This window comes from Xyrauchen texanus, chromosome 43, assembly GCF_025860055.1.
Source record: "Xyrauchen texanus isolate HMW12.3.18 chromosome 43, RBS_HiC_50CHRs, whole genome shotgun sequence".
Lineage (NCBI taxonomy): Eukaryota > Metazoa > Chordata > Actinopteri > Cypriniformes > Catostomidae > Xyrauchen > Xyrauchen texanus.
In genome coordinates, this window is record NC_068318.1 from 9,210,863 (window position 1) to 9,320,702 (window position 109,840).

The window sequence follows — 109,840 nt, forward strand, 5'->3', positions numbered from 1 at the left end:
GAGAAGGAGGGGATTGTCACATTTATTTCAGGCTGATGGCCATTGTAGTGGCAAATCAGCTGTTTGTGTGGAATAAAATGATAGAAAATATATGGTGATTTCAAATGTGTTTTAAATAAGGGAAAGTATATACATGGATGAGACTGATGATTTTTATTCTGAATATATTACCGTTAATTTCCTTCAGAGGAACAGTCCTCATTTTACCTATTTAAACTAACATGGTCAAAAGAGTTTGGGGTCCAGATGGCAACACCTTAATATGTCTTACCAGTGGGTTTCTGAAAGGAATAGTTCACCTAAAAATGAATATTATCTCATCATTTACTCACCCTCATGCTATCCTAGATGTGTATGACTTACTTTCTTCTGCAGAACACAAATAAACATTTTAGAAGAATATCTCAGCTCTGCAGGTCCTCACAATTCAAGTAGGCTAAATGGTGACTGAAATTCTGAAGCTAAAAAAGCATAAAGTCAGCATAAAAGTAATCCATAAGACTCCAGTGGTTAATCCATGTCTTCAGAAGTGATATGATAGATGTGGGTGAGAAACAGATCAATATTTAAGTCCTTTTTTACCATACAAATCCACTTTCACATAATTTTTCTTTTGTTTTTGGTGATTTGCATACATTGTGGATATCACCACCCACTGGGCAGTGTGGACCATTTAAAGTAAAAAAGGACCTAAATATTGATCTGTTTCTGAACTATTTCTTTAAAGGTGCACTCTTTATTCTTGTTCAGATGTTTTACACATTTACATTTATGCATTTGGCAGACACTTTTATCCAAAGCGACTTACTGTGCACTTATTACAGGGACAATCCCCCCGGAGCAACCTGGAGTTAAGTGCCTTGCTCAAGGACACAATGGTGGTGGCTGTGGGGATCGAACCAGCGACCTTCCAATTACCAGATTACCAGTTATGTGCTTTAGACCACTACACCACACCACTTTACACACATTCAAATATTTTTTTGTAAGCATCCTAGATTACATTTAAATAAGTTAGATAGGTCGATTGACAAAGGTGGTCTAGGCCTACCCAAGATTTTGTTTAATTATTATGCATTCGGTCTCAGACATTTGGCTCATTGGTCCACCTGAGAGAGCCCCTCCCTGGTTTAATATGTAGGGGTAATAGTGGGGGTTAAATGTTAAATGTTTTTCAATGTATATATGTTGTGTTTTTTCTTAGTGATATGTCTAAGAATCAAAAAAAATGTTTATTGAAAAAAAAAACTATATAAAATAAAAAATTTCATAAAATGATGTACACAAGAGATTACGACTCCAGTATCTGTAGACTAATAAAAGGGTTTGAATTTTGGGATATTTCAACTTGGAATTATTATTATTATTATAAAACTACATTTTATTAATTGTCTGAATATTCCACAACAGGCACACATTAAACTTCCTACAGACCATAATTTCTCACCTCAGGCATTAAAAAGCCCTTTTATATATATATATATATATATATATATATTATATATACCTCATCACATGAAAATGACTACACAATACTAATTATAAAAAAAAATCAATCTACATGTGTCCCTCAAACTAATTTATTGACTACTAATATAACATTTAAGAGTTTTATAATTTTTATGTGATGACATAGACAATTTGTGTGTCTGTAGTCTCATTATTTTTATTAAACATGTTTAAAGTCAGATTTTTAACTAAACCCCACACTTTTTTGTGCTAGCCCTTAACATGTCAAGCTGTGCTCAGCAAACATTGATTTTTAATTGTGTTCCCATTTTAATGATCCAATATTTTCACTCTCTTCTCAACCCCATCACATCTCTCCCAACACTTGGCTTCTTGCACCCAAATGTTTTGAAACGTAGTATTTGTAATGTATAATATATGGACTATTCCATATTTTTGGACAATATTAAGAAGTTAGTAACTGAAACCTGTGACAGGGTTGTGAGTGACATATTTGTGTGTGTGTGATTTATTAAATGTTTTGCTCAAAGTGGCCACTGTTCCTCGTGTGATGTTTAAGACCACAAAGCATGCATGAAATTAATACATTCTATATATATTTATGAATTAAAATATAATTTCGATTATCTGATTAAATGTCTTAATTTCATGTGACCGTGTTGATTTGTTGAGTTTCACGATACACTTCAAAATATCTTTCTCACCAAAGGAACAGAAATAAATGTTTAGATTAATGTCTGAATAAAATTATAGACGCGGTGTACTTATTTTCTGGGTCAAATTCAGTGAAGTGCCTCAGGAACATAAATGCTTTGTATAAGATATTGTTTTATGATAAATTGTTTTAATGCAGTAATTAATTTTTAAGGAGATATCAACGTCTTGTAAAAAGCCTTTACCATTTAATGTTAGTAAACCACAACTTTAAAAAGGACTGAAATATTTCCGAATCTCAAAAAATGAAGCAAAAGCTATTTTATTTTAGATAGAGCGGGTCGCCACATGGGAGCAAACATGTTGACACTTTCTGTCTCAGAAAAGTAAATAATGGCGGAGAGCAAAAAACGAATTTCTTCTATGGCATCGGTTACCAGAAACCTTTGGTTTTGAGTGATGTTTGAAGTACTTTCATTTTCCACTGACGTCACCAAGCCCTTTTATTTTTCATATTTGTCATGTAAGACACCACTTTTCACCATCTAAAAAATTCTCAATGAACAAAATGATGTCTAGCCCAGCTACATTTTATTTTCACTCAGATGTCAGAAATAAATTGGTCTTTAAAAAGCAGAGTAGTGGGCAAATGAATGAATTTACATCAACTTAATTCATGCTTTTTTTAAGAGCACAGTGTTTTCTTTGCTTCATTCATTACCAAAAAGTGAGCAAACACGCATTTCTTCATTTGAAAACCACATCTACTTAGCAAAAACTCAAACTTGATTACCATGCTAGATAACACAATGTATGACTGTTGATCTTTTGCAACTTGCTATCAGTGTAGCAGGCAGTATTATCTATGTAATCCATAAATATCATGACACAATCCATAACACTCTATCATAATTTTCCTACAGTTGGACAAGCCATTTTAAAGTCTGCCTTTTAGAGCTTAACTGAGCCACCGGACAAGTACGGTATATAGAAGTAATAATAATATTATTTTTTAAATTAAATACTTCAGCTAATTTATAGCAATGATAAGCAATGTTGGGACAACAACAATACATTAGTTTAATTAATTGTAATGTAGTATCAGCTTGACATATTTGAGTATGTTCATTTAATTGAAATTAGACAGAAATTCAGAAAAAGCACAACGTGAAGCTAAAAAACAATATAAGCCATTAACTAGTATATTTGTTATAAATACAATTATTGCATATGAATGACTACACTCAAGGCCAAAATGGTACATTCCAACCATTTATAAGTCCCACAAAAAAAAAAAAAGAAAATTCTGTCATTATTTAATTACTCTCATGTGTTCCAAACCCTTATTCTGTTAAACTAAAAAGGCTTTTTTTTTTTTTTTTTTTAAAGAATAGGCACACAGCTCTTTTCCATATAATAACAGCTCATAGTGGCCATGTCTGTCAAGCTCCAAAAAAAATAAAAATTATTATATATAAATCACCTTTAAATGTAGCCCATATAATTTTTTATGATTTCGCTATTTTCTAAGTCTTCTGAAGCCATATAATAGCGTTGTGTGAGGAACAAATCATATTTTAAGTTGTTATTCATTAAAAATAATCCCCACCACAGAGCTCAAATGCCATTCTCAAGTCCACATATTTGGACATGCATCACGTTTGGTTACGACACATGCAAGAAACAATGTTGTATGGAGTCAAAGACGTCAAAGCAGTTCATTACACCTTGGCGTGCTACTTTTGAATCATTCCAGAGCTTTGGCTGAGAGCAAGATATTCAGTGAATAATGGATTATAGTCTATTCCTTACACAAACATATCATATGCTTTGAATATATTGCATGAATACTTTCATGGTTCTTTTAGTAATTTTTGAAGATTGTATGAAAAAGATCTGTGTGGAATTCTTCAAAAAGTCTCTTTTTGTGTTCCACAGAAACAATAATAGCATAAGGGTTAGGAACAACATAAGGGTCAGAAAATAATGAAATAGCCCTTTACAGTGTCACAGTATTCAATGAGGCCTTCTTTCCAGATTCTTGTTCTCCACAGCTCTCTCATGTAGCTCAATCATCCAACTCAAGGTCGAAGTGACTGTACAAGTCTCGTGTGGTAGCTCCACGCTGGCTGGCTGAGAGAGAGGGAGAGAGAGAGAGAGAGAGAGACAGAGACAGTTGTCTTTGTCAGTGGTCACATATGGCAGGATGACGTGTCACAGACCCCCTCCGGCCAGCTGAAGTCACCATGAGGCCAGAGAAGACAAGAAACTCAGCAGTCTGAGAGCCTGAAAGGGGCCCCATTATATTTAACCCTGGAGGATGCTATTAACATAATCTTGACACTAGAGAGAAATGCCAAGCGTACGGTAGCGGTAACCCCCTGGTATACGTGGGATGTTAGAAGTGTGTAGGCCACAAGAGTTTATGGAGATGAGATGAACAACTAACATGGAATAAAATGTGCAATTTATATTTCTAGGTTGTGTGTATAATCAGATCGAACCATGAATGCCCCACATGCATGTTTATCTTTATTTAAATGGGTGCCATCCTCAAATATTGGCTTTCCCATTGACTTTTGGAACATATTTTAATATTCAAATGGCAACAAGTCTTACCTAATCTGCCCAGAAGACTTTGTCCAATGTCTTTGATGTCATTGTATTCATGTAGTAAATCTATGTGCTGATCCAACTCCTGCACAACAAATCCTCTACAACAGAATAACAAAAGCACCATTTAATCAGACATTCAATCACAATGATGCACTTGCTTTGAATAGTTAGTACTGGAAGTATAACCATGTAATTAACAACAAACAAGACTGCTAAGCATTCTAATTGACTTTAAAGGATCAGATGATACATTTTTTATATTTTGTATATTTTTAGGGTATCATATAACTGTTGTATAATAACACATTTTATATAATATAATAGGTATAGTTCACCCAAAAAATTTAATTCGCTCATCATTTACTCACCTTCATGCCATTCCAGATGTGTGTAACTTTCTTCTGCGGAACACAAATGAAGATTTTTAGAAGAATATTTCAGCTCTGAAGGTCCACATATTGCAAGTTAATAGTGACCAAAACACTGAAGCTTCATATAGCACACAAATGCAGCAAAAAAGTAATCCATACGAATGCAGTGTTTTAATCCATGTCTTCAGAAGTGATATTATAGGTGTAAGTGAGAAACAGATCAACCTTTAAAACATTTTTACTATAAATATTCACTTTCACATTCTTTGTTTTTGGTGATTCACATTCAAAGGGAACTAGAACTTGATTACTGATGTTTCTCACCCACACGTATCAAATTTCTTCTGAAGATATGGATTTGACCACTGGAGACATATGGATTACATTTATGCAGCCTTAATGTGCTTTTTGAAGCTTTAATGTTCTGGTCACTATTCACTTGAATTGTGTGGACCAACAGAGCTAAAATATTATGCTAAACATTTTCATTTTTGGGTGAACTATTCCTTTATGTGTCAAGAAACACCTTTTTGCAGCACACAATTTAAAGCATTTCTAATTAAATGTTAAATGGTGCATTGACAGGAATTTTGACCATTGTCCATGATTTTCACTTAACATCCCAAACTGAATTTCCGTTATTTTACAGACAACCAAAGCTTTATTTTGTGTATTGATGTGTCTTGTAGGTAGTGTTTTACTGGGTTAAACAGAGCTACAGTGGATATAAAATGTCTACACACCCCTTTTAAAACAGCAGGTTTTTGTGATGTAAAAAAATTAAACAAAGATGCACCTTTAAATGTAAAAATGACAACCTATGCAATTGCCATTGAAAACCAAAGTGACACATTTCAGAATAAAAATAAATAATAATAATAATTAGAATAACCTAACTGCATAAGTGTGCACATCCAAGATCTAATACGAAGTTGAAGCACCTTTTGATTTTATTACAGCACTCTGTTTGGATAAGAGTCTATTAGCTTGGCACATCTTGACTCTTCTTTGCAAATACGTTCCAGATCTGTCAAATTGCGAGGGCATCTCCTGTACATGGCACTCTTCAGGTAACACCCCCACAGATTTTCTATAGAATTGGTATAGGTCTGGACTCTGGCTGGGCCATTCCAAAATATTAATCTTTTTTTGCTAAAGCCATTCTTTTGTTGATTTGGATGTGTGCTTTGGATCATTGTCATGCTGAAAGGTGAAAGATCTCTTCAGTTTCAATTTTCTATCAGACACCAGAAAGTTCTGTGCCAAAACTGTCTGGTACTTGGAGCTATTCTTGATTCTCTCCACCTTCACTAAAGCCCCAGTCCCAGCTGAAGAAAAGCAGCCCCAAAGCACGATTCTGCCACCACCTTGATTCACCGTGGGTATGGTGTTCTTCTGCTGATGTGCGCCAAACACTCCTTTTAAAATTTTGGGCAAAATGTTTAACCTTTTTTTTTTGTTTGTTTGTTTGTTTTTTTTTTTTAAAGGGGACAGTGTACATTAATCAACATTGAAACAATGTAAATGTACCCGAGTTAGCTCAGAAGTGCTAATTTTCATCAGTAGTCCCCCAGCCAGATGTAAAAAAGGCAACCTTAAAAATAACCACAGGTATAAAATCACAAAAATACAATTACATACAACACATTATGGTTAAAAAATACAATTCATATTAAAATAAATAAATACACAATGTTTAAGTGTACACAGAAAGCATTAGTGACTACAAGATTGGCTCTCAACCAGCCATTTGTTTGCATTCTTTTTGAATGAAAAGAATGACAAGGACTCTCTGATGTTTTCATTACAAAAAGCTTGCGTCTTGCCACCCTGCCAATAGCCCAGACAGATGAAGAATACGGGAGATTGTTTTCACATGTAGAGTGCAACCAGTACATGCCAGAAAGAGCTGCAGCTCCTTTAATGTTGTTGTAGGCCTCTTGACAGCCTCCCTGACCCGTTTTTTCTTTGTCTTCTCATCAGTTTTGGAGGGACGTCCTATTCTTGATAATGTCACTGTTGTGCCATACTTTCTCCACTTATTGATGACTGTCTTCACTGTGTCCATTGTATATCTAATGCCTTGGAATTATTTTTGTAGACATCACCTGAACAATACTTATCAACAAAGAGATCCCGTTGATGCTTTGTAAGTTCTTTGTGGCCCATGGCTCTTGTAGTAGCATGCAACGAAAAATATGTCCGAAAAATCCTACAAGAACAGCTGAGATTTATTTGGAGTTAATCAAAGTCACTTGGCACAAAGTCAGGTGTAGACAGGTGTTTACTATTTCACATGAGCTTGATGATTGGTTGATTCTGAACATAGCCACATACCCAATTATAAAAAGGGTGCGCACACTTATGCAGTTAAGTTATTCTAACATTTTTTTTTTTCTCTGAAATGAATCACTTTGGTTTTCAGTGGCATTGCATAGGTTGTAATTTTTAAATTACATTAATTTTAAAGTTGCAAAAAGTCTGATATTTATCTTTGTTTAATTTGTTAATCACAAAAACCTGCTATTTTAACAGGGGACTGTAGACTTTTATATCCACTGTATGGTCTCCCAACCACCTTAAACTGACAATTAATTAAGAATAATCAAAGTCTAATAGTTATACATTCATACAAAATCTCAAGGCACCTGTTATTCCAAATAGTCTCTGTCTCCCCAATTCACTACTTACTCCTTTTCCAGCAGGGCGATCTCAGAGTCAAGCTGATCTAGTGTTTTCCTGAGTGCTTTGACCTCTTCCTTTGGACAGACTGCAGATTTCATCATACTGGGTTTCTGAACCTATGACAGACCAAAGACAACTGTTTTTGTCACACATAACATTTATAACTGTTATGTGTCACATACACATGCAACCCTTAAATACATTCTCTGATATTTTATCTTAAAGATCAGCAAGCATCATAAAAATATTGTAGTTATGAGGCCTTTACTTTTTAAATTTTCATTAGTATTAACAATTGTATGACTACAGAAGCCCTCCAACCACATGTTTCAGAGTCAACTTTACTTACAGGAGATTTAAAGCCAGAATTTACGTTCCTGGCGCTACATCTGGAATCTGGAGGTCTGCATTGAATAAACAAACGATGCTACTCATTAAAATATGCCAGTAAATACTAAAAAATGTGCACAATAAACTACTGGCTGCATTTGTTTACCTTCTTCTTGAAGACACGCCCCCTCGTTGTGGCGTACATTTTACGGAGGCGTCATCAACACTCACGCTCGTGACTAGTTTCGCTGTCTCATCCATTTCATCGTCCATTAAAAACTCAGGTACATTGATTATAATATGCGAACAGCTGATTTAGTTGACTTCTGCACGGTAGTTGAAGATTAAAGCGTCGCAGGCAGTGAAAGTAATTTCCCGCCGTTCTGCGTCATCACATGCGAATTCGCTGATTGGTTCATTATGTGATCACTGATTGGTCTGTCAATGAGCTTCCGGTCACGTAATTTTACGTGTGACTTGATCAGTGTGTGACACGTACAGTTTGGTGTAATGTGGAAACATGTCCGTTAAAACCTGAATGCTTGAGTTTTAAATAGGTATATGTTTTTCTTTTTAAATATGTTGTTAAGTTTTTACAAGGTTTTTATAGACAGGAAAGCTGAAGATAGGGGAATTTGTAAATGTAGAGCAGTTTCATATTTTAGTCGGTAGATGGCAGCATTTCACAATGTAGTCTAAATAAATGTAATGAGGGAAAATAATTTTTATAGCTGTTTCAAACTCAGTCCTCTGAAAGTACTAGGGGATAATTATTAAATATGCTGTAAGCGATTTTTTTATGGAATAGTGTTGAAAAGAGAAAAACATTAACTAATTATTTAAATACAAACTGCACTCTGTCTTTTAAAGAATACACCACTAGGGTTGCCACCCATCCCGTATTTAAAGATACAATTATGGGTCCCGTATTGAATCAATACGGGACGTGATTTGTCCCGTATTTAAGCTGGTCAGATGGCATCACGGTGAAATCGTTCCAGATCACCAATTTAACATTGATATAAGTTGGAAATTTTGCCTACGTTGGGTAAGGGACCGTCTGAAATGTCCACACATTGTGCTAAAACTCTGGAGGGTGTGGTAAGAGACCGTCTGAAAAGTCCACAAATGGTGTTAAAACTGTGGATTTTTTCTATATAAATGTTCAATACAATCATAACGATAAGTACAGGTGAAGGAAAATAAATAAATAATACAAATTATTAAAAAAAAAAAAAAAAAATGTAACATATAAATGTATTTTTTTTTATTAGTCATGGGTCAGGAAAGTTCTAATTTTAGCATATAAGGATATCATTTTTTTAATATTATAATGCATATGAACCCCCAACCCCCCATTTAAGTGTCCCTTATTTTAAAACATCAAAAGTGGCAACTCTACATGCCATCAATGAGTAAAAGCGCTGGTTGTTAACATGCATGTAGGCGTATGGTCTGGATACATTTTATTTTTGAATCTCAATCCATTTAAATCTCTATAAGTGTACAAAAAAGGGAACCATTCAACCACTGATAATATGACCTCCACGCCCCTTATGAAATTGACACCTACGACTGCAAGCATCTCTTTCTATATCACTTCACACAATTAAAATGTCCTTTAATTGGATTAACAAACTGTGTAAATGTGGGAGACAATAGTGTCACTGAGTATGGCTGGACCAAATTGTACGGAATGAAACATTCTCAGACAGAGCATTGAAGAAAAAATAAATTTATGAAAAAGATATAAGCAGACTTTTACATTTCCTAAAGAATTGCTGTGAATTTGTTTAGATATTTTCAGCATGTATTCTTTATTTGTAACAGGTGATAGATGGGGGACTAAATCAGAATCAGCTTTACTGCCAAGTATGCTTACATATACAAGGAATTTGTCTCGGTGACAAGCTTCCAGTGCACAACAATACAAAAAACAATGCAAAAACAGCAGCAAGACATAGATAGCCTAATAATAAAAAAACAATAATAATTATACACATACATACACACACACACAGATATACATAGTGCAATTCTAATACAAATCTTTTATCTGTTATGTACAGTGCAAAATACAAATCTGTTAGGTACAGTGCAATTCTTGCACTGAAAGGGGGGCAATCAAAAATCCTCTCAGCAGACAGAACTGTCCTTTGTAGTCTTCTGATGTCTGATTTAGTAGCTGAACCAAACCAGACATGTACTGAAGTGCAGAGGACAGACTCAATGAGTGCTGAGTAGAACTGTATCAGCAGCGTCTGTGGCAGGTTGAACTCAGCTGGCAAAGGAAGTACATCCTCTGCTGGGCCTTTTTTCACAATGGAGACAATGTATGTCTCCCACTTGAAATCCACAAAAAGGATCCTTGCATATGTCCCTGGTCTGTCTAGATGTTGACTGCATCATCCACAGACCTGTTTGCTCGATAATCAAATTGAATGGGATCTAGAAAGGGTCCACTGATGTTCTTCATGTGGGCCAACACCAGTCTATCAAATTACTTCATGGCCACAGACGTCAGGACGACAGGTCTTTAATCATTAAGTCCTGTGGTTTTTGGTTTCTTTGGGACAGGGAATTATTAATGCTTAATTAATAATTGAGCATTTGAAGCAGCAAGGGACTTCACAATGATCCAGTGATCTATTGAAGATCTGTGTGAAGATGGGGGCCAGTTGGATAGCACAGGATTGAAGACACGCTGGTGAGACGCCATCTGGGCCTGAAGCCTTCCTCGTCTTTTGTTTCTGAAAAACCCAGCACACATCATCTTCACAGATCTTAAGTGCAGGTTGAGTAGCAGGAGGGGGGTTGCAGGATGTGTTGATGTTTGTGTGAAGTGAAGGTCAGAGCGGGTATGGGGTGTGAGATTGGTCCTTTCAAATCTGCAGTAGAACACATTCAGGTTGTCAGCCAGTTGTTGGTCCACCACAGGGTTGGGGGTAGGAGTCCTGTAATTTGTGAGTTGTTTCATGCCACTCCACACTGATGCAGTGTTGTTAGCTAAAAACTTGTTTTTCAGCTTCTCAGAATATCTTTTTTTAGCCACTCTGATTTCCTTATTCAGTGTGTTTCTGGCCTGGTTGTACAATACTTTATCCCCACCTTGTAAGTATCCTCTTTGGCATGACGAAGCTGCCTGAGTTCTGCTGTAAACCAGAGTTTATCGTTATTGAATGATAAATAAGTCCTAGTAGGAATGCACCAGATATGAGCTCATCCAGGTCTGTGGCTGCAACCTCAAATACACTCCAGTCTGTGAAATTGAAGCTACCGTGGCGAGTAGAATGGCTTACAGTTAATAAAGAGCGCTTCCAAATTAGGACAGCACATCCTTTTTAACGTCTGTACACCAACTTTCATTGATGTAAAAAAGCATGTTCCACTGCCTCTCGTTTATCGCTTCTGAATATATAGATTTAACCATTGGAGTCATGTGGATTACTGCTATGTTTCTTTTTTGTGATTTTTGGAGCTACAAAGGTCTGATCACCATTCACTTCCATTGTATGGACCAACAGAGCCTTCTGGCCAAAGTTTCAGAGCTCTGAGCACCAGAACCGTCAGGCAGTTTTTTTCCCTCAACTGCCTGACGGATGCTATCCATCTCATTGGCGGGAACTTCCACGAGCATCTTCCCGAGCTGGCAGTGGCAAATACCAATAAAGGTAAAAAAAAATGTTCTTTCTTTTTTCTGAAATCACTCACTATTATACATTTGTTTATAGTTTAAATATGTGCACTGGTCAGCTACGGTTGGTAATCAGTGTTTCTTAGTCATTCTTGTTTCACGAAAGGTTTGCTATTCAGTCGTCTAATATTAAACAAATTATTCCTTATATTCTCTTCTGCTTTACCTTCTAGAAAAACGACAGAACAGGTTGGGTCTTCGCAGGTGAGTATCATAAGTATGCACCTAATGTAAGATTACCCTTTTGAGAATTTCAGAAAAAGAAAGAAAAAACATAACTTTATTGGTATTTGCCACTGCCAGCTCGGGAGGATGCTCATGGAAGTTTTTTTTCCTACTCGTCCGGGCGCCTACTTATCTGGCTACAACGGGACCTATCGTTATATGGCAGAGTCCTCCTGTCAAAGGCTGAAATCTTTGTTGAGAATAAAATTACTAAAGAAATTAATAATGTTTTTTTTTTTTTATTTAATTTGGAAAAAGAAAACTCATAAATTAAAGAAGTGCTCTCCAACTGCAGAGCGGATGGAGGTATTTTTTTCTTTTTTTTTCTGACATGATAAATATCTTTAAATAAATTGGCTTAAAAGATGTCTCGCAAATCCATTTGGTATTTTATCCCCAATCATATTTTCATAAAATTGGTAGCCTTTCCTTTAATTTGAAATGTCAATATTTACCTTCTAAGCTACCTATTGCTTGGTCCAAATTTAATCAGCAGTGTCTCCTTGCCTGGAAGCTGTGCTATGTCCATAGTTTCTCACCCCATAGAACACTTTTATGGAATAACAGTGATATCACTATCAGGAATAAGTTGCTTTTTCCCCCCAGATGGTTACAAAATAATATTAGCTGTATCCTTACCTTATTTGAACATTTTTTGACTTATGAGCAATTTATGACTTACCACAATTTCCTGGTTTCTCCAAAAGAGTTTAGTGCAATGGTTAAAACAATCTCACCTGGGTTCATTTACCTTATTAAAAGTCACTCCATATATAATCCAAGGAATACAGTTACAATACAATTTACATTACTCTTGGAAGGAATTGATCTATTAGATACGAAATGTACCAATAGTCATGTATGCCAAATTTTTCAATTTAAAAAGAAAATTTCACCAGAAGGAAAGTTCTGTTGGAGGTCCTTGGTAGAAGATATTGATTGGAAAAGGGCCCCGCTTTTACCTAGAAAATATTGTATTTCCAATAAGGCAAAGGAAATACTTTTCAAAATTTTACATAAAATATACCCCGTCAATTCTAACATTTCTAAATATTTGGACACTGAAAGCTCATGTTCTTTTTGTAAACAACAGAGACATTTGTACATTTGTTTATTGGTTGCACTATTTCCAAACAATTTTAGTCTGACCTAGATTTTCCCATATTTGATTCTGCCAATGTTACTGCTATGATTCTGGGAAGGCAGGAGAAGGCAGACGGGAGGTTTGGATCTAACTGCGGTTTATTGCAACAATAATCAGACAAACACAGGAAAAAATGAAAGGTCCGCTTAGGGAAAATGAAACTAAAAACACGAAAGAACATCCACGAAGGGCAAGGTAATCCTCGACCGAACATTCAGGAGAAAACATGAGCAGGCATGAACAAACATCAGGAAACATCAAGAAACACTAGAAAACATTATCAATGATCGACAACCAAACGGAGAAACAGCAGGGTTTAAATAAACAGACACGATGATGACAAAATAACAATCAGGTGTGGACAATAATGCAGTGCTGGCAGTGAGGGCCGGGAATGATGGGAAATGTAGTTTTTATACAAAGACTATTGAAACACGGGTGGACAACAAGGAAAACGTGACATGAAATGTGATAAGTGACATGTGAAACAGAAAACATGGGGCAGACAACAAGGGATCGTAACAGTTACACACGCTTTCAGTTTAAAAAACATTACTTTTTATTATATCGATAATAAAAATAGACCCCTGGATTATATTGCAAATTTGTTTTATTTTATATGGTAAATACTTAATTCATAAGCAAAAATATGCAAACAGTATTCCATCCTATCCCCACTTTGAAATTTAATTAAATCTTAAATCTCTTTATTATATAAATAAGAGAAAACCCTAAGATTCCTTAAATATTATGAAGAAATGTTTAAAGAAAATCCTTGAAAGCTTTCCTGGTGTATTAATGTCTGTGTGTTATTGTATTAATACAACTGTAGTGTCTGTGTCCTTGTCATGTCATTTAGCAACTTATTAGTTGGTTTATTTATTAGTTAAATTGTTAGTTAAATTAAAATGAGTTACATTTACATTTATGCATTTGGCAGACGCTTTTATCCAAAGCAACTTACAGTGCAATTATTACAGGGACAATCCCTCCAGAGCAACCTGGAGTTAAGTGACTTGCTCAAGGACACAATGGTGGTGGCCATGGGGTTCGAACCAACGACCTTCTGATTAACAGCCCTGTGCTTTAGCCACTCAACAAGTTATAAAAAAATGTGTATGTATGTGTGTGTCAATTATGTATCGTTTTATTGTGTGTTTGTGTATTTGTATTTATTCCCTTGGCAATGTTCTTATGTTATTGTTGTTCAAGCATTAATAATAAAATAATAATAAAAAACAAATAGGCACCCAAACTAGCTCTTCTGATTGGCCAGAATTCTCTAATCTCTGAACAATGGCCACCGCTGCCTCTACAGATGCACAAATCACTTTTGCTCCATATTTTACATAGATATGTTGTGCAAAAGGGAGAGCACGCAAATCTTGTCATTTGCATGCAAAAAACTGTGTTTGAGACTCGTAGCAGCAGAATCAAGCAGTTGTAGTTATGTACTTGTATTTGTGAAAGAAAAGTATCCAAGAAAATAAAATTATTTGTGAGAAAATATTCTACAAGTGTGCAACTCTCATTGTATGAATTCACATACTGATTTGCAGATGAGCAAAATTGGTCTGTGACTTCACATTTTAGTCTCATGGAGTAACTTTCTTGTGGTCGCGATTAAGGGTTCTCACTCTCAATGGGGTGCGTGGTAAGTTGTGCGTGGATCGTGGAGAGTAGCATAAGTCTCCACATGCTGGGAGTCTCCGCTGTGTCATGAACAACGAGCCACATGATAAGATACGCAGATTGACAGTCTCAGAAGCGGAGGCAACTGAGACTTGTCCTCCACTACCCGGATTGAGGTGAGTAACGATGCCACCATGAGGACCTACTAAGTAGTGGGAAATTGGGCATTCCAAATTGGGAGAAAGCGGGATTAAATAAAATTATAATTATGTTTTCACTCTAGAACAGTTGAAAGGGATTTTGTTCATTTTTTGGTTACATTCTGTTTTTAGTCCCTGCTAGTAAAAATGCTAATTTTTCTCTAATGGCAATGTTAATTTAAAATTTCTGTAATGTTATTGTAACTAGTAAGAACTCTTTTTATGATATTTGTAGTTACTCTTCAATTTACTAATACCTGAAATCAATTTCATCATCTGAAATTAACATTGCACTAGTAACAATGTAATTATTGATATAAAAAATTATAGTTCCCTATCTGTCACTCACTCGACGTTGTGTTGATGAGTTGACACTAGGGGTTCTGTCACGATCCCCTGTTGTCTGCCCCGTGTTTCACTTGTCACCTGTTGTAAACTACACTTTCCATAATTCCCTGCCCTCATCATTGCCTGTCATTCATTGTTCTCACCCGTGTCCCGTTTGATCATCACTCTCCCTGTGTACTTAAGCCCCGTTGTTTGTTCAGTCCCTGTCGGTCGTTGAATGTAGATGTTTGAATGTTATCTTTGCCCTCCGTGGATGTTTCTCCAGCCTGTGTTCTTCTTGGATGTCTTTTCGTGTTTTTGATTTATTTTCCCATCGTGGACGTTTTATTTGTTCAAGTGTTGTTTGTGTAGTTATTTTGTCAATAAACCGCATCCTCACCCCTCGTCTGCCTTCGTCTGCCTCTATAACAGGTTCACTCTTGGGAGCCCAGATATTTCTGATCTTTGAGAAAAGGCCAATGAGAATTGGCTTGTGGAATTTGCATGCCACTCCCTCGGTCATACGGGTATAAAAGGAGTGCCGCTTGCAAACACACACTCAGATATCTTCTTCGGAGCCAAGCGGACGCATTCACTGAGCTGAATCCCTCCTGCCATTCCATTCATCTCTCCCTCTCGCTAATGCTGTTGGATCTACGGCGCATTACAGTGGTTCTCCCCCTCACACACTATGGTTGTGTCGAGCAACACCCCTGGACGATTTGACAGTACAGCAGAGTGACAAAAAGAGTATGTATTTTCTCTGAAAGTGTGGTACAAACGAAAGTGTCTTTATCAAGGTGCCTTTTCGTTTGTGTATAATTCCTGTTTGCGGTCAATATCTCCCTGCTTCTGATGGCCACGATCGCTGCCCTACGTGTTTGGGTGCCACACATGCGGAGTCAGCGTTCATGGATGGTTCATATCCTCATTGCGAGGACATGACCATGGCTACGTTGTGGTCGTGGCTCAACTTCATAAGAGGGCAAGTCACCCCAGCAGCTCCCAGACTCGGTCCTTCTACCTATGGGTTTGAGGGGGGCGATATGTGGACATCAATGGGAGCTTCTCCGCCAGGTATTCCCTCACTGACCTCCCATTCCCAGTCACACTTGTATGCTCCAACCGAGCTCTGGAGCGAGGTTTCCGGTTCATCTCACGGCAGGTCCGCAATCTCGTTCAGAGCTCCCAACGAAGATGAGTTATCGATCGCAGCATTGGAGAGCAGGCTCGTCATGTCTGACGCGGAGGACTCGGCTGGACTCCCTGTGGGTATAAGGCTGGAGTAGAACACTCCGCGCTCCCCACTGAACCCTTGTGGCTCGATGATTGGTTCCTGGGGCCAGAGCACCACTCACGGCCATGCTCCGCCCCTGTTCCTTTCTTCCCAGAGGTGCATGATGAGCTCAAGCGTTCGTGGCAGGCATCTTTCCCTGCCCACACACAATCCATGACCTCCACTGCTCTCACTACCCTCGATGGCAGGGTGGCAAGGGGTTATTTGTCGATTCCCCAAGTTCCCCTGACCTGGAACTAATGCAGGAGCTGCGCTCAGCGACCGACTTCGCCCTCTGAGCAACGAAGTTGATGGCGTGCTCTCAGGCAGGCGATGTCCACACTGGTGGTCCAGGAACGCCACCTTTGGCTCAACCTGGTCGAGTCGCGAGAGGCCAAAAAGGTTCATTTCCTTGATGCCCCCATCTCCCACGTTGGGCTGTTTGTCGACACCATCGGAGACTTCGCCCGGCAGTTTTCAATGGTAAGTAAACAGACAGAGACCATACAACATATCCTGCTCCTCGTCCTCCCTGACCTTTCACAACCTCTGTGCAAGTAGGCTCACTGGGGGGAACGAGGGTGTCCCCCTGCAACTTCCAAACGTCAGGCAGCTCCGCCTCAACCTGGTCCTAGCTCTCCACCCCAGTGTCGAGCACCCCGCAGGAAGTGCACACCCCCATTTATCGGACATCCTAGAGGACCCGGAAGGCTCCCAAGTGTTCCTGAGATGGAGAACCCAGGGAACGAGAAGTTTGCTCTGGAGCTGGTAAGCAGACCACTCCGTCCCCCGGTGGAGGGCCGGGAGGAGAATCCTCATTTTCCTTTATTTAGTTTCCTGCACCCCCTTCGGCCTGCGGTACCCACATTCTCAATAAAATACCAAAGCCAAGGGACGCACTTTTCCCTCCCGATGCAATACTACCTGCTCCGCCCCACTGCAAAGCCCTGCCTGGTATGTCGAAAATGATCATGTCCTTAGTGCCCCTTGCACGGAGCTAGGACGTGTGGCTTTCACTTCCCAACCAGTCGCGTTGGTTGGCCAGGACCATCAGACTTGGCTACGCGATTCAGTTCGACAGGGCCCCACCCCCTTTTGGCGGTATCCACTTTACCTCAGTGCACGGCAAAGACGCCAACACCCTACATTTGGAGAATGCGACCATTTTACTCAAAGACACGATAGAGCCTGTCCCTCCAGCCAAGATGAAGAAAGATTTCTAAAGCCCTTACTTCATCATACCCAAAAAAGGTGGCAGCTTGCAACCGATCCTGTACTTACGAGTTTTCAACCGGGCTTTGCACAAACTCCCGTTCAAGATGCTCACGCAGAAACACGTTCTATGCACGTTCTGTAACGTAGTCGCCACATTTAACCTCCCCAGCCTGGGCAGGATGTGGTGTCCATGGGGTCTTTACCCCCAGAAAGAATAATAAAAGAATAATAAAAGAACACCTTCCCCGATGTGTGTTATAGCGTTAAATGGCCCCAGCCACTTTAATTCTATGCGAGAAACATAGAGAGAGAAAAGGTGCAGCTGGCGCGGCCTGCTCCCATTCTTGGCACGTCGCTTGTTCCCCCCCTTCTGGATGGCGGGAACCTAAGAAGTTTATGACAATTTATGGGGCGTTGGGGAAGGGTACATGCAGTCTGATGCAGCCTGCTGCTTTGGCACGCAACTGCCTGCCCGCACCTGCATCAGCAGCTTACGAACAGGGTTCAGTACATGGCGTGATTGAATAGGGACCCCTAGCGTCGCTTCATTAAACACAACGTCGAATGAGCGACAGACGGGGAATGTCTAGGTTACTATTGTTACCTCCGTTCCCTGATGGAGGGATCGAGACTTTGTGTACCCCTGGCCACGACGCTGTATATCTGTAATTCATATCCTGCACGTGATTAAAAGTCGAAAGTCTTGCGATAAAAGGATGTGTATAGCTTAAACTGAGTGTAGGGAATTTAGTTTATGATGTGAACATTGGCAACTAAGCAACACACTAACTTTACGGTTTGATTCAGATTGATCTTGCTCTTGGGTGTTTGAGACAAGTTGACTCAGCATTCACTGAACACAGCTCTGTATTATGTGTTTAAGGCCAATATCTGACGCAGACTAGCTCGAGAGCTTGTGGCCATTTCCACAGTAGATGTAAAAAGAGCCATGTGCCCATGCTTGACTGGGCAGTGTGAAAGGAAGAAGGGTTTCGACTAAGAGAAAAAATAAATAAATAAATGGAAAAGGACAAATTTGTCCATTGGGCTAGCCCTCTTGAGCCATGCTTTATTTATTCTCTCTCCACACAAAGAGCTGCAGGAGAGAGGAAAAGAGTTGGGAGGAGGAAAAATCCACAGAGTCAGTAATTCCAGTCTCTTTCTCCAGATTCAAACTAACAAGACTTTGGTGGGCTCTCTAGATCTGACATCAACTAAAGTAAAGACTTCATTTACATGAGTGTTTTCATCTCTTATTATTGTTATTTTCATCTTACTTTATTCACTCTTCTCTGCAACAACTACAGTGAGTGGTATTTAGTTGGCAGCATCTGAGGCTTGGCTGGAAAACAAGGCAAGCAAATGCTGTGAGCCTGACCTCCATTTTTTTTTTTTATCTTTGAAAGGGTCTGCAACCATATTAAACTGACAAGAAGCTCAAAGAATAGTGTACACCTACCGAAAACACTATCTCAGAGCAGAATCTAATGCGTCTTCTTAAAGGAAAAGATATAGCATGAGCAGAAGCTCTTCACTCATATCACTGTCAAGGACTGTAAAATACACAACCCAACATACCCTCCTTTATGCTGGCTCTCGGTGGAGGGCGATACAAAGAGAGAGAAAGAGGTTCATCTCAGGGAGTGATAATTCAAGGCATGTCATATAACATCAATACTCCTCCAGTGACCATCCCAACTGTATTCTGGGGAACATTGTGGCCATAAATATTTAATTACAGGAAGATACAGACTGTATTTCATTGAAAATTCAGATCTGAATTCTAATTTATCTTAAAATGTATACACACTGTAATAAAATAAAAAATGTATGTGTTTTTACTTTTTAGACCCCCCCCCCCTTTTTTTTTATTTTATTTTGTGTTTTGTGCTTATTTTCATCCATTTTAAATTGAGCAAACACAAAATTGCTGAAATAATTAAAGCATCTTTAGTTTGCTTATATACAGTATATACCTTATACATAGAACCCTATATATATATATACACTCACCTAAAGGATTATTAGGAACACCTGTTCAATTTCTCATTAATGCAATTATCTAATCAACCAATCACATGGCAGTTGCTTCAATGCATTTAGGGGTGTGGTCCTGGTCAAGACAATCTCCTGAACTCCAAACTGAATGTCAGAATGGGAAAGAAAGGTGATTTAAGCCATTTTGAGCGTGGCATGGTTGTTGGTGCCAGACGGGCCGGTCTGAGTATTTCACAATCTGCTCAGTTACGGAGATTTTCACGCACAACCATTTCTAGGGTATACAAAGAATTGCGTGAAAAGGGAAAAACATCCAGTATGCGGCAGTCCTGTGGGCGAAAATGCCTTGTTGATGATAGAGGTCAGAGGAGAATGGGCCGACTGATTCAAGCTGATAGAAGAGCAACTTTGCCTGAAATAACCACTCGTTACAACCGAGGTATGCAGCAAAGCATTTGTGAAGCCACAACACGCACAACCTTGAGGCGGATGGGCTACAACAGCAGAAGACCCCACCGGGTACCACTCATCTCCACTACAAATAGGAAAAAGAGGCTACAATTTGCAAGAACTCACCAAAATTGGACAGTTGAAGACTGGAAAAATGTTGCCTGGTCTGATGAGTCTCGATTTCTGTTGAGACATTCAGATGGTAGAGTCAGAATTTGGCGTAAACAGAATGAGAACATGGATCCATCATGCCTTGTTACCACTGTGCAGGCTGGTGGTGGTGGTATAATGGTGTGGGGGATGTTTCTTGGCACACTTTAGGCCCCTTAGTGCCAATTGGGCATCGTTTAAATGCCACGGCCTACCTGAGCATTGTTTCTGACCATGTCCATCCCTTATGGCCACCATGTACCATCCTCTGATGGCTACTTCCAGCAGGATAATGCACCATGTCACAAAGCTCGAATCATTTCAAATTGGTTTCTTATTCATGACAATGAGTTCACTGTACTAAAATGGCCCCCACAGTCACCAGATCTCAACCCAATAGAGCATCTTTGGGATGTGGTGGAACGGGAGCTTCGTGCCCTGGATGTGCATCCCACAAATCTCCATCAACTGCAAGATGCTATCCTATCAATATGGGCCAACATTTCTAAAGAATGCTTTCAGCACCTTGTTGAATCAATGCCACGTAAAATTAAGGCAGTTCTGAAGGCGAAAGGGGTCAAACAGTATTAGTATGGTGTTCCTAATAATCCTTTAGGTGAGTGTATATATATGATTATCAAGATCATGGAAAACCTGAAAATATCAGGGAATTTTAAAATGGAGATTTCGAGTCCTGGAAAAGTCATGTAAAGAACTTACATTTTTTAAATTCATGGAAATGTTTATTGTGAATATATATTTTTGTGGTTATACTCAGCTCTAATATATTTAAATGGCAAGAAATTGAATCATTGATTTAACTGATTTAAGACATTCACAACAGAAACAGTGGAAGTGAATGAGAAAGATTCTTTCACTTATAAGATTAATTCAAAAACACTAATTAGTTAACAAATGAAACACCAATAGTTCAAAACAAGTGTATGATTGCAGTGCAGAAAGAAAGTTGTTCTTGATGCTTAGCTTCTTTTGGAACTATTTTTTACTGCCAAAGAAGAAATCCATGAACTAACTGGCCATTTTTTGTCAGAATCGTAAGTAATTTAATATTATTTACTAGTTGGTTGAATTGTTGTACAAAACCAAAACCATGATGAAGTTTTGTCTCATGATGAGGTTTAGATCTAAGCTGAAGTAACTTTAGAGCCTATACTATAACACACTAAACATTAGATCCTCTGTTTTATTTTGATAATAATAACCCACTTATGATAGGTGTGGATGAGAAACAAATCAATATTTAAGTCCTTTTTATCATTCTTTTTACTATAAATCACAACCAAATTGGCCCGGTTGCTAGGGAGGGTAGAGTCACATGGGATAAACTCCTTGTGGTCGCGATTAATGGCTCCCGCTCTCAATGGGATGCATGCTAATTTGTGTATGGATCGCAGAGAGTAGCATGAGCCTCCACATGCAGAGTCTCCGCGGTGTCATGCACAACGAGCCACGTGATAAGATGCCTGGATTGGCAGTCTCAGAAGCGGAGGCAAAGTCTTGTCCTTGGCCACCCAGATTGAGGTGTGTAACATATATAAATACATAAAGTTACCACAGTCCTCTTAGCTCAGCCACTCCAAGTCAAACATGGTTAAAAGGTCGAAGCTTTTCAATCCTGTCCAAAACCAACTGTGGTCAAGGAACTCCAGCGCTTCCTCGGGTTCACCAACTTTTACCGCCGATTCATCAGGAACTTCAGTTCCATCAATGCTCCATCAACCTCACTACTGCACCAAAAGCCAAAGAAATTACCCTGGTCACCTAAAGCCATCCACGCCTTCCAGACACTCAAACTGGCCTTCACCTCCACTCCCATACTGTGACATCCAAACCTGGAGCTCCCGTTCATTGTGGAGGTTGATGCCTCATAAGCTCCATCCTTGTGCCGCCGCCTTCTGCAAGCTCTCAACAGCAAACAAAATGATGACATCTTGCCATCAAGTTGGCGCTGGAGGTGTGGCGCCATTGGTTGGAGGGCACCAAGCACCCTTTCCAAGTGGTCACAGACCATCGGAAACTGGAATATCTCTAGGAGGTGAAAAGGCTGAATCCTTGTCAGAGGTCTCATCTGAGACCGATCCTCCTCCAGCCGAATGTCCACCCAAACACACTTATGTACCTGCTGCGCTCCGCCCTTCCCTTCTCGAGGACTCCCACAGCTCCTCCCTCGGATCGGGCCATCCCGGCATAACACAGACCCTCTCACTCCTCTGCATCCGTTACTGGTGGCCCCAGATATCCAGGTATGTCAGGCGGAAAGCTTCTTCCTCTGCCTATTCCTCAAAGACCCTGGTCCCACCTAGGAGTGGACTTCTTCACTGCCCTGTCTTCCTTTGAGGGGTTCACCTGTGTCTTCATGGTCGTAGACCATTTCCATAGCCTGCCGCTTGGTACCACTGAAGGGCTTACTAACTGCCTTAGAAACAGCCGAGGGCCTGTTCCATCAGGTGTTCAGGAACTTCAGACTCCCGGAGGACATAGTGTCAGACCGTGGACCACAATTAATCTCAAAGGTATGGAAGGCTTTCTTATCATTTCTGGGTGTGTCTGTAAGTCTCTCTTCTGGTTACATCCACAGACGAACAGGCAGATGAACGGAAGATCCAGGAGCTCGGTCCGCTTTCTCCGGACCTACTGCCATCGCAACCAGAACCACTAGATTCACTACCTTCCCTGGGCTGAGTATGCACAGAACTCTCTCTGCCAGCAGACCACCGGCCTCACTCCATTCCAGTACATACTCTGCTTCCAATCTTCCTTATTCCCCTGGGCAAGCGAACCTTCAGAGTCACCATGGTTGACCACTGGTTCCAGATGAGTGAGAGGGTCTGGGATGAGGAGAATGTTCACCTGCAGTGGGCCATAAGAAGACGGAAAAGCCAGGCTGATGTCCGCTGTTCTGATCCGCAACCCGACCAGCCAGTACATTAGGTCTGGCTCTCCGCCAGGGACATCAGACTTCACCTCCCTTGCAAAAAGCTAAGTCCCCGTTTCATTGGCCCTTACATTAGTTTAGAACAAGTTAATACCGTAACATATTGTCTTCAGTTACCACCAGACTATAGAATTGTACCTACTTTTCAAGTGTCACTATTAAAACCTTACCATCCTTCTCTGTCTCCCTCTCACACAGAGCCCGATGGGGGTGATGAAGCCCCTACGCCACTCCTGGAGGATGATCCGGTGTATTCTGTGCGGGAAATCCTGGACTCCTTGTGCCCGAGGGGTCGTCTGCAGTTCCTATTCGACTGGGAGGGGTCCGGCCCAGAAGAAATGTCTTGGGTGGCTCGAGACGACATTCTGGAACACTCGCTGCTTTCTACCTTCCACGCGGATCACCCAGACTGCTCAGCTCTGGCATCAGTCCTCGGGAGTGGCCTGTGAGGGGGATTTTTGTCACGCGAACCTCAGCTCTCCACCTCCCTCAGTGTTCCGCTCCTCTTCAACCGATTTCTAATTCACTGCACCTGCAATCGATTTACTCGCTCATAACAGCCTGCATAAATAACTCGCCTTCACGCCACTTCATTGTCAAATCTCACACAAAGGACTCTAGTTTGACCGTGCTGCTCTCACGCGGTGTTTATTTACCTTGTCTGTATTTCTTCTTTGATCATCGATATCTGTTCAGTGTTTACCCTGCTACTTCACCTGATACCTCTTCTTCAGTTCTGTGGACATGAACCTTGTGAATCCTTCAGTTTGTGAAGCTTCTCTTCTGTGTGATATCACCTGTACCATTGATCTCACTGTGTTAACCCTGTAAATCCTGAGAGTCTCAGAAAACACTCTTGCACTTGGTTTTACTAACTGCAACTTGTGTGGCTTGAATTCCTGACATCATGTGTTTTACTAGACATAACCAACTGTTTATGATGTAATATCCTATAATATTTTAATATTGAACTGCTAATTCTGATACTACTCTATATTTCAGGTAGAATATATATCTTGGAAAACCATAAATAATTCCACCAACAAATTCAGATTTTCCTGGCAATATCATTCTTATTACAATCCAACCATGATTTTGAACAAATTTTTCACCATTAGAGAAAATCTAAAAAACGTTTCACACGTTTTATTTTCCACATTGTGTTCTTAATTGTATAATCCATTACTGTAACATTGCGGCATCACTTAAACAATATTATTTACCTACGGCTGAAACAAAAATACTGTGAAAAGCAGTGATGCAAAATAAATAAGTCAAAACAATTCATAAATAAAATAATCATAATTATACAGTTGGTTAACAGGCACTGAAACGTGTGTGTGTACATGAGAGAGCGTGAAGCATAAATGTGTCACGATGAATGAAAGAGAAATTTAAAATCAACCATCACAACTCTACCACATGGTGATAACAGAAGTCACCTGTAGGACTGTAGTGTGTAGCTATACACAGAGAAAGAAAGCTAGAAACAAAGGAGTAAAGGAGAGAAAAAATATTCTTGATCATCAATGTCATTATTAAAGAGTAAAGTTGTATCGCCTTGTAACATAACTTGTTTTATAATATATACTTGTTTTATAACACAAGGCAGGAAATAGGCTGATTGATGCTTTTGTAAGAATGGAGAGTACAGTGAAAAATCCCTATGAAGATGATGTTCTGAGTCCAACAAGCTGCACTTAGAAAGCAAATGCAGCTCTTGAAATTCAGAATACAACACTTTGGCCCTTGCATTGATCTCACATCCAGGTTTGTAAAATAATCAAGAAACATGAACATCATTAACCAAGTTTACGTGAACATGAAAATTCTAATTTGTTCATGTTCCGTTTATGTATGTGTTATGTACGAAAACACAATAACCTGATTGCCATAATCCATTTAAGCCAATATTCCGGTTTCTAGAAATCCGAAAGAAGCTGGATGGACTCACATATACAGATTACTTGTACATTCCAATAGTTGTGTTATATTCCATGTAAATGTGTTTTCAGAATAAAGGCTTAACCAGAATATGGACCTTAATCAAAATTATGTGTAAGTAAATGTGGTAATTTACATGCATAAGAGTATTCCAATATTAATCAGAATTTTGTCATATTCTGATTATGTAATATCATGTACAGTATGTGGATTAACCTGATTGGCAAACCATTATTGGTTTCTAGAAATCTAAGCAAGATAGCTGATATAAACACTATATTAATCAGAATTGTGGGTCACGTAAATGCATTATTCAGAATATCCATCTGTATAAATCTGAACATGCACAAACAAAGGTTATTCTAGGTGGTATTTGATAAAGACTTTATATTTAAGAATCAAATCTTAGGAGGACAGCATGAAGGAAACATTTTCTCTCTCTTGAATCTTACATTTTCCAAACAATTGCACTCTTGTGTGTTATAAATAAGGACATAAATGAGAATAAATGAGTTAAGTTACTACACAAAATTACTCAAATGCAGTGTAATAAATGGCAAGACTGTCCATCTCCATTTTTTCCTGATGAGAATAACGGGAATATATCTCACATGTCTTATTTACAATATGCTGATGACACATATAGAGGGGTATATAGGGGTAGCTCTGGAGCATGTGAATGTCTTTTTCAGAATAAAAGTTTAACCAGAATATGGACTAAAATTGGAAAATGATGTGCATGTAAACTTGGTCATTCAGTATAGATTATGATATGTTAAAGGAATCGTTCACGCTAAAAAGAAGATTCTCTCATCATTTACTCACCCTCATGCCATCTCAGATGTGTATGAATTTCTTTCATCTGCTGAACACAAATTAAGGTTTTTTGAAGAACATTTCAGCCCTGTAGGTCCACACAAGGCAAGTCAATAGTGGCCAAAACTTTGAAGCTCCTAAAAGCATATTAAGGCATCATAAAAGTAATCCATATGTCTCCAGTGGTTTAATCCATGTCTTCAGAAATTATATGACAGGTGTGGGTGAGAAACAGATCATCATTTAATACTTTTTTTTACTTTAAATTCTCCTTCCTGCCCAGTAGGTGGCGATATACACGAAGAATGTGAATTGGCAAAAACAAAAGAAGATTTATATGAAATAAAGGACCTCACTATTGATATTTTTCTCACCCACACCTGTCATATTGCTTCTGAAGATATAGATTAAACCACTGGAATCTTATGGATGACATTTATGCTGCCTTTGTGTCCTTTTTGGACCTTCAAAGTCCTGGTCACCATTCACTTGCATTGTATGGACCTACAGAGTTGAGAAATTGTCGAAACAAAATGTGTTCGTGTTCTGCAGATGAAAGAAAGTTTAACACATCTGGGATGACATGAGGGTGAGTAAATGATGAGAGAAATTTAATTTTAGATGAACCAAAAATCTGAACCTTTTAGAAACCAGAAAAGTGAATAAAGCGGAACAAATTATTTAAACATCCAAAACAGAACAAATATTATGTACTTTTGAAAAACGTCAATTCATGTTAATATTAGCACACAGAGTGGTGCCCCAAAACATTTGTCAGTTAAAAATAATGCCTCTTATCCCGTTATGTTTCCTCATAATCAAACTCTAATACATCTTGTAATGTTCTGCTTATATCATGTTTAGATTCAGTGGTTTGCAGCCCACCCAAGAGTTTCAGAATATGTTGGTTTGATAAATCAATGTAGGTAGCAGTTTTTTTAAGCTATAATTCAGCTAAATTCAATTCAATACATAAGCCACATGAACAATAGAAAATTTTCAATTTAGACTGTATATTCAAAAATGGTAAATGTCAGCAGTTTCCTTGTATTGGTGTGTCTTGAATGCAAGGAAAGCATAGAAAGCAGCCATCTCCTTGTGTCTTTTAGTCTGAGTCTTTCCAGTTAGAAAAAACTAAACAAGGGAAAGAGAAAGAAACTTCCATCTCATCCTATTTTGCCCTTATAGTTCTTTAGCAGCATTAACAATAGCTGTGCCGCCGTGTTACAAAAAAATACACTAGGAGTCTTCCTGAAAACTTGACACTCTAGTAATTTTCCTAAGTCCATTGAGTTTATGCAGGCAAAAGACAGAGTTTTATGAAACATTGAAGTACATAGTTTGACATTTAAGTCTGTTGCCAGAGCGCATCATTTGGACATCCAGTCTAAGTTGCAAGATTGTCTAGACCTCAGTGCTAATGCTGCAACTCCGCTGGAACATTTCTCTCATGGTGACCGAACGGCTGAGATTTAGTTTGTGGTAGTTGGGTAGCGGTGTTGGCAGCTGAGTGGGAAACGGTGTTGGCAGCGGAGTGGGTATTGGAGTGGGCAGCCCCAAATATTGCTGATGCACGCTGCGGTAGCTAATGCGTTCACCGCCATTCCGCAGGCCCTCTGGCTGTTGCAGGTAAAAGGGCAGATCATAATGTGTACACGGACAGTAGGTCTGCGAGCGTGTCAGTTTTCGAGCCCGAGGTGGCGTGAAGAGGCCAGGCCCATTGGGGGTGGTTGCTGTGGGGACAGTGGCCGCCAGGATGTTGTGGTTTGAATGCTCCTGCGGCAGGCGGGATGTGACGGCGAAGTCAGGCTCCTCCTCCTCTGACTCCGACTCCTCCTTCTTGCAGCAATAATACTGAAACAGGGAATATGGGAAAAAACATGTGAGGTTTAAGGTGCAGTGGTGTTCTTGTGGATAAAATACAGTTAAAGGATAGTTCACCCAAAAATGAGGGTGAGTATAATTGATTTTTCCTTTACGCCTGTAAGTAGCTCACTCTAGTGCCACATGATGTGATATTTGAAGTACAAACTAAAAGTTAAACAACCAGACTCATCATAGATCATTTAAAATGATGCCAAACAGAGACAACAGAAACTCTTTTAAAGACCCCATGAAATCACTTAATGAACACCATTTTCTTTCCTATGTTGATGAAATTCTTAGAAAAATAGGAAGATGTGGCAGGACTATTGAAGGAATTTGTGCTTTTTCTCTGATTAACCTGTTGATGTGAGCCCCCTTTTTGAGCACAAACCATGAAAATGACATACCTGACCTTAAATGGTTGTATTTACTGGACCCTTTGGAGTATGGACACAGTTGCATCTTTTGAAAGAAAACACTTTGGGCTTTATTTCCCAAGTTTCAGAATGAATATATGTTGTTATTTTTTAAAGTTCGAGAACTATGAAGTTTATAGTAATGGAAATATTTTGTGCTGAATATGTATTTATAATTAAAAACAACCATAATAAATGTGCCAAGACAACCCAGAAAATACAATGTTCTCAAAGCCACAAGCCTAAAGAAGTTATGTTTCAAATTTGAAGATGATCTAACAAAAATTGAGGTTCCTACAAGCTTTTTTCTCTGTAAAATCACTGGAAGCATACAGAGTAAAATTAAGGCTCCGCCTCTCAAATTCAACACAATCTCTGACGTTACTGCTTTGCTATTATGAATGAAACTATGCCACATTTTTAAAAATAGACTTTGGAGATGGGCTCGTTGGGCTCTAATATATAAGATAATACACAGTTTTACAACATGAATGCTGCTCAGATTGCATAGTTTTTTGAAGAACGACGACGAAGGATAATTCTTCCAGGCGAGATCTCATATAAACAATGGAGAATATATCAATATTTCATAGATTTATCACTTTTATGGACAAAAAGTGCTATTGAATGTTATACAATGAACCCTTGTCATGGACAATTGACCCAAGTGTGGTGAACTGGATTCATCTGGCGATCGTTATTTCATAATAAAGGTATGAAGTCCCGTTTTGATATTGCATGTTTTCATTTGTACTCCTGACACAAATAAACAAATTGCTGTTTCTGGAGCACTGCTATCGTGAAACAGAAATCGGATATCAATGTTGAACCCTTAGATCTTTGAAAAGATGTATAATTTGTTAACATTATTTACATTTATATACATTATATATTAAATGTAAACAGAGTGACGTCACCACCGAGTGCGAACAAATGCGTATCAGCATGTTAACAGTTTTTATTGATTCATACAATTGACAAGGAAAAGCCAAACATATATTCACAGAATCAACATTTAATCCCCACTATTAGCCCTCCCAATCCTCAACCCCACCCTGACCCTCAACAAACATCCCTGTGGTCACACATGAAAAGAAAGAAAGAAAGAAAATAATATTTAAAATAATAATAATAATCACACACATTTAAAACTATACTTCTCTCTCCAATGCCCCTCCCCGAGAGTCCTCCAAGAAGGCCAAAAAGCTGCTCCATTTCCTATCAAATGAATCTAAGTTTCCCAGCCTTCTACATGACATTTCCTCGACTGCCGCCCCCCTACCCATCTCTGTGCACCACTCTTGAACTGAGGGCACTCCAGCCAACATCCAGAACAATCTGTCTGCCGATCATAAAACTGGCTAGGACCCAATTTATTATGTGTTTATCCACTATATATTTTTTTTGTAATTAATATTTTTTTAACAACATAATTCTTACAATAATAAAGAAAAACAAACAAAAAAAAAAATATGTATATATAAATACAAACAATATTTAAACCCCACAACCACCCCTCAAAATCCCCAACAAACATCCCCGTGGTCACACATGAGTAAAAATACAAAACAAACAAACAAACAAACACACACACACACACACACACACACACACACACACACACACACACACACACAGGTCAGAACCCTATTCTCTATGTGACAGTTCCATCGACCAAAATACAGAGTCTGGGGCAAAACTAAACCAGAGTGCCCACCAAATAACACACAAAACTCTATGTAAAATCTATGTAAAATCTTAAATTGCATCAGAAGCACCCTTGCATCTCTAGATGCAAACTTGACGTTTCCTAGAATCCTAGCCCACACTCCCTCCTCCAATACAAAGTTGAAATCTTTCTCCCATAATCGCTTGGTAGAAGTTAAAGCTCTGTCCTCCAGAATCTGAATTAGCAGGGAGTAATAAACTGATGCCTCATGACCTTTTCCAAAAGCAGTAATCACCATTCCCAGAGTATCTGCTGCTTTATGGGGTGTATGCTACTCCCAAAAATAGTACAGAGCACGTGGCGCAGCTGTAAATACCTATAAAACTGAAATCTGGGAATCCCAAAATGTTGAACCAAATTTTCAAAAGATCTCAACATTCCACTCTCATTTAGGTATTACATATTAACCTGCCTCACAATCCACTCTGACCAGTAGAAAGGGGACTTTTGGTTTCTGCCATAAGCTCAAGGCAACATTTAAATAAATGTCAGAGTTAAACACACTGGACACTTTAGTCCATACACGTGCAAATGGGAGATAACGGGGTGTAACTTAACTTCTCCGATTAGTTTGATAGAAAGGCTTTGCAATGGTGAAATAGGGGCAAGAACATCCTGTTCAATACAAAACCAGGGAGGGGTTCTCTCAGGTGGAAGCGACCAATGAGCCAAATGTCTGAGACCGAATGCATAATATAAAAAAAATCTTGGGTAGGCCTAGCCCACCTTTGTCTATCGGCCTATGCAGTTTAATGAAATGTAATCTAGGACGCTTACCATTCCAAATGAAAGACTTAGCTATAGTATTAAATTACTTGAAATAAGAGAGGGGGACATCTATAGGGAGATACTGTAGCAGGTAGTTACATTTTGGAATACAATTCATTTTAATAACATTAACCTTCCCAATCATAAATAAACTGAATTTGCACCTGCCCACATCGCTCAAAAACCTTTTTTTATTAAAGGGTCAATATTAACTAAAACAAAACAAATTAGCTGGGAATAAAATCACTGAGGCAATGGTAGAAAAGATCTCTCTCTGAATTATATATCTAGCCAGACATTTTCTTTGTCCACTGACTAAAAGTATGACTGTATTGCCCTGAATAGCCAAATTCCACTTTCCGTGACAAAATAGTGTTATATCTGTATTTCAATCGAGTCTCTGAGGCCGTCAGACAACATACGACACTTCAGCTCTGCCTTTGCACTTTTAATATACCCTTCCAACTCCACGAGTTCTTGTGCTTTGGATTTTTTGATGAATGAGGCATACTGTATGATCCGGCACCTAAGAATCACATTAAGTGCCTCCCAAGCCACACCTACAGAGTATACTGAGGACCAGTTATGGACTGATGAAAAAAATATACAGTCCCTACCAGATGGGTTCAAAACAGCAGAACCAACACAAAAAGAAACAAAAACAGCACTCAGTTCTTCGGAGAGTGAATGCTCAGTGAGTCAGGTCCACTTGAGAACAACAGATAACTTCATCCGTTCATTCAATTTCTCGACGTTCCCCACTTTTGTAACCAACTCAGAGAATTTTGTCTGCATGGCAGTGATCGATCGACATAATACAGCAAGATCCTCCAAGTCAGCAACGACCTTCACGAGAGTCCACGGTCTGAGGCCCTCTCAGAGGTATCAGCTTGAGAATGTTACTGTCTTTTAATGTCTCCAGAGTCTGAGGATTTTGAATTCTTTGACATCTTGTCTTCATAGAACAGTTATATTGTGTATCGAATCTCACCGGTTTATGACACAAAAAGTAATAAAAGCTAGCAAAAGAGCGCAGAGCTTACTGTTCACATGTCTGACCCTCACACAGCGCCATGCGACTTCCCATGAAAGTGGAGTGTTGAGATCCTTTGAAAATTTAGTTCAACATTTTGGGATTCCCAGATCTCAGTTCTTTAGGTATTTACAGCTGCAACACCTGCTCTGTACTATTTTTGGGAGTAGCATACACCCCCTAAAATGGCAGATACTGTGGGAGTGGTGATTACTACTTTTGGAAAAGGTAATTAGGCATCAGTGTATTACTCCCTGCTAATTCAGTGTCTGGGGGATGGAGCTTTAATATCTGTCAAAAGATCATGGGAGAAAGATTTAAACTTGGTATTGGAGGAGGGAGTGTGGGCTAGGATTCTAAAAAACAACAAGTCTGCATCTAGAGATGCAAGGGTTTGCCTTATACAATTGAAGATTTTACATTGATTCTATTGGACCCCCTCTAAATTGATAAGTTGATTATCTTGCAAAGAAATTAAAATTCACATTGGGTTTTCTGTATAGGCTAAAATCCTGTTTCTCCTTGGCTTCATGAAAACGCTTAGTTGCTGGCCTATTTCTGTCACAGATAGATTATGGGGATACAATCTATAGGTTTGCCTCTCTGTCCACTTTGTCCAAATTGGACCACCTTTATCATTCAGCTTTTAGGTATGTCACTAACTCTAGTTTTAGAACACATCATTGTATATTGTATAGTTTGGTAGGATGGTCATCTCTTCATCTGTGAAGGCATGAACACTGGTATATTTTAATTTATAAGGTCATTTTAGGAAAACTACCAAATTATTTAAATAGGACATTTTTATTATATCGAAGTTCACAGAACTGGCTACAGTTCAAAGTGCCTGCTATTAGAACAGAGGCTGGAAAGCTAAGCTTGTTCCATTACGGCCCTTGGTCTTGGTGTAACGTTTGTGGAAGCAGGAGAATGCAGACGGGTGGTTAGGATCCAAATGCAGTTTAATATATAAGTAACAAAAGGGTAAACACAAAGAAAAGTCCACGATGGGAAAAACTAACTATCAAACAACAGAACACACAGCTAGAAGAACAAACACGAAGGGCAGGAAACAGGGGCAAAGGCATGACAAGAAACCATACACGATATCAACATTAAACAAACAACGATCGACAGTGACTAAACAAAGAACCAGGGTTTAAATACACGGACAAAATGAAGACTGAACGAGACACAGGTGAAAACAATGATGAGTGCACTATGGAGCTACAAGGGTGACAAAAGTGAAAACTAAGGAACCCAAAAAGTGTCAAAAATGACAAACAAAGGGCAACAGTGAGACAAGACAAGGTATACCTAACACTTGGAATGATGTACAGACTAAACTCAAACTACAATCCCTCATCTTTCTAAATGATTTTAAACATAGACTAAAGGAGGTGGTTACTGCTAATTGCAGCTGCTTTGCTAATTCTATCACCACTTAACTCCTTACTAAACAAACCTATGATCAAATATAGTTATTTATGCGAACAGTACCATGTAGGGTATTATGAAATACCTATATGTTTGTGTTGTTATGCTGTGTTTCGGTGTTGTATAACATCGTGTCGTGGTGACTTGTTTTTTCTGTGTTTGCTGTTGTCTAATGATGATGTTGCGTTTGGTTACTTGTTGCTTGTTATCTGTTTAATCCTGCTATCTGACCCTGTCTTGACTAGGTCCCACTTGTAAAAGAGGTTTAAACCTCAATGTGATATTCCTAGTTAAATAAAGGTTAAGAAGAAATTGTATAGGCTTGGTCTTAAAGACACAACCACCTGCTGGCGATGCCAATCAGAAGATGAAGATACAACCCATGTTTTTTGGTGGTGTGTTAAGATCCAAGAATTTTGGTTGAGGGTTCAGAGTTTTGTGTGTGATGTATTGGGCACTCAAATTTCATTGTGCCCCAGACACTGTTTTTAAGGTGATGGGGCGGTTATCAATATAGCGAATAAACACATACAAAATTGGGTCCTAACCAGTGTTATGATTGCCAGACAAGTGATTTTAAGGGGTTGGAAGTCGGCTGGGTGCCTCCATTTCAGGAGTGGTGCTCGGAGATGGGGAGGGTGGTGGCTTTCGAAGAAGGGTCAAATAGAAGACTGGGGAATTTGGATTTGTTTGTTGAGAAATGCGGCAGATGTTTGGTGTTCTTGGAGGGTCCTCGGGGTGGAACATTGGAGAGAGAGGGGTAGTTAATGTCTGTGATTATTATATATTTTTTCTTCTTTTGTATGTGCTCATGTGTGACCACAGGGTTGTTTGTGGAGTTGTATGTTTGTTTTTTGAAGAAAAAAAAATCCCTCGACCGCAGCTTTCAAATATCTCGTACGTAATGTATATTCAGAAATACTGTGTGAAGATGTGTCATATAAGGTTTGATGTCAGTGATGCAGAATACCATTGGTTCTTGCATGCCAAGTGACCGACCAAGACAAGTTTGAACATGAGGAAGCACGAATGAGATTTGAGAGCTGTGGCGGAGGGGAAGATTTTCAGTAAAAAGCAAAGATTCAGTTTGTTCCACAAACAAAGCTATCATATGACTTCAGAAGACTTGGAATATGATATATGCAACAAACATTGAAGTCAGGATTAGAGATGGGATAGAGAAGAACACTTCTTTTTAACATTTGCTTGTGCTTGTGAGAAGAAGCTACCTCCTTGAAATCTTGTTGGAATCTAAAGAGATCTAAACAAAACAAAGACTGTGACACTTCTTCTAAGGGAAGAGAAAAGGTACTAAATCATGCATTATACCAAAAAGACAGGCATGACAGTTCTCCAAATGAGAAAAGAGATGGAGGAACAAAAGAGGGCAAGAGAGGAGCAATCCTCTTTGTGACGTGAGCACCATTGTGTTGCAGTCAAGGTCTCACCTGCAGCCTACAGTAGCACAGTACCGCGATAATGCACAGTAAGATTATTGTAGCTAGAATTCCACCTGTAATTACCACTGTCCCGGCTGTCATTCGAAAGCCTCTCCATTAACACCCTGAGAAAGAGAGAGAAAACAGAGTTATAGAAATGAAGAAGGCAATAGACATTAGATTAGCAATAAATGGCCCTGAAGTTGCTGATGACATCAAAGTAACCCTTCATACAACCACTGCATTTGCTATTGAACTCCATTACCTTCAATCAAATGTGTCAGAAGAATGTTATGGACCTTTTAGCATGATAAAAGTTTCTCTGCACCTATGATTTGAATACTAAAATCACGAGGAGTGTGATAAATGTGAATGGGCAGAACAAATGGAAGAGAAAATCCAACCCTAGATCCAAATCCAAAGACCCTAGAAGCAGATGATGAATGTCAGAAGAAGAGGAAATGACTGAGACTCAGATGACCGATTAAAAGGACAGGTAAGATAATATATAGGAGATTAAGGAACAAAGGTGTGGTTGATGGATAGAGAATAAAAGGATAGTATTTTAACTTGATGAAGATCTAGTTGTCTTTTAGCAGAATATGGAGAGGTGAAAATCCATGCTCGGGTTAAGCCCCTCGTTCAAAGGAGTAATTATACAAGAGTGGCATAGTAATTACAGTACCACTTCAGTTTCTGAATCTGGAGTAACCGCTAAGATTCAATCTGCAATGTTTGTTTTAGCGGCTTGGATCCTTAAATATTACACTAACACCAACCAGAACAGAGGGCAAATTCACTAATTCACTTATTGCTTTGTGCTGTGAGGTGTTTCAAGTGTACTGAATCTACAGTCAACATTTGGCAAGCGATCATTTTGACAAACTTTGCTAGTTGAACTGTAATGATAAATTATTTCATTTTGCTGCGCTGCTCAACGTGAACCTCTAGAGGGTGTGCCTCTATTTTATGGAGGTATATCAGTAGCAAAACTTGAGAGCTTGCATATTTGGATTTGAGAACTTGTACAATAAATATGTGTACTCGTAAGTTGAAATTTACACTCATAGCACTGATGTGAAAACTTGTAAAATAAAATGTTTAAGTTGAATGTTGCAATCTGCACTCACAGACAATATTCAAAGCTTGTGTTGCAAGAGTCAACTTCCCCCTGTGGTGCATTTGTAAATTTTTCTTGCACATCTTTTGTTTCCTATAATTAAAAGAACATCTTTGTTACTGTCGTAACCTCCATTCCCTGATGGAGGGAACAAAACATTGTGTCGTTGTAGTGAGACTAGGGGTTTCTCTTGAGAGCCTCTGTTACCTCTTATATTTAAGAAAAGGCCAATGAGAATTGGCGAACAGAATTTGCATGCTCCTCCCCCGAACATACGGGTATAAAAGGAGGGAAGCGTGCATCTGTTCCAAAAGGTTTTGAGCTGAGGAGCCGAGAGTAAGGTCTCGGCCATTTCAGCGGCTTAGTACAGTAACCGAGACATTCACCTTCTGTCACTCACTCGATGTTGTGTCGATGTAGTGACACAAGGGGTCCCTATCTAAAAACGCCACAATACTGAACAGTGTTACATGGACTTCTGATGCAGTTGCAAGAAAGCTGCTGCGTGCGAAAATAGCAGGTGCATCAGACTGCACGTAACCTTCCCCCAACGCCCCAAAAGACGTCATATAGTTCCCTACATTCCTGAGGGAAGCGACGTAACTAGCATGGGAGCAGGCCGCGCCAGCCATGGCCTTTTCTCTCTCTATGTTTTCTCTCCATAGAGTGTTAGATGCGGCTGGGGCCATCTAAAGCTATAACACGCATTGGGGAAGGCGTTATTTTCCAATCTTATTCTTTAAGGGGGAAAAGACCCCGTGGAGACCACACCCTTCCCAGCAGGGGAGGTTAACATGGAAGTGGCGCGGTGGTAGGTCCTGCCTCGAAAGGGAGGAGCTCTACAAACACAGCGACCAGGGGGCAGTTGGAACTCTGCCCAAGGGACACGCGGGTCCGCTGACAGGGGGGCCGTACCGCGGAAAATACATCACAGGAGAAATTGGAATAATCAGAACCTGTGGAGCACCTATTCCAGTGCAGGCAAGTTGGTGCCTGTGGTGTGTCTGGCTGCGAACTACCTCTACTGAGTTCGGAGCCAGAGGGCTAGGAAGGAAGAACACCCAGTGTCCGTGACTTGTGGACTTAACTGGGAGAGTAGAGCTCACATCTTCACCTCAGGGGAGGGGAAAGGTGCTATGCGCAAGTGATACACCCGGCCAGCTGTACCGTATTACTGAATTCTACGCGTTTGGACCTGGCAAAACATGGGACGAGACCGGCTCGAAGGTATTGGGTATTGGGTATTGCCCAGCCCGCCACTCTGCAGATGTCTGCTAGAGAGGTGCCATTGGCCAGTGCCCACGAGGATGCCACACTCCTTGTAGAGTGTGCTCGAACCCACAAGGGGGCGGGCATGGCCTGGGACTGGTAAGCCAACGCAATGGTGTCCACGATCCAGTGGGCAAGCCTCTGTTTGGAGACAGCGTTTCCTTTCCGCTGTACACCAAAGCAGACAAAGAGCTGCTCAGAGTGTCTAAAGCTCTGCGTGCAATCCAAATAGGTGTGCAAAGCACACACCAGACACAGCAATGCTAAGGCTGGGTCTGCCTCCTCCCGGGGCAGCGCTTGCAGGTTCACTACCTGATCCCTGAAAGGGGTCGTAGGTACCTTGGGCACGTAGCCCGCTTGGGGTCTCAGGATGACGTGAGAGTCTGCCGGACCAAACTCCAGGCAAGTGTTGCAGACAGAGTGCTTGCAGGTCCCCCAACCCTCTTGGTGGAAGTGAGCGCAATCAGGAGGGCCATCTTAAAGGTGAGGGCCTTAAGTTCGACTGATTCTAGCAGCTCAAATAGGGCTCTCCGAGGGCCGAGAGGACAACGGAGAGATCCCATGAGGAGAACAGGCATGGCCTAGGAGGGATCAACCTCCGGGCGCCTCTAACGACTTATCATCCACTGCATTGTGGTGAGCCACTATGGCGGCTACATAAACTGTCAAGGTGGAAGGTTTCCTCCAGCCTCTCCTAAAGCAATGAGAGCACTAACCAGACAGCGCACCTCAGTGGTTGTTTAGATCGGGATGAAAACCAATTTGCAAATAAGTGGCACTTTAGGGCTTAAAACTGCCTGGTAAATGGAGCTCTGGCTTGAGCGATTGTGTCTACGACGGCTGGTAGTAGACCGTTTTAATCTTCCGCATCCCATCCAAGGGCCAGATATGAAGGTTCCAGAGGTCTGTGCACGGATGCCAGAGGGTGCCCCGTCGCTGAGAAGGAAGGTCCTTCATCAGGGGAATTTGCCAGGGAGGTGCTGTCATGAGGAGCATGAGATGACTTGTTCCACGTCCTCCCTGACCTTGCACAGGACACCTCTAAAGAGCATAAGCTGTTGGAAATACGCTGCATTTCAGCGGCTTTCCTCTTCTTCTGCACACCAGTGCAGACTACGATGAGCGCTTCAACAGCCCTCTAAAAGAGTATATATCCATGGTCATGTTCTCGCAGTGAGAACATGAGCCATCCACAAACACTGCCTCTGTGTGATCTCTGCCCAGACATGAGAGGCAGCACCAGTTGCTGTCAAAAGCAGAGAGGTAACGACCGCATCCAGGAATGACACAAAGGCAGAATGGCATCTTAAAAAAAGACACGTCTTTAAAAAGACGTTCAACGTCAATGTGTTTACAGTTTTAGAGAACTATATATATGTATATATATATATATACTCTTTTAGAGGGCTGTCGAAGCGCTCAGGGGCGTAGTCTGTACTGGAGTGCAGAAGAAGAGAAAAGCCGCTGAAATGTGCCGTATTTCCAACAGCGTATGCTCTTTAGAGGTGAGTGGAACAGCACTGCATTTTACTCAGTAAGCTGAAACACAGCCACTCAGCTCCGAAGAAAAAATCTGTCTGAACAGACGCACGCTTCCCTACTTTTATACTTGTATGTCCATGGGAGGGGCATGCAAATTCAGCGGCTTTTCTCTTCTTCTGCACTCCAGTGCAGACTACGCCCCTGAGCGCTTCGACAGCCCTCTAAAAGAGTATATATATATATATATATAGTTCTCTAAAACTGTAAACACATTGACGTTGAACGTATTTTTAAAGACGTGTCTTTTTTAAGATGCCATTCTGCCTTTGTGTCATTCCTGGATGCGGTCGTTACCTCTCTGCTTTTGACGGCAACTGGTGCTGCCTCTCATGTCTGGGCAGAGTTCGCCAATTCTCATTGGCCTTTTCTCAAAGATAAGAGGTAACAGAGGCTCTCAAGAGATACCCCTAGTGTCACTACATCGACAAAATGTCGAGTGAGTGACAGAAGGGGAACTTTGGTTTCTCTAACCAGGTTGCCCAGTATTCTAATAACTATCGGACGTCTAATAATTCTAAAACATACAATGAGTCAGGTTGGAGTACATTAAAAAGTTTAAAAAAAAACTAATCATGAATAGGTTCTAAGTTTGATCAAAATCAATATTTCATTTTTTTGCCATATCATCCAGCCCTATCCAGTAGGTGGCGATATGCACAAAGAATGCTAATCGGTAAAAAACAGAAGAAGAACTCTCGTGAACGTGCAGGAGGGCTGTGTAGTGTAGATATATAGTAAAAAATGACTTAAATATTTATCTGTTTCTCACCAATACCTATTCTATCACTTGTGAAGATAAGGACTTAACCACTGGAGTCGTATGGTTTACTTTTCGCAGCCTTTATGTGCTTTTTGGAGCTTCAAAGTATTCTTAATTATTCACTTGCATTGTATGGACATATAGAGCTGAAATATTCTTCTAAAAATCTTCATTTGTGTTCAGCAGAAGAAAAAGTCATACACATCTGGGATGGCATGACAGTAAATGATGAAAAAATTGAATGCAGTAGCAGACAGTTACCTTTTCCTGTCTGTTTTATAAATTTGTATTTATTTGTATATCATACAAACCTTATGACTGCAATTTAGTGAACGCTTTCCCCAATCACTGCACTCAAACCAGGACTCCGGGAGGATCACTACATGTTTAAGAGGTTTGAACCATTTATTTTCATTAATTGGACTCTGGAGTGGAAATATTCCTTTATTTGAATGTTTTAATGGACCTTATAACATACCTGGAGATTATATTTATAACCAAGGACTTGAAAGCAATGCGATTATATCACTGCTCATACTCTGTACAATCTTTACTCGTATCTTTTTTTATTTTGTTTGTGAAATATACCCCCAGTGCTTGTTCATGTGGTTTATGTACTGTTGTTTGTACTACTGTATATTCTTGCAAAGTAGTCTGACTCTGCAAAGTGCTGCCTTCTCACATACGCACTCCCCTTTAAAATCATAAAATGCATTGAATTTTATTTAAATAATCACAATTCTTCTTTGCTTCATCAGCCCTGAGTAATGATTAAAGAGTGAGGTAGGTCTGTAATATTAAGTAATTGAGATAAATTGTACATACATAGAGGGCCTCACCCATCTGCTGGTTTTGGGGACTAATTGCCTGGAATTCTGAAATGCATTAAGGGGAATGTGTGTGGATGGGTCCTGCGTAAAAGCGATGAGATGTGATATGTGCGATACTCTGGCAGGGGAGGTGGAGCCGGGGCCTTCTTCGTCAGCTCCACGTCATGATGACGTGAGGGGGGGAAAGAAGCTGCGGCCCCTCCCATCCTCAGGGTATTTCCTGGAGGTGATTTCCCTTTGGAGCAGTCACGAGACGAAACCCTCAAGCACGCCTTATGCTCTATGAACTATTGGGTATTATATCGATTCGCAACAGCATTTACCATACGCAGACAGATGGCCTGGTGGAGCGATTTAATAAAACCCTCAAAAATATGATTCTTAAGTTCATGCACGAGGATACTAGAAATTGGGATATATGGCTCGACCCCCTGTTATTTGCAGTACGAGAGGTCCCACATGCCTCCACTGGCTTTTCCCCATTCGAGCTGCTGTATGGGCGGCGCCCGCGCAGGGGGCTTGACGTCATCCGCGAAGCTTGGGAAGAGGGACCTTCAGATGGCAAGAATGAAATTCAGTATGTTCTTGATCTTAAAGCAAAACTTCACACCTTGGGGCAACTGACACAGGAGAATTTGCTCCAAGCTCAAGAACGGCAGAGCAGACTGTATAACAGGGGAACTCGACTATGGGAATTTGCACCGGGAGATAAGGTACTCGTTTTACTCCCCACATCAAGCTCTAAAAGGACCCTTTGTGGTCACACGAGTGGGGGAACTCGTTTTTGAGGTAAAGCGAGGGGGCGCACGTCAAATAGATCACCTCAACCTCCTGAAATTATGGAGGGAGGCAGTCCCTGTGATGTTGGCTACAGTAGTTTCGGAGAGGGCAGAGCTCGGCACGGAGGTAAACACAAAACCTAATCATCCCGGTCACTTTGAGACCACCTCTAACCATATCAACTCGCAGAAATTGCCAAGTTGCAACAAGAATTTGCAGACGTGTTCTCACCTCTACCGGGTCGTACAAACCTCATCCAGCACTACATCGAGACCAAACCGGGAGTGGTGGTACGTATCTGTCCCTATCGCTTGCACGAGCCCAAAAATAAAATGTTTCGGGAAGAATTGAATGGCGTGCTTGATATGGGGGTAATAGAGGAATCCCACATCAACTGGTCCAGTCCCGTTGTTCTAGTTCCCAAGAGCGATGGGTCTGTACGGTTCTGTGTGGATTATAGAAAAGTCAATGAGGTGTCTAAATTTGATGTGTACCCAATGCCCTGTGTAGATGAGTTGCTTGATCGGTTAGTTACTGCAGATCCCCTTGACCACACCATTTGAATTGCACCAAACTGTGACACTCCGTTCTGTTTGTTTGGGGCCCCGGCTACATTTCAGCGTCTCATGGACCGAATCCTCAGACCGCATACAGCTTACGCCGCTGCCTATTTAGATGATATCATCATCATTTATAGCAATGATTGGCAGCGGCACATGCAGCATCTGAAGGCGTTCGTGAGATTGCTTCGGTGGGCGGGGCTCACAGCAAACCCCAAGAAGTGCACGATTGGGTGGGTGGAGGTACGGTATCTGGGGTTCCACTTAGGTCACGGGCAGGTGCATCCCCAAATTGACAAGACTATGGTGATTGCGACCTGCCCGAGACCCAAGACCAAAAAGGGGGAGAGACAGTTCCTGGGGCTGGCTGTTATTACAGGAGGATTGCACCTAATTATTCGGACGTCACCAGCCCGCTGGCTGATCTCACTAAAAAAGGGATCTCAGACCCGGTCCAGTGGACGGAGCAGTGCCAACAGGCGTTCACACAGGTTAAAGATGCACTTTGTGGGGGACCACTTTTTACACCTAATTTCTTTCTCCCTTTTCTATTACATATGGAAGCTTCAGACAAAGGGCTGGGGGCAGTACTCTCGCAGGTGGTGGAGGGGGAGGAGCTCCCAGTTCTGTACATCAGCTGTAAGCTCTCCCTGAGGGAAACAAAGTAAAGGACCATGGAAAAGGTGCGTCTGGCCATCAAGTGGGCAGTCCTCACCCTCCGGTACTACTTGCAGGGGCAGGCCTTCACCCTCTGCTCGGATCACAGCCCACAGACCGGGTGCATGTCCGGAGAGAAAGTGGTAAGGGTACTTACACCTGAGCTACATTATGACTAACACCGGTCTCTAATTCCAGTGAGTACGGGGAGAGTGGATAAAACCACCCATGCCACCAGCAGAAGACTGAGAGAGTCTGGGTCCATTGTGTTGTTATTGTGAAGCTGAAGAGATGTTATTGTGAAGCTGTAGAGTTGTTAGTGTGAAGCTGAACAGTTGCTATTCTGAGTTATTATTCTGAAGCTGTAAGCGCTGCAGTGCATTCAGTAAAAATTATTACCTGAATGGAGCAACCCGCCTTCTGTGTCCTCCTTATCATCGTAACCTCACAGTGTACATTAAAGAATGATTACGGCAGCAGTAATTCATCAAATTATGTTCAATTAATGGAGAAGAGTGTTATAACCAGGCATATACTGTATCCAGACACGCTGTGCAGTCAAGTGCTCTTTCAGCATTTTAAAGAGTAGATTCTGGTCCCCGGACTGCACTGGTGGAGAAGACTGATGCTGCACAGTAGGGTTGGGAAAAATAAATTATTCTGTTACAAGTTGCGATTCTTAAACAAAATTATTTTAAAATTGTGATGAAAATTGTATTTTTTATTTAATGAAAAAAAGATGTTTATCTTAATTCTACAATTATTAATAGATAAATTCAGGGAGCTATATTTGTGCAGTGTTTCACACTAACAGGTTTTAATTCTTTACGTTTAGTCCTTTAATGCACCGTTGCTACAGCCATCAAAGCACCAATTAATGTTCACTGTCAGACATCCAAAATCCTCTGCTGTGATCAATGTTCCTGTTACCACAAGGTTAATTTGAGAGGTGTTTTGGATAATATTTTTCAGAAGTCATTCTGCAGATTCTGTCTGACACTGCTATAATAAATTGTATTGCTGTAAAAAGGCTTATCAAACTGTTGGATGGCATAAACTACATGTCACACCAAAATGTTAATTTCTAAACTGTTTCAAAAAGGGTTAAAATCTTTTCAGGGTGGAAAACAGATACAGCACTTACATTTCAGAATCTGCCCTTCTATTAAACTTTTACCCTGTCTAAAAGACTATCAGGTTTAGGGAGTGATGGAATCCATGCAATGGCATTATGTATTTAAAATACAAATGTTAAATGATTATCTGTATTCCATAAAAGTAACAATTTAAATAGTTGGTAATCAGAATACAGTTACATTAAAGAGTATTTGATTACTTAAGAGATTCTTTTGCATATTTTTTCTTTCATTTAAAGGTGCTGTAAGCAATTTAAGCATTCTGAAGCTTTCACTTGACAGAGCCATTGAATTAGCTACACCCCCTCGTTCAAAAACATCGCCCTCCGAAAATAATATTGAGACCAAAACAGAGCAAAAGAGCAGCATTGTTTGTTCCTGTGGCTGTCAAATTCAACAGTGGCACAATAGTGACCTCAACTGACAAATATTATGAATCATAGCCTCAATGATCCGCTTCAAATACAACACTATAAAATGAGCAAAATGATTGACAGGAGAAAAGCGTCAATGTTCCTGGACACATTTTTGTCTACAATTGTCACAGATACCTGTGAGATATCTCAGGACACTTATTTCATGAATATATTTAACGGAGTAGGAAAATATTTTGCATAATTTTCATGAAAATACTATAAATTCATATAAATGATGCAATCTGAGGAATGTTTAAACAGCGATGAAACATTTTCTTAAGAAGTTACATTCATGCAAGCAAACAGAGGGTGCTGTTATGGGTGAAAAGATGGATTTGACATAATTATTTAGTATGTAATTCCAAGTAATAAAGAATTATTTAATAAAAACACCCCTACTTCAAAAGACTGCTAAGCACAAGGACATGAAAAATTTACTTAAAGCAATGCTACAGAAGATATTTAGGCTTTTTTCAGATAATGTACTATAATGTACATATATATATATATATATATATATATATATATATATATATATATATATATATATATATATATATATATATATATACATATATATATATATATATATATATATTGAAACAAGTGAAATCATTTACCAGTGCTAAATAAGTAATCCAAAGTATTTCATTTACATTACTGACCTTGAGTAATCTAACCAAATGTGTTGCAAATAACATTTTACAGCTTTTTTTGTTGTTGTTGTGGTTATCTAGAGTACATTTTAAAATAAAAAAAAACCCCTAAAGGCTTCTTGAAACTCCTTTAGTGTTTTATTTTGTGAGGTATCTGTCTCGGCCAATCAATTAAGCTGTCTTCGAGTACCAGCTCTCAAAAATCGAATTAGACCTTTCTAATCGGATTCGTACTGTGGCTGAATGCAAACAATCGATCCGGGTTGGAAATGAAACAGGACTGTTGGTTTTCATTTGATTTTGAGAGAGCCAGCTTGCAGGCAACATTAATTGTGTGTCAGAGCTAATGTTTGATATTTGGCTGAGAAGGAAGAAATCAGTTTGCTAATCCTGTTGGTACACTCTTGTTGACCTATAAAGATCAGTAATACTGAGACTCTGTGATTAAAAATGGACAATTAAATTTGTAGTTTTTTTACATAAGCACGAAATACTGCATTTATGCACCGCATTTGCTGTATATTCACATTGCTATAATTCAATGAACCCAAACATGTTATCCATTAGTTTGTAGCAGTCTCCCACAGGGATATTTTAATTACATTACTCTTGCAGAATATGTTAAATATGTACAACACACAAAACATAGAAACACACAGCCAACAGCAGAAAAATTTGTCTACATAGAGTAAATATTTTCCATTGATGCATGACATGGGCACACAGGCAAGTCCATTCATGTGACAGAATAAGAGCACAATCTGACAGGAGACATGCATATGGAGACATCAACTTGCTACAAAAGTCGTTCATTTCTGCACAAGTGATTAGATCTGTGTGATCTGTGTGATTACTGTGTGAAATTCATTGTGACTCAACAAGACATATCCAGAAGAACACATTTAAACTGCATGCACAAAGGGGTTTGAATATCTATGTGCCACCTTGTATGAATTTCAATGCTTGTCCAGTTAGTGCTGGTGTGGTGTTGGTATAGCATAAAATCCACTTGGTGATGCTGGTCGACCAACATAGTATTTCTGGTCCAGGCCTTGCGGACCATGGTAGTCTTGCTGGTTACCGGGGGACCAGCCTCCCATGCATCCTAATGTATCATACGCTGGTGACCTGTCATGCTTGCTTTTTTCAGCAGGCTACACAATATAATACAACCTTTATGCTTTACTATTGTGTAGGTTGTACTATACATGTGCAAGGATACACTTGCAAGCATAACCGTTGTCATCCCATGCTGACTACATGACTGTAAGATCCACATCTAGACTTTCACACATAAGCAAGATTAACTTTTGTAACAAAATCGATTTAGCATGAAAACACAGAAATTTACCTTTGATGTTGCTGTTTTTGCTTGGCTGTTTTAAACTCTGAGGATTCCATAAAGCCTTAGTTATATTTCAGCTCATGAAATTTACACGAACATGACAACATTTTTGCAATTCAAAATTTCTGTGCTGCATTTCACGTTTGGATGCAGGTTTCCAGTGAAATGTCCAACTGGGGAGCGCAAAAAGCAAGTAAAATTGCTCTAAAATTTTAGATAAAATGTTTTTTTTAAAACATACCTCCCTAATCTAAACTTTTGCCTGAACATAACCAACAGTATTTTCAAATATAAATGAGATGTTTAAAAAAGACCAATCCCTAAACCTAACCATTTGTTTTTTAAAATGCAGAAGTCTCGTCCACCTCATTTCGTGTCACTTCTATCACTTTGTTATGGCACTTGTCAGCTTGAATTCATGAATGGACTTAAACCGTGTTCCTCCGACACCAAGTCCAATGCCCTATCAGGTGAGTACCGTGCAAGCTATTCATGTTAGAATTAGTGTGCATATGTAGGTGAGTCTGTAATACAAGCATTAAAATGTATTTATTTTTTCAAAAGATGTGTTTGAGTAGAAGTATGTGGATATCATAAAATAGCAGGGTCTGAGTAACAGAGAAAAAAGTATTTATAAAGTAAAAATCAGCAATTTAAGTGAAAGTGAATAAAACACAGTTGTTGTAGCACCTCTAGTGTTCATTTCACCTGGACACTGCAGGAAATTTTACCTGGAGACATGTATAACAAGTTCCCCTTCTGTCACTCACTCGATGCTGTGTCGATGTAGTGACACTAGGGGTTGCTCTTGAGAGCCCCAAAACACCTCAATCTTTAAGAAAAGGCAAATGGGAATTGGCGAGTGGAATTTGCATGCCACTCCCCTGGACATAAGTGTATAAAAGGAGAAGGAACGCCCACTCTTATTAAGATTTTTTTTTCCGGAGCCGATTGGTTGTGTATCAGCGAGCTAAATCCACGTCTTTTTAAAGATGCCTTAACATTTTTGTATGATTCCTGGATGCGGTTGCTATCTCTCCATCTGGGCATCCGCATACTCAACTATCTCGATGACTGGCTGATCCTAGCACACTCTCGAGAGTTGCTGTGCGCACACAGGGACCTGGTGCTCATGCACCTCAGCCTTCTGGGGCTTCGGGTCAACTGGGAAAAGAGCAAGCTCTCCCCAGTTCATAGTATCTCTTTTCTCAACACAGAGTTAGACTCTGTCTGACTCTGACTGCACAATCTGGCACCCACGCCCAGACCTCTGGACCTCCACATCTGGTCCCTGGACAGGACGTGGAAAACTAAAGTTGTCTACTGCCTGCAGTGGTAAACACGATCACTCAGGCCAGGGCTCCTTCTACAAGGCAGCTGTATTCCCTGACGTGGTGTGTGTTTGCTTAGTGGTGTTCTTCCTGTAGCTAAGAGATGCGCAGTCGGGTCAGTGCTTTCTTTCCTGCCAGAGAAGCTGGAGGGGCGGCTGTCCCCCTCCACCCTGAAGGTGTACGTAGCTGCTATAGCAGTGCACCATGATGCAGTTGAAGGTAAGTCCCTCGGTAAGCACAACCTGATCATCAGGTTCCTGAGAGGCGCCAGGAGGCTGAACCCTCCTAGGCCGTGCCTCTTTCCCTAATGGGACCTCTCCGCAGTTCTGCTGGGCATTCGGAGAGCCCTGTTCGAGCCCCAAGAGTCAGTCGAGTTAAAGACCATCTCATTAAAGACCACCCTCCTGACCATGCTCACTTCCATCAAGAAGGTCGGGGAACTGCAAGCATTCTCTGTCAGTGAAACGTGCCTGGAGTTTGTTCTGGAAGACTCTCACATGATCCTGAGACCCCAACCGAGCTATGTGCCCAAGGTTCCCATCGGCCCCTTTTAGACATCAGGTGGTGAGCCTGAAAGTGCTAACCCGGCAGAAGGCAGACCCAGCCTTATCGTTGCTGTGTCCAGTGTGTGCTTTGCGCTACTTAGACCCTCTGAGCAGATCTTTGTCTACTTTGGTGGACAGCGGAAAGAGAATGCTGTCTCCAAACAGAGACTTGCCCACTAGATCATGGATGCCATCGCATTGGCCTACCAGACCCAGGCTGTGCCCACCCCCATGCGGGCTCGAGCACACCTACAAGGAGTGTGGCATCCTCTTGGGCACTGGCCAATGGCACCTCTCTTGCAGACATCTGCAGAGCAGCGGGCTGGGCACCACCTAATACCTTTGAGTTATTTTATAATCCTTGTGTTGAGCCAGTTTCGTCCCGTGTTCTTTCCGGTACGAACAGGTAGAGTTTGGTAATACGGAACAGCTGGCCGGGTGTATCACTTGTGTATAGCGCCTTTCCCCCCAGTTGAGTTCACAAAGTCGTGGACGCTGGATGTCCTTCCTCCCTTGCCCTATGGCTCGCAAATTCGGCAGACAAGTTCGCAGCCAGACCCACTATGGGTACCAATATGCCATGTACTGGGATAGGTGCTCCACAGTTGGTGATTACTCCGGTAACCCCTGTGATATATTTTCCATGGTACGGTCTCCCTGTCTGCAGACTCGCATCTCTAGATTATCTTATGTAGTGTAATTCTCTTTCACAAAATTTGTATAGAAACACTGGATTTGAGTAATCTGACAGCAAAGTTGTCGCAGGGGTTCTCGTAGGCATGTATGGACTGTTTGAGTTCAGAGGGACGGTTGCCAGTTGGCGCTGTCATGCACTGGGTTAATGTGCATGTTTCTCTTTTTTCTGTTTGTTTTGTTCGGGGGGATGTTCGGGTTTTGAAGGTTGCACTAAAGTTGGAATGTGGTCTTTATAATCTTGTTTTTGACACACAATCTATTTTTTCTTATATGTCAAAATGTCAAATGTTAATATGAGTGGATTGTCTCTCTCCATGTGAATGTGAAATGGTTAGGGCACCCCATAAAAAGAAGGAAGGTTATTTCTCTTCTGAAGTGTAAGAAATATGATATTGTGTATATTTCTTGATATTTCAAGAAATGCACTTTTCTCTGCAGGAAGCTCAAAATTTTGGAGAGATATGGGGTGGGCGTTTTTTTTTATAGCGCTGGCTCGAGCAAAAGCAGGGTATTCATTACACTAATAAGTAAACATCTACAAATGAAATGTCTCAAACAGAGTAAAGATAAATTAGGAAGAGTAATTATTGTTTTAGCAGAAATTCAGGGACAAAGTCTTATTTTGGCTAATATTTATGCACCTAATGTTGATTATCAGGACTTTTTTATAGATCTAGAAGGGATGTAGCAAGCTGCTGGCACCCCTCATGATATAATATTGGGAGGAGACTTTAATCTTTTGATGGACTTTGATCATAGTGAAGAAAAAGCATACAAGCCCCCTAGAGCAACATTGATGCTTCACATGATGTGTCAAATCTTGGTCTAACAGATATTTGGAGACTTTTGAACCCATCTGGTAGGGACTATAATTCTTTTTTCATCAGTCCATAGGATTTACTCTAAAATAGATTTATTTGATGATGGGAACACAGCCTATGTTTTTCTCAAAATTCATTTGACCCCAGACTCTGTATTTTAGGCGATGGGGCGGTCATTAATATGGGGATAAATACATAAAAAATTGGGTCCTAGCCAGTGTTATGATTGGCCGGCAGGTCATCCTTAGGGGATGATGTCGCCTGGAGTGCCTTCATTTCAGGAATGGTGCATAGAGATGGGCAGGGTGGCAGCATTCGAAAAAAATTTCATATAGAAGGCTGGGAAACTTGGATTTAGTTAATAAAAAATGGGGCATCTTTTTAGCATTTTTGGAAGGTTCTCGGGGAGGGGCAGTGGAGAGAGATAGTTTTAAATGTGTGATTATTATTCTCTCTCTCTCTCTCTCTCTCTCTCTCTCTCTCTCTATATATATATATTATTCTTATTTTTTTTTGTGTGTATTATGTTTGACCACAGGGATATTTGTGAGGGTGGGGTTGGGGATTGGGAGGGGGAAAGGGAATAATGGGGGTTAAAAGCTGATTTGGAGTATATAGTTTTCCTTTTCTTTTTCATATGACTGAATCAATAAAAAGTGTTAATCGGAAAATGCTGTCAATTGAGCTTAATATTCCTTCAAATTACTTTCTAATCCAATTTTCACTGGGATTTTTTTAAGTTATTCCACTCCACAAATTCAAAATAATGTCTATGTTTTCTCTTTATTATCACTGTCACAGAAACAAAATAACATGTACATTATTCATATTTTGGAATATGTGTAGATTAAGTACTTAAAAGTACATTTAAATCTAAATTGAAAGTCAGTAACTGTAATCTGATTGTGATAATTTAAATTGTAACGCATTACACTACTTTTTTTGACTAAAAAGTAAGCAGATTACAGTAACAAATTACTTTATCAGATTATACCAAACACTGCATACAAATACTAATGAGATTCTGTTGACAATTTATGAAAGCACACAAACAAAATATATGCAGAATGTATAAGATAATAATCAAATGCACTACAAAGGTTGCCGGGCCCATCAATATCATTGTATTTGAACTTACTCGCTAAGAGGTATTTGGTAAAGGCAAACACATGGCACAGATTTTGTTTATTCTGCATTAATTCCAAAATAAATCCATGACTATGTCTTTATTCACCAATTATAAAGAATAACTAGCCTATTTTCATGTCTGAGTCACACATCAAACTTAGTAAAAGCACTCCAAGACAAATAACATTCAACATTGCTGTGCCATATGCACCCTGCATAATTTTTCTATTTGTGGTTCGTGACAAATAAAGTGTTACCCTTGGCAACCCCACGGCTACTGCATAGGCTTATTTGAGTAATACTGTGTGTCTGAGTGTGTGTGTGTGTGTGTGTGTGTGTGTGTTGAGAGATCGAGCGTGCAGGTATGCCATTATATAATGAATTAATAAATTCTATAAAGGACCATTGAAATGTTAACCCTCATCAATCCAAATATAATGACAGGATTGACATGTATTCCCTTAACAATCTCTGTGAACACAGCTTTTGTCTAACATTTATGCATTTGGCAGGTGCTTTTATCCAAAGCGACTTACAGTGCACTTATTACAGGGACAATCCCCCCGGAGCAACCTGGAGTTCAGTTTCTTGCTCAAGGACACAATGGTGGTGGCTGTGGGGATCGAACCAGCAACCTTCTGATTACCATTTGAATTTGACTTGGGACATAAAGTTATTGCTTAGCAACCACCCATAACAATATAGAAACCACCTAGCAATGACCTGGCAACCATTTAGAACACCCTAGCAACCACACAGCAACATGTAGAACAACTCAGTACACCTTAGCAACCAATTTGCAAAGCCCTAACATTGTGATGGTGAGTTGTGTATGGACAAGAACCAAAGTAACATTTCCTCCAAAATATGTACAATCTAGTCGCCGTAGTTATGCTGTGACAAAGATAACAATGTATTGACCTAGAACTTGTTTTTCTGTCATTGCACGAGAAATGGGTGTGTTCAGAATCTCTCTAGGAATTGTAATTATCAAAAATTAAATTGTGAGAATAAGTAGTGTGCACTTAATCATTACAACCTATGCCCTATAAAAAGACGGAATCAAAGGTACTCAAAGGTGCATCTTATCACCATGGAAATGGCAAACAGGTTTGCTGCTTGAGTGGATCTCACCCACACATCCAGTGATGTATCCAAATACAAATGGCATATGCTGTAAATTACAGGTGTTTGACTACAGGCATAATTATTGTCCATATCATCAGAGGAAGCTCAGACTTGCATTAATTAGATACTGGAAAGTATAAATTGCTCACACGATATAAAAACTTTTGCATTAGATTTACTCATGGAACATGTATCAATATGCAAACTAATTTCTACCATGTAGGTACTGTGAGTTGTTCTTACAAATGTAACTTATGGATTTCTTCTCAAATCAAACTAACAAACCATTTGTCTTTCAAAATTACAAGATTCTCAATCTAGGGGTTAGTACCAACATGGTCTCAGCCTCAGACGCTATGCCCACAGACCCACAGACCCACAATCCATACACTGATTATCTAATGCATAATGCACACAAAAATGTCAGGTTGAATTCAGCAGTTCCAAACTGATTGGCTGGTGCTTAGTAACTTCCAAAAGTCAGATTTCACCAGTCTTTCTGGAAGTTAAAATGGTACCATGGTTGTTTGTTCTGAGTAGTAAGTAAATATCCACAAGTAGAATTGTATATTTTGCTTTGTTTTCAAGTTATGTCAGTGAAATAATCCAACTTGGTCTCACAGAATCACGTTACTATACAGTACCTACATTTTTGTGAGATGATTTTTAATTGTATAGATGTATGTATCCTGGTAGTTTCTTGACTTTTATTCACTTTCACACAAATCACAAGTAAAACGGCAGATTATCAGTTCATTAACACTTTTCACCCTGTTCCTCACACAGTACTATCTTATAACATCTAAACACTTACTGCAGCACATGACTTGTAAGGTAAAACATTTGAACGTTTGCATCACATAACCAACTATATTTAAATGCTTGCTCATGTGTGATCAAATTGTGCGGTAACTCAATTGCGTTGCTCTTGCAATGTAAAGGACTGTGGTATGAGTCCTGAAGAGCACATAAGTCAACGTGTGAGCTGAAAGTGTCACAGAAGCACCACAAAAATACGTGGTTGCTTCAGAAAAAAATAACTCTTCTAACATTTGCTTTTATGACACTATCGGTTAGGTTTAAAGTAGGGAGGTTGGTTTTGTTGATATTAAAATTGACAGAGCATTAGGGCTGGCCGATAAAATGATATCAATATTTATCGCGATAAAAAAACTCCATGATATCGATAAGCTTTTGAGTAATTTTTTATATTTAGTGTCATGTTATGTCTCACTTCTGTTCTTTCCCTCTACTCTGTCTCCCTCTGTTGGTCGTTCTATGTTACTTTCCCTCTCCTTTCCTCCGCTCCCAGCTGTTTCTCATCTTCCCTGAGTTCCTCATTAATCCACCTGTTCCCTCTTTCCTCTGATTAGCTCTCTATTTCTCTCCTCGCTCTCACTACATTCTCTGTCGGATTCTCACTCTGTGTTACTATCGCTAGAAGTAACTACAGCCCTGTGTGTCTCTGTCCAGAGTCCTGTCCTGTTGGCATCCGCCGTCACTAAACTGTTCACCGGTAAAGGCCATCCCCTATATCTGTGCCCAGTTACCTGACGCCACGAGAGAGTGGTACTCTTCAGCTACCCGTGGACTAACTACAGCTCGAAGGAAGCATTTGTTTTGCCATTTTGTTATCGCCCTCTCTGCGGGCTGCTTTTGTTTGTATTCCTCTCAAGGAGAAGACTTTGTGTTGACGTTATTTTCTGAGCTTCATTAAAGACTCTGTTTTTATACATTGCTTTTGGGTCCTCACTTACCTTCATAACAGAAGAATCCGACCAAGATGGACCCAGCGACTCCGGATCCTTTACGGTCTGCCGTCAGGTTCCAGGGCGCGATGCTGGGCAGACACGAGATGGAGCTATCTGCTGCGCAACATGCCGTCGAGACCCTGGCTGCTCGAGTCGCCCACCTCACAGGTCAGGTACACCTTCTTCGCCTTGATTCATCGGTCGCCTCCAAGACTCCTGTGCCTCCTGAACCCAGGATCAATAACCCGCCGTGCTATGCTGGTGAGCCCACAAAGTGCCGCACGTTTCTCACCCAGTGTGATGTAGTTTTTTCTCTCCAGCCCACTACTTATTCCCAGAGCAGAGCCCGCATCGCCTACGTAATATCTCTCCTTTCTGGACGGGCTCGAGAGTGGGGAACTACCATCTGGGAGGCGAAAGCTGTATGTACTAACTGTTATGGTATGTACTAACTGTATCACTGAGATGATACAGGTTTTTGACCGCTCTGTTTTTGGGGAGGAGGCATCCTGGGTCCTGTCATCTTTGTGTCAGGGTAAGCGGTCCATTACTGACTACTCCATTGAGTTCCGTACTCTCGCAGCCTCCTGTGACTGGAACGAGCCGGCGCTGCTCACGCGTTTTTTGGATGGTCTCTGCACGGAGGTAAAGGAGGTGATTCTTTCCCGAGAGGTACCCTCCCGCATGGATGCAGTGATCGAGCTCGCCATTCGCCTAGAGAGGCGTTTCGATCGCCGAGCTCGCGACCAGGAGGCTACATTTTCATTTGCACCCCTCTCCGCTGCACTACCACCCTACTCCACCACCTTGGTTCCAGTTGCATGGGCACAGGGGGGCATCCACATTTCGGCTAAGGAGAAGGAGCGGAGAATCACCCACCGTATCTCTCTCTACTGCGGTTCTGCCTCACACTTCGTGACCTCCTGCCCTGTAAAGGGCCAGTGCTCGCCAGTAAGAGAACAGCTACTGGTGAGCGCTACTCTGGTCTCTCCTTCGAGGTCTTGCACCACTCTTTCTGTCCATCTCCGCTGGACGGGCTCTGCTGCCACCTGCAGGGCGTTGGTTGACTCTGGCGCGGAGGGCTGCTTCATGGACGACACCTGGGCTCGGGAACATGGTATCCCTCTCATGGACTTATGTCAGCCCACAGCCCCGTTTGCCCTGGACGGCAGTTCCCTTCCTAAGATTCAGCGTGAGACGGTACCCCTTACCCTCACTGTCTCCGGTAATCACAGCGAGACCATTTCTTTTTTTATTTTTCAGTCCCCTTTCGCCCCTATTGTTTTAGGCCATCCCTGGTTAGTTCAACATAATTCCTCTATAAATTGGGCTAAGAATACTGTCCTTTCGTGGAATGTCTCTTGTCATGTTAAATGTTTAATGTCTGCTGTTCCCCCTGTATCCTCTGTCTCTGTTTTTCAGGAGGAGCCTGGTGATTTGTCGGGAGTACCGGAGGAATATCACGATCTGCGAACGGTGTTCTGTCGTTCCCGGGCCACTTCCCTCCCCCCCATCGTTCTTATGATTGTAGTATCGAACTTCGTCCAGGTACCACCCCCCCGGGGTAGACTTTACTCGCTGTCGGCTCCCGAACGCCAAGCTCTCGAGGATTATCTATCCGTAGCTCTCGAGGCCGGTACTATTGTCCCCTCCTCTTCTCCCGCCGGGGCAGGGTTTTTTGTGCAGAAGAAGGACGGTTCCTTACGTCCCTGCATTGATTATCGAGGCTTGAATGACATAACAGTTAAGAATCGTTACCCGCTCCCTCTTATGTCATCAGCTTTCGAGATCCTGCATGGAGCCAAATTTTTCACCAAATTGGATCTGCGTAACGCTTACCATCTTGTGCGCATTAGGGAGGGGACGAGTGGAAGACTGCGTTTAACACTCCGTTAGGGCATTTTGAATATCGGGTTCTCCTGTTCGGCCTACGTTAACGCCCCTGCCGTTTTTCAGGCACTAATTAATGACGTCCTGAGAGACATGCTAAACATCTTTGTTTTCGTTTATCTCGACGACATCCTGATTTTCTCTCCGTCTCTCCAGATTCATGTCCAGCATGTGCGTCGCGTCCTCCAGCGCCTTTTAGAGAACCGTCTTTACGTTAAAGCTGAGAAATGCACCTTTCATGCCGCCTCCGTTAATTTCCTCAGCTCTGTCATTTCTGCAGAGGGCATTAAGATGGATTCTGCTAAGGTCCAAGCCGTTTTAGACTGGCCCGTTCCTAAGTCGCGCGTCGAGCTGCAGCGCTTTCTCGGTTTCCCAAACTTTTATCGACGATTCATTCGTAATTCGCCGCGCACCTGTCCTAGACACCTCCTCTTTGTTCCCACCCCCACCCGCCTGGCCGTTCTTCAGTGGGCTCACTCGGCCAAACTGGCTGGTCACCCCGGCGTTCGGGGCACGCTCGCTTCCATTCGCCAGCGTTTTTGGTTGCCCACTTGGGAACGCGACACGCGTCGTTTCATGGCGGCTTGTTCCGTCTGCGCGCAGACTAAATCCGGGAACTCCCCTCCGGCCGGACTTCTCAGACCACTTCCCATCCCCTCTCAACCGTGGTCACACATCGCCTTAGATTTCATTACCGGACTCCCTGCGTCGGCGGGCAATTCTGTCATTCTCACTGTCGTCGATCGATTTTCCAAAGCGCCCCATTTTATTCCCCTCACTAAGCTCCCTTCTGCCAGAGAGACGGCGCAAATAGTCATCGAGAATATTTTCAAGATTCATGGCCTCCCCTCTGATATTGTTTCGGATAGAGGTCCGCAATTTACGTCCCAGTTTTGGAAGGAGTTTTGTCAGCTAATTGGGTCTTCCGTCAGTCTCGTCCGGCTTCCACCCTCAATCTAACGGTCAAGCCGAACGGGCCAATCAGATGGTCGGCCGCATCTTGCGCAGCCTATCTTTCCGTAACCCCGCATCCTGGTCCGAACACCTTCCCTGGGCTGAATACGCCCATAACTCGCTTCCGTCGTCTGCTACCGGCCTGTCTCCTTTTCAGAGCAGCCTCGGGTACCAACCTCCGCTGTTCTCATCGCAAATCGCCGACTCCAGCGTCCCGTCCGCTCAAGCTTTTGTCCAACGTTGCGAGCGCACCTGGAGGGGTGTTAGATCAGCTCTCTGCCGTTATAGGGAACAGACTGTGAGGGCGGCTAACAAGCGTAGAACTAAGAGCCCCAGATATTGTCACGGCCAGAGGGTATGGCTTTCCACCCTTAACCTTCCCCTTAAATCTGTATTTCCCTCTCTTCCCGTTCGTGTTGAAGGCGCTCCTATCTATAGGGTCCGCAAGATTCTTGACATGTGCGCTCGGGGTCGTGGTCATCAGTTTCTGGTTGATTGGGAGGGTTACGGACCCAAGGAGAGAAGTTGGGTTCCCTCTCGGGACATGTTGGACCGTTCGCTTATCGATGATTTCCTCCATCGCCGCCAGGTCTCCTCCAGGAGGCGCTCGTTGAGGGAGGGGTACTGTCATGTTATGTCTCACTTCTGTTCTTTCCCTCTACTCTGTCTCCCTCTGTTGGTCGTTCTATGTTACTTTCCCTCTCCTTTCCTCCGCTCCCAGCTGTTTCTCATCTTCCCTGAGTTCCTCATTAATCCACCTGTTCCCTCTTTCCTCTGATTAGCTCTCTATTTCTCTCCTCGCTCTCACTACATTCTCTGTCGGATTCTCACTCTGTGTTACTATCTCTAGAAGCAACTACAGCCCTGTGTGTCTCTGTCCAGAGTCCTGTCATGTTGGCATCCGCCGTCACTACACTGTTCACCGGTAAGGTGTTCCACTTCAGTGGAAATGCAGCCTCAGACTGTATGAAGTTGCTATTGCCCCCGCTACACAGGTCACCACGTTCCGAATCCCAGATTGATTCCATCTTGACTGCAAGACATCATGACGATGGTTACACCCTCTCATCGTCCCTAGTGAGCAGCGCGACAAAACAACAGTGCCGGTTACATCATATCTGATCTTTCTGAGCTGTATTCTTGAATATTTTTCTCTAGGACTGAAACTGATGCTTCACTGATGCCCTGTCCCGGGCCGCACCCGCATCCTCTTTTCTCCCCACATGTGAGTAAACATGAGGTGCGTGTTTCCAGAGCGCCTTTAGACCATAACGTTTTTTCTTTCTAAATTTAGTTTTATTAATAAGCATGTTCCAAGACTTTAATAATAAACAAATAGATTTCTGTTCTAATTTTGTGAAATTATTAATATGTCATCATCTCTGACAAGGATGAAAGACAAAACAATTACTAGTTTGTAGCCTAGTCTTTCTAACGTTAATGAAAATAGAAAAATGGTCCATTCAGACTTCTACATTTTCAAAAGTTTCTCTCAGGAGATACCCCTGAACCCCCATACAGTATCATTCCTCAGTCACAAGGGCTTCTATGCCACCATACTTGGATATCTGTATGTAAAGAAATATGAAACTAATTTTAATGTAATATATATATATATATATATATATATATGTATATGTATATATATAGTATATATTATAAAATGATCTGTTCATTTATGATTCAAAATGAACAGATCATTTTATAACATTCATATCTAACGGCACTCAATTGATAAACTATAAAATATTGTAATATTTTCATAGAAGATCCCTCAGACACCACTGCATTGAATGTGTCTGGGCCCCCAATGCAGTTTTGTAAAGGCTATTTAGACGGTTTAGGATTTAGTTTTCTCTTCTTTTTTTGGAAATAAAAAAAAAATTCCTATGTGCATATGTGATTGAATATCGTGATAAATATCGATATCGAATGATATGAAAAAGAATATCGTGATAATATTTTTTGCCATATCGCCCAGCCCTACAGAGCATTACCTTAAAAACAATTTACACGCTTTTAGCGACACACAGTGGACCTGCGAACCGGACCTGAATCCGCTTAAAATGGTGGTCTGGGGTACAGATCATGTGAACTCTGGTGCGGTTCGCTGCTAATATGAATACAATCATACCAAATCGTGGAAGTGAACTGCTATTGTTGATGTATAATTATGTATAAATGCGTCTTTGCAGGCTCCCGATTGCAATTACTATGGTATAATTCATTTCTCATACCAGCTTGTGTCCAAATGCATCACCTTCAGAGAGCAGCTCACATTCTTCACATCTCATGCAATGCATCCGTGGGCTTGTGGCAGACAAACGCTAATTCATAACATCATTGCACATTCAATGCATCTATGGCAGACAAACATAAATGTTGTTTTGTGCATGTACATTTTTGGGGGTAAATCCAAAGGGATTAATACTTCAATAACACAGTGAAGCTAATGTCTTTTTGAGTTGTTGCTTAGTTACACTGGTAAACAGTTACCGCATGTATTCACGTTGATGAAGTAATAGGACTGTGGTTTGGACCCAAAAATATAATGTGAACAGAGACCAGGGAAAGGAGGGAGGAAACGAACTCTGGTTTGGTCAAAGCAATCAAATCAAGTGTGAAAGTACCCTAAAATGTAGACCAGACTTTAAGCTGCAAGTACTATGTCTGACTAGCTAGACTATTGCAAGTATGACAAATATTAGTTTTGACAAATAATATTGATCCTGTCAAGTGACAACAATTCCTAAATCTCACCCACAGAATAAAGCCACCTTTTTACCACACAAAATTGAATTTGCTCAAACGCAAACTTTCTCTCTTTCCGATGGATAAGGGAAATTATTAGGAACAAATTAAAGTTGCTTAGTGTGGATGAGATTGTGTGTCTGCAATTCTCTTGTGTGAGAGAGGAGGATTAAATCCCAACACATCAAACTTTCACAAACTGTTACTTTCAAAACCTTCAACCGACTAATTGCTTAGTCATTCTGTCAGAAATGGTACAGCACTGAACAGTTTATGTATGACCTCTGCATGAACGTTTTGGACTACTTTGTGTAAAATGGATAGGTCTGGTTCTGGAATCTTGCTCCAGCCTTGCTATACTATATAGTAACAGCTATGTGAAACACCTGTTCACCTCGTAACTATGTATATTACTGCACAGCATCCATATAGGCCAAATATTACATTCAGTTTACATGTCAGGGTCAATATTTTATTAAAATAAAATTTTTATTACAATTTTTTGCCCTGGATATTTAGGGGTCTAAGCACCGAAGGTGCTGGGATACTATTGTATTTGTACTAATGTCTTGCCTTAAAACAGTCTGGACAACAGATAATATATCACAGAACCATCACACCATAAATCACAGAAATCCCAAACTTGACAGGGTGGTCCCAAATCCCAGCTGCTGCTCAGGCATGACTGACACTCACACCAATCCAATGCTAGGTTGTGCTATAATAAACATTTTAACATTTTCACTAATATCTTCACAACTGTATAGGCTGCAATCAAAATTATTTTTTCCTCCGATATCTTGAGTCAAGCTAAACAAAATGTATATATCCGATTTCATTTTCAGCAATAAATTTTGTCTATAAATTATATATATATATATATATATATATATATATATATATATATATATATATATATATATATATATATATACACACACAACATTTAAACACCACCGAGTGTAGCAACCCCTCTCACAATCCACTCTGACCAGCAGAAAGGGGACTTACCAATACACAATCTTAGGTTCTAGCATATGCTCAAGGCAACATTTACATAAATGTTTGATTTAAATATTCTGGACACTTATGCCCATACCAAGTGTAAAAGCAAAATAAATAAAGGGGGGGCAACTTAACTTCACCAATTAGTTTGATAGAGACGCTTTGCAATGGCGAAATAGGGGCAAGAACTTCCTGTTCAATAACAAACCAGGGAGGGGCTCTCTCAGGTGGAAGTGAACAATTTAGCATGGCTGCTAAAATTTGCAGGGCAAGACAGAACAATAATGGGGAAAGCGGGCAACTCTGCTGATTGCCTCTATTCAGAGTAATATAATATTAAATTAATCCATTTGTTTGTACCACTGCTACAGGTTGTCTATAAAGTAACTTAATCAAACCAAAAAATGTACTCCCGAACACATACATTTCCAAAATCTTAAAAAATAATTCCATTCTACTGTATCAAACACCTTTTCGGCATCAAGTTAGATTGCAGTGACTGGAGACTGATCATTTGCCACTGACCACATGATATTGATGAAATGCAATGGACTTAATTAAAGGTTATCTCAGGTTATTTATTTTGCTCAGTCGTCAGTTTAGGGAGTTCAAATGGTTCATCAGTAGACGAAGACGTGGAACTATAAAGATCAAGATAGAACACTTTAAAGGCATTATTAATATCAATAACTGAGGTAAACATTTCACCACCAGCACATTTCACTGAGGGAATGGTAGAAAAAGACTCTCTCTGCTTTATATATCTAGCCAAAACCTTCCCTGCTTTGTCCCCCGACTCAAAATATGACTGTCTTGTCCTGAATAACCAAAACTACACTTTCTGTGACAAAATAGTATTATATCTGTATTTCAATTGGGTCAATTCTCTATAACCATCAGATGACATTCTGCGCTTTAGCTCTGCCTCTGCACTTTAAATATTCCCTTCCAACTCCACGAGTTCTCATGCCTTGGATCTATTGATGAATGAGGCATACTGTACGATCCGGCCCCTAAGAAAAGCCTTAAGTTCCTCCCAAGCCACGCCCACAGAAGATACTGAAGACCAGTTAGTCTCCATATAAACATAGATTTCCGTCGTTAACATTTGTTGAAAATCAAGATTTTACAAAAGGGATACATTAAAGTGCCAACTATATGATTTATTTTTATCCATATGTGGCAACACTTCTATACTCATCAGGGTGTGATCTGAGACTAAGATTTTTCCAGTTGAACAATCAACAACAGATGAAATGAGGGACTTAGATATATAAAAAAAATCTATTATAGACTAAATCTTATGAACTGATGAAAACAAATGTATAGTCCCTAACAGATGGGTTCAAAAGTCACCAAATATCTGCAAGACCAAGATTTTGACACATCCTGTGAAGCGTAAATGTTTGCTTACACACTTTTGCTTCACTATGATCAAGGACATAAGGGGTACCAGCGGCCTGCAACATCCCTTCGAGATCAATAAAAAAAGCCCTGGTCATCAACGTTAAGTGAGTAAATATTAGCCAAACCAAACCAATTTCAGCTAAAAAAATTATGATTCTCCCTAATTTATCTTTAATCTGTTTGAGACATTTGAACATTTAACATTTTGATATAATAGAAAAAATAAATTGTGTGTCAAAAATAAGATTATACAGACCACATTTCAACATTTGTGCAACAATCAAACCCGAACCAAACAAACAGAAAAAATAAAAATGTGTGCATTAACCCCGCGCACGACAGAGCCAACCATTGTCAATCCCTCTAAACTCAAAAGGTCCATGTACGCATACAAGAGCCCCCGCAACAACTTTGCCATCGGATTGCTCAAGTCTGCTGCTTCTGCACAAATTTTGTAAGGTAAAATTACATAACAGAAAATACTTTGTGAAACAAACCCCAGCCAATAGGCAGAATAAACACAAAAGAACATGTAGATTAATTCACAGAACTGTCTTGAAGGTATTTCCCTCCACAAACCAAAGCCGTTCACTTTCCTCGGACAGACAAACAAGTGTTCAGTGAGCCAGCTTTTTATGAGTGCAGCAGATGACGTAATAATTACAATGTTCTGCAAAAATACTCCACAAAACAAACTCCAGCCAACAGGAGGCATAAGCACAAGGAACGAACAGATTCATCCACAGCTGTCCTGAAGCAGTGCCATTCCACAAATCAAACTCTAGCCGCTAGGCAGAACCAGCACAAAAAAGTAAAATTCACTCGGACGGCACATAAAAAAAATACACCATGACTTTATAAAAGACATACTTTGTGTGGGCATATAGATATCTCAATCTGGCCAGGAACCCTGGTGCAAAAGCGATCCTCCATCAATCCAAAAGTTTCTTGAAGGAGAAGTGTTATTCCAAAAACAAACATCAGCCGCTAGGCGGAACCAACAGAAACAGAAACAAAGATAGCGGCCAGGTTCCTCAGAAAATCGAGAAACACCAAATGGCTTACTCATTCCAATGTATGTATGAAGGACAGTGCTTGTTTGGGACACATAAATACTTTGCGGCCATCCTTTGTTTCTATTCTCAGTTTGGCCAGAAACATCAGTGCAAAAGCGATCTTCCGTTGATGCAAGAATTTCTTACACTCCTTGAATCGATTGAGTTTCTCTCTTGTTGAATTCCCAAAGTCTGGGAACAAGAAAATATTGTGATTCTTCCAAGAAAGCTTTCCTTTGTTCCTCGCCTCACACAACACAAGATCTTTATTGGATGATCTCAGAAATTGATCGGGGCCGGTGTCCCTCAGCAGACTCTGTGAGATACGATAACAAAGACCTCAACTTAAACTAATGGGGCTTTTCCACTGCATGGTACAACTCAACTCTGCTCTCTTTTTTGGGCTTTTCCACTGTGGATAGTACCTGGTACTTTTTTTAGTACCACCTCGGTCGAGGTTCCAAGCGAGCCGAGCCGATACTAAATGTGACGTCAAAATCTTGCAGATCACTGATTGGACAGGGAGACTCGTCATTACCAGTGTCACTGGATTTCCGACATGCAACATCAACCCGCTAGTTTTAAAGTTGTCAATAAACGAGATGCAGACGGTCCACTCGTTAGAGAAACAAAAAAGTCTCTCAGGAAGTGTCTTAGCTGTTAGCCACCCGGCTACCACCGGACCTTTCAACAGTGTAGAGAAAAGTAAAAAAAAATTTTTAAATGACTACAGAACCATCAAGGAAATGTGGAAGAGGTTCGACCAAATGGACGCTATCTAAACTGGCGAGCAATGGGAGTAGGAGTGCCCTGGACTCTTTTTTTCCTAACATTTAGTTACGTTAACTCTATACTCTGCTTGAAAGCTTCACTTTATTTAGTTGACCAGCTCCTGGAAGCTTACTTCTAAAACAGCCAGGCCAATTTAACTGTTACACTTGTGTAAAATCACCATGCAACAACTGCTTTATGCAGCACAATGAGCTAGTAGTTAACAACTAGTGGTTGTGTTATTGTTTTGGTCAGTTTGTGTCATGTTTAATATAATGTCACGGCAGTAGAGGCAGCACAACTATGACGATCAGCCTATAATCCCACGCACGTTGAGATAGCACTAAACTGCAGTGGAAATGCAAGCTCAGAAACGTAGAGAGTAGAGTTGAGGCGAGGCGAGTCGAACCGTAATGTGCAGTGTAAAAGTGCCATAAGGGTCTGTTCACACTTGTAGTTCGGTTCTCTTGGTCCGGACCAAAAAAGAAAATGATACATTTACTCCTGGTTTGCTTAGCGTTCAATGGCATGTTTAACACCAAACCTAAAGATACAAAACAAAAGCCATAAGGATAAGGTTGAACAGGTGATTGGACAGCTTTTATGATGTATATTTTGGGACGGAACTTGCCGAACATCCAAAACAATGCTGGCTGCTGGGCTAAATGCGCTTGTTGGATTTATGTGGTGGTATTTTTACCAACTGAGAACTAACGAAGAGCTAATATAGTGTAAAGCAATCAAAACAGCGGCAGGAAATCCTCTGCTGCACACACAAATGAAGACCTGCTGCAAGAACGGCTGACAGTAGTTCCGATGCCTGTACTTAGCAACATAGCTCCTATGATGAGAAGAACCAGGTATGCTTGAGATCAGTAAAGGCAAATTACTTCCTGTTATAGGTCCATTTAGATGACTTTTGTCCATGCTGCGTTCATATATCAGTCGAACAGCACCAAAGTTCATTGGAAGTGGACTGAGACCCACCTGTACTTAGCAACATAGCTCCTATGATGAGAAGAACCAGGTATGCTTGAGGTCAGTAAAGGCAAATTACTTCCTGTTATAGGTCCATTTAGATGACTTTTGTCCATGCTGCGTTCATATATCAGTCGAACAGCACCAAAGTTCATTGGAAGTGGACCGAGACCCACTATTCGGGGGTCTCGGTCCGCTTGTTTGGTGCGCACCAAGGTTCGGATGGCAGCGTTCACACTTGTTCAAATGAACCGAACTAATAGAGCAATCGCACCAGAGTTGAATCAGACCAAACCTGCCAAGTGTGAACACACCCTAACTTAATGTTTTTGCAACATAAAATTCTATGAAGTTAAAAAAGGATTATACAATTTAAACACAGCACTCCAATAATGTCATACATAGTGTACATCAGTGTACCTGAATCAACTTCTCATTTCTGCTCCTTTGAGGAGCACTTACATCCCAATAAGCTCTGCAAAGTCTCTATTTAAAACTATACTACATCAAGTTCAAGCGTTTGATTATAAATGGAGCTCGTATGGAAAACAAGTGGATTCCAAGTGGATTCTTGAACATCACTTAATTCTAAAAGACTTGTCTTCAGTTTAACTGGAATGGTAGGAGACCGGTTCAACCCTATGCAGCCTCAGGGGTGATTCCTATGTATTTTAACAAACTGTGTATGCAATAGAGGGAAAGAATGAGTTAGAGAGAGCATAAGACCGAGTCATATTTGTAGCTGCATTATACACAACCTCAAGCCTTCTTCCAGCACCATGACAAATATAAAAGTGTTTACAAGAGTTACATAAACACTCTTTTCTGAGATAACATAGTATATGTGTGTGTTATTATTTATTCCTGTAGGGCAGCTACACGCTCTTTCCATCTTTTCTTCCTGCCTTAATCTTTTAATATTTCTGCCTGTCTGGTTGGCAAGCGGCCACTCCATATCCAGAATTATTCCACTGTTTTGTGCTTCGGCATGGGTTCTATACTCTTAGAAATAAAGATATATTTATGTTTAGTTTCTTTGTAGAATCCAGAGGCTCTACAAAAAAATAAAGAAAATTTTAAAACAAAAGGGTTCTTCAGGCTAAATATTTAATGAATCATTTTATAAATTAAATAACACAACACTATAAACATGGTAACCTGCAGTTGTTACCTCCATTAAAAGTTTGCTAAATGATTTTATTAGCTGCAGTACATATCACAGCAGTTTCCAGGTAAAAATGAACACTAAAGGCCCTACAACAACAATTATTTTACTCCCATTCACACAAATCATGACTAAAATGGCAGATTTTGAGTTGAGGGGGTATGTGAATATTGGATTCCTAATGGGACTGAGGCAAAAATTCATTTATAAATAAATATTATTATGCATTCCATCCATCCATCCATCGTCAACCGCTTATCCTGTGTACAGGGTCGCGGGGGGCTGGAGCCTATCCCAGCTAACATTGGGCGAAAGGCGGGGGACACCCTGGACAGGTCGCCAGTCCATCGTATTATGCATTTATTAAATTAATTATATTTTACCTATATATGCAATATATTTTTCAAGTATTTCCGAAAGGCGCAACTGGCGAATTAAGTAAAAACAATGCCAGAGGTGGAAAAAAGGTAAAGATGAAAGGAAAGAACCCGGTCATCTGGCTCTCCCCCTGTATGATAGCACCTAAAAAAAAATCTACTTATCAATTGTTTTGCACTTTCACACAATAGATATATTTACATTCGAGACATAAAAAAAAATGTAATCGTTTTTGGCACACACAGTTTGTCATGCGCATACATAAGTGTCTGACTAAAACGTTTCTGAAGACAAAACTGAAGATGCTGCAAATCGCATTAGACATTCTCTAGTTTTCTTGTTTCATTCCCATATTGCATTTGTGAGCTTCGATGATAATTAAATTTCACCGTACAATGAGTGCAAATGACGTTATATTTAGCATTTTTTGCACATGCACACATAAGTGAACGAGCGAGAGAGAGAGACCAAGGGGGGAGGGATCTGACATAGGATCTGATACCGACAAATATTTTTAAAATTGCACAACAAAATGAAACATGTCAAATTAAATATATACATTACTACACCATTAAAAGTAAACAATGTTTAATAATGTATCACCCCCCCACCCCCTCCCCCAGGGGGACACCTGAAACTCCACCGGCTTTCCTTACTCGAAATTGTACATTATTCAAGGACTCGATAGCATTTGCGGATCACAGAAGATCACTCACACTTCTGCTTCACAGCTCGCTGGATGAAGCAACAAAACAAAAATAATTAAAATGTACAATCCCATGTTTGGAAGCCCTAAAAGGTTTTATACAGAAGCCTATTACCTGCCAACAAAGAACCCATGAACTTGTGATCATGTCATATTTAGCCTTTTAGGAGTTCCAAATATGAGGTGAGTGATAAACCATCTATGATTCTACAGTATATAGAACCATTTCTTCTATGAGTGTGCTGCTGTTTCTCACTGAACATCTGCAGATAAGTGTGTCTAGTGTAGTCCCTCTGTGGAGAGGAAGGTCTCCTGCTGAGAAACTTCAAAACCAAAAGCTGTGAGTTTAACATAACATCAACTCCCATCTTCTACTATAAAAATATTCTTTGCTCCATGATGCTGTACAGAATATAATATGTAACATGCTTATGTTTTGCAAGGCTTCAGAGTTGTAGTCAAGACCACCTAAAACGAGACTAAGTCAAGACCAAGACCAGAGTGTATCGAGACTGAGACAAGACCAAGACTTTGAGGGGTTGAGACCGAGTCAAGACCAAGGCCAGTGCGAGTTCCACGCTGCATGACACACTTACAATAAAATGTGGAACATGCGAACCATAGACACTCCTTAAATTGATCTGAAAGATTAACATTTCCATAAAAACACCCACAGAAAACTAATTAAGATTTGTCTTTATTCACCACTTTTATTGCCATATATATATATATATATATATATATATATATATATAAAATGTGTGTGTGTGTGTGTGGATGTTTGTGTCACTAGATGTCTCCAATCAACCCAATTCATAAACAATCTGCAACAAATGAGAGCATAATTTACCATGTTTAGAACACCTGCTTTGGTTTGCTAATAATTGTTAAACAAGCTTTAATATCATGTAAAGAAGGAACTTTGACTAATTTATCAATATTATTTAACATTTTAATGTTTATTACTTATTTTGTACACCTTCCTGGGTGCCGATCTGCATCTCGGCTAAATCGGAGTTTAAAATTTCCACACATCTTTCCAAGTTGTAAATACAAGTGGCGTCCCATTGCACTTTTTCCAGTAGGAAGTTGGAAAATCCGACTTTCTGAGTTGAATGGAATGCAGCAAGAGGCAGTTTGCTAATGTTAGTTAGCCAGCTTTGCTAGCGTCACTTACCTTTCTTTATGCTTCCTTTCTAAGTGCCGATAAAAGTTTGAAGTGGTCCCAGATGTTTTTGTAAATTCGACATGTTTTTATAAATTCGGCTATGCAAAAAATGCAAGTAACTTAGGTACGCTGTATAATGAGGTCACAGATGTCAGAAGCACTAACTGGATAATGAAAAACCAACAAATTTATGTCTTTTCCAATTTGTAGATTTGTTCTAGCAAATGAATTCTTGCAACAGCACAGCAAATAAATGTTTTATTTATTTACTGTATTTTCCAGAAATAAAGTCACACCGGTCAAAATCGGATTGTTGATAGAGAGAAAAAAAATACACAAGTCGCACTAACAGAGGTTGGATTCGGCAGTCACCAGGACCCGAGAACAGCCAACCAGCCTCCATTCACTGATTCAGATGTAAAACGCGCTCCGTGAAGATTACAATACCTCAGAATCTACATATCGCATCACAATGTTTTTGGACTTGTTCAAAACAATGAATTTGCTTTTAGTAATCGTATGTAACAGTTTCACATATTCTTTTTATGTTTCATGAGAGAAACTAGACAAGTAAGCAACATCTGTTATTCAATACTGTGCAGAAATAAACAGCTTTTAGTCTGTGAATAAAACAAAACACCCGTTGTATTCTATTAATTAATTCACAGGTGTGTTGTACCCCCATGCTGGTGTCTGCGGTTACGTGACTTAGGCTTGTTGTGGGTGCAACCTTCTCTGACAGTGTGGGGGTTGCAGGGGAGGGTGAACAGTAAAGGACATAAATGAGTAGAGAGGAGATGTGGTGTAGGAGGCAGAGATTTTCTGGTACATGGAGGTTCTGATGGAAAAGTGCTTAGAAAAGATAGAGACTTCTTCAGAAAGTGATTCGAAGAATAGGTCAGAGCTCAGGATTCAAGCAGACGCAGACAAAATCATTACACAGAGGCCGCATGGTTATTATAAAATGTAGTCCATTTCAAATGTACTTTACAACACTGTGCTATAATAAATCACTGTGTGACTTCAAAATTTAGCATCTCTTATTGAGATGATGCAATTGTTACCTTAAAGAGCTGTTTCTACATGATCTAACCCTTAAAATTAGTTTTGCTAATGTAACCAAATGAATGAAATAATAGTGGATTTAGTCATGTTATTTTAATATTTTTTACTTGGATTTAAGCAGTTAATGTAGATGTTACCACATGAAGCACATTTATTCAGTGTACTTTACAACAGTTCATTAGTTTACATCAACAAAACTAATTTTACGGGGTTACATCAGGTAAACAGCTCCTTACAATCACAGGTTACCACTTACAGTATAATATAACAGTATGTCATTAAAATATTACAATTCTTACTGATCTAATGTACTAAAAAGTAATGAATAAAGACTATAATTATTCCTAAACCACTCTGCATGCAGAACGGAACATTTAAATTCCTTTAATTCCCAAGAAACTCATGAATGTTGCACTGTTTAGGTAACATAAAAATGTTGCTTCAAGTGGTAACATCTAAATTAACAGGCTTAATTAATAGTATTTATTAAGACTTAATACTCATATGGCACCAACAAAAGTCATTTTTAAAGATTATATCAGGTAGAAACAGCTCCTTAAGGTAACAACTGCACACATCCTCTTTTTACAGCACAGAAAAGCAATATTGTTATGATGCTCTTGGTGGGTCACATTTTGAAAAAAGGCTGGATAACTGATAGTAGCTTGCTTCTCTGAATCAGAATCAGAATCAGCTTTATTGCCAAGTATGCTTACACATACAAGGAATTTGTCTTGGTGACAGGAGCTTCCAGTCAACAACAATACAAACAATACCAAAAACAGCAGCAAGACATAGGTAATTAAAAACAAAAAAGAACACAAAATAAATGATTATACATATACGTACATACACTCACCTTCATACATACCCACATACACACACGTAGTGCAAATCTAATACAATCTGTTATATAAAGAACAAAAAACTGTATATTATGTACAGAGCAATGTAAGTAATGGCAGAAGTGGATATGTTGGATAATATAAATTAAAATTAAAATTAAACTGTGTATTGCACATCATTATTGCTCAATGGGGCAATTTAATTGTTCATTAGATGGATGGCCTGAGGGAAAAAACTGTTCCTGTGTCTGACGGTTCTGGTGTTCAGAGCTCTGAAGCGCCGGCCAGAAGGCAACAGTTCAAAAAGGTAGTGGGCTGGGTGAGTGTTTTCCAGAGTGATTTTACCAGCCTTTTTCCTCACTCTGGAAGTGTATAGTTCTTGAAGGGGGACCAATAATCCTCTCAGCAGACCGAACTGTCCTTTGTAGTCTTCTGATGTTATTGAAGTGCAGAGGACAGACTCAATGACTGCTGAGTAGAACTGTTTCAGCAGCACTGGTGGCAGGTTGAACTTCCTCAGCTGGCGAAGGAAGTACAACCTCTGCTGGGCCTTTTTCACAATGGAGTCGATGTGTATCTCCCACTTCAGGTCCTGTGAGATGGTAGTGCCCAGGAACCTGAATGACTCCACTGAAGATGTCACTTTGGAATAAACATGCTTTGTATCCATTATTCATTGCAATGGGGGCATCTTGCAATTAATGTGTGTGTGTGTGTGTGTGTGTGTGTGTGTGTGTGTGTGTGTGTGTGTGTGTGTGTGTGTGTGTGTGTGAGTGACAGAGAGAGAAAGAGATGTGATGGGGGAGGTTAAAGGTTGGAGAAACGGTCATGGCTGGGGGTGGAGAGAATTCTTTAACATTATTATTGTGGAAATACCCCTCCCCCTATATGCCCCATCTCATTACTGACTCAGGGGGAAAAAAATTCCCCTTTCACCTTTCAAGAGGTTATGGGCAATCACATCCACCAATCAGAAGGAGTGTAGATTGCCCAGCCGTATATGCTTGACTGCACAAGTGACATACTGGTTCAAGAGCTCTTGATGTCTGAGTTATGATATTTATCCCTGCTTTAAAGTGAAGCACAGGTTGAGACACATTTATAGACATGCTTATTTGCGATATGACCAAAAGAGCACAAAGACAGCTTTTAGTTCAAAGAGCTTGTGAAGTATTTAGTATAATATATCCAGGATACATGTACAGATTCCACCTAAATCAAGTTAAAGAGATAGTTCAACCCCAAAATGTTATTTTATTATTTTTATTTTCAGATGTGTATGACGTTCTTTCTTAATGCAGCATAAAATCGATCCCTACAACTACAGTGGTTTATCTCATGTCTTCAGAAACTGTATAATAAGTGTGGATGAGAAACAGATAAATATTTTTTTTAAATAAAATCTCCATTTTCACTTTCTTCATTCGTTTTTTGGCGAGTAACATTCTTTATGAATATCGCCACCTGCTGGTTGGGGATGGTTAATGATGGAGATTAATAGTAAAACATATATATTTATTATTTTATTTTTTTATTAATCGGTTTCTCATCCACACCAATTAGATCACTTTTGAATATATAGATTTAACCACTGGAGCCTTATGAATACTTTTGTGCTGCCTTTATGTACTTTCGCAGCTTCAAAGTTCTGGTCACCATTCACTTGCATTGAATGAACCTACAGAGCTGAAATATTCTTCTAAAATCTTCCTACGTGTTCTGCAGAAGAAAAAAAGTAATACACATCTAGAATGTTATGAGGGTGAATAAATGATGAGAGAAATTTCGTTTTTGGGTGAACTATTCCTTTAACAGAAAGTTTTCTGTACTTCAGCACCACAGAAGACCCATTTCTAAAACCGTTTATTTTACTGCATCACTGAGGTTGCATCTTGTTATAGCTTCCCTGGCTAAATAATTACATTTTATAAGAAAAACTAATAATAATAAAAATGTCAACGTGAGCCAACGATATGCCCATTTATTGAGCTTAAACCGCACCGTTAACAACAACCAAGACAAACCAGAAATTGCATTTCTTCACGGTAAAAGCAAAGCTGTGGATAAATAAATCGAAACAAATTACAAATATGCTGTAAAGATATTCTTACCTGCACGAAGGTTAGAATTGAACCAGAGCTCATCTACAGAAGTGACGAGGCTCAAACGAAAGTATCGAGGCTTTATAAATGACTGTTTTACCAGAGTGAACTGTTACGGCATACGCGTAAATGACTTTCGTCGATTTCTTGTCGACTTTTGGTGTCCAAAAACCCCTCAAACATGAAGCGACGGGATGGAAAGACAATAAATGCGTTTTACCAGTCCAGTCCCAGGCTACATTAAGGTGTTCCTTATTTCACATTCGTTTTTGCGGAGCTGTCAAAATTGTCAATATCCGGAGCGAGTTTTAATGGACATTTCCTTAAATGTGACGAGGAAAAAAGGAATAAAAAAATAAATAAATAATAATAAAAAATAAAAAAAGAACTGGCTGAGGTAACCCAACTGTGAGTCCTATTCACTAGATAAAATCTACCTCGAAGTAATCCGTGAAATGAAGTGCGGTTCAAAACGTTATTCCTCTCGTACCGTTTTTAAACCTCCACAAATCTTCGCATCTCCATATCACAATGCATTCCAAGCTTCATGAATATCTGATGGAGATGTCAGTTTTTCTATAGTCCTTCTCCATGTGCGAGAGAATTAAAAGGGAGTATGAAATCTCAGATTGTTTGTTCTCAGCGCTCGCGATGCTGATTTGCCGTATGTTTGGTGTCGCGCGATCTTTTCCGCGGGATAATTGCTGCCGTTTGTCTCGTGCAGCTGAAGTCGACTCCACTGTAAATCAGCGCGCGGAGTGGGATGAGACGGTTTTACAGTTCCGGGCACTGACTGACGATATATGAAGCTTTTAGGAACTGTGATGTGATCTCAACGAATCCATTGAAGCATCGCAAATTCATCAGAGCGCTTTATTCCAGTGGGGTTTTGTATTCAAATCTTAAAGGAATAGTTCAACATTTACTCACACACATGCCACCCCAGATGTGTATGACTTTTTTAGGTTATACAAATCTTTAGAAATTCTTCTAAAAGATGTTTTAGAAGAATATCTCAGCTCTGTAGGTCCCATGCAATGCAAGTGAATGTTGACCAAAACTTTGAAGCCTCAACATTTTTTAAAAAGCACATAAAGACAGCATAATCCATTCAAATGCAGTGGTTAAATCCATGATGTCAGAAGCCATGATTTGTGTGTGTGAGAATCAGATAAATATTTAAGGCATTTTTCTTTTCTTTTTTTTTACTATAAATCTCAACTTTCACATTCTTCTTTTGTTTTTGGTGACTCACATTATTTGAGCATATCGCATCCAGGTAGTCAGGGAGGAGACTTTATAGTAAATAGGACTTAAATATTGATCTGTTTCTCACCCACATCAGTTCAGAAGACATTAAACTGGAGTTTTATGGATTACGTTTATGCTGCCTAAATGTGATTTTAGGTGCTTCAAATTTCTGGTCACCATTCACTTGCATTGTATGTGCCTACAGAACTGAGATATTCTTCTAAAAATCTTAATTTGTGTTCAGCAGAAAGAAAGAAAATCACACACATCTGGGATGGAATGAGGGTGAGTAAAAGATGAGAGAATATTCATGTTTAGGTGAACTATCCCTTTAAGTCATGTAAGTCAATGTGGACCAAGTTCTTTAAGTGTTATTTCAATAGTAAGCACATAAATTGTGTTAACCGTCATAAACATCTTCTAAAAGAACCTTGTATATTTTACTCCTTTAAGGTTTTAGTCTATTACTGTAATGGTAGCTACATTAAGAATATCACATCAACAATTTTCTATGGGACTTCAAAGAGGTCCAAGCAGATTTAACCAAGAAAGACCACTTGTATTAGTATGAATGGGAGAAATTGGAATGCCCAATATGGCAAATGTAGGAGGAAGTCCTGCTTTACAGGTTATGATACGACTGATGTCAGATTTGAAATATATACTTTGTGTCACAGCTCCGGTGTGTTCGCCAGTTTGTTTGTTTATTTTGTCATTTTCTCTCCCTCATACCTCGCAGGTGTGGCCAGCATGCATGATCAGCGTTTCCATGGGAGCATTGATTGTTCCCGGGGGAACACTGATCATGCCAATGATTAGTGTGCCGAGCAACACCCGTTCTCCTCTAATTCACTCCCTTCTTAAGCCTGTCGTGTTCTCAGTATCTTTGCTAGATCTTTGTTTGATGTTGAGTACTAACTTCTCTCTCTCTGCTTTATTGGTCCTGTCTCGTGTATCTGTTGGTTGCCCACATGTTGGATCTGTGGTTACCTTTCAATTTTGCTGCATGTTAGCTGGTCTTCCACGTAGGATACCTCATCTCTGCCCGCGTGTCAGGAGTTAAGATCGCCCATCTCTGCTGACCATTGTTCTGCACCTCACTAAGCTTCAACAGAGACTCTTTGGATTTGCCTCCGCACTTCGATGTCTTGGTGGATTTGGCTATCCGAGCCGATCAATGTCTGATCCTATGCCACCATCGCCGCCGCTATCCACCTACCCTGGCGGCTGATCCTCCTACCCATTCTGCCTCTTCAGCCAATAATTTGCGTGATATCAGCGTGAAGTGATTGTCTGTGTTCCTCAACTGTTTCGGGTCCTTGAATAATGCTTAACGTGCGAATAAGGGCAGCCGATAGACTTTCTGGTGCCCTCCTAGGGTAAGATGGTGCCCCCTAGGGAGTTGGTGCCTTATGCAGACTGCGTAGTGTGCATGTAGGCTGCGGCGGTACTTGTCCTACGTTTTTATAACTGTGACTTTAATTGCCTACCGTCTTAACAACTGTTCCACAGGTGCATGTTCGTTAATTGTTTATGGTTTATTGAACAAGCATGGACAACACTGCTTCAACCCTTTATAATAAAGATCTGTAAAGTTATTTGGATTTACAAAATTATCTTTAAAATACAGTGTACTGCAAAAGGGATTTGTTTTGTTGTTGCTGAGTTATATATAATTTATTTATTTATATATTAAACAAAGACAAAAGTGATTAAATCATAAAATAATTAGACAACTTGAACCTAAAATAGAGTTATATTTTCTTTTCTTTTGGCAGCATTAACTGTATTACCTAAGCGCAATACAAACACATTCGATAAGAACACACATTTGGCAGCATTTTTTTGGGAACACATGGGAATTTATTAGGCTTATTTATTATTATTAATATTATTATTATTATTATTATTATTATCATCATCTTTACATTTATCTTTAGTTCTTCATTTGTAGGCAATAAGTAATTATTCACCTGTTTTCATTAACGAATACTTGCGTGATGGCAAATGTTTGGATTTGGGGTGGTTATATATAATTGTTTTGATCAGTTCATTATTTTAATTGCTTTTTTTGTTTTGTTTAAAGTGAAAGTTGAATTTATAAATGTTTTTTTGTTTAAGTTTTTCGTGTTTCAATAAATTAATGACATTTTTAAAGCAAAATCACTTAAGCAAAAATATAATCAGATATCGCAATATTTTTAGGCGATTATCTTTTAAATATGTTTTTACATATTGCCCAGCCCAAAAGGGATGTAAACTTTTTCATGAACAAATGTAAAATGAAGTAATTTTATGGAAACCCTCACAAACACATGTACTCAATTCCATATTGCAACATGTTACCTATTAATTGTTTCATATTTTTTAGTTTTTGTGTTTTAGAGTAGTCTATGGGCATAATAAACATTTTATTTTAATGAAAAACTTGAAAACAGTAAATTATTTGTTTGTGCTATGGCTCTTTTGAAAAAAATTCATCAACCAAAAATAAAAAAAAATGGCTCCTTAGTGAAAAAAGGATCCCAACCCCTAACCTAGAGTATTTTCACAGCACCAAATGCCCCAACTCTAGACAGGCTCACTTGGCACTATATTTAATGCGATTCAACTTCTTTCTGTTTTATCACCCGGGCTTTAAAAACATCAAGCCCGACTCCCTATCTCTGTGTTTTGAGGTCAAGACCTCTACCACCCCACCGGATACCATTCTACCCACTTCTCGAAACAACTTGCTACGAAACACCGTGCCCCCCCGCAACATGTCCAGCTTTTTTGCCGGTTATTGGTTCCATGATCTACCCGGATGCAAGTCCTACAGTTGGGTCACACATGTTGCTTGTCATACAGGGATGACTTGCAACCAGACACTCATTAGACAGCGATTCGGTGGCCATCATTAGCGCAGGACATACGTTGATTCGTAGCCACTTGCCCCATTTGTGCGACTAATAAGACCTGTGAACCTCCAGCCGGGATCCTCCAACAGCTGCCTGTCCCTTCGAAACCCTGGTCATATCTAACCATGGATTTCGTAATTGGTCTCCCCCCTCTGCCATGGCAACACAGATGTTTTGGCTGTAGTTGACCGGTTCTCGAAGTTGGCATATTTTATTCCCCTCCCCAAATTACATTCAGCGAGGCAGACAGCGGTAGCAGTCAAGAACCATGTCTTCTGCATTCATGGCCTCCTGGTCTATGTGGTGTCTGACAGAGGGCAATTCACGTTTTTTGGCAGAATTGTCAACAGCTGGGGGCTACGGAGAGTTTGTCCTCTGTGTTTCAACCCCAGATAAATGGGCAAGCTGAGCGGAAAAATCAGGAGCTGGAAAAGGCCCTGCGCTGTGTGGCCTCCCTTAATACGTTGTCTTGGAGCGATCATTTAGTCTGGGTAGAATATGCCCACAACTCCTTGCAGTCGTCACCTACAGGGTTATCACCCTTCCAGTGCAGCCTCCGTAATCAGCCCCCTCTGTTCCCCACACAAGAACCCAACATACAGGTTCCGTCCGCCCATGCCTTTATCCAGAGGTTCCGATGCACCTGGAAAACTGCCAGAGAAGCCCTCACGTTAAGAGGTCGTGGACAGGCTAAGGCCTCAGCTTACATGTGTTGGCAGAAGGTTTGTCTGTCCACTAAGGACATCCTGCTCTGACTTCCCTCACGTAAGCTGGGTCCCAAGTTTATCAGGCCGCTTCACATCGCCAAGGTCATTAGTCCGGTGGCAGTCCGTCTCAAACAACCTCCTTACCTTTAGAGTATTCATCCAGTTTTCCACATCTCCAAAATTAGTGAGAAAACCGGTTTGTTTTGTTTGTTTTGTCATTTTGTCTCAAAGGCACTGCCAGCAAGCATAATCGGCATTTCCATGGGAGCATTGATTGTTCACTGATCATGCCACTGATTAGCATGCCGAACAACACCTGTTCTACTCTAATTTACTCCCTTCTTAAGCCCGTCGTGTTCTCAGTATCTTTGTTAGATTGTTGTTTGATGTTGAGTACTAACCTCACTCACTTGGGCCTAGTTGGTCCTGTGTCATGTATCTGTTGGTTGCCCATGTGTCGTGTGTGTGGTTGCCACGCAGGATACTTTGTCTCTGCCTGCGTGTCCAGAGTTAAGATTGCCCATCTATGCTGGACATTGTTCTGTACCTCACTAAGCTTCAGCAGAGGATTCTATGAATCTGTTCCTGACTTCCACAATGCACACTCATCCTACAAACACTCATCAAGGATTTCTCCTTGTGCGGCCATGACGCACACACTATTGGAGATCGCTTCCCGCTGCTGCATTCGGTACCTGGATCTTTGTCATTCTACAACCCAGTGACTGCCCAGATATGTTGTTAATAAATCCTTTGAACTGTTCCTCTGCTCTTGGGTCTATTTGTCTCACTATCGCTCGTTAATTTTGATCGTAATATTAATCACCCATTTTGGAGATTTCAGTCTTTCCCCATTTATGATAAGAGCTGTACTTTCACACTGCTTGTATCCATTGAAAATAGCTGCCCAGGAGCATTCCCAAGATGTGGACTGGCTTGCTTTGAAAGGGACTTTGGTCCAAGGCAGTTGTTGTGAAATGCGATTAAACAGTCCATTTCTCATTGATTGCTGTTTCCTTATTTGCAAGTTGATGGAACCAGTTCCATGGTCCTGTTTACAGTGAACAATGCATATAATTCATCTTTGGAGTGATGAGCATTGAGAATTACACCCACCCTCACATCCTCCCTTCCTCTCACACAAAATGTTGATGTAAGATATACTGTAGGTGATCATTTCATGTCAGCCACTGATATTTCCTTCAAGCCCTTATCTGCATAAACCTTGCTGTAAGGCTGAACTAAAGCCTAAAAAAAAGGGCTGCCCAGCAGAACTGGATAAAGGATGTGATCAGTAGTAGCCCACCTGTAAAGCCTGTTAATTGATTTTGGCCAACATGTTAATGACAGGTAAGATATTCACAGCAAGTACTCAGCCAAAGTGACCCTAAAGTGACCCTTCTATGTGTTCATATGGTTTCTTCAGACATTTCCACAAGCATTCTTATTTCAGATAATATACAGCAGATTTTAAAATGTAATTCAAGTTTCTCTGGGGCAAACAAAAATATCAGCCTTCACCCCTATGGAGCTAGAACAATGACTTAAGTCTGTGTGTTCTAGTCATGTAATTCTTGGCATGTAACAAAACTTAAATTTTTTGTGGCATTGGGAGATAGAATTAGCTGTACAAATTCAGATTACAGAATTACAAGTACAAATTTTCAGATTAAGTAATTCAGATTGTAAATAAACCAGGCCAAAAGGCAAGCAAAGATGGGTTATTTAATTGTGCAACCCAGTGATCAGCATTCAGTAAACAGTATATTAAGAAATTAAAATTGGCCAAAATTAATAAACGCTGTAAAAAGTTTTATCCATTTACCTTAATGTTAACTGCATTAAGTAAACATGTGCAAACTTAATGTAAAATGTTACCACATATTTTGGCAATGTAAAATCTGTAATAACAAAAAGTAAAACGAAACATATTAAACAAAGGATATTGCTGACTTCATGCTGTCTGAAAACACTAAGTTGAGGGAAAACACTTTAGCGTCCATGTAGCATTAATATATGAATGCAGTGACACGCATAATGCTTTTAAATATGTCTCCTGTCGAACTGGTCTGTTTGGTCAGTGCCGTGCTAACCACTGGGTGGCGCAAGTAAATAACCCAACTTTGCTTGACCTTTGGCCTAATTTATTTACAATCTGAATTTTGATTTGAATCTGAAATGATTTGTATTTGGAGTTCTTGAATTACTTCTTAATCTGAAAATTTGAACCTGTATGTCTATATTCTGATTTTTAAAGCTAATAGCACCTCTAAAAAATAAAAAAACAAATAATATGCAGTTTGAAAATAAAATGTTTTAAAATATGCCACAGAAGTTTTCACTTAAACATCAGACTGATCACACTGGAAAGTAGGTCCAAGTTTTGCATCTGAATCCAGTCTGTGCTTACCGAAATTCAAACCACGGCCCTCAGTGGCCAAAGCTGGTTGTTGACCAGTTTCTGGATGAAATGTCCACAGAGTGGCGCCAAAAGAGAGTTGTTTTAGTTGTAAATGATGTAATACAGTTAACAAGAATGAATTTTTTATCAACTCTACACCCTCACCCAAATGGCAACTCTAAACCTAACTATCAGTGGAGTTAAAATTTCATTTTAGAGCAAACATTGTAGCACAATTATTTCCTACCAAAACCGTGTCTCGGAGGTTGCTTGAGCAGTACACTATCAGTAGAGCTAGAAATATTTGTTTTCATGTTCAAGTTGATGCAAACATGTCTGATGGAGGATGGTACTTGCCAGGAATTTGGCTGAATGGGGTTGATTACAGGGTACATGAACATTCAGAAGCAACATGTCGACTTCCTGTGGGATCATGAACACCAGTACATTTTGTCAACATGAAATCAAAATCAACCCATTGTTTCTTTCTTTCTTTCTTTCTTTCTTTCTTAATACTTTATTAAAACACATTTGGTCTAATTGTGCACAATCTGTGCATTTTATTCCAAATGTTAAAAAAAAAATCGTCATTATCTTTCAACAAAATGTAATAACTTTCTCTGGCAATAAAACAACTTTCCTTGTCGTCTGTTGTCATGAATCTGATCTGTCTCTACTGAGACTGAGAAAAACAACGCTTTCTTTTTTTCTTTTTCTGTACATGTTCAGCTTGTTTGAGGTAATGCTAATGAGTGAAGGACTGTTACAAGCTGGATAATGTCAGTTTGTGCCTCAGGCCATCCTATGTGTGTCTGTATATGTCAAAGCCCACTATTTGTTTCATTGATGTTAATGTGACTTGCAAAATATATACTAAAGCAGTGGTTCTAAATGGGTGGATTGTGACAAAAATTAGTTAACCATGTGTTCTGATAGGGTCACAGACTGCAAAATAATGCTTGATGCTAATAATAAAATACAACTCACTATATAATTACCATATAAAATACCATGCATAGTTAGGATAGCAAAATAAATAGGTATATCAACTTCTGAAAGGGAGGAGATACAGCTTTCCATGTCTATTGTTGTTTTTCCTACATGGATAGGTTGTGTAACATGCTGTCATCCTTGAAAACAATGAACGAAACTACGTAAGGTAAAGGAAAATAAGACACAGACTACACTGAATATGGGTTCACTTGCAATATGGGACAACATGCACAGGCCACAATGTGTTTTGTGCAGCCTGATCTCATTAAACTTGTGTGATTGTGGTGATATTATTGTTTTCCTACACGTATTGGGGATCCAGGTGGAAATGTCCAGTATGTAGTGCTAAAAGAGAGTAAAAGTTTATCCCAAACAGATGAGAATTTGTAGGTTAATACTGTATCGAATTTCAAGTCAATAAAATTGACCTCATACCGTAAACCTTAAACCTAAATTTAACCAATAGTGTCATGAAAGCATTTGTGTGATGAAGTGCAATTGCTGAAGCAGCCACGTCATTTTGCCATGCTTCTATGACATTTTTGCGTCACATGTCGACATCGCATCACGCGTTCTCTTTAGGACTCGTATCTCAGCCCTTCACATTTCAAGTGCAGAACTTTATAAGTTGAGCTACAGATTTTCCTTGTCACTCTATGCCATGATAATAATGTTGTATATTGTTGGGACCATGCAATCCAAGGAAATATTTATATATTAAAAAAATATATTTTAAGAACTTGTTGTTAAATTTTGTTTGATAAACAATTTTAGTATTGTGTTTGGTCACCATTTGATGTCTAATGTAAAATTTGAGTCCAGCAACAAAACTAATAGAGAACCACTGCACTGCAGTAATTACAAGCTGTTCTTTCTTTTGTGTTTGCAATATGGAATTTTCTCCTTCAGATCCCCTTCTCTGTCCTTCTGCCAAAAACATTTCAAATCTTTCTATTTTAAGGACAGCAGATTTTTTGGTCATTGGTCTATTTGTTTTCTCTTTTCCATCCTCCCACACTTTCCCTGTCTGTCTTAATTTCTTTGTCTTTCTGATTACTTTCTTTCTGTAATCATCTCAAACAATTTGTCCACTTTCATTCCCCAAACTTCATTTATTAGTAGTGTTTTCTGAACCAAATATTACTGTTTCTATTGATCAAACTTAGTTTGAAATCTCAGTAATCCTCAGTAAAAAGCTTTAAACTTATTGGGCCTCATTCATGAAACACGAGCAGAACTAATTTTCGTGTAAACCATTCGTAAAGCTGTTCTGATATAAATTGTCAGATTTATGAAAGTTTTCATATTTTCAAAGTGTTAGTTGGTACAAGCAAAATGTACACTTGCTTTCGACCAAGTGTAAATCATGTGTAAGATATACAAACATTTTGTGTTATTTCAGACAAACTACCATGTATATATGATAGAAGTGCAATGAAATAGTTAAAAAAATTATCTAAATATTAAATGAGTAAAATTACCTTAAAAAAAGAACAAATTAGTAAAAAACTAAAAGAGGTTTGTGTTTTTTAAAAAAAAATCATATGCTTGCATTTATTCCTTCAAAGTATAGTTTATTCCCGTGCTTCTTACATTTTATATAGTTTTTCCAGCATAAGTGCTTGTGAAACAGTATAACAGTATAAACGTTGAATGAACGTTACATTTATATAGCACTTTTCTGGCACTACACTCAAAGAACTTTACGCATGTGAATAGGGGACTCTCTTCAACCACCAGCAGTGTGCAGAATCCACTTGGATGATGCAACAGCAGTCATAGTGTGCCAGTGCGTTCACAACACACCAACTATTGGTGGATAGGAGAGAGTGGAATGATAGAGCCAATTCATGTATGGGGATTATTTGTAGGCCATGACTGATAAGAGCCAATGGGGTAATATGGTCAGGACAGCAGGGTTATACCGTTACTCTTTTCGAGAAGTGTCCTGGGATTTTTAATGATCACAGAGAGTCAGGAACTCATCTAAAGGACGGTGACTTTTTCAGTATAGTGTCCCCGTCACTGTACTGGGGCATTAGAACCCACACAGACCACAGGGTGAGCACCCTGTGCTGGTCTCCCTAATACCTCTTCCAGCAGCAACCGTAGTTATCCCCATGAGGTCTCCCGTCCAGGTACTGACTAGGCTCAAACCTGCTTAGCTTCAGTAGGCAGACAGTCTTAAGCTACAAGGTGATATGGCTGCTGGCTAATGGTAGTCAGCAGGTACGTGGTTGCTGTGCAGTGTGTAAACCTCACTCTTCTGGTCTGAAGAGCCATTGCTTTTCTAGCCTCCTTCCTAGGGCCTCCAATGCCAGAGATTGCCGTTTCGATTCTCGCTTGGGGCAAGTTGACTAGGAACAGTGACATTTGGCATTTTTCTGGAAAAAATAAATGTCCACTAATGTGACTGGTTGGACAGACTCTTCTTTTGATATAAGCTCTATAATTTAGGTTTCACTGATAAATTGTGTTCATGCTGTTAAATCTAAAAAATAAACACATATCATGGGCAGGTGTATTCATAATACAATAGAAAAAAAATTGAAAAAGCACATCCTGCGATTACTTCCTGGTTCCCATGGGACCAGAACCTGTGTCTCAGAGATTGCTTATGCAAAGCTGTCAGGAATTTTTCAGAATTGGGTCGACAAACACATAGCAACATGTAAACAACCACACAGAACACCTTAATTACCGCATAGCCATGGCCTGACAGATGTAAATATTAGAACTATTCTAGTTCTGTCTGTTTTAGTGAAACATTAGTACCACATGTGGTGTGTCATATGCCTAATGATCATGCTGCTGCATTCCACAAAACAGTCATGTCTAAAGGGCACCAAATGGTCCTCTGACCCACGACTTCATTTCATTACCAGCTCAGTCTGCCATTTGTTGCCTTCTCATCCCATGTTCACACTCATTGTCACAGGGACCTAAATAACCTTTTATTCCTCAAACAAGGTATAGTCCTGGTTACTTTCGTAACCTCCATTCCCTGATGGAGGGAATGAGACGTTGTGTCAATGTAGTGATACTAGGTGTCACGATTGAGAGCCCGAGACACCGCTGAACTTTGATAAAAGGCCAAAGGGAAATGGCGAGTGGTATTTACATGCCCCTCCCCCGGACAAATGGGTATAAAAGGAGGGGACATGCATAATTAGGTTTTGTGCTGAGGAGCCGAGAATAAGGTCCCGGACATTTCAGCGGGTAGTTCAGCATTGTGGTTGGAGGGGACACAACGTCTCATTCCCTCCATCAGGGGACGGAGGTTACGAAAGTAACCAGGACATTCCCTATCTGTCACTCACATGGATCGGCAGTGTGAGACAGGCAGACTACTTTGTGCCGCATATCCAGCGCACCAGGCCAGCCCGTAACCTCCCCTGATGCTAGTGTGAGTGTCGAACAGCCCTTTTGGGGACGAGTTGACAACCCAAAAGGATAGGGACAGGTTTGTCCTAATCGTGCCTCTTCTCCCTCTTTTTTCTTTTTCTCCCCAGAAAAAGAGAAAATTTGCTAACCGACTGGGACGCCAGTGTCTGTGTTGCGGGGGTGTCACTCCCAAGGGGAAGACACCGCGGAGACCACACCCCACCCAGAGAGAGGGGAGGGGATATTAAGGTGGTAGGACACTGAGGGCTGAAGAGGTGGCGACAGATTGGCGTGATGGCCATGTGACGTGTGCCGTGGCGCCATGACCATCTCGGTACTCGAGTCCAGAGCCAGTGCTGAAATGGTCTCATATGTATCAACCCGAGCAGTGTGGCCACAGCCGAGGATTCCATATGCCCCAGGAGCCTCTGAAATAGTTTCAGTGGGGCCGCGGTCTTCAGTGGGAAAACGCAATCTGCGACCTTCGTGAAGACACGAGGGGACAAGGACAGGCCGAAAGGGAGGACTTTGTGCTGGTATGCCTGATCCTCGAATGCAAACCGCAGGAAGGGTCTGTGTCAAGGTAGAATCGAGACGTTGAAGTACGCATCTTTCAGGTTTACCGCCGCGAACCTGGCGATGCCTATTGATGCCTGGCGAACTGAATCGCATAGCCGAGTTGGACGGTCCGGGTCAGCCATTGCGACAGGTTGGAAAGCGTGAGCCACGCGCCCAAACTCCAGGCCAGGGGGACCAGGGGAAAAATGTAATCGGACGTACCGGCGGGTGGGGCCTCGCTGCGGGGCGGATCCAGGGAGGCCACATTGACGGGGTTTGAGCCCTGTGGCGGTGCTGAGTCAAGAGACATCATAGCACTTACCTGGTGCTCACCGGCAGATTGGTCGAGGAGGGGGGGAAGAGGGGTTTCGTCCCTGCGGTCTGTCGAAACCATCCGGGTTTGAGTACATCTGTGCTACAGCTTGGTGCACCGGGGTGGGGGAGCTGCCGCTGGGGCATTGAACCTGCCAGAGAGAGAAAAGCTGGTGGTCGGGGTGACGGTCGAACACACCGGATATGCGACCCAGGGACTGAGGAAACTGCTCTTTTGTTGAATGTTTGGGTACTGCAGCTACTGGAGTGTGCAGCGGAACAAAAGGAAAAGGGAACAAAAGATTCTCTTCCCGGCCCTCCACTGGGGGATGGAGTGGTCTGCTTACCAGCTCCAAGGCAGTGGCTTCTCGCATCCCTGGGTCACTTGTCTCAGGGGTCTTCTTCCTAGCGGCTGACCATGAGATGGGTGGCATCTTCCTGCGGGGGGCTCGATGCCCAGGCGGGGCTGCAGTGGCAGTGCAGTGCAGTGCAGCCGACGCAGGAGGGCACTCTTGGCAATGAGCAGACGGGGTGCGGGATGTGTTGGATGGCCTCCGTCTGCTGCTTTACTGTCGAGAACTGTTGGGCAAAGTTCTCGACGGTGTCGCCGAATAGGCCAGCCAGGGAGAAGCATGTCTTGTCGGCCTTGTGCATCTCGACCAGGTTCAGCCATAGATGGCGCTCCTGAACCAACAGTGTGGACATTTTCTGCACCGTAACGTAACCTTCATTGCCCGGAGGGCAAGGTCGGTCACTGAGCACAGCTCCTGCATCAATCCTGTCAGCGCCTAGGTCACGTCACTCTCTCAGTATCCTTTAATTTCTTGAAAGCCAAGTAGAAGATAAAGACACAGGTGTTTCCCTCTAGAAGCACTGTCTTTAGAAATAGTCTCTCTATCACCAAATGGCAGAGCACAAATCTGTCAAACATGCTGTAAAATGTTGAATATAAGGTATCCCTTCAATGACATAGTAAATGCATCACACGTGTATACAAATATGCTTTATATATTTACAAACTATATATCAGATATAAAAACAATTATTAAATAATGCAATAAATATACAAAACTTGTTTCTGATTGGACAACCATGATATGGGTACACAAATATTGTTGTATAATGACAAGTAAACTGTATAATCGACTCTTGTTTCAGGCCACCAATTCTCATGTAACAAAATAATTTAGAATATTTAGAATAATAATGTTCTAAATTTAACAATAAATATATTTTTAGAAATATGCATTTAGATTTATAATTTAAATATCTATTTTATCTTATTGGCCTTACAAAACCTCTCTCCTTCAGGTCAATGGAGATCACTGCAATATAAAAGAGACAAGAGCAGAATAGAGCACATTCCCTTTATTAGTGTTTTTGTTTCCATTAGTGATAATTACTTGACATTTATGCTTTCTAATGTGCAGTCTTTTATTTTCCCCTGAAGAACAAAATCTTTCCAAGACTCCCAATAGACATCTCTGATATGAGCTCAAGACTGTTGATAAATCACGACTGTTATAAAGCACTATTAAAGTAATTTTCTGGATTTTATATATGCTGTCAATTAACAGCATTTGTGGCATAATGTTGATTTTCCAGTTATATCCAGTGATGGAAAGAGTACTGATTGTTTTTTTTTACTTAAGTACTGCTACTGGAGAAATAATTCACTTGAGTACAAGTAGAAGTACTGAGAAATATTATGACTCGAGTAAATAAGTAGTTTGCTGAAAATCTACAAGTAATTATGTTACAAGTTGCTTTATGAAATTCTATTATATATAGTATATACACTTTCATTTTTATAACACAAAGTCATTTTTGTTCTTGAAATAATTTGATGTTTCCTTTCCAAAATTATTATTATGGTTTGAAAAAAAATATTTTAAGTGGTATTTATTTAATTTCTTTACCCGTGATGGCAAACATATACTGTGTCACCTATTCCTTAAAAAAATTATTCTAAAGTCCTAATTTGGTACTCAAGAAAATGTTCTTGTTATTAGAATGATTGAAAATTGTTACGCTACCATAGCATGCTAGGCTACTATAGTACACAAATCACATATATTTTTGTATGTTTGTTGTATAGAAATCACAATACATGGTTTTTGTTTCGCCATTTGCAGAGGCATTGAGTTCTTACAAGTCAAATGTTGGTTTTAAAATAGGCAAAAAGAAACACATTTCTCCTGAAAATCAATTTTCTTTTTATTAGAAAATCTAATAAAAAATCTCTAACCAGGATAGAGAGGGAAGTGTACGGCCAGATGCACAATAAAAAGACAAGTAAATCACAGTCTCTAGTTTGAGAAACAGACACCTCACAGGTCCTAAACTAGCAGATCGACCCAGGTTCGATCACGCCTTCTGTCCCACTTTTTCCCCATCCTGTTTCCCATCTCCACTCTTTATATTTCCTTTAACACTACTTATGAATAAATAAAAAGTTTGATTTCCTCGCAGTGATTTTATCACAGTGAAGGTCAGGGAGTTGAGAGAAAGTTTTGATCTGGTAAAAATTAACCATGGTTTTACTATAGTAATATTGCAGTTACCATGTTTTTGGCAGAAGCCATAGTTTTAATTTAATTAACCTTGTTGTGACTTCAGTTAAGTTAAGTTTAGTGTTATGAATGACTAGATGGTCAATGATGAGATCACTCATGGGAGCATGCCTAACCAACCAATTTGTAACCTTTTTGTCAGAGAAGTCTCTCTCCATTTCTCTTGAGACTGAACAAACAGTCTTGCTATATGGATCTTGTTACGATTGCCTGAATACAGTCGACACCCACACACTTTTCAAGTTTAGCTGTGAGGTGAAATACTCCTCCAAACATTGAGCTTAATAGCTCTTTTCTAGGTTTTTGTCTGCCGCACCCCCAAATAAAGTGGTTGAAGGCTGAAGGTCACGCATGTGTCATAGTCCCCCATCATTCATTATGAATGTTTTATTTAATTTTTTAGCTTTGGGCTGAGCAGTTTGGTTCATCTTGAATAAATGATGTATGGCCATCCGTCCACGCGACCTCCCTCAGCATCTGTCTGTGAGAAGAGTAACAGACAGTCAAGTCAAAACACTGTATCACTGCTGAGACATGAGATGAACAGACACATTAATGTGGGCTTCACAGGGGTGTTCAGCTTTAAAATCAAATGAACAAACAAATGAAACAAACAGATACAGAAGATAGATACGGAGTGAAAATTTAGATGCCACGAAATCAATATCTGATTTTGTGGCTTTTAGTTACACAGTTAGCTTTGTAACTAATTTACACCTTGAGTTGAATAAATTATTTTTTAGCAGATGTATGCATTCAAATTGACTGTTACTCTTACAGGGAACAGACCAAAAATATTGATGAAATCATCTTGCACTCAGGGGCACACACTCATTTCCAAGTGTCCAGTCATATGCTCTCTAAAATGAGAAAGCCCCTCCCCCTAATGCCACCCGTCTCTGAGTACATATAGCAAGTAGCAAATCATTATTTGTTGTGAAAAACTGAATAAATTGTTTTTTTTTAAAGCCCTTTGAGGTGTCCTGCCCTAAATTCCTCTTCTAACAGGAGAAACTGCACTCATCAAGAGGTCTTTCAATTCAAAAGTGAAATTATAGAGAAAATGGTTTATGCACACCACTTAACATCACCTTAGCAACCACCCAGAACATCCTGGAACTAAAGACTGCGGCTGTCATCCCAGTCCTAAAAAGGCCAGGTCTAGACCCCCTCAGATTTGAACAACTTCCATCCAATCTCTAATTTGCCATTTCTATCAAAGCTGTTAGAGAAAGTTATAGCCATGCAACTGCAATCTTATTTATCCTCGCATAACCTATTTTTCAATCTGGTTCCACCCACGACACAGTACTGAAACCGCACTCCTTAGAGTTGTAAATTACCTTATCCTAGCCGCTGACTCTGGCGACGTCAGCATTCTGATTTTCTTAGATCTTAGCTCTGCGTTTGACACCATCTCTCACAGTAGACTTATCTCACATCTATCTGCTATCAGTATTACTGGCACTGCCCTTTCCTGGATTATTCTGTACCTATCTTACCTTCAACACTACATGCTTATTCGCCAGTCCAAGTCCACTACTGCATCTGTTATGCATGGTGTCCCACAGGGTTCGGTGCTTGGAATCCTACTCTTTATTATATACATGTTTCCGCTTAGCTATAACATTAACCAACATAGTTTTAACTTTCATTGTTATGCTGATGATACTCAGCTTTACATTCGTTTTAAACCCACTGCTTCTATTCCTGCTGACTCCATATCAGCATGTCTCTCACTTAAAACTGATAAAACAGATTTATTATGAATAGGTCCATCACGGCTCACATCGTGCCTATATTTGCAATCTGTCAACATTGCTGGTGTCCTAGTTGAATCCTCCACTGCTGTTAAAAATCTAGGCATTATCTTTGATTCTTCCTTTCTCATATTTCCTCACTCACTAAATCGACTTTCTTCCCTCTCAATCATATTGCTCAGCTTTGTCACATATTAGATTTCAAGGATATAAAGCCCTTAGTTCATGTCTTCATCACTTCCCTAATTGATTACTGCAATTCACTTTCTATGGCCTGCCTAAAAAGACAATAATTAAGCTCCAATACATCCAAAACTCTGCAGCTCACTCAAAGAAAATTTCTCAGATCACGCCTATTCTTCAAAGCCTACATTGGCTGCCAGTTCACTACCGCATTCAATACAGGATACTCCTCATTATATTTAAAGCGTTACATGGTCTTGCTCCATACATTTCTAATCTCATTCATCTATACACCCCAGCTCACTCACTTAGGTCCATGGGCTCCAGCCTACTACAGGTACCACGGTTCAAGCTTTCATCCTTCGGTGGCAGGGCTTTCTGTATCTCTGCACCCTCATTATGGAACTCCATTCCTCTTTCACTTCGCAACCTCACACCCTACAAGATTTCAAAACCTAACTCAAAGCATATCTCTTCTTTAGTTATTACTCCATGTGATATTGTTGTGTGAAATGTATATAACCTATATCATTGTGTCTCAAAGTATTGTAAATTGACCTTGAGTACCCAGAAAGTCACTATATAAAAATAATAAAATAAAATTCAACATTTATTGACCTAGCAACACATTAGTATCTACCCAGAACACCCAATAGCAACCACTTAGCAATGCCTTAATATTCAACCAGATCATATGTAATATTCCATCAGTAAACTTCCATTGATATTTACCTTTTTTAAATCTTTACCAAATGTTTTTGTAGGCTGATGCACAACTAAATCTAAACAGGTAACACGTAGCTGTAGATGCAACAAACCACATTTACTGACAGCAAACAGCACAAGATGAGGACAGATGTGTTTATACACAGCAGGACAGAGTGCAACTCTGAATGCAGGGATCTCAAGATGTGAAAACAGTGTTTATGGCACGACATAAATGAAGTGAGATGCTCTAATTTGTCCACTTAAATAGACAAATTCAGTTCCAAAAGGGTTTGCTATGGATTGAAGGCCAATGATAGACTTCTGTTCAATGATTTAGAAAAAAAACGTATAGTGCCTTTCAAAGCAACTTTTTGTATTGTCTTATGAATGCTTATTTGTCTGCCACAATAATGTAATGTATTTTAATTATTATATTTATTAAATATAATTTATATTATTGCCTATTTATAATTTTATTTTATTATTTAGGGCATTGACAGCCCTATTTGTATAAATACAATATTTGCTAATATAATTGATGAAAGTTACCCTGACATTATATAATTGTTGAAAAGATAATGGAGAAAAGAGAAAGAGCTTTAACACAAATCTTAAGACGGGACCCATAAAGTTTGTGTGTCTTTAAAAGCACTTTAACAATTCAGTACTGCAGTGGTTGAGATTGCCAATGGCAAATCTGATGCCATTTTGATCACCTCTGGATTCCTCACTGAATATTCATGTATTCATATACAGCATGTACCAAATATTAGTCAAAAATATTAGTTTATGTACAGTATTTGGACAAATATTCTCAAGCACAATTGATTTTAAAACATTTTTGAATAGTGAAGGTTGTGCAATGTTGGACACTCATCAGGACTATCAGCTGCTGGATACTCATCGCTCCGCTGAAGGCTTCTTTCTGCTCTTCAAAAGACCATTTCAGCACCTGCGACACACATGACTATATCATAGAGGCACAGTGCTAAATAAATTCAAGTATAACTGCAGCTAGGGAGGGTAGGAGCATGACAAATAAAAAGGGTCAGAGAGAACGTTTTTTTATCCTATTTCGTAGTCTCCTTGAATGCTCTTAAGGGTAAGAAAAGAGGTTCAGTTGAACATATTAAATATCTTATTTGTAGAATATAACTTTTATTTGGTTTAAAGGAAAAGTTCACACCAAAATGAAAATTCTGTCATTATTTACTCACCCTCATGTCGTTCCAAACCTGTATGACTTACTTAATTCTGCGAAACACAAAAGGAGATATTAGGCAGAAAGTCCTGTCTTCTTGAGCTCAATGGGTCCCGCCCCCTGCCCAGCAAGTCCTTCTCTTGCATCCAGATACTCTGTCCCCTCCTCTCCCGAGAGATGTACAGACCTTAGGCATCCTGATCCCTGATGTCATCATCCCCACACAGGAGACCACCTACTGGTGGCACATATATCAGCCCAACAACTCCCCCAACATGCCCAAGAACCACATTGTCATGGTAACTTCAAAGCCACTTGTATCATATCTTTACATATAACCTTTCTATGTGAACTTTAAGAGACATGGTCAATAATTGGAGCGTGCCAGGTAACTTGACCAATTATATCTTGTTATTTTTGGGGAAAAAGTTTGGGGTGATGTGAACTGAATCTGATAATCAGTAGTGTTTGCCATAGCCACATTGGTTTGTGTTGGACATGAATGATACCTCAAATCATGTGGTTTGTTGAGGAAAAGTGTGCTGTTACTTCTCTAAAAGTTTTATACAGAATGCTGCTTTTGCAGCGGGACGCCCCTCATCCTTTTATTCAGTAACCACTCTGACAGATTCATTGAGTTAATTTACTGAAGGGTTCATCAGACTGAATTAAACTGATACATTGTCTTGTGTGATTCATTAAAGGAATTATTAGGGTCATTAGTTTGTAAATTAGACTACTTGTCACAAATACTCGTCACACTGTATTTTTCTGAGTGCATCCAGCGAAGACAAAGCAATAGAAAGACGATAGATATACAGTGCATCTGGAAAGTATTCACAGCGCTTCACTTTTTCCACATTTTGTTATGTTACAGCCTAATTCCAAAATGGATTAAATTCATTATTTTCCTCAAAATTCTACAAACAATAACCCATAATGACAACGTGAAAGAAGTTTGTTTGAAATCTTTGCAAACCTATTAAAAAAAAAAAGTACATAAGTATTCACAGCCTTTGCCATGACACTCAAAATTGAGCTCAGGTGCATCCTGTATCCACTGATCATCCTTGAGATGTTTCTACAGCTTGACACAGTCCACCTGTGGTAAATTCAGTTGATTGGACATGATTTGGAAAGGCACACACCTGTCTATATAAGGTCCCACAGTTAACAGTGCATGTCAGAGCACAAACCAAGCCATGAAGTCCAAGGAATTGTCTGTAGACCTCCAAGATAGGATTGTATCAAGGCACAGATCTGAGGAAGGGTACAGAAACATTTCTGCTGCATTGAAGATCCCAATGAGCACAGTGGCCTTCATCATCCATAAATGGAAGTTTGGAACCACCAGGACTCTTCCTTAAGCTGAGCGATCGGGGGAGAAGGGCATTAGTCAGGGAGGTGACCAAGAGCCCGATGGTCACTCTGACAGAGCTCCAGCATTTCTCTGTGGAGAGAGGAGAACCTTCCAGAAGAACAACCATCTCTGCAGCAATCCACCAATCAGGCCTGTATGGTAGAGTGGCCAGACGGAAGCCACTCCCCAGTAAAAGGCACATTACAGCCTGCCTGGAGTTTGCCAAAAGGCACCTAAGGACTCTCAGACCACGAGAAACAAAATTCTCTGGTCTGATGAAACAGAGCTTGAACTTTTTGGCCTGAATGGCAAGCGTCATGTCTGGAGGAAACCAGGCACTGCTCATCACCTGGCCAATACCATCCCTACAGTGAAGCATGGTGGTGGCAGCATCATGCTGTGGGGATGTTTTTCAGCGACAGGAACTGGGAGACTAGTCAGGATCGAGGGAAAGATGAATGCAGCAATGTACAGAGACATCCTTGATGAAAACCTGCTCCAGAGCGCTCAGAGGACCTCAGACTGGGGCGAAGGTTCATCTTCCAACAGGACAACGACCCCAAGCACACAGCCAAGATAACAAAGGAGTGGCTACGAGACAACTCTGTGAATGTCCTTGAGTGGCCCAGCCAGAGCCCAGACTTGAACCCGATTGAACATCTCTGGAGAGATCTGAAAATGGCTGTGCACCGATGCTCCCATCCAACCCGATGGAGCTTGAGAAGTCCTGCAAAGAAGAATGAGAGAAACTGCCCAAAGATAGGTGTGCCAAGATTGTTACATATTAAAAAAGACTTGAGGCTGTAATTGGTGCCAAAGGTGCTTCAACAAAGTATTGAGCAAAGGCTGTGAATACTTATGCACATGTGATTTTTTTCATTTTTAATTTTTTATAAATTTGCAAAGATTTCAAACAAAATTCTTTCATGTTGTCATTATGGGGTATTGTTTGTAGAATTTTGAGGAAAATAATGAATTTAATTCATTTTGGAATAAGGCTGTAACAACAAAATGTGGAAAAAAATGAAGCGCTGTGAATGCTGAATGTTTCCGGATGCACTGTGTATATATATTGGCAGCATTTTGATGTTATCAAATTCAATTCATACTTCAAGCTCGGGTATAGAACTTTTATATAAGATAATAAATAGAATTTCTGATTTGGTGCAGGAAACACTGGACTCTTATAGACATTCGCTGAAGGAAGAGTCCAAGCCATATTTAGGGATCTTATATTAGTTTACAAAATTCAAGTTAGGAAATCCTAAACCACTCCATAGAGTTCGATAATCCATGCTCATGTCTGTTTTCCAAGCAAACAACGATACAAGCCAGCAGTGAATTAAACATGAGATAAAGGGAAACGAATGATAAAAGCTCCTCTACTTTTGGAAACTGAAAGGAGGCTGGCACTAAAGCATCGATTGCTTGGGTCACATCTGTTAGATTTCTATATATATATATATATATATATATATATATATATATATATATATATATATATATATATATATATATATAAGGTTGACAATTTTGCTATAGATTCAACTTTTGTGCTAACTTGTGCAAATCATATTTTGTGGGAGTCTAATTATTTTGTGGGAGTCCAATTATTTATTATAACACTGTTCTCAGACAATGCTACAGTTATAATACATATTATTATACGGCTCTCTGGAATACTCTATTCTGATTGGTCAATGGCACCATCCAGCAGTCAGATGTTCTGTAACTACTGCACACCCGGAGATTAAGGACGTATCAGACCACTCATCAGGGTTCTGCGAGCCATCTCTCCTGCTCACGGTGAGATCTCTACAAGTAAGCTAATAAATAATTGAAATTCAAATAAATGTTTCTTGTCCAATTATTTGTTTATTTGGCAAGTAGTCTTGAAATAAGCTGAATAATGAGGAGTCAGATGGTCATTTTCACAAAATAAGCAACAACAGAACTTCAACGTATATCGTAGGTTGATTTCAACGTCGGGGTCCTGATCAGCCTGTTGAGGTTTCTGTATGGGATAATGTACAGTCAGCTGGTTGTTAACCCACAATAAATCCCTACAGGGTGATCTGCTTCCACATTCTGGCTGCCTGGGCCTTGGTAGCTGAAGTACGGAAACTACAGTTTCTCAAATACAATCCCAACCAACAATCCCAATATTAAATGAGAAGTTTAAAAAATTCTGTCTTTATTTGCTCTCACCTATGTTATTCCAAATCTGCATTATTCTCTTTCTTCCATAGAACAAAAGTAGATATTTTGTCTAATGATGCCTCAGCTGCTCTTTTTCCTTCAATGAAAGTAGATGGTGACCATGGCTGTTAACCTCAAGAAAGGACAGAATGTCACTAAAGAAGTACCATAAAAGTAGTTCATTTGGCCCATGCACAATTCTCTGAAGTCATGCAAGAACTTTATGTGAGGAACAGACTACAATTTAAAAGTGCTGTAATCAGTCTGTTCTTCAAACAATAAGGCTATCGGGAGAAGACTGGCACAAAAATAAAAACCAACAAAAAAATAATTGTAGGTGTGTGTTTTCCATGATTTTTGATATCGTAGAAGACTTGAAATATAGTGTACGAGCCATATGGACTACAGTCTTCTTCATCTAACTGTGCTTTTTTGTCCTTTTTGGAGCTTTTGAGCCCATGGTCACGTGTTTTTGTGGTCTTCAAATCTTCTACAGTATGTTTCAAATTAATCAAATCCATAGAGGTCACTCTTCAAATCAGTTCTTCCCACTTTAGATCTAAGTTGAGCGAGTTCAAACAAAACAAAGAGCATATAATCATGAGCATCTTTAGAAGTTCATTTTATGAGGCAAGCATACAGATGGGTTTTATCTGCGCCAGTTCGCCCACTCTTGTTAGGTGCAGTCATGTTTTTTTGGTTTTGAGCAGAGCTTCTTGCCAATCTGAATGCAGAGGAATCCTGATAAATCATCTATGGAGCGAGGGACTGATGCATAGCTCAGAGAGATTGAGAGAAAGAAGCTTCCAAGAGGATTACATGGGAGTAAAACAAACTCAAATCATGTGTTCTGCTTGCTGCTAGTGCCAAGCTGGAGAGATGAGATTGTGGTTTTTTTCTTCAGGAGATTGCGGTTTCTCGTTTCTTTTTTCATCATTTTGTTTTTAAATATTGTTTGATGCCTGGTGAGAGAAAAGTGGGGGGGGGGGAGTGGGTGAGAGACAGGGAGGGTGTGATGGAGAGAGAAAGACATGGGAAAGGGGTGAGAAACTGGAGGAGGAAGGAGGGCGGTTATATAAAATGTTTTTTTCGTGTTTTCAGAGAAGACGAAGTCTAAAATAATGTGGCCATGAAGTGTCATGGCTCTACAGCAGTGGTTCCTAAACTTCTTGTGCTTTGTCTCAAAACTCTTTGTTAGTCTGATAAATCAGAAGCAACTGCAAAAAACAACAAAATCACTCGCATTAAAGGTAAAGTGTAAAAATGTTAATTCTATAATTATTCACTCAGGGGCGTGTCTAGAGCATTTTCAGTGGGGGGGCCATGCTAGGGCATTGCCTCCAAACGGGGTGGCCGCCAGTGACCAAAAAAATAAATTCTACAGTATATTACGTAAATCCTATTGATTTTATAATTTTTTTAACTTGAATAAAGTTACTTGTAAACAAATGTAGTAATAAAGCACATTTTTGATTAATTTAGTTTTTTGTCATCCCTGTATATATCCATTAAGTTAAATTTGAGAGCCAGTGTTTATTATTTTTAGTGTTTTCATAAAACTAACAAGTTTATAAAATAAAAGCAATTTTAATAATGCGCAATTTTAAAAACCCAGAAGCAGAAACGATGTCAACTATTTTCTTTTAATATGTTTGGCCATTACAATATACAGTAGTTTTATTCACAATCTCTTTCAAATAATAATATATATTTTTTTAATTCCCTCCACTGTAATAATTCAAATGGTTTGGCCAAAACATCATAGTGTTTCATTCAACATTTCTTTCAGATTAATTTACAAAAAAGCTGAGTAACACAGAGTTAAAGTTTTAGCACTGTAACAGTTCAAATGAAAACACCACAGTTTCAAAATAAACTATGGATCATTACATTGTGCTCTGCTAATATATTAAAGAACAGTCTTTAGTTTAGAAACAATAAAAACAGTAGCAGAAAGAGAGGAAAACAGTCAAAAAAGAAAGAAGGCAGACCTCAACTAAAACAGCTGGATTCTTCTGTTTCGGTGGTGACTGGCAAGCTCACCGTTATTATTTATAATGGTTGCAGAGTTATTATCTATATTGATTAAACGTAATGGTATTGAAGGTCTTTCAGTGTTGGATAGACATATACTTATAAGTCAGTTTGCTGACGATACAACATTGTTTCTAAAGAATGAATATCAAATTCCATGAGCTTTACATTCTATTAACCAGTTTTCTAAAGCTTCGGGGCACATTTAAACCTAAACAAATGTGTAATGTTAACACTGCATGAGTTTCCTTTGCAGTCATTATCTAATATACAAATTAAAAGGGAACTTAAATATTTGGGGATTATTATTTCTAAAGATAAAGATGTTATGGAGAATAAAAATGTGTTGAATAACAGATAAATGTAAGTCCATATTGAATAGATGGCTGCAGAGGGATCTTACCATTTTTGGAAGGGTCCTTTTATCTAAAATGGATAGTTTGTACAGACTCATCTATCCAGCCTTCTCCTTGCCCATATCAACACGAATGATTAAATTAATAAATAAGGTGAATTTTAAATTTATTTGGAGAAATAAGTGTCAGTACATTAGAAAGGAGATGACATGATTAAAAAATATGACGACTGTGGGGTGAATGCTATCGATTTTGACATTATGAATGGTGTTTTGAAATTGAAATGGTTAAAATCCTTCATTCAAAATAGCCACTCCTTTTGGTTTATTGTCCCCAATGCTATCTTTAACAAACTGGGGGGAATACACTGTCTGTTATGTTGTGACTTTGAGAGCACCTCGTTACCAGTTAAACTTTCAGCCTTCCATCAGCAAGTGCTGCTCTATTGGAAACTATTGTTCAAACATAACTTCACTCCTCACAACACTCCAGTGTGGAATAGTAGATATATAAAATTTGGCAGAAAATCTGTATATCTTGAAGAATAGATATCTAAAGGGATTTGGGCTATTGCCCATTTCTTGGATGATAATGGAAATTTGTTACTGTATAGAGAGTTTTGTGAGAAATTCCAAGTACAGTGTACCGTTAATATTTTTAATAGAATGATTAGAGCTATACCAATTCCTTTAAGATTAATTGTTAAAGAAGACATGTTGTACTCCAAAATATCCAGTACTGAGACAGCTCTCCTTAGAAGGTTATGATTTTTGTGATAAAAAATGTACAAATAGAGTCATTAGAATTTTTTTTTTACAGGCTTATTACCCAAACCCAATTAGACGGGAATACGTGCTTAAAGATTTTGATAAGGTTGAAATAAAAAAAATTAGGAAAAATTATTTATTTTTTCCTCTCCCTCCTAAACCTAAGGAGGTGAACTTCAACATTTTAAATGAGATTTATCCTACTAAAGAATTTTTAAGATTGAAATTTAATTTTGATGTGAATAATTGTGTTTTTTGTGAAACAAATATTGAAAATCTAGAGCATGTCGTCTTTGACTGTGATCTGGTGCCCCTTTTGGAGTGAGGTGCAGAATTGGTTAAGGTCTAGGAGGGTTGAACTCCCACCTCTCACATGGAAGTTAATTAGGTTTGGTGTTTGTCTGGAAAAAAAAGATTGTGATTTTGTTATTAATTTCTTGTTATGTTTTGGAATGTTTTTAAATGCAGATGGTTTAAATCTAAACCCAACTTTAATCACTGGATGAATGAGGTTAAACTCTTGTGCAAATCTTTAAAATTTGTTAAAAATCAGAAAGCCCTTAAACTGATTTCTATTTTGGATACGTTTAAATTAATTTAAAAAGTCCCTTTTTATTAATTTTTTCATTTTATTGATTTTTGTTTTTTTCTATTTAATTATTGGTTTGTTCATGTGTGTTTTCTGTTCTTTGTACTAGCTATGCTCAACCTATGGCTGAACAATTGAGGTTATATTCAGAGATTTGTTGATGTACCTTGTTTGTTTGTGTTGTTGAAGGATAATGAAAAATATAAAAAAAGTATGTCGAAACAATTTACGGCAATTGTAGACAGTAGTTATTTAAGAAAATTGTTATGTATATTTTGATAAGTCACTTGTGATTTGTATCCTTTTTTTGGCAATAAAGATGACTTTATTAAGCTTTAAAAAAAAAAAAATAAATTCTTTGAATCACGAACTTCAGTAGAGTCTATACACTGACTGGCCGTAAAATGAACCAATCACAAGACATCTTATAGGGGGGGCACCTGGGGTGGCCAATCGAATTGCAGAGAGGGGCCGGTGCCCCCCATGGCCACCACGTAGACCCGCCCCTGCATTCACTCACCCTCTGGTTGTTCCAGAAGCCACTAACAAAAGTATTTTTGCAGCTTGTTCAACATACTTTATTAAAATAACCTAAAGCAACACAATTCTATAACATTTTGTTACTACTTGATATAATTGTGTTCTATCCATCTAAATTTGTAAAATGGATTATATGAATACTTTTTGTGGTGTCAATGCAGCATTGATGCAACTGGGCAGGGGATTTCCAGTTCCCAGCATGCTTTGCATGGGACTCGATGGGGAGAGGAAATGTAAAAATGTCATGTAAATTTCATGTGTTTTCATGTTTCCCATCATCATGTGTTTAGCATACTAATATGAATCATCACTAGCCAATACATGGTTAAAGTTCTGTATCAGAGTTGAGGGGAAGTTGATGGGAACTGACTTTACACATCCACTAAAATAATTTTGGGACCAGTTGTCTAAAAGCCATTGCAAAAATGGCTTAGAAAAGTCAAATTAGTACTGAGAAAATCTCTAGCATCATTTGTTTGCAGATGCCTTTTGTTTTTACATTTTATTATCTAATGCAATGATATTCAGACATTTTAAGTGTGTCCAAGTGTTTAAATACTTTTGCCACTATATACGTAATTCTGTGTTTGTACATGCACAGCCATTCTATTACTTTGCTGATGCTGGTTTGCCTCTGGGAGGAAATGGATCTTCTAGGTTTGCAAGTTAACCCGGCTGACAAGTGAATAGTGGCCAGAACTTTGAAGATCCAAAAAGCATATAAAGGCAGTTTTAAAGTAATCCATACGACAACAGTAGTTAAATATGTGTCTTCTGAAGTGATATGATAAGTGTGGGTGTGAAAAGAACAATATTTAAGTCCTTTTTTTTATACTGTAAATCTCCACCTCTGAACCAACCAGTAGGTGGCGATATGCACAAAGAATTTGAATCGTCAAAAATCAAAACGAAAGTAGAATGTGGAAGTGAAAGTGAAAATCTATAGTAAAAGAACATTAACTTGTGTGTGGGATGTTGCACTAAAACCACTCAGAACACCTTACGAACCATTTAGGATCACCTGGGCAACTATCCAGAATACACTAGCAACCACATAGCAACACCTTATCAACCACTTAGGAACAACATTGCAATCACAGAGCAACACCCTGACAACCATATACAACATCCTAGCATCATGGTGGAGCATTTTTCATGGATGAGCAACTCTCACATTGTCTTCAGGAAAAATAGACATATCTAGGAGCCCATGTTTTTGCCTAATTAAGTCTGACTCATCTCCCGCTACAAATTTTCTTCTAAACTCCTTACTAGATGAATTAAACCAACAAACTTGCTGTTATTTCTGAAAACAAAACTCCTCTTCACTTGTTCTGTGTGTGTGTGTGTTTGTGTCACAGGATGGAGAGATTCCTCAGGCATTAGTTTGTGGTACACTCCATCTCTGAGGAGGTTTGACGCAGTCATCATGGAGTTTGGGCAAGTGTACACCCGTCATGGTCATTCCCCCACCAGCGCTCTTTCCAGCTAAATGGCTACTGCACTGCCAAGTGCACACAGACGGTTCGAGCTTCCTCACACAAACAAACATTGTGAAATGATGACTTGACTGCACATGAGTCCAAATGAGACACAATACATCAACACTAAACAAATTAAGCAAAGCAACTGAATTCTGACTTGAAGATGAATCCATCCCATACAGTTATAACTGCATTCTGGGTTGCAATTCAATTAAAACTCATTGGGTGGTTTCTTGAAAACAGATTTAAGCTTAATTTTGAGACAATTATGCCATCACAAGGAACTAAAAGACTATAAAAGCACTAAAAATACTTTCTTATCCTGATCTGTGTGTAATAATAATCTAAGAAACCAGCCCACAGTGGCAAAAAATCATTAAGAAAAGGAAGAATTTTTAAAACAATGTTATATAACAAAAAAATATAAGAAAGAGGAATAGTTCATCATCTGATTGTTAGTACTAAAGAAGTAAATGTAGACATTTAGTTCATCGGTCATCATTTATTGTTTGTTGTAATTGTCATACTGCTATGTTGCTTAGAACTGTGCCCAAGACTTTCACCCACTGTAGCACTTGTGTATATGGTTGAGTGACAATAAAGGGATTTGATTTGATTTCTCAACCTCATGTCTTTCCATACCTGTATAACTTTCTTTCTACTCGAAAGGTGAAGTTTAGCAAAATGTTCTAACCACCCTTTTCCATGCAAAGAAAGCACACATTGACCAGGAACTACCTAGCTCCATAAAAAGGGCAAAAACACCATAATAGTACAGTTAATGGATGACTCGTGCACTATATACAAAGTCTGCTGAAGCCATACAACAGCCTTGTGTGAGGAACAGACTGAACTTAAGTTGTTATTCACTGAAAATCTTCCCCTTCACCATTGATGTCATTGGTTCTCAAGTATATATATATATATATATTCACACAATGCAATATAAAGTTTCAAACAATGCAAGTGAATGCTGATCAAAACTTTGAAGCTCCAAAAATCACAAAAGGAAACATATAAGTAATCCATAAAACTCAGCGGTTTAATTCATGTCTTCAGAAGCGGTACTGGGTGAGAACAGACCAGAATATAACTCCTTTTTCACCGTACATCTTGCCATTGCATTCTCTAAGCATGATCATGATTTCAAGCTCGATTAAACTTCCTAGGCACGCATGTGCAGAGATCTAGTAGGCGCTATAGGAAGTGTAATCACGTTTGAAATCAAGATCACCAAGGAGACTGCGTATGTCAAGATTTATAGTGAAAAAGGAGTTATATTCTGGTCTGTTCTCACCCAAAACTGATTGGATTGCTTCTGAAGACATGAATTAAACTGCTGAGTTTTATGGATTACTTTTATGCTGCCTTTGTTATTTTTGGACCTTCAAAGTTTTGGTCACAATTCATTGGCATTGTTTGGACCCACATAGCTGAAATATTCTTAAAAAAAAAATCATAATTTGTGTTCTGCAGAAGAAAGTCATCCACATCTGGGATGGCATGAGGGTGAGTAAATGATGAGAGAATTTTCATTTTTGGGTGAATTATTCCTTTTAACATAAACTAAAAACAAACAATACTTTTACAGCATTTATTAACTGATATTAATGAAACCTTATTGTGAAGTGTTACAGAAAAACTTAAAAACAAAGTCCTGTACTAAAATTAATTGCGGAGTCTCAGGATGATTATGAGGATTATATAAATCCTGATGTATTAAATATGATACAAATAAAAATCACAAAAAATTTTTATTTTTGATTTTGTCTATAGCTAAAAAAAAGCTCAATTTCAAAAAATATAGTTGTCTGACTATGATTTAATAAGTGAGGCTTTAAAGGGTTAAACCAACACTTATTTTTGTGAGTTTTAGATTATATCAGAATCAGATTTATTGCCAAGTATGTTTACACATACAAGGAATTTGTCTTGGTGACAGGAGCTTCCAGTGCACAACAATACAAAAGCAACACAAAAACAGCAGCAAGACATAGATAATAAAAAATACACACAGACACACACCTTCATACATACACATACGTAGTGCAAAATCTAAAACAAATCCATTAATCGGTGTATTAAAGAAGATGGTGAACGTTTTTGCTCGTTTAAAATCTGAAGCATATTTACATTAGAGAAAGTGAGATACGCCCGCAGCCAGCAAGCAACCAACAAAAGCTCAGATCTGCTGCATTCAGACTGTCAATAGCAGCACCCACACACTCTACTGAGCCTGCCAATTTAATGCTAACCTGCCAGCGCCTGAACACTCACATTTCTCTAACATGTTCTACAAATAGCTGTGAACCTGATCTGAACATTTGTGCTTGCTACTTTATGCGTGTCAGCCCCACAGGGTGATGTTCTCATGACAAAGCGCACATATAACACAGAAGACAGGAACAAAATTACTGTGGTAAATCTGAGCACATACTGTACACATGTATGTCATCATACAGCATATGAACACAGAGTCCATGTGTTTGCAGCTCATTTCATCTCATTTATCAAGAGCTTTGTTCAAGATTTAATTTAGAACCCTAGTGAAAACAACAATCTTGCAGAAAATCAGCATGTTTGTTCTGAATATTCGTGCCCCGAAAATCAGGGCCGCTGTGCTTTGGACATCACATCCCTTTTGATCTCTGGCTAGCAAGATAATACATTTGCAAAGAAGTACAGTACATGGTAGAACACCATTTTGGTCTCAGTGCTGTGGGGTTAATGTAAGGAGTATAGTAATGTGATTACAAATAAGGCTAGGTGATATGGCCACTAAAATGATATCTCAATATTTTTTAGCCAATTGACGATATCCAATATACATGTACAGTATATCTCGATAATTATGTATTTGCTCTGAAAAGGCTTAAAAGTTCTTTGTTTTTGTTTTCAGAGGAACAATAATTTCAACTTAACACTAGTCAAGTTGATTCAAAATTTTTAATGCATGAAGTAAAATTAAACTAATAATAAAAAACTAAACACATGGAAGAATTATATATAAATGTTTTCACTTATACAATGATACATAGTAGCCTAATAAAACAAATATTTGGAATTGTGCGATTGTGTGAACCTGCAGCATTTTGTGAAATTTGTCTAATTACATGTCCTCTTTGAGGAAGTGCAGTGGCCAAATAAAAGCTGCAATAAAATCTTTGCTGTCTTTACGATAATTATTAATTATTTACGCTATATATTATATAGTCAGTAAAATCATCGCGATTATATTGTAAATATTCTATATATCGGCCAGTCCTAATTATAAATGTTTTTGCATAATTTTTTCATGTCTTGCATTCTATTGTTGCTCAAGCTTTGGCCACACTAAGGGGGGAGGGGGCAATATAAAGAATTTGGAGCAGAGAGCAATTTTAGCAGATAAGAAATTAAACCCGAAAAAAAAATATATATATATTTCCCTCCTTATATATATATATCTCACAATATCCAATTACATCAGCAACCCCCAGGCCGAGGGATCGGTGAATATTCTTGTTTAGTGATTTTGCATTGAAAATTAAAATCATTAATTACATATAAAAAAATAAAAATACAAATACAATGCATTTCTAAATTCAAATTGCACTCCAAAGAAATGACAAAGCAATTAAAATGATGAAGTGATCAAAAAAAGATCCATTTCCATTTAAGTTGTAAATATTCTTCTAAACATGCAGGCGGAAAATGACTTACACAAATTAAAAATAATAATTAGAATGCTTTTTACAGAAACATCTACTGATGCACAACCTTGGACACATCATCAGTGTTGTTTCCAGGAGTCACTGGGTGTTTCGGGTCTTACAACAGACACCCTCGTCCAGGCGACCCGACCGAGGCTGATCAGGCCCCGGCCTGTGTCCAAGTGGCATTCTACTGCCCCCACTGCTCTCCCCTCTTTAACCAGAGCCATCTGGATGCTTTTTCTGCTGCCTCCACGTTGTTGCCTATGGCTCTTCTTTGATTAGCACCTTTTATGCCCAGCGTACCATAGGCCTTGCTCAGGGAGTAACTAGCAAATCCCCTACTGCCCACCTCTACTGGCATACACCTGGTCCTCCATCCGTTCCTCCGACAATCCTCCACCAGTTCTTGGTATTTCTCCCTTTTTCTCTCTTGAGCTTCCTCCATTCTCTCCTCCCAGGGCACTGTTAGCTCTAACAAGATCAGATGTTTGGTGGCCTCAGAGACCAAGATGATGTCAGGTCTCAATTTGGACTGGGTGATGTGTGTTGGGATTTTCAGCTGCCTTTCCAGGTCGACTGTCATCACCCAGTCTCGGGCCCTGGAGAGCAAACCTACAGAGCAGTTTTTTGATGTTTTCTCTGGCTTTTGTCCTTCCTTGATGAAGTGAATTGTCTTGGCTGAAGCTTGGGTGTATCGGCTGTCCTTGATCCCCTTGCTGATTGCCTCAGCGATGGATTTGAGGACCTGGTCGTGCCTCCATCGATACCGGCCCTCACCCAGCACCTTGGAGCAGCTGCTCAGGATGTGTTCTAATGTTCCTATTTTGGAACAAAGAGGGCAGGCAGGTGTTTCTATTTTGCCCCATGTGCACAGGTTGGATGGACTTGGGAGGACGTCATAGACCCCCTGAATCAAGAACTTGATTCTCTGGGGGTTTCACTTCCAGATTTCCTTCCAGGTGACGCTCCGCTCCATCGCCTGCTCCCACTTCATCCAGGCGCCTTGCTGCCGCATGGCCACTGCTCTGCTGGTTCGCTCTTCCTCGACTGAAGCTCGCACCTCCTCCTGTACCTGCCTCTGCCTCTCCTTTCCACTAGCAGAGTCATATCGGGTCGCTGTTAGACTCCCAAGTCCGGCTCTGCCTTGCGCCACTGTTCCAAGGATGGCCTTGTGCTTCAGCCGTGCCTCTGCCTGCTGGACTGCCTCGGCTGCTCTCCACTTCCTCCCTGTCCTCACAACAATTCCTGCGCCGGACACTTTGGTATCTCTGGATCCAGAGTACTGCAGGTGTTCTCGTGTCTGTGCAACGATGAACTCCTCCCTGACTGAGCTAAAAGGGAGCCTGAGCTTGTTGGTGTTCCCATATAGCCCGATGTTACTCAGGCTACGCGGCAGGCCCAGCCATCTGCGTAGACAGCTGCTCACCTTCTGCTCAAAACCTTCCACCACTGTCATGGGGACCTCATAGATAAGCAGAGGCCAGAGGATTCTTGGGAGGATTCCATGCTGGTAGACCCAGGCCTTGAATCGTCCAGGGAGCCCAGACTTATCCATTGTTCTCAGCCATCCCTCTAGGTCAGCACCGGTTGCCTTGATGGAGTCTCTGTCATTCAGGCTGCAGTTGAAGACCTTCCCAAGGCTCTTCACTGGTTTCTCAGTAACTGACGGGATCTGGTGATATGCTGATAATAGCTAAAATATAAACCATGGTTCGAGGTGAACGTGTTTTTGTATTATTTTATGCTTTAATCCCAGATGTATAGGCTGCAGAGTTGTGTTCACAAGGAACTGCTCTGTGGAAATAAAGCTGAACTGAACTCAAAGCATTTTCTGAGCTGAGATTTCTGAGTTCATTTGCAGCACTCATAGACGATACTTTCTTGCAACAACAAAAAAAGACAGAAACAAAGAAAGAGTGAGAACCTTTTACATGAGACTGCACGCCTCCGTACAAAACAGCGCCATACAGTCACATAGATGGCTTTTCTGTCAACTAATTTTAATAATACAGAATAATAAAGCGTGTTTCTTAAATCACGTGTCTGTGTGCCACGGGGCAAATTATTAGTAATATTAATTTGATAATACTAGCCTAATAATAATAATAATTTAATGCATTTATGGGAAAACGAGCCAAATATAGTTGGCATCGTCAAAAGCATCAAGCTATTGGCAAGCACTCTGACCATCGTCAATCAATCATCTATCAGCACAACCCTAGCCTCATCAACAGATACAACACCAATATTCCAAGAGATATTCACCACGAAACACCAAAACATCAGATATGACCTTCTAATACGGCCTTCTAATACCTATTTACCATGAAATTACATCGCGTGCCTGACAGTTCCAGACCTCACAATGTGAAAAAAAATGTGTAAAAGAAAAATTGTGAAAACGTTTTTACATCGAGACTGCCCTAGAACAAGAAAGAAGCAGAATGCATTCAATTCCTGAACTAAATCAGAGCAGTTAAAATATTTAATTGGTTTTCTTTAACAATGCATAAAATAGGAGTTGACATTAGCATTCATCCATTTTGTACGTTTCTTTTTTTTTTTTTTTGTCTAATAAAGCATTTTTGCAACAATGTTGTGGTGTCAGAAGAACTATGAGAGTTATTTTCTGTCGTGGAACCAAATTACCACAGCTCAAGTCGATATTTTGGTGTAAATATTTACTAAAAGAAAAGCTTTCTTAATCCTATGAAGTTTATTTCCCATTTTTTTGTCCTCTTTCTAGGTTTCAGGGATGTGAGGTTTGCAGCTGTCCCCAGACCAGTGGAAGACCAGATCCCTTACGACTTCAGTCCACTTGACATTGCGTTTACAAACGAATATGTGGAATACCTTCATAAACAACCTATTTAAAACCTCTCTACAATAACGGCAGTATTCTAATATTGGCTAAGATGTTTTAGCCCCGCTCATTTTGGCGCGAACTGTCCGCTTTAAAACAGGTGCATTTCCTAAGAATTTCTTCCTTCAAGACAGCGATTACCTCTTGTCTTGAAGCCCTCTACCTTCGCCGTTGATACACACCAGTCAGCGGACGGAACCTTCACGGCAGCGAGAAGACTCTCCGCTCCCCTGCAGTGCTCCGGCGAACATCACTCCGCCTCGCTGCTTGACGCTTCGCTGGTGAATGTACCTCAACATCCTGATTCTCCGCAGCGCATCGGCAGGTGTAGGGTATCCTTTTAAAGCAAAATTGTACTTGTGTTATAAATATAAGTTATATAAATATAAATCTATATTTATATATCTAGAAGAGCCACTTACGTGTTCACATCTTTTTCAAGATGCCGTTCCGTAAGTGTTCCTTGTGCGAGAGACACATCCCGCCGTCAGACAAGCATAAGAGCTGCGTTTTCTGTCTGGGCAGAGTCAGCTCTCATGGAGACAGACTGTACTCACTGTAAGGACATGAGTCTCAAGTCATCCCACCCGCTCCCACCCGCCTCTTCAGTGATTCCCGAGGGTTCACACGAGGGGGCACAGTGGGGCTGCGAGGTCAAGCGGCAGCATTCCGTACAATTCTTTCCCGAAGTTCATAACGAAATATTCAAGTCCTGGCGCGCGACCTTATATGGCGCGCTTGCGCAGCAACACCGTCCTCTTTAATGTGGATCATGGGAAAGAAAACAGTTATGCCCAATTACCCCCTGTGGAGGCGGCGGTAGCGGCACACCTCTGCCCAGCGTGTAACATGTACATCCTTCCAAACCGTGTCTGCACTGGCGGGAAAAGCTTACTCAGTAGCAGAACAAGCTGTATCAGCACTCCACACAATGGCGGTAATACAGGGCAGAAATGAGCGATAAGGAAAAAGCCACTCTTTTGGATGCTCCAGTGTCCCCAGCTGACCTTTTTGGCGGCTCTATGAATAAGTTTGCTGAGTGTTATGTCGCGATTCAGCGGCAGTCACAGGCTATGAGACACTTTATGCCCAGACAGAGTATATCACAGCCGGTTTGCCCTCACTCTGTTTCGAGTCGGCGCCCAACTAAAAGCCCCATACCTGCTTCCTCACAGGCTCCTGTGTATCAGTACGTGCAGCAAAAGCACTCCTGATGGGCACAACCCTTTGAAGCGAAAATTAGAGCCTGTGATTCCCCCAGAGTCTGCTCCAAAAAAGGCTCGATTGGAGAGACACAAAACACTGTTCACCATCTCTCCACTATTGTTTGTCGGGAAAGGGATATTGTTGTTCAAAATGTTGTTTCTGTGTCTTGCACTCAAATAAATGCAATAAAAAAAATGCAATAAGTGCAAAAAAGAATACAGCATTCATTGCAAATGCATAAGATGCTCACACAGAGTCCCTTTTTCCTCTTCAAAGTACACATTATGCGCAACCGCTTTCCTATATTGAGCGTTGCATCATATACCGTGAGCAAACCAAATTGCCCTCTGTCCCATTACGCGGATGCGTGGCGAGCCCTGAAGGGTATTTCAGAATGGGTCAAAATACATTCAAACATGGTTATATGGTCCAGTTTTGCATACCGGCCACCCCGTTTCAACGGCGTTCTGTCTTGGTTTTACAGCCGTTATTTTCTTGTTCCAAAGAAAGATGGCAGGCTTCAGCCAATCCTGGATCGGAGACATTTAAATCGGGCACTTATAAAGCGCCTATTCAAAATGATTACTCAGAAAAGGATCTTATCGCATGTACGCCCGCACAATTGGTTTGCGTTGATAGATCTGAAGGATCCGTACTTTCATATCCAAATTGTACGACATCACAGGATGTTTTTGATATTCGTGTTCGAGGGAACAGCGTATCAATTCAAAGTCCTGCCATTCTTTGGCTCCTCATACATTCACAAAGTGCATTGATGCGGTTCTCGCCACTCTGAGAGTGAGCTGGCATCCGTTAAATCCGTTAAATAAATCTTCAGTGCTGGCTGAAGCACTGTGTGCCACGACGTGCTTGGCATATAATGAGCACGTGCATCACTATATCCAGCCGCTGTTTAGCACCACGGACAGCTCCTCCTGCATTTTACCAGCGAGGTGTCACGCTGGGGGACAGGTGTGCACCTGTCACGCAGTGCCTAAAGCCATCAGCTGTATTTCTAGCCTTAAAGGCTTTTCAGTCAGAAATATCAAACTGTCATGGCCTGGTTCGCTCAGATAACATGACAGTAGTGGCATATATAAACCACCAAGGCAGAATTCAGGAGATTTCACACTCAAAATATCTGGCAAAGCAGAAATCAATCTATTTGCCTCAGTGGAGAATACCCACTGTCCCCTCTGGTACTCAAAGTCCCAAGTTGTCAGGCAGAAAATGGTGACCATGGATGCTTCCAACATAGGTTGGGGGGCGGTGTGCAATGGATGCCAACCTTTGGCACCTGGACAGGTGCGAGGAGGGCGTGGCACATCAACTGCTTAGAGCTATTGCTGTAATTCTAACCTTAAAGGCTTTCAGTCAGAAATAGTAAGCTGTGATGTCCTGGTTTGCTCAGTCAACATGACAGTTGTGGCATATATAAACAGCCAAGACTAAATTAATTCACTGCCAGTGTCGAGAATGACGCGTCACCCCCTCCTATGGAGCGAGCATCATCTCTCCCCGAGAGTGACATATGTCCCAGGCTGCCTGAAATACAGTGCGGGTCTACGGTCACGCTAAGGGGTGATACCGGGCGAATGGAGACTTCATCCTCAAACTATACTGAGGATTTGGGAAATATTCAGCAAAGCAGAAATCAATCTATTTGCTTCGGTGGAGAATGCCCACTGTCCCCTCTGTTATTTGAAGTCCCAAGCCCTGCTGGGAAGGGATGCAATGGGACACAAATGGCCACTGAAAAACAAATATGCATTTCCTCTGGTATGCCTGATCCACTCTGCCATATTCAAAGTCTGAGAGGACAAAGAAACTGTTCTATTGGTTGTACCGAAATAGCCAACCATCCATGGTTTCTGGAAATTATGGAGATGCTGTACAGTTCACCGTGGGAAATACCACTGAGGAGGGATCTCCTCTCTCAGGCGCAAGGCACAATCTGGCATCCCCAGCCCCAGCTGTGGAACCTGCATTTTGTCCCCTGAATGGAGCGCACTACATGAACACCATTTTACAAGCCAGAGCAGTCCACTAGACACCTCTATGCACTAAAATGGAAGGTGTTCACTGATTGGTGTCTCTCACACAGCAAGGACCCAGTAAACTGCCCAGTACATGAAATTGTAATATTTCTTCAAGAGCGATTAGACGTAGGACTAAGTGTGTGTGGCAACTATATCTGCGTATCACACAATCATAAAGTTCCTTAAAGGAGCAAGACGATTAAACCACCTCGGCAGGCTAAAGTC

At 40.0% G+C, this 109,840-nt stretch overlaps 3 protein-coding genes and 1 pseudogene across 5 annotated transcripts; 1 reads left to right on the plus strand and 3 right to left on the minus strand.

Moving 5' to 3' along the window:
* Positions 1-2,621: 2,621 nt before the first annotated feature.
* Positions 2,622-8,498, minus strand: swi5 (SWI5 homologous recombination repair protein). Of its 2 annotated transcripts, none has more exons than XM_052115482.1 (5): positions 8,293-8,498; positions 8,146-8,200; positions 7,803-7,912; positions 4,744-4,838; positions 2,622-4,253 (listed from the first exon to the last, which is right to left on the minus strand). In XM_052115482.1, the coding sequence occupies exons 1-5, from the start codon at positions 8,397-8,399 to the stop codon at positions 4,141-4,143; spliced, it is 480 nt and encodes a 159-aa protein (XP_051971442.1). In that variant the 5' UTR covers positions 8,400-8,498; the 3' UTR covers positions 2,622-4,140. The 2 variants fall into 2 exon arrangements, with proteins under 2 accessions (XP_051971442.1, XP_051971443.1); XM_052115483.1 differs by having other exon boundaries at positions 2,622-4,257.
* Positions 8,499-26,587: 18,089 nt separating this feature from the next.
* Positions 26,588-72,331, minus strand: LOC127635431 (protein FAM163B-like). 2 transcript variants are annotated; one of them, XM_052115480.1, is made up of 3 exons: positions 71,562-72,331; positions 34,851-34,966; positions 26,588-28,007 (listed from the first exon to the last, which is right to left on the minus strand). In XM_052115480.1, exons 2-3 carry the CDS (start codon positions 34,941-34,943, stop codon positions 27,558-27,560), a joined length of 543 nt encoding a protein of 180 aa, XP_051971440.1. In that variant the 5' UTR covers positions 34,944-34,966; positions 71,562-72,331; the 3' UTR covers positions 26,588-27,557. The 2 variants fall into 2 exon arrangements, with proteins under 2 accessions (XP_051971440.1, XP_051971441.1); XM_052115481.1 differs by lacking the exon at positions 34,851-34,966.
* Positions 72,332-84,733: 12,402 nt separating this feature from the next.
* LOC127635505 (dopamine beta-hydroxylase-like) lies at positions 84,734-99,885 on the plus strand. The gene is given in 6 exon segments (XM_052115593.1): positions 84,734-84,804; positions 93,913-93,958; positions 98,930-98,993; positions 99,690-99,777; positions 99,779-99,799; positions 99,801-99,885. Coding segments are annotated over 6 exon segments (375 nt in total).
* Positions 99,886-103,694: 3,809 nt separating this feature from the next.
* LOC127635506 (uncharacterized) lies at positions 103,695-107,683 on the minus strand (annotated as a pseudogene).
* Between the last annotated feature and the right edge of the window lie 2,157 nt (positions 107,684-109,840).

Bases quoted from the DNA above. Each gene is read 5' to 3' on its own strand.
- swi5 (XM_052115482.1), bottom strand. From the start codon at position 8,399: ATGGACGATGAAATGGATGAGACAGCGAAACTAGTCACGAGCGTGAGT. The intron at 8,201-8,292 runs GTAAACAAATGC...TATTCAATGCAG, and splicing joins GGCGTGTCTTCAAGAAGAAG to ACCTCCAGATTCCAGATGTA. The intron at 4,839-7,802 runs GTAAGTAGTGAA...ATTCTGTTGTAG, and splicing joins ATCGCCCTGCTGGAAAAGGA to AGGATTTGTTGTGCAGGAGT.
- LOC127635431 (XM_052115480.1), bottom strand. From the start codon at position 34,943: ATGACAGCCGGGACAGTGGTAATTACAGGTGGAATTCTAGCTACAATA. The intron at 28,008-34,850 runs GTGAGACCTTGA...TCCCTGTTTCAG, and splicing joins TGTGCTACTGTAGGCTGCAG to TATTATTGCTGCAAGAAGGA.